The sequence below is a fragment of the Pseudochaenichthys georgianus genome, chromosome 14, assembly GCF_902827115.2.
Source record: "Pseudochaenichthys georgianus chromosome 14, fPseGeo1.2, whole genome shotgun sequence".
Taxonomy (NCBI): Eukaryota; Metazoa; Chordata; class Actinopteri; order Perciformes; family Channichthyidae; genus Pseudochaenichthys; species Pseudochaenichthys georgianus.
In genome coordinates this window covers 39,305,538-39,449,716 of record NC_047516.1, presented here as the reverse complement: position 1 = coordinate 39,449,716, position 144,179 = coordinate 39,305,538, and the positions used below count along the sequence as shown (strand labels likewise).

At 42.9% G+C, this 144,179-nt stretch overlaps 5 protein-coding genes, 2 long non-coding RNA genes and 2 other non-coding genes across 14 annotated transcripts; 8 read left to right on the top strand and 1 right to left on the bottom strand.

Annotated features, from left to right (window-relative positions):
* The first annotated feature begins 1,231 nt into the window (after window positions 1-1,231).
* On the top strand, window positions 1,232-3,752 carry LOC139435077 (uncharacterized). The gene is made up of 2 exons (XR_011644349.1): window positions 1,232-2,419; window positions 2,563-3,752. It is a non-coding gene; the product is annotated as an uncharacterized lncRNA (long non-coding RNA).
* Window positions 3,753-35,236: 31,484 nt separating this feature from the next.
* vps11 (VPS11 core subunit of CORVET and HOPS complexes) lies at window positions 35,237-46,625 on the top strand. Its single transcript, XM_071205522.1, has 16 exons — window positions 35,237-35,579; window positions 36,041-36,185; window positions 36,278-36,413; window positions 36,518-36,681; window positions 37,516-37,763; window positions 38,047-38,248; window positions 38,382-38,533; window positions 38,724-38,910; window positions 39,115-39,258; window positions 43,677-43,874; window positions 43,973-44,134; window positions 44,223-44,356; window positions 44,925-45,127; window positions 45,207-45,378; window positions 45,511-45,733; window positions 46,129-46,625. Exons 1-16 carry the CDS (start codon window positions 35,434-35,436, stop codon window positions 46,291-46,293), a joined length of 2,781 nt encoding a protein of 926 aa, XP_071061623.1. The 5' UTR covers window positions 35,237-35,433; the 3' UTR covers window positions 46,294-46,625.
* A 1,317-nt stretch (window positions 46,626-47,942) lies between these two features.
* hyou1 (hypoxia up-regulated 1) lies at window positions 47,943-65,836 on the top strand. Of its 3 annotated transcripts, none has more exons than XM_034098721.1 (24): window positions 47,943-48,142; window positions 49,025-49,100; window positions 49,331-49,424; window positions 50,359-50,437; window positions 50,582-50,736; window positions 51,076-51,152; window positions 51,232-51,413; window positions 51,702-51,817; window positions 52,506-52,692; window positions 52,858-52,992; window positions 57,970-58,052; window positions 58,242-58,374; window positions 58,564-58,748; window positions 58,864-59,002; window positions 59,280-59,337; window positions 59,815-59,891; window positions 59,992-60,129; window positions 60,243-60,517; window positions 60,605-60,692; window positions 60,883-61,139; window positions 61,218-61,302; window positions 61,534-61,789; window positions 61,888-61,995; window positions 64,519-65,836. In XM_034098721.1, exons 2-24 carry the CDS (start codon window positions 49,031-49,033, stop codon window positions 64,566-64,568), a joined length of 3,027 nt encoding a protein of 1,008 aa, XP_033954612.1. In that variant the 5' UTR covers window positions 47,943-48,142; window positions 49,025-49,030; the 3' UTR covers window positions 64,569-65,836. The 3 variants fall into 3 exon arrangements, with proteins under 3 accessions (XP_033954612.1, XP_071061622.1, XP_033954613.1); XM_071205521.1 differs by having other exon boundaries at window positions 59,815-59,892; window positions 59,987-60,129; XM_034098722.1 differs by having other exon boundaries at window positions 47,944-48,142; window positions 59,995-60,129.
* Window positions 65,837-71,816: 5,980 nt separating this feature from the next.
* LOC117458633 (uncharacterized) lies at window positions 71,817-98,723 on the bottom strand. The gene is made up of 6 exons (XR_004553444.1): window positions 98,298-98,723; window positions 77,574-77,640; window positions 77,143-77,288; window positions 76,629-76,713; window positions 75,978-76,195; window positions 71,817-72,638 (listed from the first exon to the last, which is right to left on the bottom strand). It is a non-coding gene; the product is annotated as an uncharacterized lncRNA (long non-coding RNA).
* LOC117458632 (cytotoxic and regulatory T-cell molecule) lies at window positions 97,590-104,718 on the top strand. 2 transcript variants are annotated; one of them, XM_034099222.1, is made up of 11 exons: window positions 97,590-97,695; window positions 98,739-98,879; window positions 98,998-99,150; window positions 99,292-99,417; window positions 100,446-100,601; window positions 101,049-101,276; window positions 101,995-102,225; window positions 103,490-103,555; window positions 103,650-103,790; window positions 103,899-103,985; window positions 104,320-104,718. In XM_034099222.1, exons 1-11 carry the CDS (start codon window positions 97,650-97,652, stop codon window positions 104,493-104,495), a joined length of 1,551 nt encoding a protein of 516 aa, XP_033955113.1. In that variant the 5' UTR covers window positions 97,590-97,649; the 3' UTR covers window positions 104,496-104,718. The 2 variants fall into 2 exon arrangements, with proteins under 2 accessions (XP_033955113.1, XP_033955112.1); XM_034099221.1 differs by having other exon boundaries at window positions 103,884-103,985.
* A 793-nt stretch (window positions 104,719-105,511) lies between these two features.
* Window positions 105,512-109,814, top strand: hspa8 (heat shock protein 8). 2 transcript variants are annotated; one of them, XM_034099925.2, is made up of 9 exons: window positions 105,512-105,620; window positions 106,568-106,777; window positions 107,129-107,334; window positions 107,410-107,562; window positions 107,679-108,234; window positions 108,368-108,570; window positions 108,762-108,960; window positions 109,050-109,282; window positions 109,359-109,814. In XM_034099925.2, the coding sequence occupies exons 2-9, from the start codon at window positions 106,573-106,575 to the stop codon at window positions 109,557-109,559; spliced, it is 1,956 nt and encodes a 651-aa protein (XP_033955816.1). In that variant the 5' UTR covers window positions 105,512-105,620; window positions 106,568-106,572; the 3' UTR covers window positions 109,560-109,814. The 2 variants fall into 2 exon arrangements, with proteins under 2 accessions (XP_033955816.1, XP_033955815.1); XM_034099924.2 differs by having other exon boundaries at window positions 107,410-107,571.
* LOC117459132 (small nucleolar RNA SNORD14) lies at window positions 106,963-107,055 on the top strand. Its single transcript, XR_004553503.1, has one exon. It is a non-coding gene; the product is annotated as a small nucleolar RNA SNORD14 (small nucleolar RNA).
* On the top strand, window positions 108,603-108,695 carry LOC117459131 (small nucleolar RNA SNORD14). Its single transcript, XR_004553502.1, has one exon. It is a non-coding gene; the product is annotated as a small nucleolar RNA SNORD14 (small nucleolar RNA).
* A 3,794-nt stretch (window positions 109,815-113,608) lies between the features above and the next one.
* Window positions 113,609-138,748, top strand: jhy (junctional cadherin complex regulator). 2 transcript variants are annotated; one of them, XM_034099533.1, is made up of 8 exons: window positions 113,763-113,809; window positions 114,949-115,397; window positions 122,474-123,149; window positions 130,812-131,200; window positions 131,529-131,778; window positions 134,343-134,428; window positions 136,559-136,688; window positions 137,737-138,748. In XM_034099533.1, exons 2-8 carry the CDS (start codon window positions 115,033-115,035, stop codon window positions 137,941-137,943), a joined length of 2,103 nt encoding a protein of 700 aa, XP_033955424.1. In that variant the 5' UTR covers window positions 113,763-113,809; window positions 114,949-115,032; the 3' UTR covers window positions 137,944-138,748. The 2 variants fall into 2 exon arrangements, with proteins under 2 accessions (XP_071061528.1, XP_033955424.1); XM_071205427.1 differs by lacking the exons at window positions 113,763-113,809; window positions 136,559-136,688; window positions 137,737-138,748 and adding an exon at window positions 113,609-113,685 and having other exon boundaries at window positions 134,343-134,660.
* Window positions 138,749-144,179: the final 5,431 nt, after the last annotated feature.

The window sequence follows — 144,179 nt, the reverse complement described above, 5'->3', positions numbered from 1 at the left end:
TGAAAAGCTAAATGATTAGCTAAATGCCTTACGTTTTTGCAGCTAAAGATTCTAGCCTGGTCACTGACTGGCTGACAAAGAAAATATAAAAATGATAGGCTTCACCTCTTATTCTGATCAACTGTATTTCACATCATTTTCACAAACTTCAAAAGAACATGACACCGCATTTTAGGACGTTTGTATGCATTGTAAGGCACACTTCAGTTGCTAGCGTTAGTTAGCACTAACATTGGCACTTAAGACAACTAATTTACCACAATGGAAGACGGTGCATCATGACCAGGACTTGGGATGTTTTCGTTTCGGGAGTCGGCAGAATTGGGGTTTGCAACAGGGGGCTGTTTATTCAACCACCTCAGCATTTCTTTCTTCTGTTTTTAACTGTCGTGAGCGTTGCATTGGCGCGAGTCTAGCAACAGTCAGCAGCAGAGTGGATGACGTAGAATGCATTCTATGATTTGACAGCCCAATGACTTTGCAAATAACACCCATTTTGAAGTTTACTTTTAATTTTTTTTTCACTGTCCCGAAATAGTCCCAGACAAAATAGATTTGTGTCCCAGTAGGAATTTTTATGGGCATCGGGACATCGTTAATTGCGAGCCCTGCTCCCCATTTTATTTTGAGTTGTGCATTGTTATTTGTGCTTGAGAAACATTCCACTTGAACTTTATATTTTAATGAACTTAGTAGTAAATATTGTCCTATATTTCTTTCCGATTTCACAGCTGCCTGGGCCTAGCAGCAAGAACCTCCACCTGTGCCTGCACCCAGGTCAAGATCTACCGTGGCTCAACGGCCTTCACCAGAGCCACCACCACCAAGGACCAGCATCACTACAGCAGCCTCCATCTGTGCCTGCCACAAGATTAAGATACACCTCGGTACAAGGGCCTCCACCACAGCCATCACGATCAACCCAGCCAGCAAAGAAGTCTCGCCTAGCACACCTCCCTCCCTCCCGCCGACACAGCCACCAGCAGCCCATGCACCAGGGCTCTCGACTAACTTTTTTCCCCATCCTCCCGGAACCGTCCCGAAATACAATATAAGCCGTCCCGAAATTAATGTGGACCGTCCCGAATTTAAAATGTTAGTTTTTCTACATTATCATGAGTTAAAATAATTCAAAGTGACCTTTAAGATAAATAAAACATCATACAAATCATTAGATGATAATTCATCAACCTTTTTATTTGAGTAAATCATTCAATCACATAAACAAAGGCCAAATATATTTGAACAAACGCACAAATGAGAAAATTACTCATCCAATTAACAAAAAAATCCAACACTGTCCTGAAGACAGAACCCAGAGTAACCACTAACCAGGATGAGAGTCTGTAACACAGTCAGGAGACCTTTACTAACGGCCCCGCCCCCTCGCACACAGACGGGAGAGAGATCTCGTCTGGATTGGAAAGCTCAAAAATACATCATAGACACATGTTGTAGTCTTATTACATATTAGAAACGGAGTTGGTGAAACTAAAACTGCGATATAATGTGGATGTAGCAATAATACATATGACTTATATTTTTTAAATGTCTCCAGTACCGATAAAAAGTCAGATAACGTCGGAGCTTAACGTTACCACTGTCTTTAATAATTCTGTCCCGGGGCCCGTTTAACACCGGGGCTCGGTACCCATCCCTACATGGGGAGAGGCAGCATATTGCTCAGGACTGAATACAATGGAGGGTTCTCTTCTCGGCCTTATCACCCATAGGGGATGAAGAGGAGTAAGTAAATAAAGAGGCCGGCGCTCCAGGGGCTGGTTCTGCTGTGCGTTTTTTGTGATGTAACGGTAAAACATTTCAGAATTCCTCCACGGGATGCCATTGTACATCACTCAACCCGCGAACAGAACATAGCTAGACCCGCACATTTGCGGGCACAGCCAGCTGTAGCTACATGTGTGTATTTCGAGGGTTTCTGAATGTTTTGTGCGTGTGTGTTTATCATGGTGTTTATGTTGACAAGGAGGTTTAATAACTGTGTGCTACACAAAACGTGCAGTCGGTTTCATTTTCATCGCCGTTTGTAGTAGAGTTAGCAGGGTATTTTTATTTTAACTCGTCCCACAATTATTTTTGTATCCTCCCCGACACTATTTTTCTACGACGGGACGTCCTAATGCTCGAGCCCTGCCATGCACCATCACCCCCACCTACACAGCAGCCAGACCCACTGTCTTGGAAGACAGACAAAGACCCTGTCTTTACATTTATAATGAATAGTTGGTTGAGAAAGTTCTGATATTGTCAGGGTTCGTACAGTCATTAAAAACCTGGAAAAGTCATGGAATGCAATATGCAGCTCTGCACAGCAGACTTGTAGCACTAGCAGCAGTGGAGGTGGAGCATCAGAACCTGGAGAATACAGCAACAACAACAAGGATCCATTTGATGATAGGTAAATATTACAGTAATAGTGTACTTTCATTGTGTGGGTGAAACATAGTTGGAGAGAGAGAGGGGAGAAACATTCCACTTGAACTTTATATTTTAATGAACTTAGTAGTAAATATTGTCCTATATTTCTTTCCGATTTCACAGATGCCTGGGCCTAGCAGCAAGAACCTCCATCTGTGCCTGCACCCAGGTCAAGATCTACCGTGGCTCAACGGCCTTCACCAGAGGACCAGCATCACTACAGCAGCCTCCACCTCCATCTGTGCCTGCCACAAGATTAAGATACACCTCGGTACAAAGGCCTCCACCACAGCCATCACGATCAACCCAGCCAGCAAAGAAGTCTCGCCTAGCACACTTCCCTCCCTCCGACACAGCCACCAGCAGCACATGCACCATCACCTACACAGTAGCCAGACCCACTGTCTTGGAAGACAGACAAAGACCATGGCACTGCTCCCCCTGTCTTTACATTTATAATGAATAGTTGGTTGAGAAAGTTCCGATATTGTCAGGGTTCGTACGGTCATTAAAAACCTGGAAAAGTCATGGAATGTAATGTTTTTCCCAATGTTTTGGAAAAGTCATGGAGATATAACTAAAGTTGCATCAAATATAATTGATATGTTATCTAATCGCCGAAATAGTAATACTATAATGATAATAAATACTGTATCGTATAATGAAATGTAAAATGGCAACTGTGGCAGTATTTCGCTGGTGAGAGATGTTTACAATCACGCCCTCTAGTCTATAGGAGCTACTATTTGATATAAAGATGCCAGGGAAGTGCAGTTTCAACAATGTATGGCTTCTAAAGAATAAGTACCAATTGTGGTTATCAAAAGACATTGACCCAAGACGTGCTAAATGCAAACTGTGTTGTAACATATTCAATATTTAGAATATGGGCGAGGCAGCGCATGCTAGCCACATGAATGAGTAATTTTTTTCGTCGTGGAAAAGTCATTTAAAATCATTGGTGAAAAAGTATGAACCCTGTATTGTAAATATTGAGATGTTAGTTTCTTATGTTAACATAAATAGTTGGTTAAAAAAAAAAGTTGTAATGCTCAATTTGTATTTGTACACATCACATGAACCTCAGTATGGAATATGAAGTCATGAATCAGTCCTGATGTAACTTTTCTGTGGTGAAAGTAGAGTGATGGAACTATTTTACTCCAAATTCTAATTTACACATTTTCATTTTAGACATGAACAACACATTTATATAGGCCTATAGTGTAATTCATATATTTCACTACTTTTGTGAACCAAAAACGTTGGTAAACCAAATCTGAAACACCAAAATAAAATGGATGACATGAGTACATCTGTGTTTTCACAAGTTTTTAAGTTTTCCAAAAATCTGATTTCTAAGCTAAGTATCTCATAAGACAGTGCTCTAAGGTGAGTGACATTGCATTTCTAGCAAGACCAGAGACTGAACATTTTGATATGTTACACCATGCCATGTTATAAGAAGTACATTTAAAAGGTGATTTAAGGAGACAAATACCCTTCACTTTAGTAAAATAAGGTAAGGCGATTTTATTTTAAAAGACAATAGAGAACCGCAGTGACGCGTCCTAAAACCCGGATGTAAACTTCTTCCGGTTCCTTCGTCAAAAACTCAATGCAATTTCTCCATAGGATTTTGGAAAATAGCTCGAAATAAGGTCTGTGGTTGACACACATTTAAGAGAAGGATCACGTTTTGTTCAGCCGGATAATCTCCACATGTCTCTCCTACTTTTATAATTTTTTAATCATAAATCTAGTCGCCAAAAGCGAAATGCTAACGTTATGCTATAAACGAACTACAAGCCAGTACAGCAGCAGGGTCGCACGACTTCAACGTCACGCCAACTTAAGATCGTTTCAACTGACTTGCACTGAAACTGCACTTTCAACACTTTAAATATATTAACATTTTAAACTGTATACCCCGTTTATCTAGGCCCTTTTTGTTTTATGTATAGGCTACATGTCACACTGTGGGAAACGATATCTCTGGATGTATAACACATGTAGAATTTGTTTACAATAAAGCTGACTTTGACTTCCGCGTGCTTGCATATTTTAACAAAGCTTTTCATTTTAGCCACACTGAATTTAACTAGAAGTCATGGCTGTGTCAATTACCAGTCTGATATCGTTTTACAAAGATGACAAGAAGAATGGAGATAGAGGAGAGAACCACTACAAGTCAGGACACGGGCAGCCTAGATGAAGGTGTGCTTACCGGTGTTGTCAGGGCTAGCATGAGGGACAAGGTTTATAGTGTCGGTGAGTAGTTATAGCAAGAGTACCGTTAACCTAGAGTTAATTTATTCACATTAATTCCCATCAACAAATCCATTTTATGTGTCACATGAAATCTTTATTAGGCAAGGCAAGTTTATTTATATAGCACTTTTCAACACATGGCAATTCAAAGTGCTTTACAAAAAATGAAAGACATTAAGAAATGGCATTTAAAACCAGTCATTAAAAAGAAAAGCTAATAAAATAAACATTAAAAGAAAAAATACATGGATAAAAGTTACAGTGCAGTTTAAGATGTGAATAGTTCAATTAAAAGCAGCGGCAAAAAGAAAAGTCTTCAGCCTGGATTTAAAAGTAGTCAGAGTTGCAGCGGACCTGCAGGTTTCTGGGAGTTTGTTCCAGATGTTTGGAGCATAATAACTGAACGCTGCTTCTCCAGGTTTAGTTCTGACTCTGGGGACAGAAAGCTGACCAGTCCCTGAAGACCTGAGAGATCTGGATGGTTCATGATTTAGCAGGAGGTCAGTAATGTAATTTGGGCCTAAACCATTCAGTGCTTTATAAACCAGCAGCAATATTTTGAAATCTATTCTTTGACACACAGGAAGCCAGTGTAAAGACTTCAGAACAGGAGTGATGTGATCCACTTTCTTAGTGTTAGTGTGGACTGCAGCTTCCTAATAGATGTTTTAGTGAGACCTGTGAAGACACCATTACAGTAGTCCAGTCTACTGAAGATAACGGGACAAGTTTTTCCAAATCCTGCTGTGACATTAGTCTTTTAATCCTTATGTTCTTTAGGTGATAGTAGGCTGATTTAGTAACTGTTTTAATGTGACTGTTGAAACTCAGGTCAGAATCCATGACTACACCTAGATTTCTGGCTTTATCTGTTGTTTTGAACATTGCAGACTGAAGCTCAGCACTAACTTTTATATGTTCTGACTTGGCTCCAAAAACCATTACCTCAGTTTTATCTTTGTTTAATTGGAGAAAGTTCTGACACATCCAGTCATTGATTTGTTCAATGCACTTACTCAGTGTTTGAATTGGAGCATAGTCTCCTGGTGAAATGGTTACGTAAATGTGTGTCATCTGCATAGCTATGGTAACTTATTTTGTTGTTCTTCATTATCTGAGCCAGTGGTAGCATGTAGACGTTAAAGAGAAGAGGCCCCGAGATTACAAATATTACACACCAGAAAACACAGAAATATCCATGAAATAAACATACAGTAGGCTATAAACAATTAAAGGGATAATTGGGAAGGCATTACAAATGTAAATATATTTTAAATAATAAAACAATCCCACCACCACAGGTATCTACAGGAGAAGAGGGAATTCTCTCCACAAAATGTGAATGCCCACGTGGAGAATGGAAATGCAGTCATGCGGCTGCATTAGCCATCCACACTTTCAGCTGCACTGACACCCCGTCAGTGGAAGAAGCCAAAGGCAGCTAAACGTACGCATTCAGTGGAGGAGCTATTTCCTCCAACCAATAACTCATTCAACCCGCTGACAAGAGAGCCCACCTCCGAAGATCGTGACTGGCTGAGGGACAGACTCGGGGGCAGGTTCTCAGGAATGTCTTGGCTTCTCTCCCCCGAGCCAGAAGAGGAACACTACAGCTTGGAAATACTTACTGTTCCTGAAATTCTCAAATCTGTTGGGCATCAGGGAGCTGAGGCAATTGTGGCAAGCATGGCATTGTCTGAGGAGCAACAGAGGGCAATTCAGGTGGCTACACTGGTCAGCGAACCAACCCAAACTGGCATTTGTTCAGGAAAGGAAGGTTGACTGCCAGCAGCTTTGGAGCTGTCCTGAGGTCAAAGCGTGTGACTGCTTCCCTTAGTGCCAGGGTGCTAGGGCAACAACAGGCCCTTGATGGTGTTTTGTCTGTACAGTGGGGGACTATGAATGAATGTGAGGGCGTCAGGGCATTCACCACTGCAACCCAGATGCAGGTCCATGAGTCAGGTGTGTGGCTCTCCCAATCAGGAGTGTTGGGGGCATCTCCAGATGGTCTGGTAGGGTCTTCCGCTGTGCTGGAGGTAAAGTGTCCCTACGGAGCCAGGGAAATGACAATTAGTGAAGCATTGCAAGTCAAGGGCTTCTGTGTCAGTAAGGAAGGAGTAACATTCAGCCTGCGTGAGGAGCATCCTTACTGGCACCAAGTGCAAGGTCAGCTTCACCTCACTGCAAGAAAGAAGAAGAAATTAAGAAATTGTGAATCGTTTAATTTACATTTACTCGCCTTTGCAATGTTGTGGTTGTTAGAGTGTTACCCCCTAAACGCACCAGGAGCGTCTGCGCCGCGTTACGTTGCGGCTGCGCCACGCTGCGACCTCCTCCTGCGACCTAACACACCAGGCGCGTTTCAAAACGTTGCGGAAGCGGAGCGTCGTGTGTGCAGCCTCGCAGTTCTTAATTAACTTTAAAACATTAATATGTAGTTGTTACCTTCCACTCCACAAACTGCAGCGACTAAAAACCAGGCCTTGTCCTTTCTGATGTTGTCCTTGTAAAAAGCATTGGTTACATCGTATACAATTGTGTGTTTCTCCACTTCCATTATGAACACCTCGTCGTCCATTGTGCGTATCGTAGTGGAGGTGTTGTGATGAAGGAGGGGGGTCTGCTAAATTAGTATATATGCGGGATGGGCCTGGCCCGGATGCTCACCTTTCCACTTCCTGCGAGGGGGGGGCTGCCTGTCCGACCTTACCTTACGGCTGCGCCGCGGCAAAAATAGGATTCATCCTAATTTTAGAGAAGCGCTGCGCCGAGCCGCTTCTGGGACGCGTCTGAGCCGTAACGCGGCGCGTGTGGTGGAATATCACCCATTGACTAGAGTGGCCGCGATCCTTACGACCGCCGCGGCGCGGCCGTAACGCGGCGCAGACGCTCCTGGTGCGTTTAGGGGGTTAGGCTTCCTGTCAGCTCGTCTGTTGGGAAGATATAAAATATTAGTTTCATGGAAGTCACATCGTCACAAATAAGAGCATTAAGACATACAGTACATAGGCTAAAACAAAACATCTAAAGATATAACCTTGCACTTTGTCTCGTGAACATTTTCACTATTTTGACATTTTTATAGATCAAAATTGAACTAAAGAAATAAAGGTAGATTAATCCATATTGAAAATAGGTGTCAGCTGCTACACTAATTATAATAGTTATATTTCTTAATTAATTAAGATATTACTGTATTGATCCCAATTTGGGAAATGTTTGTGTTGCAGCAGCATAACAAGAAAAACAAAATATAAGTTATTATATATACAAAAGTATGTTAGGGATGGAATATTAAATTGAATATAAATGTAAAATGTACATGTGATGTTACGTCCAAGAGAAGCTATGGAGCAGAGAGTTCTCTGCCAGCCAGAGGTGATTTGTTATTAGTTCAATATGTCAAACTGATTTCCCTGACTACAATCTTTAGTCACATGGTGAAACATGCTGCTTGTACTAATTAGACTTATCATATAAGCCACACAGGTTTTAATAGGATGTATTCATTATCTTTACTTATGTTGCGGTCTTTTCAGCAGTGCCATCTCTAAAACGGCGATACACACATATCATTTACATTTCACCGTGACATGGACAACAATGTAACGTCAGCTTACCTCATGGCACGAATCCAGACTCTCCTTTGGAAAACATTGGCTGGGAAACGATAGAACGAGCACGTTTCATGCCAAGACCTGTGGCTGCAACCCGGAGCAAAGCAACAAACCATTGCGTAGCTAACTAGTAGCGCTAGCTTTAGCTAACGTTAGCCAACGAAATGAACTGCCGAGTAAAATTGGAAAACACTGGTAATTAATTATTCTATAATTTATAAAACTACGGTGTTAAAAATGACCATTTCAAAAATAGAGATTCTAATGGTAAGATATAGATATACAGATACTAAAGAGACTACAGATAGGCTACTAAAGATAGGCAGGTACTTGCTTTCAAGCAGAACACAGGGGGAAACAAACTTAGCGGGAGTGTTTACGTGTGTAGGCGTAATGACGTACAACGGACTCGACCATTTCTGTAGTCCTATTCAGCCACTCGGTAACAACCATCGTTTTTCAGACACGTAAACTCTTCACAAATCACCAGTGGGGTCACTGCTGATGTATCTACTGTCGTAGAACAAAACGTGATTTATCTCTTAAATTTGTGTCAACCACAGACCTTATTTCGAGCTATTTTCCAAAACCCTATGGAGAAAATACATTGCTTTTTTGACGAAGGAACCGGAAGTGCTAAAAATGCTAACTTACTTCCGGGTTTTAGGACGCGTCACTGCGGTTCTCTATGAAGGCAGGTTATAGATTGATTGATATATTTATTATATTGAAAGCCAAATTAATACATAGTCCCCTGAAGCTGGAATAACGTACAATTTCCAGCCTCACAATGTCAGGAACTTTTCATCTACAGATTGCTTTGGTCTGGTTTTGCTCTTCACTGATTGGTTACTGAGACTTTGAACTTAAACGGACCTCCCCGTTTATAAAACGGACCTCCCCGTTTATAAAACGGACCTCCCCGTTTATTCGCGCGTAGTTTCGCACGAATAAACGGACCTCCCCGTTAATCCGCGCGAAACTACGCGCGAATAAACGCACGAATTGTGACGCAAAGGGCGTTCCATAATGGCCCTGAGCGACGACCCGCCTTTAGGGGTGGACGCGTTTGCACACGGGCCAAGGAAGCTGCTATACGCCTTTCCACCGCTGCGTCTCATTCTCCCTCTCCTGGGGAGAGTCAAAGCCATAGAGAGATAAGAGTTACGACACTCTTTGATGTCGCCGCCAGCCGGTCACGTGGTTTATGTATGCCGGGATAGTTCAAAACGCACTTCCGTGGCAATGCTTCTCTATGGCAAAAACAGCACAAACATGGTCAAAATAGTCATAGATTAAACCAACGCTGTTATTTTTTAAAGATTGCTTTCATATTTACATGATGTGGTTACACTTTGTATGGATTGGCAATATTTACAAGTTTCGTTATTTAACGATATGTTGAGGGGAAAGTGTGGCAGCACAAGCAGGCTATGTTGCTGTCACTGTCAGGGCAGTCACGTCCGTAGGATAGTTGCGCTGCGCTGTCATGTTCTTATATGGGACAGACAGACAGCAGCGATTGCGTTATTGAATGGTAAATATATATAAAAAAAACACACACACCCAAGTACTTTTTCAGCTGTAATTGCATTATTGCATACTTTTTATTGACAGTTTTGCATTTGGAGAGGCAGGGTGACAACGGAAAGCTTGGTAGCCTATTACTTATTAAGAACAGTGTATGGAAAAAGTGATGTGTGTTAGAACAAAACAAAGTCAAATGAATGAGAATGAGAACAAAGAGGGTTAGGGTTCAACAGAAAAAGATTAATTCAGCCAAAAAACACAATTTTGATTAATCTAAAGTGTAAAACAATCTTCAACACAGACCAAATTAGTGCCCTTGGACAACAAAACTCTGCCCGGTTCCCTCGGCCCCCACCACGGAGAATAAACAGAAGGGCAACCATGACAACCATGCTTCTTCGCTGCTTTTGTGGAGGAAGTTACAGCGCCACGTAGAGGCTCCTGCATATGTACTGCAGCTTCTCCAGCGGTTGGAGCTAAACGGAGCGGTCTCGTGTGGGCAGACACTATCCGGATAATTATTGCATGTGGACGGAAGCCGTTTGCGATTGCGTTTGCGTTAATCCTATGCGTTTAGCCGTTTTCGTCCTCGTGGGGCCGCAGCCTGAGAAGGGAGAGATTACTAAGGCTGCGGCCCCACGAGGACAAAACCGGCTAAACGCATAGGATTAACGCAAACGCAATCGCAAACGGCTTCCGTCCACATGCAATAATTATCCGGATAGTGTCTGCCCACACGAGACCGCTCCGTTTAGCTCCAACCGCTGGAGAAGCTGCAGTACATATGCAGGAGCCTCTACGTGGCGCTGTAACTTCCTCCACAAAAGCAGCGAAGAAGCATGGTTGTCATGGTTGCCCTTCTGTTTATTCTCCGTGGTGGGGGCCGAGGGAACCGGGCAGAGTTTTTCGCCAGTCAGCGTGTATTAAAGTTGAAATCTTCCGGACACAATTATAAAAGTGCCGGTCAAAGGTCTTCTTTGTTATTTATTGAGCTTTAAAACAAATGAATAACGACTCTATATAATATAATGATAAAATACACGGAGCCTCTCTTTTTCCTCCCTCTCTTCAGACAGCGCCAGTGTCTGTCTCATGCAGCAGCTCATCCAGTAATCAGTGACCCGGCCGACTGTAAAAATAAACATATTTATAACTAGTTTAGTTTGAGAGGTAATTAAAATAGCTAAGGGTGATGATCTGACTTGAAGTGTGTGTTTTGCTGCAGCGGGAGGAGCTGCAGGGGAGCAGAGCTGCGTGTCTCCGTCCTGTCAGATTAGACTTCACTCGCGAGAGAAAGATAAATAATCTGAATTCAGGGTGCAGTTTACTTTGACGTGGGGGTGAGCAGCAGAGGTGGGGAGAGGCGGGGCTATTGCCTCATCATTATTGCTGTAGATGTTGCACAAACAACTGTAGCATGGTCAATAGCGTCCGGAGCACGATAGCAACTCTGCGATCCGCCATTGTTGTTGTTGTTGTTGGTGGCGAAACACTTCAGCACTGGCGCGGGGTAAGCGGAGGTGAGCAGAAGAGGTGGGGAGAGGCGGGGCTATTGCGCAATCACTATCAGTGATCTGAAAATGTCCGTATAGGGCGCACACACGGAGCCGTTTGACCCCCCAGAGAGTGGCGTATGCATTTCTATCCACCTTGGGACCCGTTGTCGTTTCCTCAGTCGTTTAGTGCCGTATTCGGTCGTCCTCGTGGGGCCGAACGGTCTATATGACACTAAACAGTAACGCAAACGACCGAATTCGTCCTCGTGGGGCCGCAGCCTAAGAAAGAGAGCGGAGAGGGCTCTGGTAAACCAGAAGAGGATTCATTCGGCATTAAAAAAAAAAAACACAATTTGATTAATCTAAAGTTTCAAAAAATCTTCAACACAGACCAAATTAGAGCACTTGGGCAATCAAAAAAAGGTGGGATACGGTGGGGGAAAGACACCGTGAAAAAAGCAATACAACTAAGGTTCTGTTGTGGCACTACAGGATATAAATGAGAGAGCTGGTCTGCTGGTATTAAAATAATTTAAAAGGGGTGCACTTTACCGTCCATCAGATGAGGTTTTCACCCTTGTTCAGAACGTGGAGCAGCTGTTCCGTGTGAGGACGAGCGATTCCCTCATGGAGTCCTCAAATGCAGTGTCACAGCTGGAACAAGAAGCCATGTTGCTGGACAGCAACCTGCCCTCATGCCATGACCTGAAGAACAAAAATCCTCTCAACATACATCAGGCTGAGGTTAAGGATTGCATCAAAGTGCATCAGGGCTGAGAGGAAGGATAAACATAAAGGGTATCTTGGCAGCAAGAGTCAGAGTAAGAAGGCAAAGAAGACCCAACAGACCTCTGCACCGAAGGTCATAACATCTAGGCCACTGCCAAACACCTTACTCGTTGCCATCGATGTACTTGGCATCTCCATTCCCGGTCCTCCGTCAGCAGCCTCCAGCCTCCTCTTCCTCCAGCAGCAGCACCCTAGCAGTACCCTCCTCCAGCAGCAGCCCCCTCCTTCAGCAGCAGCAGCCTCCGCCAGCAGCAGCAGCAACAGCCATATGAGGCTGACATATGAGGCTGAATAAAAAAAAGTGGTAATTATCTTTTTTAAAGTGTTTATTTTGTTAAAAATAAACATTTTGGATGCATGGCCATGTTTTAGGCTCATCCTTCATTCACTGCTGTAGAGTAGCCTATTCAGTAGGCTATTATATTTTTAAGACTGAATAATACCTTTGAAGAACAATCATTAAACTAAGGAATCTATCCTAGCATGGCATCAAGCATTAAAAAGTAGCGCTAGGCTAGTTGTACAGTACAGATGAGTTAACACGGAACAGTACAAAAAAAAACTAAGTACAGTCAACATGTCACATAATGAAATATTAGTATATCCCAAAATGCAATGAAATATTTATCACAAACGCCACCTCATTTCTACTAGTGCTAGCAGTTAAGTCATATCATACAGAAAAAGCCGACTAAGGATGGCTGACACGGTCAGGTTCAGCAGATAAAAACCAAAATAACAATAAAAACACATAATCAATCTAAATCCTGCTTGTTATTACCCAGCATCATTGATATATAAGCTGCTAGCGATTCATTACTGAAATCTTACCTTCAAATCAAAGCTGACGAAGTCGCGCTAGCTAACTAGCAGGCAATGCTAGCAAAATTGGTTGTAACAACCAAGATAAAATATAGATAATTACGCTGTGCATATACAAATGAAGACCAGTATAAGCATCATAAAGGGCCTCTGATACAATATAGACAGTTGACAATTCAAAAGAGTTCGATATTTCAGCAACTTACCTCTGGAACTAATCGACGCGCCGTAATGTAAGTGAATGAGGTCCAACGCCCAAATGACAATATGTTGAACTATTTCGATGTCCATACCCCGGAAGTAGGCGCCGCCATTTTTTACAACGGAGGTCTATGGGAGTGTCGTAACTCTTAGTATCTCTAGGGCTCTGGAAAGATCCATTATGTCTCAACTGAAACCTACTAAATGGCACAATTGGAACAATAATGACTTCTTTGTTGTATAAAAAAGTTGCATAAAATATTGTTCTCTGATGCTCATTATTAAATGACTGCACATTGATTTTGTTCTTACTCTCAGATTCTGTAACGGTTGTACGTGACACTGCCAGACAAGTTCATTAGTGCTGCACAGACATGCACAATCCTATCCATCATGGCCTCTTCTCTCTTCTGCCTTTCATCCTGCAGCCTCTTCACCAGGCGCAGAGGAAGTGGGCCATCCACCATGTGGTCCCGGCTCTTCAGGGCCCCAATGACTCTCTCTGCAGACCACATGTCACATGTTTTTAAAATGCTGTTTGTCTACATTGTTATGTTTGAGTTTCACAGGAGTAGCACATCTCATATCGTCAGTGCATTGTGTCCTATAATTAGTGTTTCTTTGTCATGTTAGAGTGAAGAAAGATCCCTGTTAACTTCCTGTTATCCTGTTCTCTTGATATTGCACTAAATGTGAACAACAGTTCAATGTATTTAAATATAGAATAACATGTTTTAAGATCAAATGTTATCTTAAGACACCCTACAAAGTAGGGATTACACATGTACTCGTTGATGTGATTAATTGAATAACGTCTCAGCACTTGTTGACCCGGATCTGTTACAGTAATTCATTTAGTTAGGGAAATGTGAACCACGTCAGCGGCAAGGAGCAACAGTGATTTGATGATGCAGCACACTCTGAATACCAAACACATTAAAATGTACATCCTGTACGAATCTGACTGCTGACTCTATACTTACCGATGTGAATTCTGATGTTCGAAGTCACACGAGAATTTGCAACATCTTCGGCTGACAGTTGTTTTCGGCCCCTCGTGAAAGACGGTGTGATGAGCTGTGCACCCGGAACAGCAAAGTCATCCTTCAAAGCCCCTGTCGGCTAAAATCTGAAATAAACATAACAAATACTTAAAAACACTACTTTACTTCAACAGCAACTCAAAAATGGTAACTATGGGTAAATAATAAATTCACAAATAAGAGTTAAATTAGAAAAAAAAACAGTTCAATTGTTACCTGATCTCCTGCATGGTGGAACTTCTGAGATAAGAAGTCTGAGTTCCTTACAATATGCACATCTGAAGCCCTCCCTCCCCAGCCTCTGAAGAGGTATGTGATTGAGCCAGATGGGTGACATGCAATGAAATACTTCACTGTTGTCCAGTTTTTGTATTTTGAGTAGGTGAAATTTTAGCGTACATCAAATCCAACCATCGGGAGAATACATCCAGGAAAGTGCTATGTGCCAGGTCAAATATTCCACACATCATATCAGTTGAGGGGTTCTGCCGCAGTTTCACCAGAGTAATAAAGAGCTGGTCTTGTGTTGACATCTTGGATGTTTTCTGTGACTTAACAAACTGTACCAGGTACTGATGAAGAGTGTCAAATACTGTCCATGACAGGCCTGCCATGACTTTACATTTAGTGTCATTTTCTCTCACAGTGTTTACCGACATTTTCAACGTCTCCAATTCTCTGATGGCTTCAGCTCGCTCCTTCATGGCCTCATCTCTTTCTCTTCTTAAATTATACAATTCTTCATAAAGTTGTTTTCTCTCTAACTCCTGAAGAGGTATGGGAGCTTCTGATGTTGAGGATTCTGGTGCCGGGGCTTCTGGTGCTGGGCCCTCTGATGTTGGGGCTTCTGGTGCTGGGCCCTCTGATGTTGGGGCTTCTGGTTGGGCAGACTGAACACCCTCACGCTTCCTCCTTCTCTCCAGCCTCTGAAGTACTGACCTGGGAGACTTTGTCTTTTTATGTGGGAACAGCGAGGGTGTGTAGTCTGGGTGGGCTTTGTCCTCGTATTTTAAGCCTAGGGCAAGACAGTTCACAAACCAAATGAGAAGGGGGTGAAATACATTTTAACTGCAGAAAGCTCGGAAGCTACCACCAGTGTTGTTAGCATAGCTGTGTTTTTGTATACTAAAGTAAGGTAGCCTGCATAACGTAGTAGTTAGTTAACTTCTCTTAAAACTAGTAATTGAACATTCATGTTAACTACGAAACAATTAACACTGTTATTGTGTGAATAACGTTGTCATTAGTGATGGCAGTTTGAAGCTTCGAACGGAGCTTCAACCCTGGACTTCCTATTCCATAGAAGCAGTGCTTCGAAGCTTGCTTCAAATCACGTGACATGTGACGTCCGAAGCAGCAACTGCTTCAAATCACGTGACATGAGACGTCCGAAGCAGCAACTGCTTCATTTCCTGATTGAATCACGTGACTGGTTCACGGTCCATTCACGCGATTCAATGCACTGCCTCGTCTCGATTCTGACAGGTGACAGGTTGAAACAGTTTCAAACTTGAGCGCTTCAACACCTTATGACCGCTCTAAACAATGTGCAATGTGTGGGTTGTTGTCGTAGTTTGCGTTGTTGCTGTTGGTATTGCATTTGAATTGTAGTATCATTATAGAGCAAGCCAGGAAGAAAGATAGGTCGTTCTGGCTCGGGAAACACTTCGAAATGTGGAGAAGTTGTGAACAAAAAGACACTTATCACTAATATAAAAACAGTTCAATATTTCAAGGAATAGATAGCCCAGTGGGTAGAGCCGGCGGCCCGAATGAGGCGATGTCCTCCGCGCAGCTGGTTCAAAGCCCGGAATGGATGTATTTTAATCATTGCTTTTCAACTTTAATGACTGATAAAAGGTCCTCTCCACCCAAAAACATGTCTAGCACTCTCTAGTCTCTTCTCAATAACCCAATACACACAATTATCAATCTTTAATTGCAAATAGAACATGATATTCAGTCTTAGTGTGTGTGTGCATCGAATATTTTTCAAGGCAAAGATACGTTAAACCCACTGCAGCCTTGCACTTCGCCAGGAGAGGTCGCTGTAACTGAAGCTTCGAGAAATGAACCTATTTCCGACACAAAAGTGGTTCGACGCTTCATTCAAAGCTTCATTTTGCCATCACTAGTTGTCATACCTGTAATGAAGTGCTGACTACAGACGTACAGATGTTTGGATTTTGGATCCCACAGGTGGCCAAACTCATCCTCCCGACGGATCGCTTGAAGCCACCGGGTTCTTCTCCTGGGCTCTGTGCTCCCGTTGGGCAAAATATTACATTTTAGATTTAGATTTGTAAGCTTGTTAGTTGTACAAAAGGGCACACAACAGCTCCTGGGCATTGTGGAAGCCGGTTTGTTTTCCCCCTCAGCGCGAACCGGATGTGACGTTTTGTGGGCGTTCCCTCGCTTGCCGACTGTATGTTGTTTGTTTCCCGGGGAAAACCCTCACGAGAAACACCGGCTGTTGTTATGCCTGCTGTGACGTTAAATTACTCCGTTCTCCGCTTGTAATTATGCCGTTACAAGCTTCAAAGTTATATTTATCATCTGAATTTGCCGAAACAAGTTTAATATTCTGAAAGCCAAGACTTTGTTTGATTTAAATCAGATGAAAACAAACTGTAACGGACCCTGCTGTGTTATCTATGATTACTATACTCTTACGTTCATAATTTCAGCCGGAGGGAGGGGGAGCGGCGCTGCTGGAAGAGCAGATTGCGAGGGAGAGGTGCCTGTCTTCATCCCTTTACAAGCTTCAAAAATGTATTTATCGTGTGATTTTGGAAATAAAAGTTTCATATTCTGAAAACCAAGACTTTGTTTGTTTAAAATCAAATAAAACACCCGAACCCCGAAAAAATTATTTTTTACGCAAATCCACGTTTATTTTGAAATGAGCCGTTGAGACTTCCGACTGATTTCGATAGAGCGGGTCACATATTAACGCAGCCTCTGTCGGTCTTCTCACTCTCACTTTCCCGCCACATCTGGCCGAACAATGAAACCTAGCCAAAGTAGCTAGATAGCATTAAACATATAGCCGCTAATGCTATCAATCTAATGCCAAATGAAGAATTATGGTCACAAAAAAGAGTGTAAGCCAAATTAAGTTAAAATAAATATAATAAAAAAAAAAATTGTCATCCAGGCAGCTAAACTCAAACAATATTTAGCTGTTCAACATTGGCAAAACATATTTATTTTTTATTTAGACCCCTTGTTCACATTATGACAATATCTGCTCACTTTGTTAAAAACGTTTTGTTTCTGTAACAACTTACCTAGTGTTAGACTCTCCTCCGCTGACACATCCATCCCCCACAGCAGCCACAGGTGAAAAGGGCAGTTTGGATATTTGATGGACAGTTGGACAGTTGAAAAAAGATACATTTGAAATAACTCAACCGTGATTGGGCAGGAGAGTGGACACACTAATGTGTTGGCTATGTGCATTTTATTTTACACATGTGTGTGTAAAATGGTTCAGAAATGACACTGAATGTGTTGAATTGTCTTTGACACAGCAGTGTGTTAAAAAAATGACACATTACTTCTAAGAGTGTAGCACCGGATCGCGTCGGGGCTCTGTGGTTCTCAGAGATGACACAGATGAAGGTGGGCCAGCCCTGGGCGATTCCCCAGTTCTGGGGGGCGATGTCTCAAGAGGCAGGTGCAGTCGGGGCGTTACCCACTCTGGGCCGTCCTCTCCAGGCTTGGCTCCTGAGAGGGACAGGCTGAGACAGGGTGGATTGTCTGACAGAGTTATTCAGTCTATCCAGGCAGCTAGAGCTGGATCCACCACAGCCTGTTACAGGCCGAGGTGGCTGGGATTCCATGCGATGGTGTGAGGAGCGGAGAATAGAGCCCCTATTCTTTCACACACAGTGACGTCACGAGCTACCCACAATGCAACGCGCGCCATATATATATATATATATAAATACGCCATTTTCCTGGAGGTGCTAATATAAACAGCTAGCTAACGTAGCCAGGCAGAGCGCACTAGGTTTTTTTTCTGAATTAACGACCGAAGAAATCGCTGCATGTCTTCGGATTACATCTCTGGACTTGAGGGGTGTGCTCGAGGTCGTTACCAGCGTGAACTAGAGCTGTGTGGGTTGTGGGATTGCCCTTACAGACTGCCTGCAGATGTATGGAAAAACGACCCTCGAAAGTGTCCTTCGGTCGATTTTGGCAGCATCTACGTCTATCTTCTGGAAACACCAGGTGAATACCCCACTTGTCACAATAATATTATCATGCCAATGCATATATGTGGTATTTTAGAGTTGACTAGATATTGATTAAGACAATAGACTATGATATTCTGCTTGCACCTCGCGTGAAATGGCGGATACCGGAAGTATGGTGTCGCCCTCGGCCCAAAACCCGTATGTGTGTGTGAAAGAATCTTGTGAGTTGGGCTCTATTTTGTCCTTTTCACAATTAATGGTGGACAGAGGACTTGCTCATTCTACTGTAAAGTGTATGCAGCAGCCATCTCGTCCTGCCATGAGGGATTCAACGGCAGGTCAGCCTTTTCTCATCCACTGATGTTGCGGTTTTTACAGGGGGTCAGGAGGCGGCGCCCAGTAGTGCGCGCCTCCACCCCGCAGTGGGACCTGCCGCTGGTGCCCGTTTCTCTGGTCACAGAACCATTTGAGCCTCTGGAGCTCTCCTCCCTGGAAGCACTGTCGTGGAAGACAGCGTTGCTACTTGCCTTAACGTCAGCCAAAAGAGTGTCCGAGTTAACCGCTCTGTCGGTGCACCCGAGCTGTTTACTGGTTCGGGGTGACCGGGGCGGGGCGACACTCAGACCGAACCCCTCCTTTGTGCCCAAGAGCCTAAGGAGTGCGTTCAGGTCGAGGGCTATTCAGTTGGGGGGATTTAGTCTTCCACCCCATGGTGGGGCCAGGGAAGCTAAATTACACCTCCTCTGCCCGGTGCGCGCGTTAGCATGTTAGCATGTTATGTAGAGCGCACAGCTACCCTGAGACGCACTGAACAGCTGTTTGTGTGCTTTGGGGGCGGGGTGACTGGAAAAGCTCTGTCCAAGAAACGCCTGGCAGGCTGGCTTTGCGGAGGCATTGCACACGCCTACGAGCAGGCAGGGAGAGCCTGTCCCACGGGGGTCCGTGCGCACTCCACACGAGCTGTGGCTGCATCAACAGCTTTATTCAACGGTGTGAGTGTGGAGGACATATGCACGGCGGCGTCTTGGTCCCTATATAAAGTTTTATCTCTATGTCTGGCTCTTTCTCAGCGTCTGTGCTTGCTGGGGCAACACAGGACTGGTGAGGAGGCATCCGGGCGTAAATGCGTAAATGCGCTTACGTTTCTCCGGACTCCTGGAGGGTCGCGGGGTGACGTAATGCGCTTTGGGCCCTTACAGGGCTAAAGGGCTCCCCTCGTCTGCCTGGGGGCAGGAGGCGGAGAGCCCTGCATACTATAGTCCGTACAGTGTACACACTCTGCACAGGGTCAGTGTCTGAGTGTGGGGACATAGGGGGCACTTGCATTCTCCCCGTGCTCTTTAGGGCCTCAGGAGAGAGGGTGCATAGTGAACCCATACAGCTGCAGACTGTCCCTGTCTGCCTATAAGCGGACGCAGGGGAGCCCTCAGCACTGTTTTCGAGCACACTTTTTTGCGAGGCAAGCGCGTCAGGGTGTGCTCTGTCGGCCGCAGCCTGGACTTCTCCACGGTTACAACCGAGGGAGAGGTGAGTGAGGCGCAGCGGCTGCTAAAGCCGGTCAGGGACAGTGATGTGGAACGGTGTGCTGGACGACAGTGCGTGCTTACATCGGCCTGTGAGAGATATAACGCCGGGTTACGTATTGTAACCCTTGTATATTAGCACAGGCGGAGCCCTCTACCCTGGGGCACTGTCTGTCCTATACCGCTCGCTGAAGAGTGGTGTAGGATGGTGTTCAGGAGGTGGGGCCTCCTTTTATACGGAAGTGAGATGCGCACGCATTCAGGTAGGCCCGCCTCGGGGCCGGCTACGTCTATAGAAATCTGAGTAGGTGAATGCTTGCATGATAAGGTAGTACCCATAGAGTCCAGTAGAGGACTCCGCCTGTGTTAATATCACAAGGGTTACAATACGTAACCCGGTGTTTTACGACACATTTTTTTTTTTTACTTATGTTTGAAAATTATCTTTTAAATTGACAAACATCATATGTGTAATTCGTGGCACAATTCAAACGGAATTGAAAGATAATCTCTCCATTGACTTCAATACATAATTTTCCCGAAATAAGGTCCCATGGAGGTCCACCGGAAAGGGAGGGACTTCGCCACTCTATTGCGATCACCGTCTTGCTACTGCGTTGCATGATGGTTAGTTAGTCATTTTGTCCGACTTGGGCTGCGTTTCACTTCTCTTATTTTTCATTTCCTCGCTCCTCGGTCTCACCGGAAGTTGATTTGTCTGCGCCATCTTGAGTAGCGTCCCAATGGCCTTATTTTTGCCGGAGGAGCGAGGAGCGATAATGGAGGAGCTATAATCGAGGAACCAGCAGACCATCCTTCGATGAAATCCTCAGCCACTCGCCACGCCCTTATCGCTCACTGATTGGACGATGCAGTGCATGCACTGATCTGATGCTTCTTGACATGAGAGCAGTTTCCCAGCGGAGTGAAGAAAACACATGAAACTCACGAGAGTCACTCCTCAGTTTATACCGTGTTTTGTTTCAATTAATGTTTCATTTAGTTACAAATATGTGATATATCTGAACAACAAAGTGGTCAAAAATCATTTTATGGAAACATTTTCATGATCGCTTTTTTCATTTATTGTCATTTCCATTCAGTCAGTCTTTAAGTGCTATTCAAATGTTAATGTGCTGCATATCCACACAAACAAACAAAGTGTGCAATCCAATGAATGTTAATCTAACTGGGTTTTTATAGATAACATATCTCTTTTTCTTCTCTCAATTATTTTATTTCTATTGTGCACTCTAATCAATATTAATCCAACTAATGTTTGTTTATACATTTTAAGAATGGCGTTTATCTTTTTTGAGAATGAGTTCTTATTTGATTTTATTTATTTGGGTCTACAACAGATGATACAAATGTTTGTGTCAGTAAATGTGTGGCGGGGGTGTTTGTGAAAACAACGGGGACAGAGCTGCTGTCAGACGAACAGCTGTGCGGCGTCATCACAAACGGACGTCGCTTCACGTGACGCTCGGAAAAAAGGCTGTCCCATTGCTCCATCCATCCATCCATCCATCCATCCATCCATCTTCTCCCGCTTATCCGTGGTCGGGTCGCGGGGGTAGCAGTTCCAGCAGAGAGCCCCAAACTTTCCTTTCCCTGGCCACATCAACCAGCTCTGACTGGGGGATTCCAAGGCGCTCCCAGGCCAGCGAAGAGATATAATCCCTCCAGCTGGTCCTAGGTCTACCCCTTGGTCTCTTCCCAGCTGGACGTGCCTGGAACACCTCCCTAGGGAGGCGCCCAGGTGGCATCCTAACTAGGTGCCCGAACCACCTCAACTGGCTCCTTTCGACGCGAAGGAGGAGCGGTTCAACTCCGAGTCCCTCCCGGATGACCGAACTTCTCACCTTATCCCTAAGGGACACGCCAGCCACCCTGCGGCCGCTTGTATCCGCGATCTCGTTCTTTCGGTCATGACCCATCCTGCATGACCATAGGTGAGGGTAGGAACGAAAATGGCCCGGTAGACACAGAGCTTTGCCTTCTGGCTCAGCGCCCTTTTCGTCACAACGGTGCGGTAAAGCGACTGCAGTACCGCTCCCGCTGCTCCGATTCTCCGGCCCATCTCACGCTCCATTGTTCCCTCACTCGAGAACAAGACCCCGAGATACTTGAACTCCTTCACTTGGGGTAAGGACTCATTCCCTACTTGGAGTGGACAGTCCATCGGTTTCCTGCTGAGAACCATGGCCTCAGATTTGGAGGTGCTGATCCTCATCCCAGCCGCTTCACACTCGGTTGCGAACCGATCCAGTGAGTGCTGAAGGTCGCAGACCGATGAAGCCATTAGAACCATATCATCTGCAAAAAGCAGTGGTGCAATCCTTAGTCCACCGAACTGCAGACCCCCTCCCCCACGCCTACACCTCGAAATCCAATCCATGTATCTCCACGGGCTGCGGAAGCGAAATGCTTGATGGGAAACGACTCGCTGGTATCTCGAGCTGAGCGCTCATTGGTGGTTTTTACCCCGTGCTGCTGATGAAGCTCTCCAATTGGCTCGGCAAAAGTTTGTTGTTGTTTTGTGTCAGTTTTACTACGCCACTTCCATTCACATTTTCATCATTGTTCCACAATGTTCATCATCATGACATTAATATCTATATATGTTATACTATACTTGCACTGCTTACCGTTTTTATACTTTATATAATCTTAGCATATTCATACACACTGTTCATACTGCTCACAGTCTGCTGTGTATATCTAGCATATTCATACACACTGTTCATACTGCTCTCAGGTTGCTGTGTATATCTAGTGTATTCATACACACTGTTCATACTGCTCACAGGCTGCTGTGTATATCTAGTGTATTCATACACACTGTTCATACTGCTCACAGGCTGCTGTGTATATCTAGTGTATTCATACACACTGTTCATACTGCTCACAGGCTGCTGTGTATATCTAGTGTATTCATACACACTGTTCATACTGCTCACAGGCTGCTGTGTATATCTAGTGTATTCATACACACTGTTCATACTGATCACAGGCAGCTGTGTATATCTAGTGTATTCATACACACTGTTCATACTGCTCACAGGCTGCTGTGTATATCTAGTGTATTCATACACACTGTTCATACTGCTCACAGGCTGCTGTGTATATGTGACCTGCTCCATCGAAATCAGTCGCATTGACCCGAAGACACATTTTGAGTTGTATACACGGTTGGAAAGAGGATATTCCTAGCTTTCTAATGATATCAGGATTGTTTTTGTACTCCAAATATTAAGCGAAATATGTCACATTATATAATGACTGTCACAGAGTCCTCATTTTGAGAAAAAGGCCTTTAAAGTTTCCTCTTCTCTGGAATCCATCGATCTGATTGATTATTAGTGGAGCAAATGATCAAAATACTACGGAGGGAAGATATTTTCGTTTGGAGGGGAAGCTCGCGAGTGTGTGTGTATACGTGTGTGCGTGTGTGTGTTTGTGTATTTTTGCGTTTGTGTGTATTGTGTTTGTTTCCCGGGGAAAACCCTCACGAGAAACACCGGCTGTTGTTGTGCCCGCTGTTGCGTTAAATTACTCCGTTCTCCGCTTGTAATTATGCCGTTACAAGCTTCAAAGTTATATTTATCATCTGAATTTGCCGAAACAAGTTTAATATTCTGAAAGCCAAGACTCTGTTTAATTTAAATCAGATGAAAACAAACTGTAAAGGATCCTGCCGTGTTATCTATGATTACTTTACTCTTACGTTCATAATGTCAGCCGGAGGGAGGGGGGCGGCGCTGCTGGAAGAGCAGAGTGCGAGTGAGAGGTGCCTGTCTTCGTCCCTTCACAAGCTTCAAAAATGTACTTATCGTGTGATTTTGGAAATAAAAGTTTCATATTCTGAAAGCCAAGACTTGGTTTGTTTAAAATCAAACAAAACACCCGAACCCTGAAAAAATAGTTTTTTACGTAAATCCACGTTTATTCTGAAATGAGCCGTTGCGACTTCCGACTGATTTCGATAGAGCGGGTCACATATGTAGTGTATTCATACACACTGTTCATACTGCTCACAGGCTGCTGTGTATATCTAGTGTATTCATACACACTGTTCATACTGCTCACAGGCTGCTGTGTATATCTAGTGTATTCATACACACTGTTCATACTGCTCACAGGCTGCTGTGTATATCTAGTGTATTCATACACACTGTTCATACTGCTCACAGGCTGCTGTGTATATCTAGTGTATTCATACACACTGTTCATACTGCTCACAGGCTGCTGTGTATATGTAGTGTATTCATACACACTGTTCATACTGCTCACAGGCTGCTGTGTATATCTAGTGTATTCATACACACTGTTCATACTGCTCACAGGCTGCTGTGTATATCTAGTGTATTCATACACACTGTTCATACTGCTCACAGGCTGCTGTGTATATCTAGTGTATTCATACACACTGTTCATACTGCTCACAGGCTGCTGTGTATATCTAGTGTATTCATACACACTGTTCATACTGCTCACAGGCTGCTGTGTATATGTAGTGTATTCATACACACTGTTCATACTGCTCACAGGCTGCTGTGTATATCTAGTGTATTCATACACACTGTGCATACTGCTCACAGGCTGCTGTGTATATCTAGTGTATTCATACACACTGTTCATACTGCTCACAGGCTGCTGTGTATATCTAGTGTATTCATACACACTGTTCATACTGCTCACAGGCTGCTGTGTATATCTAGTGTATTCATACACACTGTTCATACTGCTCACAGGCTGCTGTGTATATCTAGTGTATTCATACACACTAGGGATGTGCATCTCCATCACTGAGGCCGATGCGATGCGCATCTCGATACGTTGCCACGATACGATACATTAACGATACATTTGAAACACCAGGCGATGCGATACGATACGATTCACCCCTGTTGTGATACAGTTCGATACGATTTGATTCAACATTATGCGATTCGGTGCGATTCAACACGATGCAAAAATAATGATACTTCAATATGGTACAGAGGATTTTTGTTTTATTCCTTATATGCAGCAAATCATAAATTAACAAAAAAGTGCTTTACATATTCGGTACTGCACATCCCATCATGCCGTTTATTTTTTTACCTTTAAAAGCTCTCCAGAGTAGGCTACAGTACAATTGTATAACACCTCACAGTTAAACAATGTAAGGATGCATTGCTCATGATTAACAATGTGCAAATAACAGCTACCATAGTGCAATGCCCAGCTGCCAGCCTGATGTGCTTAACACTCATTCTAACTCACCAGTGAGCAGAAAGCAGTGGGTTCTATATGAACAATAAAGAATAACCTTTCATAAACAGGTATTTCATAACTGCTTACAGTGAGGAAGACATTTAAATTATTATTGGCCGTCACAGGCTGCTGTAAACTAAACACCACTCTCTCTGACAGAACACCTCACTGAGTGATTTAACTCATATGTCTAACTTTCAGGTTTCTCTTTTCAGCCGCAGACCCCATGTCGCCTCTTTATGTGCGTCGCTAAGTTCCTCGTACTACTACGGCATCGTTAACAATTTGCGAGCGATTTTTCAAGTTGACCGTCTGTAGTATATAGTGCCGCGCACATATACCATCAGGACGTTACTGATGAGGTGCGGCTGCGGAGTGATACTGTGTATGCAAGCCCGCATCTGGACGGATCTATGTATCATGGCTGTAGTCGACCTGTTAAGTAATAAAGATACCTCATACAAAGGTCTACGGATACCTTATTACTCTCCATGACCTGCGGTCAACTATATAGCATAAAGTACTATTACACCGTCTTTCTTGAACAATCAGAAGTGTTGCCAAACGTTTGATTTTTATGTATTTTTCGGTGCGTTGTGTTTCTCTTTCTCCTCAACTTCCGTGTGTGTTGATAACCGAGACTCTCGGCCTCCGTAGTGGCGAAGCAAATATCAAAGATCGTCTCTGCTGACAAGACGAGGGGATTTTATATGAATGAATCGGTTTTTTACCGATGCAAAGACGCTACGCAATCGATGCATCGCGAGTTCAACCCGGTTCAACCCAAACTGTAGCCGATGTGCACTCTTTCAACCGGTGCACTCGCATCTTGAACGTTTATGCCGGTGCACCGATGCGAATCGGTGAATCTTAACATCTCTAATACACACTGTTCATACTGCTCACAGGCTGCTGTGTATATCTAGTGTATTCATACCCCTCACTGTTTATTCATCATTCAATTCATTAGGGCCTGAGCACGTAGTGCAAAGACCTATTGAAATCGTCAGTATTATTATTCTTCTGTTACCGGTTCTGCACTTTCGACCTGTTTTTGAGGGGGTTACGACACTATTCATGTAGCGACATTTGGCAACGCCGCCAGGACCGGTGAAAATGTTAACATTCTGGATTCGATGGGAGAACATGTTTCAACTTGCTCTCTAGCGCCACCTGTGTAAATTCAGTGTTTCGAAAAATGTACAAAGTCGCAGCGTAAGTCTGACGGACCTGACATTTTGCACACTTATCCGGGTGGAGCAGCTCTACATATTATCCTCTCATATCCCGAAGCTCCGCCTACTTTGATTTTTTTTTAATTAGCATAATGTGAAAAACATTGAAATATTAACTTAAATTCCAATTTCTTGATTTTCCAAACCAAACTTAGTGCACAGCATCAATGGAGGGGCAGACACATTACCGTACAAAATGAGCACAAGGTGTGGAAAAATGTGGCCGACATCAATCAAAACGTATTAGCAAAAGGGTGTGGCCTACACATAAATGCTCACAATTCATCCAAAATGTATCCAAATATCACAGATTTCGGTGGATAGGTTCAGTGTGTCTTGGGGAATAGGCACAACTAATTTATATCTCAAGAACCGATGGACTAAAAAAATATATATTGTCATAGACATACTGGCAGGGTGAGTATAAACTGAGATTTAAAGGGTCGCAACCAATGAAAAATGTGGGCGTGTCCTATTCAGTTTTTTCTTGAAATCGAAGGGTTAAAAAATGTACCGAGCCATAAGTAGGGGAGAAAATGAGTTACGGCCTTTAAATTCGGAACGCATGTCACAGCCCACAACCTTTTCCAGACTGTAGAAAAAAATCGGACGTTTTAGCAAATATGTCTCAGTAGCGCCCCCTATTGTGCGGTAGTCAAATATAGTTTCTTCGAACTACCCGAAACTTGGCACAGAGATTCCTCATGGAAATGCGGACATATTTCAAAATGGCTTCCATTATCTCCGCCCCCCATGAAGTCGGCCATTTTGAAATATGTCCATTTTAAGCGCATTTTCGCATACTTGTCCTAGAAAAATGATCGGAAAAATTTCAAACCAGGACAAGATCAGCCCATATCCAATGTGATGCTAAATTGTGAATGAATAGTCGACTGCTCAAACGGGGAGCTCGTAAGCTAACGGAACATGTACCAATGTTGACGATTTAAATGCCACAAAATCGCTAAAATGACTTTCGGACGCAAAACTTGGAACACACGTCACAACCCACGTCTTTTTCCAGACTGTACACATTTTTTTTACATTTTTGTACACCAGCTCAGTAGCGCCCCCTATTGTGCGATAGTCACATATAGTTTCTCCAAACTACCCCAATCTTGCCACAGACATTACTGATGGAATTGCGGACATATTTCAAAATAGCTTCCATTAGCCCCGCCCCCCAGAAAGTCGGCCATTTTGAAAAATCTGTGTTATTCATGCATTTTAAGCGCTTTTTCGCAAACACCTCCTCGGGAAAAGATCGGGAAAATTCCAGTCCAGGACAAGTTAAGCCCATATCCAATATCATGTTAAATTGCGAACGTAAGCTAACGGAGAATGTACCATTTTTGACGATTTACATGTCTCAAATGACTCGCATATAGTTTTCCAGATATTCACAAAACGCTGTATACACATTACTATTATGATGGCACACACATTTACCAGCAACAGCTCTGCTTATTAATTTCCCACATTAACCATAAACACCCAATACATATAAAACTCCTAAACAATGTATGGTGAAATGTTTTCCATCTTTGTTTTTCTATCTACGACTACAAATAGTATTTCCACTACAAGCACAACAGTAACACATCTTTCTATGCAATACAATAGAACAGTATGTGTTCACAGCCAATCCATGATTTAATGAGTATTTCCTTTGTGCCAAGAGCTGATTTAGTATATTGCATCAACGACCTTTTCAATTAAATTGACAATTCTTTTGTGTAATTAATAGTGTGTGAAACCAGGCAGAGTGAGTGACATGGTGTTCATTTCCACTATGCCAAAGCAGTTTACAGTTGCTGACGGTGTAAGGTAATATATATTGTCCTAAGTAATTGTATGTAGCTGTGTTCAAAGGAGTACACGTTACAAGGCCGTGCGGGGGGAGCTGCCAGACCCAGATGTCCTCAAAGTCAGCGAGGTATACAAGGACCTCTCAGCAGACATCTCACCACGAAAAAAAAAACGACTGGCTCACTACTCAACTCAATCTTGTGCACAGAGCCTATAGAACACATAATTTAAACCAGCAGGATGTAAACAGAGGAGAACAGCCGGTCTGATTTAGTGCCATGTGATTATCCTGTAATGAGTAACATACACAGTGTTGATCGACTATATAAACAGTTCATTTATTGTCTCGATACATGTGTTGTGTAAGACATTTGAATCAATTTGATACGTTAATATTAAATGTACCTTTATTTTGAAAAACTTTATTGTGAATGACAAACCGGATGTCACATTTCCGGTATTTCCGGTTTAGGGAGAGACTTAATTCAGGTAGCTTGCCTTGGCTGTCTGTGTGCGCGGAGGTTTTGTCGTCAACAGACTCATTAAACTACCCACTTCTCGGTACATAGAAACCCTGCTCCACGGTCAAACGTGAGTAATATCGCAATTGGTGTGTTATACTGAAATGTGTTGACCTATACTTTATACTTTATTTATATATATGTATGCTTTTCATTGGAACACGCACACTGGTGTGTGCAGTGCTAATGCTAATACCTAGCGCCACTTGTTTTGATGTACGTTTTTGTTGGTAACCTCGCTAGTTTGTATCTTTTAGTGTTGAGGTGGGCACCGTTAGATTCTGTGTCTCCTTGCGGTCATAAACAATGTGTTTGATGTGGAGCTAGGATAAGTAATAAGGGAGCTAGGAGTGATTTTCGGTGCAGTAATAGGTTAGCATTTTTCGCTCGGGGCTAATTCAGAGGCTCACTGTTAGCATTGTGTGTTTTTTGTGAAAAAATAAATGAAAAAGATCAGTTAATTTAGTTTTTTTCCCGTTCTATGGATATAAAATATTCATAGTTTATTAAATATTAAGCTTCCTTAGACGTTGTTTCCTGAAAATGACGCGATTACGGGTCCGTGGGGCCTAAGACGATAACAGAGTATGTTTTATTTTTATTTTATTTATTTTTTCACAACAGTTGTATTTGGATGGAATGAATACCTATAGTGATAATACAAAGTAATAAATTGATTTTTACAGTGAAAACGTTCAAATGGAACTGATGGTTCCCAAATTACCCAGAGGTGAGGTGGACTTTATTTTTCTAAACCTCTCTTAAAAAGGTCAAATTTCACTTGTTTTGCATCAATCTTGATACAGGGTACTTATTATATGTTATAGTTTGGATTCCTAAAGCTTTTAGTCTACTAAACTCATCATTCAAGGGTGGTTTTCACTATAAGTAATGTTTTTTTTTAGGAGGACATTAGAATTTACATGTTTTTACTATGTTCCATCTCAATTTACTTTAAAATAAAAACATCTCTATGGTACGGTGGCCCTGAAGTGCAAGAAACCACAGCATTTCAGAAAACACAACAGAATTTCACAAAACACAACAGCATTTCAGAAAACACAACAGCATTTCACAAAACGCCGCAGCATTTCACAAAACACCACAGCATTTCACAAAACGCCACAGCATTTCACAAAACACCGCAGCATTTCACAAAACACTGCAGCATTTCACATTGGACGGAAAGGGTATTCCTTAGGGAGAACACTTATTGTTTGTGATATTGTTTGTGGACAGAGCCAGCCAGAGAAGCACTGCTGTGATTGGTTGTTTTTGCTGCCAATCAAGAAATGACTTCGTGATTGGACCAACACATCAGCCGTTAGCTGTTAGCACACACTCACAGCTCACAGCTCCTCATATCTGTTCAGACACTGGACAAAAGTTAAAGATATGCAAAACACAGACTGTCTATGTCATGGTGAATACAGTCGCTGCTTTATTTATGTCTGTATGATGTTGTTGTGAGTTTGGACGGAGCAGCTACAGGTTAGTTTAGCCTGATCGATCCGATTCCGATAGGATTTACATGGAGATCCGGCCCGCCCCCTCTCCAGCGTCTTTTTTGAATCACAGGAGTAAACACAGAATTAATGCTTTATTAATTCATGGTTTTTAAGGGGCTTATCTCCATGTAAATACTATGGTAGACTATCCAGTTACTAAATCAGCCTACTATCACCTAAAGAACATATCTAGGATTAAAAGACTAATGTCACAGCAGGATTTGGAAAAACTTGTCCATGCCTTTATCTTCAGTAGACTCGACTACTGCAATGGTGTATTCACAGGTCTCACTAAAAAATCTATTAGAAAGCTGCAGCTGATTCAGAACGCCGCTGCTCGAGTCCTCACTAACACTAAGAAAGTGGATCACATCACTCCTGTTCTGAAGTCTTTACACTGGCTTCCTGTGTGTCAAAGAATAGATTTCAAAAATACTGCTGCTGGTTTATAAAGCACTGAATGGTTTAGGCCCAAAATACATTACTGACCTCCTGCTAAACTATGAACCATCCAGATCTCTCAGGTCTTCAGGGACTGGTCAGCTTTCTGTCCCCAGAGTCAGAACTAAACATGGAGGAGCAGCGTTCAGTTATTATGCTCCAAATATCTGGAACAAACTCCCAGAAACCTGCAGGTCCGCTGCAACTCTGACTACTTTTAAATCCAGGCTGAAGACTTTTCTTTTTGTCGCTGCTTTTAATTGAACTATTCATATCTTAAACTGCACTGTAACTTTTATCCATGTACTTTTTCTTGTAATGTTTAATTGAACTATTTATATTTTAGACTGCACTGTAACTTTTATCCATGTATTTTTCCTTAATGTTTATTTGATTAGCTTTTCTTTTTTAATGCTTAATGTCTTTCATTTTTTTTTTGTAAAGCACTTTGAATTGCCTTGAGTTGAAAAGTGCTCTATAAATAAACTTGCCTTGCCTTACCCAATATTCGCATCGCTCTAATCGCTTGAGTTTCACCGCGGCTGTCAGCTGTGTTTGCTCCTGTCATTCAAACAAGACGCGCTGGAGAGGGGGCGGGAAGTATCTCCATGTAAATCCTATAGGAGATACCAACTACAACAAAATGAACATATTTGACAGTGATTTAATTGTAATACACGTTTCAAAGTGATGCCGAAGTAACTAATACTGATAACGGTTGGTAAAAACCATGAATTAATGCTTTGACAAGTCTGCAGACAAGACGGCAGGCGAAAAGCTTTTAAAATGCGTGTTTTCAGAATGGAATCGGATCCATCAGGCTAAACTAACCTGTAGCTGCTCCGTCCACACTCACAACAACGTCATACAGACATAAATAAAGCAGCGACTGTATTCGCCATCTGTGGTTTGTACATATTTAACTTTTGTCCAGTTTCTGAACAGATATGAGGAGCTGTGAGCTCTGAGTGTGTGCTAACGGCTGATGTGTTGGGAGGGACCGGTTGGGACATATTGCGCTGTCGGACGTTGACCAATCACGAAGCGTCATTTCTTCACTGGCAGCAAAAACAACCAATCACAGCAGTGCTGTCTGGCTGGCTCTGTCCAATCATAAACAAGAAGTGTTCTCCCTACGGAATACCCTTTCCGTCCAATGTGAAATGCTGTGGTGTTTTCTGAAATGCTGCGGCGTTTTGTGAAATGCTGTTGTGTTTTCATTTTAAGTCATACGCTAATATTAACCAATACACAGCTTCAATTATTACTTTACTTACCTTGACCACATAACAGCTGTATTGAAGGTTTGCTTTTTGATCAATAAACACAACAACAAAAAGCAAACTCCACTGGTATGGAACATACATGGCCTAATATCAAGAGGAGATGCGTTTATTGAGTAAACAAACAGTCAAGGGCAGAACGTCTGCACAACCCACTGCACCGCACGCCACGGTTAACCTGTTAAGCCGGCGGGGACCCTGTTTTTTTTTTCCACGACACTGTGTCTCAGAGCATCTTAATATTTAAAAACCTATTAATGTGTTATACCAGATTAAAGAGAAGAATCTCAGCTAACTGACGATAAGAACTATTTTTACCGAAACAAAACAAAAGTCTCACAAGAAGCGTTAGCATTAGCCCTTAGCTAAAACGGGCAGATGCTACTTCCGGTGCTAACTAGCAAAAACGACCTTTAAAACTTAATGTTTTCTGCACAAACTACATATCATCTGAAAGCTGATACTCCACAGATTATTTTTGTTATAAGTATCATCACTGTAGGACACAAACTCACTGAGCTATCAGCCAGAACAGAGAAGAAAAAAAACAACAGTTTTCAAAACCATAACAATAAGTATGTCTTACCGTTGCTGTTTTGTGATCAAAGCTCTTGTTCAAGGGAATAAAAACGCTGCTTAAGGTTAATCCAATGTCTCTTAGTTACTTTAGAATTGTTCCTGATAATCTATCATTACATTCATGGCAGCAGAGTAGGTATAAAGTTTTGCAGTCCCGAGCTAATGTTGTCTCACGTGCTGTTTACGCAAACCTCTCTCTACTTGACGTAAGTGTTTAGCGGGATTTACTAACTGTCACTCGATTCTATTGGCTCCAACGGTTCAGAAAAGGTGTCAATCACCCAAATCGACCAATGGATTCCAAAGATATGATCCTGCGTAGTATAAACTACGCCCGCTCCATTACGCATTACGCAGCCAGAAGGGAGAGCTTCACCACCCAGGCGAGCAGGTGCTAGAGATGCTAGCTGACGATAGCGGGGCTTTGATCATACCAAATGACTCTTCGTCGGATGATGAAGATCTCCTCCAGCCAGACCTGGATCCGGGCAGTAGTGACTCGGATGTTGAACTTCCACCACGGGAAAGGTATGTAATCTCTCTGTTTTTATATATTACTTATGTGTTTGGTGGAACTGCGTCACACTGCTAGCTTAGCCAAGAAGCTACAGGAATGATTAGGCAAAATGCTAAATAGTTTTACTTGTCTTTTTGGAGTTACATTTTCTAAATGAATGGCCAGTGAATGAATATATACATGTGTTTACTTATTTATTTGGTGTAATATTATTTATTGATAGTACAATATTATCCTTTTTATATATTACTTTTGTGTTTGGTGGAACTGCATCACAGTGTTAGCTTAGCCAACAGGAATGATTAGCCAAAATGCTAAATAGTGTTACTTGTCTTTTTGGAGTTACATTTTCTAAATGAATGGCCAGTGAATGAATATACATGTGTTTACTTATTTATTTGGTGTAATATTTCATTTATAGTCCAATATTATCCTATAAGTATAAGCCAGTGAATTAATCTAATCTCTTTGTTTTTCCACATTTGTTAGATGCAGCAGGACAAAGCCACACACCCAGAAGACTGTCAGGGAGCAGCTTGCTGCATAATTGTTGGAGTTTGCTGAAGGCCCTGCTGAAGGCCCTGCATCTCCACCACCCCCTCCTCCACCACTCACATGCATGCCTGAGTATTATGGGGAAGATGCAGTCCGGGACACGAACGTTTGAGAAATTACGAACGGCTCATTTCGGAGGACACGCGCGCATCTGCTTGACGCCGGGACGACCAGCGACCCTCCCCTACAGGCGCTCGGACGCGAAGGCCCGCCCACAACTGCGTGCACGTCTGTGACCGCAGTTTTAATTCTATATGTTATTCTGTAGATTGTGTACATTACTTTTCACTTCACTGCTTGTTGCACCTGGTTAGAAGCTAAACTGCATTTCGTTGTCTCAGTACCTGTAATCTGTGCAATAACAATAAAGTTGAATCTAATCTTGAGCAGGAACAAATGTATTTACTTAGTAGCCTACATATCTGACATTAATGATTATACACGTGTGCATTCTTTATAAATGCAAACTGGTCAGTGCACTGAAGTAGTTTTGAAAAGTAATAAGTGGTAGTGATGTTACGTATTGCGCCGAGGCTTCGGAACGTGTGTCGAGTAATCCCCGAAGCTTTTTGTGAAGCTTGTATCGAGGCTTGTATCGTTTTGGGCCAGTGACGTCACCGATGACAAACGAAGCCTCACTGCCCCTCAATACCACGTGACTGCTTCAGAAAGCGATTCAGATCTTGCTTCAGATCGGTTGAACCGTTGAACCACAACGCTCATATTACCCATGGATGTATAATAAGAACCATATTACCCCTGCTGTACCCGGGCCCGGTGACACGATGGAATTAAGAGAGCTCAGACTCTCACTTATATGGAGGTCGGAACATGTCATAAGTATAAATAAATAAAAGCATAAATAAATGTAGGAATAAAAACATGAATACATACAGGAATAAATTGTATAAAGTGTTTTCAGATGAATTCAGTGTGTGTGCTGTGGCTCAGCTGGAAAGCAGATGGCTCACGACGGCAGGGTCGCCTGTTCAATACGTCTTTTTTGTTGTTTCTAAAAGCTACAGCTAAATTAGATAATGTAGTTAATAAATAGTCTTTGATATGGTTTAGCCTTTCTCAGGCTACAACATGGTTAAGTTTACGAATATTATTAAGGAATACAAATCCCTCTTTGCAATGTTTACCAGCCTCCTTAGGCTTTTCAATCACAATCATTAAACTGGAATAAATACAATACTGTTAACATGAAAATGTGAGTTTATGTTCGTTGTTTAGAGTTATTCTAAGGCTTTACTCTTTGGGAACTCGGTAGAGCACACTGTTGAGATGTCCAATCTGCCTGTTTTACACACTTTGACCAACAGGGGGTTTGTGTTCAAATGAAGCCCATGATGAAGCCTCATGAGATGAACCCTTTTGCGAACCAATTGGCTGGAAAGCTTCAACGCTTCATAAGGCTTCATCTCGCCATCACTAATGGGTGGTTCTGTCTTTTACATGTAGGATTCAACCCCTCTTGTATTGATTTGTTTTAAAAATGAACAGACACTCGAGTCATTCATTTGTAGTGATATAATAATTGTGGGGTTTCTATTGCATCCACTTCATCTGCAACGAAGAATCAGAGTCAAGCCGACTCCGAGCTGTCCGACTTCAGGCAAGCTTTTTGAGACCTCCCCCGACTGCAATCGGCTATTCACCTCTACTTTCGAGGCGAGCCGCAGCTCATCATGATCATATGGGTCCGTCGCTCGCAACTGGGAAGCCCACGTGACTTTTGTGTCACATGACAACGCCCCGTTTAGAGCTAATTTGCTAAGGCTAACAAAATGGCATCATTCTTACAGTGGAGGAAATTTGTGTTCTTTGATAAAGACACGGTGAAAGACCCTACGGATAACGGGAAACACTTTTCTCTTCCTGCCGGTGTGTGTGCGTGCGACTCGGGCCGGGGCCATGTTGTTCTGGGAGATATCCTTCAGCAGCTAATGCTAATGCTGTTAGCTGACAGCTGATAATAGCCCAGACTCAGCAAACAGAAGAGGTGATGTTGGAAATAAAGTGTATCTTCACAGTAAATTGAAACAATGAGCAAAAGACTGAACGCTTCCTGCTGATGGTATTATTGTTACCACACACTTTAAAAATTGTTTAATAAAGTGTGGAGATGCTACGGCTAAAAACACCCAATGCTAACGTTTAAGGAAGACTTTAATTCATATATAAGGTTCTGCTTTGAAACATCTGTATCCTGAGTGCTTAATGTATTAATCATACAACATACAGCTCGGGAAGCTTACAGCTTTGGTTCCCATATCCCAAAAGTTCAACAGGAATAAGCACTCTGGAACTGCCATACATGGCATATAGCCCAGATGATATCATTTCTTGCTACAACTGTACAAAATCACCCTTAACCTACACTATCTTACATATGGATGGCAAGATCTGGCTTTTGACCCGCTCCCTGCAGTTAACGTCTTTCCAGGCCTACAAGTTGCGGGTCACGCACCTCTACCAGCTGAAGCAGCACAGCATCCTGGTGTCAGTGGGACAGGATGAACATGGAATAAACCCGCTGGTGAGCGAGCAGATAAGCCCACATCACAGAACAATTATTTGTCAGTGAGTCCCTTCAACCTCCATTTAATTTGATTGGTACTTGTTTTTCAGGTAAAGGTCTGGAACCTTGAAAAGAGAGACAGTGGAAATCCTCTGTGCACAAGGATTTTCCCTGCAATTCCTGGAAACAAACCCACTGAAGTGTCTTGCCTCAGTGTACATGAAAACCTCAACTTCATGGCTATTGGTAAGACACAAAGAAATGTTTGGTGTATTTCTGCCATTAATCACTGTTTGGCTAACTGATGTAATCTCATCCCAGTTTCTAAAGGCTGTTGTGTTGTTTGACAGGCTTCACAGATGGCAGTGTGGTTTTGACCAAAGGCGATATTACCAGAGATCGCCACAGCAAAACTCTGACTCTGCACGAGGGAACCAGCCCCATCACAGGCCTTGCTTTCCGCCAAGCGGCAAAGGTCACACATCTGTTTGTTTCCACTCTGGAGAAAGTCCATGTAAGTCTGCTCACTCCCACACAAGACATCTCTCAATTCTTCTGGAGCTTTAAGCTGAACTATCATTTGTCAGTTTTTCCAGCAAGTTATCAAGAAAACCAAATAAAGGTGTGATTTTCCTCAATCAGAGGAGTACCATATGTAACTGGTGTTTTCTCACATTTGATGTTGATACGTATGTGTTGTGGCGTCAAAGAAATAGAAAGGAGGAAGGACTCGATCCCTGATCTTAATAACTCGAACATCTTCATACCTAAAAATGAAAAATCATTACCGTGTTTTTGTGCGACAGTTAGCTCTCCTGATGGAACCATTGGTAAACTAGTTTCTATACGCTTTAATTGTTTATTATATAAAACTAGATGTAACAATAAGTTCCCTTTTTTAAATCACAATTAACAACTTTTATAAAGATGTATCATGTTAGCCTTTTACACATTCAATCCTTTAACGGCCCGTCCACACAGCGGCGTGCGTTGAAGCTTGCAGGCGGTGTGTCTGAAACTCGACCAACAACCAATCACATGAATCTCCCGCCCTGGACACACAAGCAGCGGTTTGATTGGCTAGAGCTTGTACTGGCATATGTTTTGATTGGCTGACGCTTCTGCCGAGGCCTCAAAAGTTGAACATTGCTCAACTTTTGCAGCGAGCAACGCGTAGTGACCCTCCCACAATGCAGTTCGGCGAAGCGTGACGTCACCCCATTCAAAGTGAACGGGCAGAAGCGTTGAAGCTTCAACGCACGCCGCCGTGTGGACGGGCCGTAACTGAGGCTTTTCCATGACTCTGCTGTTCTAACCTCCCATGTGCTTCATGTCTCACTGTGCTCAGTGCTACACCCTGTCCATCAAGGAGTATCCTAAAGTGGAGTTGGACACCCACGGCTGTGCGCTGCGCTGCTCCTCCCTGGCGGACCCCTCCCAGGACTCCCAGTTCATCGTGGCTGGAGATGAGTGTGTGTACCTGTACCAGCCAGATGAGCGAGGGCCCTGCTTTGCTTTTGATGGAAACAAGCTTTTGGCCCACTGGCACCGTGGATATCTGTTTCTACTCATCAGGGACGCAAAGTCCCCCAACAAGTGAGGACAACACTGAATACAGGGGATGAAGTGATGGTGGAGAGAGTTCATTGACAAGTTAACTAATGTTAATGTCAATGTAGATGGTCACATCAGTTTAATTGAATGTAAGATATCCTACAGATGTGTCTATTTCAAGGCTTTCCTGTTCAGAGGTGTAACCCTAGGAAATAGAACATCTTTGGAAACATACTTACCAATTTAATAAACTTTTTCATGCAGCAGATACGACAAAGTGTCAGTGTTTCCTTTGAGACTGTTAACGGTGTACTTTTCTCCTCAGGCCAGAGTTTAGCAGCAGGGAGAGCTCTCCATCAGACAAGCAGCTTCTGACCATCTATGACCTGGACAACAAGTTCATCGCCTACACTGCCTCTTTTGATGATGTCATTGATGTGGTGGCAGAGTGGGGCTCCTTCTACATCCTGACCAGAGATGGAAAAATGTTTGTTCTTCAGGAGAAAGACACACAGACCAAACTGGAGGTGAGTCCAGAGGGCGCCTCCTGTACTGGATCATTCATGACTTGTATAAGTAACCGTCGTGAAGAATCCACTCAGTGACTTATACTGTGGATCAGGTAGCGAGGTTGTCACATCCTTGTTGTTTTCTTTTAAGATGCTGTTTAAGAAGAACCTGTTTGTGATGGCTATTAACCTGGCTAAGAGCCAACACCTGGACAGTGACGGGCTGTCGGAGATCTTCAGGCAGTACGGGGATCACCTGTACCTGAAGGGAGACCATGACGGGGCCATCCAGCAGTACATCCGGTAACTGCATTATTAACAAGTGCCAGGGCTGTTGTATTATATTGGACTGTGATGTGTGCCGTGTCGAATTCTTCTTTGAGCATTGGTTTAACCATGTAGCAGTGTTAACGATGGTGAGAAAAGAAGCCATGATTTTGTTTTCTCGTTTCATTTTTAATCACCGCTTTCGTCATCACTGTATTACCCACAGTACTATTGGCAAACTGGAGCCATCGTACGTCATCAGGAAATTCCTTGATGCACAGAGGATCCATAACCTGACCGCATATCTGCAAGCCCTGCACAGGCAGTCCCTGGCCAATGCAGATCACACCACCCTGCTGCTCAACTGCTACACCAAGCTGAAGGACAGCTCCAAGCTGGAGGAGTTCATTAAGGTGACTCAGCAGTAAAAGCAGGAGCTTAGAATGTAGGTTTTGGTGATGAATACAAATGTAAGTTAAGTGACTTGAACAGAAACATCTAACTGCTTCTTTGCTAAGAGAACCAATGTCCTTGAGTAACACTCCAAAACAGTTTGCAGCAGGTCACTAATGGCTGTCATACTAACATCATTATCCTTCTGCTCTGGTTTTAAACAGAGCAGTGAAAGTGAGGTCCATTTTGATGTGGAGATCGCCATCAAGGTTCTCCGTCAGGCCGGCTATCACAGCCACGCTGTGTTCCTGGCTGAGAAACACACGCACCATGAGTGGTACCTGAAGATCCAGCTAGAGGACCTCAAGGTAAAACATGTGAACAACTCTAAACTGCAACTGCACTGATTGGCACAGGTATATATATATATCCTTTATTTAACCAGGTAAAAGACTCATTGAGATTAAAATCTCTTTTCCAAGAGCGACCTGGCCAAGAAGGGCAGCATGTACAAAGTTACAACAGATAAAACACAGACATGACAGGCAGACAAATACAGCTGTAAAACACAAATAAAATGGCACATTAGCCAGTCAATATGCGAAGTAAAACAAACTATTAAAATCATTCAAAACTGGCAACATTTAAAACGATTTTAGGATATACGAGCACTCACATCTACCAATGGTGTCGTGTCCTCTGTCCTTTAAGATGGACCTGAATTCCCTCATAGTGATTAAATCTGAGAGTTTCAGCTCCTTCTGTACATTGTTCCAAGCTGTGGGGGCAGCATGTTTAAAAGCTGTTTTACCCAGTGTTGTTCTCACTGTAGGGACCAGCATCTGAATCACATCTTGGGAGCGCAGGCCATATGGACTTTCTCTTTTACACATAAATGTGCAAATGTAGGAGGGAACCAACCCAAGCAGAGATTTATAAATAAAACCTAACCAATGGGAAAGTCTGCGAGCAGACAAAGATGGCCAATTAGCAGCAGCATATAAAGTGCAATGGTGTACTCGATATCCACATCCAGTGATAAATCGTAAAGCACAATGGTACACAGTATCCAAGCTCTTTAGGCATTGGTCAGAAGCATTCATGTATAGCAGGTCACCATCATCTAATACAGGTAGAAACGTTGCAGATATCAAATGTTTCCTTGTCTGAAAAGAGAAACAGGATTTATTCCTGTAAAAGAAACCTAATTTTATTTTTAGCTTTGAAACAACATTTTCCGTGTGTAACTTGAAAGACAAGTTCTGTTCAATAAGAAATCCCAGATATTTGTAAGTAGTGACCCTCTCAATGTCAGTCCCTTGAGCAGTACACATCTTGGGTAGAATAGATGGTAACTTTTTGCCATTCGAAAATATCATCACTTTGGATTTTTCAGCATTTAATACCAACTTTAGTTGATATAAATGGGTTTGTATGACATCAAAGGCAGACTGGAGGAAATCTAGATTTTGCTCTATAGAAGCGGAGGAACAATAAATAACAGTGTCATCTGCATACAAATGGTAAGAAGCATTTGCTAAATTATTACATAGATTATTTACATATATGGTAAAAAGAATGGGTCCTAATATGGAACCTTGTGGCACACCCTTTGCTATCGGGAGGAAGGAAGAAAAGGACCCAGAAAATTGGACGCATTGGGTTCTCGCAGATAAATAATTTAAAAACCAACCTACAGTATGCCTAGATAAGCCGATAGTGTGAAGTCTTTCCGTCAGGATGATATGATCAACTGTGTCAAATGCCTTTGACAAATCAATAAATAGAGCTGCACAATACTTTTTACAGTCCAATGCCTCAATTATGTTGTTCACCACTTTAATAGCAGCAGTTGTTGTGCTGTGTTGTTTTCTAAAACCGGATTGGTGTTCTGACAAAATATCATTTGTGTCCAAGAATAATTTAAATTGTTCACTGAGAAGCTTTTCGAGGACCTTCGCTACGACACATAATTTTGAAATTGGCCTTTAATCATTAACAGATGAGGGATCCCCTCCTTTCAGTAAAGGAATGCAGAATATGCAGATTTCCATATGTTAGGAATCTCATTGTTGGAAAGAGTTAAATTAAAAAGATAAGTAAGCGGCTCAGCTATAAAGTCTGCTGCTAATTTAAGAAAATGAGGAGGAAGTTTGTCCGGACCTGCCGATTTGTGTGGATCCAGATTCTGCAATGCTTTATGGACCTCTATCACCTCGATAAAAGTAAAATTGAATGGCTGAGCCATGGGATGGGATGAAGGTGGTGAGGAATCAACGTTCTGTCCAGGGCCCGAATGTAGGGACTCAAACAAAGAACCAGATTAAATAAAATGTTCATTAAAGCAGTTGAGAATGGCCGATTTGTCAGTGAGGGTTTGCGAGTCTGTAACAATGCAGGCTGGTAATTCATTTTTAGTTTCTGTTCCAAATGAGTTTTTTATTACCTTCCAAAATATCTTTGGATCATTTAAGTTACTAGTAGTATTAGAAATGTAGTACTCAGATTTAGCCTTTTTAACTAGGAAGGTGAAATGATTTCAGAGCTGTCTAAAAACAATCCAATCCACTTGGGTTTTCGATTTTCTGGCCCTTGACCAGGCAATATCCATTTCTTTTAGAATGCTGGCCAGTTGAGCACTAAACCAGGGATTTTGTTTTAGCCATTTCACCCTAAATTTGTGGAAAGGAGCATGTTTGTTTATAATTCTAGTAAAAGCCTCATGAAAATAATCCCATGCCAGTTCAACATCACTAATGAGAGAGATCTTGTTCCAATCAAAATCCCACAGGTCATGAAAAAATGCTTGCTCGCAAAAATGTTTAAAGTCACGTTTAAAAACTATTTGTGGTCTTGTTTTTGGAAGCTTAGCTTGCCTGGTTGTAGCTATAGCGCAATGGTCACTCATATCATTTACAAAAATACCAATATCCAAAAACTTATGAGGCGCATTTGTTAAAAATAAGTCGATAAGAGACGATTTATCTTGGTGTTTAAGATTAGGACGAGTTGGGCTATTGATAAATTGCGTAAGATTAAAAGAGTCACAGATTGATTTAAAACTAGAGGCAGAGGACAACCAGTCCCAGTTAAAGTCTCCAGCAATTAAAATCTCATTAAAATCCAAGCAAGATAACTGATGACTCAATGATGATAAAGCCTCAATGCTGGCTGAAGGGGGTCTATAGCACCCTACAACAGTGATAAACTGACCCTTAAGAAGTTCCAATTTCAGCGCAAGTAGTTCAAATTGTCTGCTAAGAGACACAGATGATTGGATGGTAGCATGACATTTTGTTTTTACATAAATTGCAACACCACCACCTTTTCTGGGACGGTCACAACGAAACACATTGTAACCCTTAATTGCAATGTCTTTGTCCGTGATAGATTTCTTTAGCCAAGTTTCAGATAAAACAAGAACATCAGAATCAGAGGATTTTGCCCAGATTTTCATGTGGTGCATTTTAGGAAGTAGACTTCTGACATTTATGTGGATGATACCAAGACCCAACCTTGCTTTAAAATCATCAGGGGTACTCAGACAATTAAAATCTGGTCCAGGGTTTGGATGAACGTTTCCTGATAGGAGGAGCAGGATAACAATGAAACATTTCCTTTTCACCCAAGTTGTTGTTTGCATAGATTCATTATATTGGCCTATTACTCTCTTTCCACCATAGGAATATGAGTTCATTGAAAACAACCAGTTATAAGGACTAAAAAGACGAATAAGACAAGGTAGAGTCATGAGATCCTTGGAGATTAGAATGCTCCAATTTACAGAGCTCTTAAACAAAGTAGAATCCCAGTTTGTGTCTTTACTAGGGAAGACGAGATGAGGCACATTTTGGTCTTCATACCCTTCACGCACCTCAATGGATGGAGAATAGTCAGTAGGAGAAAAATAGGTATTAGGAGAAACATGCTGGGTGACATGTGTCAGGAGGTCGAGAAGGCCTGCTGAAGAAATCCAGAAATCAGCACAGGAATGCCGTCCGCGTTTTCCGTCCTGCCGAAGTTGAGAAATGCCAGGTCAGCGAGGTGAGAATCCGGTCTGGACTTTCAGTCCTCCCGAGAACGAAGATGAGTTGTTTGACGTCTCATGTAAACAGGAACACAAGCCCAGTCATGCTATGCTTTAGCTCAACGAACCCGTTCTTATTATACATCCATGAACAAACCCAGTCCACCAAAGTCCAAAATCAAGCGCAACACAGGAGGCGTTTCAGCTCCGGGAAGTGAGCACAGGCTCCGCAGTCCAAGCGGATAGAGTGGTCCCAGGAACGGGGCAGTAATGTTTAGCCGTAACGTTACGGCATCAACAACGCTCGCCCTGGTTGTACTATCCAAAACAGCTCACAGATATTGACCGGTGTTTTACAAAGATAACAGATATCACGTAGACAACACGAAAACAGACATGAGAGCATAACGGACAGGGACAGGTACAGACGTGCTGCCATCTTGGATTGTATGACGACAAGACAGGTATCCATATAAACAGCAGCATCAAAAACAGATACTATATTTTCAATCTGCATTTATGCTAATGGCATGGACGAATAACTTAATATCCAGCAAACTGTTCACATACAGCCTGTGAGAAAACGGGTTTAAACAAGAGGTGCAGTTTGTCCTGCCACTTCTAAAAAGGCAGCAGCATCTGAATCTCTCTCTGTCTCCTTCCCTGTCTGAATTACAAATGGCCTGAGTTGAACAGATGGAGAAAACCAGCAATGGTCCATGTCTTAAAAGAGCTTTACTGTTTCCCTTCTAAACCCAGAACTATCAGGAAGGGCTGCGTTATATTGGACGCCTGCCTTTCGAACAAGCTGAGAGCAACATGAAGCGTTACGGCAAGACGCTGATGCACCATGTTCCCGAAGGTACCACGCTGCTCCTGAAGGGGCTCTGCACCAACTACCAACCCAGCGGAGATTCAGCAGAGAGGGAGAGCCTGGGCAGAGGTCGAGCCAACAAGGTCAGGTTTCAGTGCCTCTGTTTGTTATAGTTTGATGTGCTCCTGAAATGACCAGTGATATACTTATAGATGTCTGTCCACATTGTTTTGGTTTTAAGGCCAACTCGGAGGAATTTATCCCAATTTTTGCCAACAACCCCCGTGAGCTGAAAGCCTTCCTTGAGCACATGATCGAGGTGGACCCCCGTTCTCCCCAGGGTGTGTACGACACACTGCTGGAGCTCCGTTTACAAGACTGGGCCCACGAACAGGACCCTGCGGTGAGCCTTATTGCATACTGCTTTCAGAGTGCAGTTTGCTGTCTTTGCAGACATTGTATTTAACTGGTAAACCTCACTGTTATTGCAGAGAAAGAAGGTCCTGCAGGGGGAGGCTGTGTCTCTGCTGAGGAGTGACAACACAGTGTTTGACAAGGCTCTGGTCCTCTGTCAGATGCACAACTTCAAAGAAGGCGTCCTCTACCTTTATGAGAAGGGCAAACTGTAAGTATCTGGCTTTGTATGAACACACAGCAGAGTGACAGCTGCCACATTCAGCACCAAATACATATAAATCGTTTTTGAGAACAAAGTTTGAACCAATCATTCATTGGATAGAGAAATGACGTCATAGGAGTCCTCCGGTGCATTTAGCACAGAAAGCTTCTCATGAGAGGGGGTGCCGTGTCACACCTTTTATGTTTATTAGTCATCCAATGTTGTTGGTGTAGAGTAGACCAAACAATATACTTGTCTCCACCTCCCCATCAAGAACTAGAATGTATCGCTGTGTGTAGTTAATTTGATCAGCCGTTCTGCCTGCGTGTTCTATGATCATCTTCATGCAGTCAGTATACATATTACAAAGGGGTGTATCAGTACGCTACCTTTTCATGTGAATACTAGGCACAGTTTTAGAAAAGATGCCCCACATACTTCAAAGCATCCCCTCAACTGATCCACACATCTTCTCTCCGGTTGACTTTCTGTATTCTGTGTCCACCCCCTGGCCAGAGGGATGTTAAGTGCCATGGCTGTGGATAGATAGGACATGATTTGCAATTGCTTGCAGGTACCAGCAAATTATGCACTACCACATGCAGAATGAGGAGTATGGAAAAGTGGTAGAGGCTTGTAAGCGCTATGGGGAGCAAGAGGGCTGCCTTTGGGAGCAGGCGTTGGGATATTTTGCCAGGAAAGAAGAAGACTGCAAGGCCTACATCAGTGAAGTCCTTCATCACATTGACCAGAACAACTTGATGCCCCCACTACTTGGTAGGCTGACATTTGTATTGCACGCTGGTTTGGATGTTGATCACAGAGCATTACAGCCATGACTTCTATGCTTCTTTAGTGGTGCAAACCCTGGCACACAACTCCACAGCGACTCTCTCCGTCATCAAGGACTACCTCATCAATAAGCTGCAGAGGGAAAGCCAGCAGATCGAGGACGACGAACGTAAAATTCACCAATACCGCGAGGAAACGGGTCACCTTCGCTCCGAGATCCAGGAACTCAAAACCAGGTAGGGATGTATTTTTGATATTCTTCAAGTCGGTGTGGGGGCACAGCTGGTGATGGGGGGCTGGCAAACAACCTAGGGTCACCCTGTAACCCCAATATGACATTAAATCTGTACCCCTGTATTTCTACACAGTGCTAAGATATTCCAGAAGACCAAATGTAATATGTGCAACAGCCCACTGGAGCTGCCGTCTGTCCACTTCCTGTGCAGCCACTCCTTCCACCAACACTGCTTCGAAAGCTACGCTGAGAGTGAGGCCGAGTGCCCGACATGCACTCCTGAGAACCGCAAAGTCATGGACATGCTGCGGGCCCAGGACCAGAAACGCGACTTGCACGAGCACTTCAACAAACAGGTACGCAACCTCAGCTCCAAACAGCAACAAGACAAGTTGTGCGTTCAATCATTAAATACATAGTTATTGTTTTTGAGAATTAGAAAATATAGTAATTCCCTTCGTTTAATTTTGTATGACTCCTTTAATTCCTCATGATTCTCAAAATGTAAAAACCTAATTTACTCAGTAGGTCATGCTTTGATTAGATTAAAGCTAGAAATGCACCAATTGCAGGTTTATTAGCATACTTTTAAAAGTCTGACTTGGCAATTAGCCTTTGCTTTTATCATTAACACACGTGGCATAAAATCATATATGTGACACTGATGAGCGGCCGGTTGATTGGATCATCTCTCATTTCAGCAGTGGACCACAATGCAATGCACTTATTTTGTCTTTTCCTTTGATTTCAGTTACGCAGCTCTAATGATGGTTTCTCTGTCGTGGCTGACTATTTTGGTCGAGGTGTGTTTAACAAACTGACTCTGGTCACCGACCCGCCTGGCAGCAAAACTGTCGGAAGTCTGGAAGTCAACCTGCAGAGAGACCATCTCATCCAGACCAAGAGAAACAGCTAGAAGCCCGTGATGGTGGTCTGATGCTGCCTGAGCGCCTGCCTGCTTTGGGAACCTGTGATGGACATATTTGCATAACTGTGTTCCACGTCCTGATTCACTGCGGCTGTATACATGTTCTTTAGTCTAAAATATGTACAACTGTGCGTGCGTAAACCCTTGCTGAATTACACCTTGGACAATTTTGCTTCGATGTGTTTCATTGTACTAATAACTAATCTTGCACATAACACTTAACAAATCAAATCGTATGTTATTACTGAAATGATTTGATGGCTATCACTCTAATTTGTGTTATACAATTGTGAATAAAGTAAATATGAAGTATATTTGTTCATGCAGCAGTCAAAGTGTGATCTTTGTCATGACAAAGTGTTCCTCTGTCAGAAAGCGAGTTTGAAAAGTAGGAATCTGTGTAACACAAATCATTGCTGTATTTCAAGTTTAACGTGCAGCTACTTCTAAGTGAATAGTTCACTGGCACAGAGACATAACCGTGTTTCTATAATCTTGTAATGATTTAATAAAAGGCTTTGCCAAATGCACGGGTGCCATGAACCCACGGTCCCAACTCTCATTGGGCGCTCCAACCCAGAGGACCCCCCCCCCATGCGGTCTACCATTTCTTGTTGCAAATGTATAGCATTTTCCTCTCTTTTGCTGATAGATCTTTGTTTTTCAAAAGATTTTCAGGTTTACTATTTTAGGTGCACTCACTTTCATGATCTTTGCAAAAATATATTTAGTATATATCTTTCCATCCTGTTTAAATGTACATAATTTTACTGCAAATATGTTGATATTTACTTTTTAAATATTGTTTCCCTCTACAGCTTTTACGAAGTAAATATATTTCTTTTCACAAAGTTCTCATCTGTCGTTGCTGAAATATTGTTAAAAGTAAGCAACATGACGACAACATGTTCCCTTTAAACGAATTAAACAATGACTTTATTCAATAATTTGAAAGGGGCATGTGGTTTCTTCCAGCGCCATATGGATCTATCGATATGGCGCTGGAAGAAACCACATGCTCTTTCTTCCAAATGTACCTGGAAGTGCCGTCATTTGATATACGCCCACTATCTGGACGTGGACCAATTGACCGTAGCCAGAAGTTTTTCGACGTCACTGACCTCACGTGGACCAATCACAGAGAAGTGCGTGGAGCATGATGGGCGTGTCCTGGAGTGGAGGGTCACAGCCCTTTGCTGCACCAGGCATCAAGACAAAACAGTCGGAGCAAATTAACCGGAGGCAAGAGGGTCTTCCTTTCAAAATAAGAGCACATATATTTCGAGATAGCACAAGAAATCAAACACTCGTGAGCGCGCTGCAGTTGCGCTGTAATAGTGACATATCATGTAGTACACAGGCAACTACCGCACTGTACGCATTCCTCCAGTTTAGATAACCTTATATTTAGGAATGCAATTATTAATTCAGATGGAGTGACATCTATAGTATTTGTTTGTGTTTTTAACCACGTAGTTCCAAAAATCCCCATTTAAATCTCAATTAAAGTTTCAGAAACGTAACCATTGAAAAATAGCTTTGGGAGTCATGTGCAACAACGTATCCGTATGTGAGTCTGCTGGCTGTTTTGCGCTGGAAGCCTGACCGGAAACAGTGTGTTCGGTTGATGTTAGCCTGACGGTAGTTGTTCCGGCAGCAGCAGCGGCTCCAGTGGATCCAATGAGGTGACGCCGCGTTCCGGGCCCGACTGCTGAGAATGAGCCGGTGATAAGGGGAACTAAAAACGGTCAAGTGTGACAACAAAGAGGCACTGAATCAAGGCTAGACCAGGAACACTGATCCCAGAACCCCCTGCATCAGTGCCGGAAGAGAGAAGGTGAGATCGGGAACAGATTGAGTCCATCATGCTTTCTACTGATGGGGCCAGACAGTTAGCTAGCGATGTGTAGCTGTCAACTCGTGTGAAAGCTGGTTGTCTTCTCCACAGCACCTCCGGTTCACGGGTAACGGTTAACGGGGAAAGGCTAAACAGCTGTGTCCAATTTGGCCCTTAAACTAGTCTACATCTGCGACTTCTCCTACAACTAGCTCTTGTATCCAGATGATGACCATCTAAAAGACTGGACGTTTTTCTTTATCTGTTGACTTAGTAATAATGAGGGTTTGAGTTGTGTGTGCATGCGTCACTGCGTCTCCGGTTGTTCTTCTGCTCAATCTGAAGCTCTGCATCGGCATGCATTTGTTTGATTACAAACGAAACCCAAACTTGTAATTATTAAAGCTTTAGTAACTATTAATACCACGTGTTTGGAAGTGTCCACAGCTGTGTGATCAGGTCATGAACTGCTTTGCATCGCCTTGGGCAGAGACCAGTGGCAGTGTCTCTGATCCAGCTGGACCTGAGTCACTGCCAAATGAGCACTAAAGAAACACGAGCAGTGTCATTATTCCAGTTTCTACCTGCACAAGTTTGGCTTTTCTAGTAGGTTGTTGTTGTTATTATTATTATTATTATTATTATTATTACCTATGTGAGGCTAGCACCTGCTTCCACATGATGAATGAAAAGTGACTGTACGGACACCGTGCCTGCATGGGCACGGACACAGAGGGTCAGGGGAATACAGGTGTTGGTATGTGATGAGCTTTTAACATATTCTGTAAATATAGTCGAGGTTAGATGAGTAAAGACCTGTAATGAATATTCATTAAGATGAAAATGTAAATAAAAAAAGTAAATTTGTGTACATCTTTCCAGCTCACCATGGGAGGGAGGAAGCTGCCACTGGCTGTTCTCGTCTGCCTTGTTCTGGCAATGTTGCCTTCTGGAGCAGGTAACATGACCCATCAAGATACACGCAAATCTCACTCTGACATGAAGTCCTGCTCGTAGTGAGAGCAGTGCTGTGGGGGCTGAACTGGTCTGGACAAGCCGACTCGTTTTCCAACACTGATTACAACTATAATTGTGAATTATTTAGAAATCTAGATGAGTTGGCTGAACAGCGTGTCCCTCAGAGTCTGTGGGGTGCCAGCGGTATGTTACACATGTCTTGTGTTGCAGGCACAGTAGCGGTCATGTCGGTGGACCTGGGCAGTGAGTGGATGAAAGTGGCGATAGTGAAACCTGGTGTGCCGATGGAGATTGTTCTCAACAAGTGAGTGTTTTTATGAACCTGGTACAGAACGAGTAAACACTTTGCTTTCCCACACAGAGTTTTCTATTTCCAAATTCACAGGGAGCATGCCAAGTCTGTTATTGGACAGTTCCTGGCTCCTTGATCCTCTGTTGATTCTGACTTCATTCTGATGCGCTATCTTTGAGACGGTCTTAGAGCTTTTATTTCTGCCTTGAGACCCGAGTGTTCTTCACGGAAGTATTTTACCGGCTGACCCGCCCCCTCGCCCTTCAGCTCCGATAGGAAACATTTCAACTTCACTGCAGTTTCAAACCGCAGTGAAGACGGATAGCAGATTAAACTCACCTCCAAGATGTTAACTGCATTTCTGTTCTGATTAATCAGGAAGTTAGAAGTAAGAAATGATGTTATTTACTTCTGCTGTTTCTCCTGTTAACTTTAATAATGTTTATAAATAAACTCAGAGTTGGAGTTTGTCAGCAAGAAACCCACTGCTCACAACAACATTTATTTATTTATCTTCATCTCCATTCAGTCACATGTGAATCAGATGATTCCACAGCGTCGGGTTTGAATTGTAAAGTTTTAATTTGATCTGAAACATTATGCCTCTTTTATAAATAGTTTCCAAAACCCAATAGTCATGTCCTGGATCATATAATCAGTCTGCTGCTCTGAGGACAACAGGCAGCTGGTCAGCTGTCCTCACATACGTGTGTTGGTCAGTTCCCATGTGTGTAGCGTATGGAGGAAAACTAAAGTGTGTGTCTGTGTTCCAAAACGGACAATCCTTTAAAAAGGTGCCCCCTTTCCCCCCCCCGTATGTTTTCCTTGCTCTGGAGCAATTGAACTGGATGTTCCCAGAGAGGATCAGAACACAAGAGAGGGAAACACATCCATCAGGAAATGACATTAAAGTGTTAAACATTTTCTCTGTTGTGCTTTCCTTCAGGGAGTCGCGGAGGAAAACCCCCATTGCTGTATGTCTGAAGGAAACTGAAAGACTGTTGGGAGACAGCGCACTCGGAGTGGTACGACTTCTTCTCAAATGTCCTGAATTGAGTTTGATCAAATGTCTGCTGACTCACACGTGCACTAACAGTGCTTAGCTAAGCTCGGAATGATATGTCTTTTTCCTTGCTTGCTATTAATGCTAATATATTGCTACATTTCAGTCTGTGAAGACGCCTAAAAGTGTGTATAGACACCTCCAAAGTCTCCTGGGAAAAAAGCACAATAACCTCCAGGTGGCGCTCTACCAGAAACGTTTCCCTGAGCACCAGCTGCTGGAGGACCCGGTGAGAGGCACCGTGTACTTTAAAACCTCAGAGTGAGTGTGCCACATTCATCCAATGCTCCTGCATATAATAAATACTGTGTCTATTTGTATTATTTAGAAGTGTTCACTCGTGGTCTGTTCGTCATGAAGTCCACAGTAATGGGCGATACCTCTGTCTCATATCATTTCACCTCTGGAGCAGCTTGTATTCATACTGAAGAGTGATGATTATTATTACAGCTCATTCTAAAAACATGACCGATGGTGAGATACTGTAGCTATCCGTAGAAGCACTATGGCAGTTGTCATAGAAACATCAATGGGTTCTAAAGATAAGCACTGCTTTGGACTGGGGCCTCTAATGTGTCTTCCTCCTCTTTGTGGCGTCAGAGAAACCCAGTTCACTCCCGAGGAGCTGCTGGGGATGATGCTCAACTATTCCCGGGGTCTGGCTCAGGACTTTGCAGGTCAGTGTGCGCGCTGCAGAAGATCATGGCTGTTTCAATGTGAGGCATATTCCCTAGCGTCGTCTCCCTCCACTCGCAGAACAACCGGTGAAAGACGCGGTGATCACGGTCCCGGCCTTCTTCAACCAGGCGGAGCGGCGGGCCGTGCTGCAGGCGGCGCAGATGGCCGGCCTCAAGGTTCTGCAGCTCATCAACGACAACACCGCCGTGGCCCTGAACTACGGCGTGTTCAGGAGGAAAGATATCGACAATACAGTCAAGGTGCACAGTCAGCATTACTTCCAGAGTCATGGTTATTAATTGGTCTGGTTATGTTTATTATCGTCAACAAATCCCATGTGCAGACTCACGCTGACAATGAATGTATCTAATCCCTTCTGAGTGTGTATCAAAGCCTGATGTGTCTTGAAAGAGAGACGATAACAAATGGAGCATTTTGACCGCTTTATCCTCGGGTCTCTTACCATCTTTGCACTTCACAATAATTGAGTGTGTCTGTCACTGTGGCGCCTAACAAGCCGACTGATGAGTGACCTGTTTCTGTTTCAGAACATCATGTTTTATGATATGGGTTCAGGGAGCACCACGGCCACCATCGTCACGTACCAGACCGTGAAGACCAAGGAGGCGGGCACCCAGCCCCAGCTGCAGATCAGAGGGGTCGGGTCAGTCACAACCACACGCTTTGTCTTATTAATCCTTTTCAAGACTGGGGAGAGCATGCCCAATATCTGATAATAAAATAAACAAGTTATAAAGCAATCAAAAATAACGTTGATAAATAGTTTAACATATAAACATAAATTAACACCCAAGAATACAATTTATTAAACTCACATTTTTAGGATTTTTTGTTTCCAGAATAGGGTTATCAGTAGAAACCCTCGCACAGTGCAGTTCAGCCCACTGCAGGCTGCTGTCAATACATGCTCTATTGCAGATGCATTGTATTGACCCAATAACTGAAGTAGCAACGACGCAGTGAGCCAGCTACATGTACGTCTCATAGCCAGAGCTGTGTGGACGGAGGGGAGGGTTTGTGATTGGCTGAGGGGTGAGGGTAGGGTTGGTCGGTATATTGCTGTCGTGTTGATATTGTGATATGGGACTAAATATTGTCCCAGATTTAGAATTTCACAACATAGCATACATTTATTTTCTGGTTTTAAAAGCTGCCTGATGGTGACATGTTTGGATTGCCTGAACTCTACTAACTGTTCTATTCTATGCCTTTACCCACTTAGTGATTATATCCACAATACTGGTGTTTAATTGCCAACATTTTCTAAACATTTTGAGGATACCACATTCTTCGATGTATTCTAAGGCCTGCTTCTCTTGTTCTGGCTGTAGGTTTGACCGCGGGTTGGGGGGCTTTGAGATGGACCTGCGACTCCGGGACCACCTGGCTAAACTGTTCAACGAGCAGAAGAAGACAAAGAAGGACGTGAGGGAGAACCACCGGGCCATGGCCAAGCTCCTCAAAGAGGCCCAGAGGCTGAAGACGGTGCTGAGTGCCAACGTGGACTTCATGGCCCAGGTGACTGCAGGGTCCATCCGGCACTCTTAAAGCAAACAGCTGATCAGACAGATCAGCACCTAAAATAAATAAAAAACATCTCACACCTGAGTAAATTGCATGACATGTTGACTTTGTTTGATACCAATACGTGAAGATGAAATGGTGTTTTCTTTCTTCACTCAGGTGGAAGGGTTAATGGATGACATTGACTTCAAATCTAAGGTGACCAGGACGGACTTTGAAGATCTGTGTGCGGATCTGTTCGACAGAGTGCCGGGCCCGGTGCAGGACGCCCTCAGCACCGCAGAGATGAACCTGGTCAGTATAGTGGGTCGCAGCGGATGCATAGAATAAGAATAGGGAAATAACTGAATACCACATAAATCTACAATAGAGTGATGTATTTTTGTAGGCTCTGGGGCAAACGCACATTTAAGATACTTGTATGTTTTGTTCAGCAGGAGATTCTGCACATATTAATACCACTTTATGATTTTTGAAGTGTTAATACAATGGCCAGAAGTAAAAAGCTAACGTTAGGCTATCAAAATGACATCCTGGTCACATGGCTGCCTATAACCAATGCTAAGCTAAAGGTGGCTAATGATGAGCGTGCTGCAGTCAGTAGTCTCATTTAGCCGTCTCTTAGCAACCGCTGTTTTATTGACACATCAAACTGTCATGAAAGAACATTACCTGCTCAACAAAAGATGTGTTTCACATCACACTGATGGTCAACAACATACTGGACCACATTGGTTTCAAGCCATTTCTGGTGTCCCTAAACCAGCTGGTTCGACACGTGTCATACTTTTATTTAAGTTGACCAGAGAAAAACTTTCCCTTTTCCATTTGATACACATTCTGTGAATTAAATCATTGACTTCAATAAAATGCCCCAACCGTCCGTCCGTCCCCTATGCGAATGACTTTATTGAATATATTTTCAAAGTGTTCAAATTATTTTCTAAACATTCTACGTGAATATTTATAAAATAACTGTACAAAACGCCGTGTACTTGTATTCACAGTTTTGTCCTGAATTAGGTGTGTAGTCTAGCTCTGCTTTTGAGAGCTTTGGTAGCTCCACTTGCCCACCAGACTGTGTGATGTCACTTCAGCAACAGTGGGCCAATGGCGCGATGCATTCAATTGAAGAGCAGTTGTAGTGATTGGCTGCAAGAAAAACTTGACAAATGGTTATATTCTTCCCAGATCTGTGTACAAAAGACCAAACCCAGGTATGGGCTGGGTACTGGGTTGTTTGAGCTGATGGTGTCATATAACACGCATTACTTCTCTTTCACTCCATATATATGTATATATATATATATATATATATATATATATATATATATATATAGAATTTTTTTTTTATTCCATTTTGGGGAGATTGTGCTTATTAGGCAAGTATTCCCGATTTGTATGTTTTCCTTTGCAAAGTAGGTAAAAACTAATAGATAAATGTTCACCAAAAAAAGTATGTAGACGTCTAATGCCCCTTTCACACCAACGCGGTTCCCGGTGTTGCCTGCCGGATCGCAGTTTTTGTTGATTTGGGCATATTTCCTGGACAGGCTACTTTGTACAGACAAAGTTAATAATAATTGTAATATTCCAGTTATAAACGACATGAATCAAAGATGCGTTGCTGTATTTTAGTGGTAAAAAAAAAATAATATAATTATTCTCTATATATATATATATATATATATATACATACATACAGTGGGGCAAAAAAGTATTTAGTCAGCTACCAATTGTGCAAGTTCTCCCACTTGAAAAGATGAGAGGCCTGTAATTGTCATCCTAGGTATACCTCAACTATGAGAGACAGAATGAGAAAAAAAAAAATCCAGAAAATCACATTGTCTGATTTTTAAAGAATTTATTTGCAAATGATGGTGGAAAATAAGTATTTGGTCAATAACAAAAGTTCATCTCAATACTTTGTTATATACCCTTTGTTGGCAATGACAGAGGTGAAATGTTTTCTGTAAGTCTTCACAAGGTTTTCACACACTGTTGCTGGTACTTTGGCCCATTCCTCCATGCAGATCTCCTCTAGAGCAGTGATGTTTTGGGGCTGTCGCTGGGCAACACGGACTTTCAACTCCCTCCAAAGATTTCTATGGGGTTGAGATCTGGAGACTGGCTAGGCCACTCCAGGACCTTGAAATGCTTCTTACGAAGCCACTCCTTCGTTGCCCGGGCGGTGTGTTTGGGATCATTGTCATGCTGAAAGACCCAGCCACGTTTCATCTTCAATGCCCTTGCTGATGGAAGGAGGTTGTCACTCAAAATCTGACGATACATGGCCTCATTCATTCTTTCCTTTACACGGATCAGTCGTCCGTCCCTTTGCAGAAAGCCCCAAAGCATGATGTTTCCACGCCCATGTTTCACAGTAGGTGTTCTTTGGATGCAACTCAGCATTCTTTCTCCTCCAAACACGTCTAGTTGAGTTTTTACCAAAAAGTTCTATTTTGGTTTCATCTGACCATATGACATTCTCCCAATCCTCTTCTGGATCATCTAAATGCTCTCTAGCAAACTTCAGACGGGCCTGGACATGTACTGGCTTAAGCAGGGGACACGTCTGGCACTGCAGGGTTTGAGTCCCTGGCGGCGTAGTGTGTTACTGATGGTAGCCTTTGTTACTTTGGTCCCAGCTCTCTGCAGGTCATGGACTCGGTCCCCCCGTGTGGTTCTGGGATCTTTGCTCACCGTCTCTTCTTGTGATCATTTTGACCCCACGGGGTGAGATCTTGCGTGGAGCCCCAGATCGAGGGAGATTATCAGTGGTCTTGTATGTCTTCCATTTTCTAATAATTGCTCCCACAGTTGATTTCTTCACACCAAGCTGCTTACCTATTGCAGATGCAGTCTTCCCAGCCTGGTGCAGGTCTACCATTTTGTTTCTGGTGTCCTTTGACAGCTCTTTGGTCTTGGCCATAGTGGAGTTTGGAGTGTGACTGTTTGAGGTTGTGGACAGGTGTCTTTTATACTGATAACGAGTTCAAACAGGTTCCATTAATACAGTTAACGAGTGGAGGACAGAGGAGGCTCTTAAAGAAGAAGTTACAGGTCTGTGAGAGCCAGACATCTTGTTTGTTTGTAGGTGACCAAATACTTATTTTACAGAGGAATTTACCAATTAATTCATTTAAAATCCTACAATGTGATATCCTGGATTCTTTCCCCCCATTCTGTCTCTCAGAGTTGAAGTGTACCTAGGATGAAAAGTACAGGCCTCTCTCATCTTTTTAAGTGAGAGAACTTGCACAGTTGGTGGCTGACTAAATACTTTATTGCCCCACTGTATATATGCTAAGGTCCCGCTGCTGACACGATATCAGTAATTTAGTGTGCATATGTGTAATCAAACCCATGATATCAAAATCTCACTCCAGCCAGGTACCCAAAGTTGGCAACCCTGTGCCAACACCACCCATTTTATACCAGAGAAACTTTAATAACAGCGTTGTGATGCCAAACAGCGTCAATTCAGACTGACACACATTCACTTGGGGAACTGGGGATATGTATGAGCTGCTTGTGTGACAGTCAGACAGTGAATACTTTACAGCGGCCGCTGCCGTGTGAACTAACCCCTAGATTCCACCGGGTCCTTACGGCCCCTACACGGCGGCGTGCGTCACCGCTTCTGCCCATTCACTTTGAATAGGGTGACGTCACGCCTCGCCAAACTGCATTGTGGGAGCAAAGCGTAGATTTTCTCGCGGTGCTCACTGCAAAAGTAGAGCAATGTTCTACTTTTGACGCTTCGAAGGAGGCGTCAGCCAATCATATCCCGCGTATGCAAATCTGCCAATACAAGCGCTAGCCAATCAAACCGCGTGTATGCTGGGAGAGCCAGTTCATTTCCCATATGTCAAAAAATGGAGGCGAAAATAATCGGAGCGGTAGTGAATCACCCGGTGCTTTAGGATCAGTCCCTGTTCACCTACCGGGATACAAACCGGAGGAACCAGGCATGGAGGGAGGAGGCAGAGACAGGGGGTGAAACGGGTAGGGTTTCGCCTGTTTGGGGATCTTATATCCAGTTTACTTCGTTTTAACATTGCTATTGCTTTGTATGTCGGGAGTGGGAGATTCATGTGATTGGTTGTTGGTCGTGTTGCTCGCAAAAAATCCCCAAGCTTCAGACACGCCCACCTCCAAGATTTTTTTTAACGCGGCTGTGTGGACATATCGTAACTGTTAGCTCAGGTTAATCTCGCCCCCCTCCGACGTAAGTGTGACGTATGCGGTTCTTGCTTCGAGACAAAGCCTCAAACTGCAGTTCATCTAGTGGCCAGTAGGAGCAGGCTGCAGAAGGGAGCAATTTCCTTAGACCCCCATGTTAAAATGCCCAACTTTACAGCAGAAATAAACATGTTTACATCGTGGTTAAAAAACAAAATATTCTCTGTATAGATGGATTCCCCCTTCATGACTACAATGTGGGGGGTGAATTGTTATATAACGCAACCTTTTTAGTTATATTAGGTCTTAAAGTTTTTGCATAAATTAGGGCGTGGTCACCTTGAGTGACAGGTCTCTGCAGTGACTGCTGCTTCTAGCTTTCTGTCTCTCTGCTAGTAGGCATTTTAAGATTTGTATGCAAGTATTATCCCAAAAACTCAATACCTTAGATTATTATTGATAGTTTCATGTTAACTTACCTACTTGCCTTAAGCAACGTAAAACGTGCAGACTGGGAGCAACAAATGTAGGTTAGCATCCCAGATGCATCCCAGATGCTGCTGAGCATGTTAGTTTAGCTAGGTAGCCTCAGCTAGCTCTGGAACTTCCAGCTAGTTCCAGGAAGTCCCGCCTCTTTGCCCTTATTTGGATCAGGTTGGAGCAGGTGGGAGTTAGACTCTGACGTCACTGTCGAGCCGTTGGTGCCAGACTCCGCCTACTTTAGGCTTCTCAGCAACTCTGCAGAATCCTATGGGTGACGTCATGGACACTACGTCCATTTATATATACAGTCTATGTTCTAGACCGACAATTTTTTGGTGCTTGAAACAAACTGGATTCCGCAGCATAGAGGTGGCTCCGCTGCGGTGTGAACAGGAAAAACCTGTGCTTTTCAGGCTCTAGCTCCAAACCGGCCCTGGAACCGCGTTGGTGTGAAAGGGGCATATGTCAAAAGCAGAACTAATTTTGACATTAAGGTCTCTTACCATCTTAAGGTGTGGACTGATGTTCTTTTTAATTTGATGGGAAATATTGAGCAGTGAGTATGAACAGATGTTGAGTGAGTTTTTATATTTCTTTCAACAGGAGGACATTGAGCAGGTGATTTTAGTAGGCGGCGCCACCCGCGTCCCCAAGGTCCAGGAAGTGCTGCTCAAAGCTGTGGGCAAGTGAGTACTGTCCACTCCCATTCAATCACTTCCACTTCCAAAGTGAACATGATTGATGAACTTTATTTTTCCACAACTTGCTTCACATTTCCACCAAGTCTTGGAAATCATCCTGATTCTGATTGTTAGAGAGTTGAGTTTAACTTTGGTTGGATTGAGAAGCTGTGGTTTGTGTATTCTGCCGTGCAGAGAGGATCTGGCGAAGAACATCAACGCAGACGAAGCAGCAGCCATGGGAGCGGTGTACCAGGCTGCTGCCCTCAGCAAGGCCTTCAAGGTCAAACCCTTCCTGGTCCGGGACGCAGCCGTCTTCCCCATCCAGGTCCGCTCGTTCACTGCCTCGTTCGTCCTGAATCCTTGTTTGCTAACATGTGTTTGAACTCCTGTAACCACGGTGTTTCTCAGCACCTTTCTCACTGTTGCCTGTTCTTTTAGTACAGGACTCGAACCCAAATAGGATGTGATATTACAGTCCATGGAAACACTAACCACATGTCTTTGGTACCATCAGGTGGAGTTCACCCGTGAGTCAGAGGAGGAGGGTATCAAGACCCTTAAACACAACAAACGTATCCTCTTCCAGAGGATGGCGCCCTACCCCCAGCGCAAGGTCATCACATTCAACCGCTACAGCGACGACTTTGCTTTCTACATCAACTACGGCGACCTGAGCTACCTGAGTCAGGAAGACCTCAGGTTAGTTGGCTGAGGCTTGAGAGCTCTGTGGAAGCGCACTGTACTTTAGAAGCATTCAAAGAGGCTCCGATGTATGATGCCTTCAGGGTTTGAATGTTTTGCTGGTGTTTCGCAGCGTGTTTGGCTCTCTGAACCTGACCACGGTCAAGCTGTCTGGAGTAGGCAACAGCTTCCAGAAGAATGCAGACGCAGAGTCCAAAGGCATCAAAGCCCATTTCAACATGGATGAGAGCGGGGTGCTGCTGCTGGACCGGGTCAGTCTCGCTCTTCTGAACATCCAAACAGCAGCTGCTCACTGAGAGCAGGACACATGTTCCACCTCCTGTGATGTCTGCCTGCACAGTGTGCTGGACCACGAGGAGCCACTCCTCATACTGCACACAGCAGAACATCATGGCTCAATTATAGAGGGATACATTTCAATCCACTATTGTTTTGTTTGATTGGTGTACTTGATACTCGCAGAATAGAAACCAAAAGTATATTTGATTTGTTTCAGTGAAATGAATGTTGTATTTTTGTCATCCACAGGTGGAGTCTGTGTTTGAAACTATTGTGGAGGAGAAAGAGGAGGAATCAACATTAACTAGTAGGTTCTGAGCGTTATGGCGGTACTTTGGTGACCTTGAAATTCTGCCCATCTGTGTGGTATCTAGCTTTGTAGCCGGGGGCGGGGTACATTAAAAGTGCCTTTGATTCAACCACTACAGGGCTGTATTAAGGAATACATTGAGTGTTTGAGCCTGAGCCAAAGTATTCAGGGTTATGAACATGACAGGGTCTCGGCCTCTCGATGAGACCGGGACGCTTAGTAAGCACTTCGTGGTTATCTCTGAACAAGGAAGACACGGGTCGACGCTGTAGCTGCCATTCATTCCTGAGACAAAGGACCTGCAGGACTCACAGCTTCCATTGCCTCCTTCTTTGTCAGCGCTGATGGAACTTGGACATGTTTTTGGCTTGTTGATTGCTAATACTAAAATACTTTTTTTAAAGTTGTCAATTTTACAGCCTGTACTTTAGTTTATGGGACTTAATATAACTAACTGAGCCAACTCGGTTTCAGAGCTGGGAAACACTATTTCCACCTTGTTTGGAGGAGGATCCTCAGAACCTGCCGCAAATGTGACGGAACCTGTCCAGGTAATTCAGATCATGACAAAGCTGACATGTTTGTTAATCAAGTGCAGTGTGTTGAGGTGGTAGCTCACATTGTTTCCTGATTTCTCTTGTTCGGGACGAGGAGGAAGTGCCTCCGGAGTCTGGCAAGGAGGGCGAGGAGGGCGAGGCCGAGGAGAAGCAGGAAAACTCGGAGAAGAGTTCCACTGAAGAGAAAGGTCAGGAGAAGACCGAGGAGGCGAGCAGCCAGACTGATGCTCCGGTAAGACCTCTACAGCCCTGAGGAACATTTAGTTTGAAATATTGATTAGTAAATGAGAAACTAACTTTATCCAAAAAAGAGTGGCCTATAAAGTAACATTTTTGCTGGTAAAGGAGGAAAAGGATGGAGAGGAAGCTGAGAACACGGAGGCAGAGAAGGACGCTGAGAACACGGAGGCAGAGAAGGACGCTGAGAACACGGAGGCAGAGAAGGACGCTGAGAACACGGAGGCAGAGAAGGACGCTGAGAACACGGAGGCAGAGAAGGACGCTGAGAGGAAGGCAAAACCTCAGAAAAAGAGCAAGATCTCTGAAGACGTCGCAGCGGAACTCATCACCAATGACATCCTTGACCCTACTGCAGAGGATGTGGCCTCCTCTAAGAAGAAGTAAAGCAGCAACTTCCTTTTTTCTTCTCTCTCGTGTTCTCTCGGTTCTCAGTCAGTTGGCTGAAATGAGTGTTTGTATGTCCGCAGGTTGCAGGATCTGACAGACAGAGACCTGGCCAAACAGGAGAGGGAGAAGTCCCTCAACAGTCTGGAAGCTTTTATCTTTGAGACACAGGTAAGTAACTAACGCTTAACCATAGTTTTATCGTCAGCCTTATTTCCTATCCAATTTGGTTTTCAAGACATTTGAGTCACCAGTGTAGCTATTCCACAGAAATCCTAGATTTAAAATCGTTTCATCTTAAGAACAACCACATGGCACAACATCACCTGGGCCTCCCCACAAACACTCATTGTTCCTCCAGGACAAGCTGTACCAGGAGGATTACCAGCTGGTGGTGACGGAGGAGGAGAAGGAGCAGATCTCCAGCAAGCTGAGCGAGGCGTCCGAGTGGATGGATGAGGAGGGCTACACTGCCTCCAACAAGCAGCTGAGGGAGCAACTGTCCCAGCTGAGGAGCCTGTGTAAGGACATGTTCTTCAGGGTTGAGGAGCGCCGCAGGTGGCCCGAGCGCCTGGCCGCCCTGAACAGCAGACTCAACACCTCCAGCTTCTTCCTGAGGTGAGTGCTGGAGATGTTAGGACTTCGTAGAGGCGAGGGACTTTGTTATTGACCACATTTGTTTTGTTTTCTTCAAAGGAGTGCCAAACTGATTCCAGAGGACGACCAGATCTTCACTGAAGTTGAGCTGAATCTGTTAGAAAAAGTGATCAACGAAACAATGGTATGTGGGCAATGTATACATGTTTTCATCACACATGGTCGTCCTCCTCATTTATTTAGCTCAAAGTGGAATATAGAAAAGTCAAAGCTGTGTCGGTACAAGGCTTGTATTTTCTAGTATGGGGCATTTGCTACATTTCCCATAATGCACATATATTATCGTTTTTTTTCATAGTTAGTGAAGTAGTTCTCTTTGTATCGAGTAAATTGACAGGTGTAACGTTTTCTGCAGACGTGGAAAAATGAGACGGAATCCGAGCAGGAGAAGCGCTCTCCAAAGGAACGGCCCGTCCTCTTGTCAAAAGACATCGAGTCCAAAGTGTCCCTGCTGGAGCGGGAGCTCAACTACCTGCTCAACAAGGCCAAGTTTGCCAAGCCCAAAGTCAAAGCCAAGAACAGCACAAGCTCTGATAAAAGCAGCAAGGCCAACAACACCACCAAGGAGAAGGTCATCCCCCCCGCAGAGGAGAGCGCAGACTCAAAGAGTGGTGGGTCAATCGTGTATTATCCAAAAATAATTACAACTGTTAGTTAGAAAAACTATTTATTTTTGTTGTCTTTTTCAAAATGCTCAATTTAAATACAGAAAGCCCAGAGGAGGTACAGCCAGGGAAAGTCCCGCCCACTGAGGAGAGCGCTACCAACACAGACCCGGACAGCCAATCACAGCCCACAGAAGAATCAACAACCACAGGTCGGTCTGCCATTCCTGTAGCTGATGATGCCGGCAGTGGCGGTTCTAGACCAATTTGACTGGGGGGGCCACTGGGGGGCCAGTTATTTTCTGAGGGGGGCACAATAAATGCAGGACGAAAAAGAGAACTAGACAGTATGAAGTAATTGCGCATAAGAAAACAATGCAATACAGTTATTGGTATTTGTTTCAGTACACTTATTTATTTCAGATAGATCTTATAGTTATTACTGTTAGCTTCAGCTTAAGTTATCGTGCAATGTTTGCACTCACACCATATTTCTATAAAAATAAAGGCAATGAACAGTTGCATCTAAAAAAATAAATAATAATAATTTCATTGTTAGGGGGGTCAGAGGTCAGTTTTAGGGGGGCATTGCCCCGCCCCTGGATGCCGGAGAGCTTTAGTCAACTCCTCACCACTCGACTCCTCACCGACACTAACGGAGCATGAGCGTTCTGCTGGACTGTTGTAACGGATCGCATTATGGTTATGAAGCTGCTGTGTTCAGCCGGGCTTTCTTCAGAAGGCTCTCCTTCATTCTCATGATAGGGACTCTTCTACTGCACTTTCTCAACTATTACATCTCCTACTCAAACATTCCAGAACTGTAGATCTGCCACTGTCCCATAATGAAGGATTCATGAATATCAAATCAAAGTTAATGATTTGTATTGGTTGAATAATACCTGTGATGTGGGTTTCCGCTAGGATTTTTTCTCGACGGTCAAATGTCCGGGCAGATTTTATTTTACCGGACAAATTTGAAACTTACCGTGTGTCATATTTCAATAATAATAATAATAGTTGTGTAGCAGAGTTTCCGTTAGCAGGTAATTACCGGACTATGAGCAGATATGCTTCAGTTTAAAACTCAGTTCACGGGCTCATTTTGATATTGCTTCAGTTTATAATTGTAACAGATCGAAAAAAATTCAGATTAATTTTTCAATAAATGATTCCACAAACAACAAACAACATAATTATTACATTCAAACAAACTACTTGTAGTAGATAACGTACATTATTCAGAAGTTTACATCAACTTTGAATAATAACACGGGAGAAACGGATCCTCTCTCTCTCTCTCTCTCTCTCTCTCTCTCTCTCTCTTTCCCTCCCTCTCTCCCTCTCCCTCCCTCTCTCTCCTGACAGCAGTCAGTTTCTCATGCAGCTCCTGCAGCCCGCTAAACAGAGGGCGGGGCTTCAGGTGATTATGCAGAGCTGCGTGTCTCCGTCAGACTCAGCAGCTGATCTGATCTCTCTCTCGCTCCGGTTACACTTCACTCACGTTTATGTCCATATCGATCAGACCCAGCTCTCCTGATCGGCCTTTATAGAGAGCACCGATCAAACTATTAAGAGTGAATATCGGCCGATAATGACCGGCGGCCGATCGATCGGAGCCTCCCTAATTATTACCAGACATGTTGACCGTCAGGTTTTGAATTTACCGGTTTTTTATAAATGTTACCAGCTAAAAACCGGTAATTACCGGCTAACGGAAACCCTGATATATATATATATATATACCAAAAGACTACGCATTTGTTATAGGCGTTTTATTCGCTGCAGTACCAGCAGTGTGGTACTTCAACGTTTTTGAAGCATTTCATGAGCAAGTAAGCATCCTTCTGATGAGTGAATCAGAACAGTACAGTCAACTATTAGTGTAACATACGGCTCCTTTTAGAATGTCTTCCCTCAACTGACACGCTGTAGCCCTTTCAGAGGATACCTCTGGGAGAAGCACCTGAAGGTGGAGGACGCCTCTGGCTTGCCACAGACATGTAAAAAGAGACTCTGACTCCAGCCTCACCTTAACTCTAACCCACTCCTCACATGTCTGTAGTGGCTGAGTGAACGCACTGTAGTTCAACGATCATTTATTTAATTCGTACAGAGGTTGATCTGTACAACAACACTCGTGGTTTTGACATGAAATGGTTGATTTATGAATGGACTTACAGCGGTAGTAAACATGGGAGTGTGGTCCCTTTTAAGACAATGATCCATAATAACAAAAAGCAAAGTGTTTGCAATGCTAGTTGTTCCAGCTGTTGAATAGTAATAAAACCTGCAGAACAATGTGATGTCATGTATTACATTAAAGGGTTGAATCACATTCTCATCCCACCCAAAGAGCTTTTGCTTTACACTAGAACCAGCTATCCCGTCATTGTGTGTCTGGCTCGCAGCAGACTGCTCCTTGGTGGAGACAAAGCTGACGGTGTGGCTGCTCGTAGTAGAACATGTCAATCGTTTGATGTGGTGCATTTCAATAATGATGAGAATGCCTCGATGACATGATTACCAGGTCCGAGTCAGACCACAAACCAGCTCTGGATTTTCCCTCACCTTGCAACAAGGCCTGCAAATGTCTCTGCTAACAGGCTTCACCATGGCAACAGCTTTGTGTGTGTCTTATTGAATCTGTAAACATGTGCTGCAGTTATCCAGCACTTGAAGTGAGCTGATGTAATCCAACACAGTATTCATGTTTCCCTCTCTTCTCATTCCAGGAGCAACGGAGAAGAGCCAGCCTGAGAAGCACATAGAGGATGAATTATAACGGCTGGAACTGGAAAAATCACTTTATTTATTGATAGTGTATAAATGTTCGCGTTCCTTCTCACTCGGTTTGTTTTTTGTTTAATTTGGTCCTTGTTTATTGAACCGCTGGAAGATAAGGATTGGAGACCACTCAGCTTGTCCCCTTCTTCTTCTTCTGTACCCTCATCTGCTCCGTCTCATGGATTCTATAAGCTACCGTCACTCAAACACCAAGAAGCAGCACAACCAAAATAAAGCCCAGGTGAAGCTCCAAAGCCCCCCCCTCACTGCTGAAGGAGAGGCCGTGTTGAGACCATCCGGACATTTGACAGGCCCTGTGTGTGTGTGTTCTCTGGTCTGTCCTCAATGGACACTTCCTGTCCTGCTTTGTCCTCTGCACTGATTCTGTTTCTGTAGCTGGGAGCTTAGTATTGGTCTAAAAGCTGCAGCTGCTCTCTCCATGGCCGAGTGCTGGTATCACTGACTCTTAAGCTGCTGCTTAATGGTCCTTTAGAATTTGTCTTTTCTCCAAACCAGAATGTATTTGGCCAAATAAGTTAGATGTATTTGTACCATTTATACTGTAATCACTTACAGTATATTTAAAACTATGTGGTAGCACAGTCAGTTGAATTTTCATTTGGTTAAAGAATCTGTCATAAATATTCATGGTTTAATTGTGTAATGTAGGAGGTCATCATATATTTACCAACTGGGCTAAAGAGAGGCTGTCCAGTAAGAGACTCAATGCGATGACCATGTAAACTAGGGATAACATGCATATTAACATTTGGTGGGCCAGCGTGTTTAAAGCAGAACTACTGATTCAGACCTTGTTATGTTCCCAATGAGTGGCTGAATACGTTCATGAGAACCTCTCCTTTGATGTGCAAGGTTCAGACCGTTCGGGTCCATCAGGCAGCACTTGTTGCTCGCCCCCCCCCCCCAGCTGCTCCTGTATGTGTACTACACTCTGCTGGTGCGCGGCTGAGTTCTTTCTGATCCAACTGAAACTTTGATTGTGTGCACAGTGGGCACTCCATCTTTAATATTTCATAAGCTGCTAAACAATTTAGAGGGGGGGGGTCATTTGTATCTTTACCTGGACATGCCCTGTCGTACAGATGTTGTCTCCGTTTTCCGCTGGAACGTTTGGGGGGGGTTGGGGGTGCGTCTGTTTGTTGCACTGTGGATTATTTGAAGGGGAGAACTGTAGAGAACAGTCAGGAATGGAAGATGCAAACAATGTTGTCTTTCTAAACTGTTAATAAAAACTCTTGTTTTTAATTCTTAGTGTATGATGTAATTGGCTTATCGATTGAAACGGTTATTGATAGCAAGGCTAGTACATCAATCAGAAAGCACACTCTATTATTGTTGCTCTCTTAGTAGTTGATTGGATTCCTACTGACGGAGCCAAACATGTTTTAAAATCAGATCAGTCCCTGACCTTTGTAGTGTTGCACATTTTGTAAATCTGCCTCGTAGCTTTCATAGCTAAACATATTGGGAAACCGTTTGAAAGGTTAAAGGAATCCCTCTGCAGTGAATGTTAGCACGGTCCAAACTGTTAGCATGAAGCTGCATCAACACATCAAAACAAACATCGATTGAATAAGTAATATAAATACCTTGGAACAGAAAATAAACTGGTCTCGATGTTGACCTAAAGTACTGGAGAGTGGAGCTTCCAGGAGTTCACCAAATAATTCACTTTATTAAAATATACCAGTACTGTTGCTTTATTCATCAGTATTGTGACGTCCTCTGAAAGGTTTGTAGGAAACGCACAATGCCCATAAATAACTATACAGCAAAAACAGAACCTGAATGGATATGTGTTCAAAACACTGAATATGAGCTACAATACCCAACACTGCTATAGTACCATTACCACCTATCTTAATATACATGGTATACAAAGCCTGAAGCAGTGTGAAAGGCTATATCTTGTTATGAGTGCATACCTATGGAAGCCCATTTCCGCCACTTGAAAAAAATAAAATCCCCATGAAAAGTAATAATTGAGATAAAAAGTCATTATGAGATAAAAAGTCATAATTATGAGATAAAAAAAGTCGAAATAATGAGATAAAAAGTCATGAGATAAAAAGTCATAATGAGATAAAAAGTCATAATTATGAGATAAAAAGTCATAATGAGATAAAAAAAGTCGAAATAATGAGATAAAAAGTCATGAGATAAAAAGTCATTATGAGATAAAAAGTCATAATGAGATAAAAAGTCATAATGAGATAAAAAGTCATAATGAGATAAAAAAAGTCGAAATAATGAGATAAAAAGTCATGAGATAAAAAGTCATAATGAGATAAAAAGTCATAATGAGATAAAAAGTCATAATTATGAGATAAAAAGTCATAATGAGATAAAAAAAGTCGAAATAATGAGATAAAAAGTCATTATGAGATAAAAAGTCATTATGAGATAAAAAGTCATCATTATGAGATAAAAAAAGTCGAAATAATGAGATAAAAAGTCATAATGAGATAAAAAGTCATAATTATGAGATAAAAAGTCATAATGAGATAAAAAGTCATAATGAGATAAAAAAAGTCGAAATAATGAGATAAAAAGTCATGAGATAAAAAGTCATAATGAGATAAAAAGTCATAATTATGAGATAAAAAGTCATAATGAGATAAAAAAAGTCGAAATAATGAGATAAAAAGTCATGAGATAAAAAGTCATAATTATGAGATAAAAAGTCATAATGAGATAAAAAGTCATAATGAGATAAAAAAAGTCGAAATAATGAGATAAAAAGTCATGAGATAAAAAGTCATAATGAGATAAAAAGTCATAATGAGATAAAAAAAGTCGAAATAATGAGATAAAAAGTCATTATGAGATAAAAAGTCATTATGAGATAAAAAAAGTCGAAATAATGAGATAAAAAGTCATGAGATAAAAAGTCATGAGATAAAAAGTCATAATTATGAGATAAAAAGTCATAATTATGAGATAAAAAGTCATGAGATAAAAAAAGTCGAAATAATGAGATAAAAAGTCATGAGATAAAAAGTCATAATTATGAGATAAAAAGTCATAATGAGATAAAAAAAGTCGAAATAATGAGATAAAAAGTCATGAGATAAAAAGTCATAATGAGATAAAAAGTCATAATTATGAGATAAAAGTCATAATGAGATAAAAAAAGTCGAAATAATGAGATAAAAAGTCATGAGATAAAAAGTCATTATGAGATAAAAAGTCATAATTATGAGATAAAAAGTCATTATGAGATAAAAAGTCATAATTATGAGATAAAAAGTCATAATGAGATAAAAAAAGTCGAAATAATGAGATAAAAAGTCATGAGATAAAAAGTCATAATAATGAGATAAAAAGTCATAATTATGAGATAAAAAGTCATTAATAATGAGATAAAAAGTCCATAAATGATGAGATAAAAAGGTCATAATGAGATAAAAAGTCAAGTTGATGAGATAAAAGTCGCAATAATGATGATAAAAAGTCATAATAATGAGATAAAAAAGTCGATCATAATGAGATAAAAAAGTCATAATGATTAGATTAAAAAAGTCATGATAATGATGATAAAAAGTCCATAATGAGATCAAAAAAGTCAATGATGAGATAAAAGTCATATAATGAGATAAAAAAGTCATAATTAATGAGATAGAAAGTTCATAATATGAGATAAAAAGTCCATAATGAGAGTAAAAAAGTCATAATAATGAGATAAAAAAGTCGATTAATGAGATAAAAAGTCATAAATGAGATAAAACAGTCATAATGAGATAAAAAGTCCATATGATGAGATAAAAAGTCATAATTATGAGATAAAAAAGTCATAATTATGAGATAAAAAGTCATGAGATAAAAAAAGTCGAAATAATGAGATAAAAAGTCATGAGATAAAAAGTCATAATTATGAGATAAAAAGTCATAATGAGATAAAAAAGTCGAAATAATGAGATAAAAAGTCATGAGATAAAAAGTCATTATGAGATAAAAAGTCATAATGAGATAAAAAGTCATAATTATGAGATAAAAAGTCATAATGAGATAAAAAAAGTCGAAATAATGGGATAAAAAGTCATTATGAGATAAAAAGTCATAATTATGAGATAAAAAGTCATAATTATGAGATAAAAAAAGTCGAAATAATGAGATAAAAAGTCATGAGATAAAAAGTCATAATGAGATAAAAAGTCATAATTATGAGATAAAAAGTCATAATGAGATAAAAAGTCATAATGAGATAAAAAAAGTCGAAATAATGAGATAAAAAGTCATGAGATAAAAAGTCATAATTATGAGATAAAAAGTCATAATGAGATAAAAAAAGTCGAAATAATGAGATAAAAAGTCATGAGATAAAAAGTCATTATGAGATAAAAAGTCATAATTATGAGATAAAAAGTCATAATGAGATAAAAAAAGTCGAAATAATGAGATAAAAAGTCATTATGAGATAAAAAGTCATAATGAGATAAAAAGTCATAATGAGATAAAAAAAGTCGAAATAATGAGATAAAAAGTCATAATGAGATAAAAAGTCATAATAATGAGATAAAAAGTCATAATTATGAGATAAAAAGTCATAATGAGATAAAAAAAGTCGAAATAATGAGATAAAAAGTCATGAGATAAAAAGTCATAATGAGATAAAAAGTCATAATTATGAGATAAAAAGTCATAATTATGAGATAAAAAGTCATAATGAGATAAAAAAAGTCGAAATAATGAGATAAAAAGTCATGAGATAAAAAGTCATAATTATGAGATAAAAAGTCATAATAATGAGATAAAAAGTCATAATTATGAGATAAAAAGTCATAATTATGAGATAAAAAGTCATAATGAGATAAAAAAAGTCGAAATAATGAGATAAAAAGTCATGAGATAAAAAGTCATAATTATGAGATAAAAAGTCATAATAATGAGATAAAAAGTCATAATTATGAGATAAAAAGTCATAATGAGATAAAAAAAGTCGAAATAATGAGATAAAAAGTCATTATGAGATAAAAAGTCATAATGAGATAAAAAGTCATAATGAGATAAAAAAAGTCGAAATAATGAGATAAAAAGTCATAATGAGATAAAAAGTCATAATAATGAGATAAAAAGTCATAATTATGAGATAAAAAGTCATAATGAGATAAAAAAAGTCGAAATAATGAGATAAAAAGTCATGAGATAAAAAGTCATAATTATGAGATAAAAAGTCATAATTATGAGATAAAAAGTCATAATGAGATAAAAAAAAGTCGAAATAATGAGATAAAAAGTCATAATGAGATAAAAAGTCATAATTATGAGATAAGAAAGTCGAAATAATGAGATAAGAAGTGCGCATGCGCTGCAGTGGCGCTGTCTTCAAAGGTCCCTTCATCACCTTGCTGCTCTCCACCATGCAAACGGCATCTAGTCCTAAATAAGGTAACTATTACAGGTGACTTTTGTAAATGTTAGATGTTACATATAGCCTATATTGCAGCTAAACTACAACAATGCAGTTTATAGCTTTGACATTACCTGTTATGAATATAATATATATAATATATATGCCTATAGTTTTGTGGTAACGTTCACGGGTTAGAGTTAGAGCAACTCACAGCAGCAGTATGCCTACACTATTGTCATTAGTGGCGTGAACGTTACCACAAAACTATAGGCATATATATTATATTCATAACAGGTAATGTCAAAGCTATGAACTGCTTTGTTGTAGTTTAGCTGCAATATAGGCTATATGTAACATCTAACATTTACAAAAGTCACCTGTAATAGTTACCTTATTTAGGACTAGATAGATGCTGTTTGCATGGTGGAGAGCAGCAAGGTGATGAAGGGATCTTTAAAGACAGCGCCACTGCAGCGCATGCGCACTTCTTATCTCATAATTATGACTTTTTATCTCATTATGACTTTTATCTCATTATTATGACTTTTTATCTCATTATTACAGACCCTGGACTCCAGCCAGGCACAATGGAAACATTAATGTACCACATTTATGCATATAGGGAATTCCAGAATTGGAGGACGTTTTCTTTCCCACCTATTCAATTTCATAAAATCCATGCCCAGAATGCTAAAACATGCACTGTTGGTGTGTTAAATATGCTTGTCCTTAGACAAAATAAAAGCGTTCTCGACTAAAATGGCAATTTTCTCTTGTCCCTCCTTCTTGGAGACCAACTTGCATAACAAATATAACATTTAAAACAGGCTTACCAACTCCAATTCCAATGAAGTACAAAGACAATTATGTAAAGTTCAAACTGATCAACTTTAGTTTTTTTGGCAAATATTCACAAATGTTTTATGTTCCAAAAAAGCTGGGACAGGGGCATGTTACCAGTGTGTTGCATCACCTTCCCTCTAACAACACTCAATGAGGACACTAAGGCCCCGTCCACACGGAGACGAAACCGATTTCGAACCGAAGTCGATTTAAAAAAAGTCTCCCATCCACACGGAATATACACAACTTTATAATACAATGCACACATTTACCTTTTTCTAGACTAAACACAGGTATGATCCTAAGTTAAAAACATATGAGGTTATCATGAGGTTGAGGTATCATCGCAGTTTATCAGTGGATGTTTGCTGGAACTACATGTAAACAGCGTGTTTCCTGACGGACACACAGCGTTGAGACCGGTCTCCAGTCAGCACCGCTGCAGACTCGCTGTTTGAGGGCTTGATAGCCCACTCCCCCTCCACACCGCTCCACACTCGTTGGTTTGGAACAGCACTTAATATGGCGGGCCCTCCGCGTGAACGCGCAAAGGGAGGGGGAGGGTGTAGGCAGTGTTCGAGTTACCCATTTGCTTTCGGGGGAGCCCTATTTTTCAGTGCACATCCTGCTACTACATATATCACACGCACGCTCTGCTGACTGGCGCAGCAGCGCGGATTCGATGAATTGCTATAGAATCACTTTGCTACTACTACAGACGGTGTCACTACGCCGGCTGTGGCCATTGTTGAAGCCTCTTCAGGCTCCGCATCGGCAGGCCTCTCCCTCTGTTGCGGCTTTCACACCAGCGCTTTTCAGTTTCTAGCTCCGAGCGGGAGCTGAAAAGGCGCTGGTGTGAAAGGGGCATGTGTGAAGCTGTCTAACTCGACCCTAACGCCGCTTACAGCCGGCCAACTAAAAGTTGTTCCGTTCACGTTGTCATTTTTAGACTCCTTCGCTCCTTTGCTTGTGAATCCAAAAGCTGCTTGGTTGTTTTCATTTTGCCATATTTTTTATTACAAAGCCAGAGTTAAAAAAATATCAATATGAACATTTCAAATACGGCGCCGGCATTGCCACCGTAACCATAGCAACGTAAGTAGCGTAAAGAATGCAGCGCCGCCACGTACAGATGGCAACACCCAGAAATATTCACAAATATAAAACAAATATTCAGAAACTGTAATGAACCATAACTATTATTTATTTCAAGAACTGTTATTTACAGAAACTCAACATTTCTATACTGTGTAACACAAATATGCACGATTATTTTGGGCTCCCCCTATTTATCTCAAAGTCGGCCTTCAGGGGAGCCCCCTCCCTCTTCAGGGGAGCCAAGCTCCCCCTGGCTCCCCCCCATTTCGAACAGTGGGTGTAGGGGGCGGTTTGGGAATGGGCCACAGTCAAGCCAGCCTGCCGCAGTCCCCCGGGACTGACAATAATCAGTCATCACTCCCAAATGAGTTTAGGGGAACAGAGACGAGGCATTTGAGTCCTGCAGGGTTTCCCTGTTAATATCAGTGTCTCGACTGAAAGACATCCAGTCTTTTCCTGAAGCCTCCTTCACCTACAGTGTCTCAACTGAAAGAGGACCACAAACACACACAAAATATCAATCTGAAAGCCTGTACATTATTGATATCACACACTATCAGTAGAAAAATGCAGTAAATGACTTTTTTAATGCAGTATTTTCTGATTTATGGCGCAACACAAAGACATTTCGCTCGGTGCAAACCTTTGACTGTAATATGTCAACAACATGAAACAAGAATATGAACCTGGCTTCATCCAATGTTCACACAGGAGTTCTACGTCCTGACACATCCTTCATCGACACTGTCTCAACTGAAAGAGGACCAGAAACACATTACAAACATAACAAGATGTGGAGACTTTGGGATATTTATCTCCCATTCTTTTACTTTTCGGGCATTTTACAGACCAGACATGTCGCTGATGTCACTGTTTACCAAACTACCACTTTTTCTAAGAAATGCATAAAATGATGATAAATATAAATATATATATAAATATAAATACATGGTTTAGATGTAATTACTGGGTTCCATTTCTTCTGATTACGTTCCATTTCTTCTGATTACGTACATTTGCCGCACGCAAATGTGCAGATATCAAAAAGTCATTGAATCAACATTGAGACATGGTCACGCTGAAGATTGTGATCAACATTGAAGTCAGACATTGAAACAACAGTGAATGTGCTCGCTATGATCAGCATTGAAACAACATTGCATTTTCAACCAATCCCAACAATGAATCAACCTTGATTCAATTACGATATGATCAACATTGAAAGAATGTAGAATTGGATCAACATTGATTTAACTATATTATGCATTGCATTATACATTGACACAATGTTATTATCAGATTGCAAAAAGTCATTGAATCAACATTGAGATATTGTCACGCTGGAGATTGCAATCAACATTGAAAATAAACTAAAATCAATTATTTATTCAGTTATTTATTCCGATTCAATGATATGAACTTCTTGTAACGTCTTTTGTCCACAAGCACACAAAACATTCTCTCTTAAGGTCCCATGTCATGCTTTCCCGGGTTATTACCCGTGCCCTTGTGTGTTATGTAGGTTTGTCTGCATGTAAACGGTCTGCAGTCACAAACCCTCAAAGTGCACCCTGTAGTGAGTAAAACTAACACAGAGAAGACCTGTCTGCTGCCCCAGAACGCCTCGTTGGGGATTTATCTTTTTCCATTGTTTTCTTCCTGAGTAAAGTGACGTAACGGATTTCCACACACAGCCTGGCTGTGAGTGTGTGTGTGTGTGTGTGCGCGCGCGCTCAGGCTGAGTTCCTCTGTGTCTCGCAGACCCCATGCCATCATTATTTTCTGTTTAAAGCAGCTTTGCTAGATGTTGATAACATGCATTCTTCACATGCTGAAGATATGGATTTGAAAAAATGCACGTTTTTGCAACATAACACAAGTTAAGGACATTTCTTGACATCACATACACATCTAGCAAAGCTGCTTTGAACAGAACATGATGATGGCCTTTGAACACAGATTCTGAGGATCGCTTCTGCTTTTATCCATCAGGTCAAAATAGGATTCACACACCTGACATCATTGTGATATATCAGGCCTCAACCTCTTCAGCACATCACAATCAAAGAATTTAAGAATAAACAAATATAACAATTACAGTACAGTGCCTCTTGTCAACTGGCAACTCACAATTTTCACATGCTTAAAATGACTGCATGTGCAAGCATGTATATAGAGTGGGGCAAAAAAGTATTTAGTAAGCTACCAATTGTGCAAGTTCTCCCACTTAAAAAGATGAGAGGCCTGTAATTTTCATCCTAGGTACACTTCAACTATGAGAGACAGAATGGGGGAAAGAATCCAGAAAATCACATCGTCTGACTTTTAAAGAATTTATTTGCAAATGATGGTGGAAAATAAGTATTTGGTCAATAACAAAAGTTCATCTCAATACTTTGTAATATACCCTTTGTTGGCAATGACAGAGGTGAAACGTTTTCTGTAAGTCTTCACAAGGTTTTCACTGTTGCTGGTGCTTTGGCCCATTCCTCCATGCAGATCTCCTCTAGAGCAGTGATGTTTTGGGGCTGTCGCTGGGCAACACAGACTTTCAACTCCCTCCAAAGATTTCTATGGGGTTGAGATCTGGAGACTGGCTAGGCCACTCCAGGACCTTGAAATGCTTCTTACGAAGCCACTCCTTCGTTGCCCGGGCGGTGTGTTTGGGATCATTGCCATGCTGAAAGACCCAGCCACGTTTCATCTTCAATGCCGTTGCTGATGGAAGGAGGTTGTCACTCAAAATCTCACGATACATGGCCCCATTCATTCTTTCCTTTACACGGATCAGTCGTCCGTCCCTTTGCAGAAAGCCCCAAAGCCTGATGTTTCCACCCCCATGTTTCACAGTAGGTGTTCTTTGGAAGCAACTCAGCATTCTTTCTCCTCCAAACACGTCTAGTTGAGTTTTTACCAAAAAGTTCTATTTTGGTTTCATCTGACCATATGACATTCTCCCAATCCTCTTCTGGACCATCTAAATGCTCTCTAGCAAACTTCAGACGGGCCTGGACATGTACTGGCTTAAGCAGGGGACACGTCTGGCACTGCAGGGTTTGAGTCCCTGGCGGCGTAGTGTGTTACTGATGGTAGCCTTTGTTACTTTGGGCCCAGCTCTCTGCAGGTCATGGACTCGGTCCCCCGTGTGGTTCTGGGATCTTTGCTCACCGTCTCTTCTTGTGATCATTTTGACCCCACGGGGTGAGATCTTGCGTGGAGCCCCAGATCGAGGGAGATTATCAGTGGTCTTGTATGTCTTCCATTTTCTAATAATTGCTCCCTCAGTTGATTTCTTCACACCAAGCTGCTTACCTATTGCAGATGCAGTCTTCCCAGCCTGGTGCAGGTCTACCATTTTGTTTCTGGTGTCCTTTGACAGCTCTTTGGTCTTGGCCATAGTGGAGTTTGGAGTGTGACTGTTTGAGGTTGTGGACAGGTGTCTTTTATACTGATAACGAGTTCAAACAGGTTCCATTAATACAGTTAACGAGTGGAGGACAGAGGAGGCTCTTAAAGAAGAAGTTACAGGTCTGTGAGAGCCAGACATCTTGTTTGTTTGTAGGTGACCAAATACTTATTTTACAGAGGAATTTACCAATTAATTCATTTAAAATCCTACAATGTGATATCCTGGATTCTTTCCCCCCATTCTGTCTCTCATAGTTGAAGTGTACCTAGGATGAACATTACAGGCCTCTCATCTTTTTAAGGGGGAGAACTTGCACAGTTGGTGGCTGACTAAATACTTTTTTGCCCCACTGTACATTGAAGTTTTACCTGACCACTAACAATGAACTTGAACAGTAGAAATACTGGATATGCCCCTCTTTTGATCAGGCAACTTACACATCCACACATTCTTTGATTCTCTATTTCAGAAGAGAACTTATATGCTTAAAATGAAATGAATGCTGTGAGGTTTTACCTGAGCACTAACCACAATGCACTAGAACAGGCGAAACATAGGTTAAAGTCATGTCTGGCTTCCCCATTAACATTCACAGCAAAAGCTTTGTTTTCAGAGACCTTATGCGCTGCGAGCATCGAGAGCCAAGCTCGTAAAAGATAGTCTGAATGGCTTCAAAGGTATACCTCGTCTCCTTTGGATAATCCATGTTCAGTGCATAAAGTAGGCCAAAGAGGTATGCAAAGGCAGTAGAGAGGTCTGGCAGGTCATGCAGTACAATGGTCCCTTCCCACACAACAGCCACGTCTCGCACATTTGGCGATATGGCGGCATCATCATCTTCAATGACGGTGAGGATGGCCACAGACACACCTCTGAGCAATCCTTCTTCATGGTCAGCGTCCTGAGGAAAAGTCAAATATGCATCAATGAGTGCTATGGAAAACTAGACGACAAAATACACATCCACTGATTCTAACTTTAGCACCTAGCTACTAAGTCTTACCGTTCAGCTTGTGGAAGTTATAATTGCAACTCAACAGCACGGCGGCTATCACCACCACCCTTGTTGTGCCGAGTTCTATAAAGAAGTATTTTCTGACAAAGAACACCAGACAACAATGGCCAGCTGTATCGGGTTGGCTGTTGCTCAAACAGCGCTGATATTTATTTTAGATTTTGGGTGAACTCATCACCCTCGGATTCATGAGGTGAAAACATCTCTGGTCTCAAAATTAAATCTTACACAAAGTGTATTATGCATAAAATGTTTAAGCTACATTAAACAATATTACTTGTATTGTGTAAGTTTATTTCCTACAGTTAGTATTACTTACCAAACACTCCAGAAGAAACTTGGTTGTGTCATCTCGGCAGGCCTCTCAGTGCTGCTGTCTTTCGGTGAGACACAATGTCGGATGTCTAAGGAGTACCCAGTGGAAACACACAAACATATTAGTTTAGTGCCGTAGTGAATCTATACAAACTCCGACGTTCTGTATAGTAATGAGGAGGACGAAGAACAGGTCAGATCCCAGTAGCATGCTTCGGTAAAAGACTGACAAAAGACAAGAAAAGAAAAACTGCAATCCTGCGGACAATTTCTACTTTTGAAAATTAAAAATACTGTTATTATAGTTCTCAAATTGCACCAACTAAGAACACCAAGCAATGACTTTTAACATCCATTTTTACTGAAGCCTTTCCATCAGAGCGTTTTTGCTCCTCCAAATGTTAGGCGAAGGAGCATTTCATATTTTCAAACGGGGGGAAAGGGCTTTGGTGTGGACCCGGCTCCGGCCATTTTCCCCTCAACTTTTGCATGCTCTTAGATTGAGGCACTTCACTCACTTTTTCCAAGAGGTCTTCCATCTTCTGTCCAAAAGCTCCCTTCCTAGCCAGGTGCAGTTTCAGCAGGCAGGCACATGTTTGTCAAAGAATGCACCGAAGGTCCCCAGGAGGTCTTTGCTGGTGATCCCATGAAATTCTTCAGATATCTGAAAAACACAATAACAAAACTATGTAATTTGATTGTAACTACAATGTCATGTTTTTTCTGTGCAGCAAATTCCTGGGTAGCTGCCTTGTTCAAAGTCGGCACCATCTAAGGGGATAGTTTGGATGTTTTTAATTGGAAAAAAAACTGGTATTACAGTTTTGGGGACTGATTGGAAAGTGGAGCGTAGTGTGTTGGAGGGGCCTGTAGTGGAGTGGCAGGGCATAGTATAGTTTGCCAATTGACTGACATACACAGTCAGTGTGAATTCAGGGCCAGTTCGCACCTTTTCCGTGACGAAGGCGACAATGTTTTAGAAAAGTCTCTTGATTGGAACTTCATGTGATCCACCCCTGAAACACAAGATAAACATATAGGACATTCAGTTCAGTCAGCACTCGCAGAGATATAATTTTCCTTATATAGCCTACTTAGTAGGACTAGGAAAAAAACGATTTAAAACTCAGTTAATGGGGTTAATTTTTATATTGCTTCAGTTTATCATCGTAACAGATCAAAACGTTCAGATTCATTTTACAATAAATCAATAAATGGTATTCTTCTACAAACAAAAAACAAAACAATGAATACATTTTAAACAAACCACTAATAGTATATTTACTACGTTATTATTCAAAATTAACATTCACTTTAGATAATAACACCGGTGTAATAAACGGAGCGCTCTCTCCCCCTCTCTCTCCCTCTCTCTCCCTCTCCTGACAGCCCGTCAGTATCTCATGCAGCTAATGAGTGACCCGACAGTGAAGAATAAACATATGTATAACTAGTTTAGTTTAGTTTTAGTTTAGTAAGCATCTTTGAGTTGTGAAAAGCGCTATATAAATAAAATGCATTATTATTATTATTAGTTTAGCTAGTTCCAGAGGTAGATAAAATAGCTAAGTGTGTTTGGTCTAACTTGAAATGTGTGTTTTGCTCCGCTCACCGGTCCGTTACAGCGGCTGAGCTTCAGGTGATCACGGAGCTGCGTGACCTAAAGTGTTGCTTGGCAACGGGGTGTGGCGGCAAAGTATATATTTTTTCTCTCTCTCTTAATTCCCCAAGCCCCAAAATTCACTCGATGATCAATATACCCATTTTAGGAAAAGTCACGACGTTTGAGATGTTTTTTACCCTCAACCAAACAACAAGACCTGTAACACAACAATGTCAGAGTCACCCATGGGAGCCTGCCTGCAGACCTCCACTCTCAGGACAGTTCCGGTGCAGACCTCCACTCTCAGGACACCTCCACTGTCAGTACAGGAATTGACGATTCTGACGCGTTTTTTTTCCCGCCCACCGAAGGACTCGTTTGATGGAAGTTTTCAAATCACTATTGGCGCATTCACACCGCAGTACTTTTCCCACAAAGGTTCATGCGAACTCTTTAGTTCTCATGAACTAAGTACAGATCGCGTTCACACCGGAAAAAGTCCCTGGGGGAGGATTAGGCAAATGAAGCCGCTGACGTCACTTCTTCTTCTTCTGCTTTGGGTTTACTGGCAGGCCGCAAACCACTTCACGGCGTATACTGCCGCCCAAAGTCCCCGGCCGGAAGTCCCCGGAGTTGGGGAAGGCTTCAGTAGAAGCTGCTGGGACTCCCAGCAGCTTCTACTGAAGCCTTCCGAGTAAATCGCCAGAACGCCGACACCTCCTCATCTCCACCGCTCCCATGTTTTATTTTGTGTTGCCATAAGTTAGTCTCTCTGCGTTTCTGCGCTGGGCTAATGCTAATGCTAATAATGCTAATGCGAGGATAATAAAATGGCGGCTTCACACATTTTTTGGGGAGTTTTACGGGGCGTGGTTTGCAATCCTCCCAGCCAATCAGACATAGGAACCTTTTTCTCCCACGAAAGTCCCTGCTCTCTAGCAGGGACGGAAAAGGGGGTAAAAAGGAACTAATTTTAGTTTCGGCTCTTTTTGGTGTGAACGCGACAAAAGAGTTCTCATGAACTAAGTTCTCATGAACCTTTGTGGGAAAAGTACTGCGGTGTGAATGCGCACAGGGGACTCTTTTTCACTTTTCCCCGGTTTTATTATTTTTAATTTTTTTGGCTATTTCACCCGGTTTCTACCGGTCTCGGGTGTCCCCCCACGGCCCGTGTCCAGCCCCCCGCCCCCTGCCCCCCCCCCACTCATCCATATATTAACGGATTTTATCTATATATATATAGATATATACATATAATAAGTGTCACGATCCGTCACGATCCGATTTTATTTTGTTTTTGCGTGCATTTCCTGTTTGGATAGTGGTGATTTTATTTTGGAATTCTTAGCGTGCACTTCCTGTCCTGAGAGTGGAGGTGCCCTGAGAGTGGAGTTCTGCACCGGAACTGTCCTGAGAGTGGAGGTGTGCAGGCAGACCCCTCTCCAATAATCAGACGTTACTAACCGCTTAACACCAAATGTCCCGACTCCAAGAATCCCCAACTTCACATCCAAATTCGGCCACATGTTGATGTTTCTGTCTGCAAAATGTCCGACAAATTCGCTCAGCGCCACTCGCCCGCTCAGAGACAGTAGGGTTGCAGTCGGATAATCCAAAAATCAGCTCCTAAATTCTAACCCTATCGTCTATTCCTTGACCTCTGAGTGAAATGTCACGGGGTTAAGGGATAGGAGAATTCAAAAGGATTTAGGAGAAGAGACTGTGGTACTTTAGAGAACACCTATGTCACTTCCGGGCAAAAATTACGGCCCGTCCACTTTTGGTGGAAAACAATGCTGTCATTTGAATGGCGGTCAATACAAATTCTGAAGTTTTTGCCAATCCGATCAAATTTTTTGGAAAACCGTGGATTTTTGGATCTTAAAAGAGCTCGATTACGATGGCCAGTCAGGCAAATAATTACATTCGATCATTGGTAATCGACAATCGGTCTTGATATATAAATTAAAATCAGTAGACGAGGCTGTCATTTCTCCAGCTGTTACTCTCATGAGCAAGGCGGAACATAATAATTGTATCATGCCAAAAAGCTGCTGTGTCGTTTATTGCACCTCAAACATTACAAATAATCAGGAGTTCAGTGTTTCTGAACTTCCTCTAAGAAGAAACGATAGTAAAGGAAGAGCTCTGTGGCTTCAGGCTTGATCGCCATTCAAATGACAGCGTTGTTTCCCCCAAAAGTGGGCGGGGCCGTAAAGTGACGTAGATGTTACTCTCATCTATGAAAATCGATAGCCTATATATTTAACCATATATCGAGCCCGATTGTCGATTTCTAATGGCTTAATGCAATTGTTTGCCTGTCTGGCCATTGGAATCGGGCTCTTTGAAGAGCCAAAATTCTCCGGTTTTCTTAAATTTTTGATCGGATTGGCAAAAACTTCAGAATTTGAGTTGACTGCCGTTGAACTGACAGCGTTGTTTTCCCCCAAAAGTGGGCGGAGCCGTTATTTTTGCCCGGAAGTGACGCATTTGTTACTCCCATCTATCCGACGTGTTTATGATGCACCAGCGGTCGTCATAAATGTGCGTCTGCTGCTGTGGGGAAACTATGGAAACTACAGTTTTCTATCCAGCGGACTACAACATGGATGTTTAAAAAGAACGAGGGAATACTGTAAACTCATCTAGAGACTCTGCACCGTGCTCTGATGCTGCTGCTTTGCTTTATGAACGTGGACAACAGAGAAACATATTCTTCAGGACCAAAGTTGGAATTGAAATAAAAAAGGAAAGTGAAACTTATGCTCGTCACCCTCTCCCTCCGGTCCACATTAATACAAATGATCCCAATACGTATGATTGTATGAACTATGAAAAGATACAAATGTATTTATTATAAACGTTAGTCCTTAACATCTATCACTGTGTATATCACCATTCAAACATCTTTTAAAAGTTGAACAAACTCCACACAGCTCAGTGAAGACTGAAATGTTGACTTTATTTGATCATTTCAGTGAAAACTAACGTTCATATTTCACTTTTCGATTATAATACTGATGAACGTTCAAAACAAAGCACTTTGGCAACTTACTACATACTGTTCAAAATGCTTAATAAGCACTGTAACTTTCATGATATGATTTCTCGGTCATAATCGGTTGTTTCCGTGAACGGCCGACTGTTGTGTGACGGCAAATGCTGCGGCCGTTAGGCATTGTGGGGCAGCATTTTCTCCTCTCCTTTCGTCAAGGGAGGTCCAGTGGTTCCTAAGCTAAAGGAAGTTTGAAACCTCCTTTCCTATCATCTAGAGCAGTGGTTCCCAACCTGGGGGGCGCGACCCCCTTAGCGACATGATTGTCGCTAAAAGCCTTGTCTCCACATTACAATAAAATATAGAAATGAATTGATTAATTAAAATTAAAATTAAAAAAATTCATCTGATACTCCTCCGATTCGCGCCAACATTGACGTTACTGTGTCAGCTTTCATAATAATAACAGTTTGCTGCGCTTGCTAGCTAGCGACCGACTTCATAAGGTGAATATTTTTGTCTAAAAATGTCTGAAAAACGTAAAGGAGATGACAGCTCATCTGCAATCAAAAAGAAAATGAGGACCTACCTAGAGAGCTATCTTAACTTCGGTTTCATGGAGGGAACGGACAAAACCCGCCCAGAGTGTGTGATATGCAGAGAGAAGCTAGCCAACGAAAGCATGAAACCCAGCAAAATGAAGAGACACCAACAGACCATGCACCCAGAAACAGTCGGGCGTGATCGGGACTTTTTCATAAAGAAACAACACCTTGCAAAGGCAAACAAGCCAATGGATATTAGAACAGCGTTTGTTAGGGCTGGCAGCGATGCACAGAAGGCCACGAGGCCTCTTTTGAATGTGCACTTTTAATAGCAAAGGCAAAGAAACCGCACAACATTGGCGAGCAGCTTATTAAGCCAGCTTGCATTAAGATGGTTGAGAAACTGTGCGGCCCGCAGGTGGCGGAGAAGCTAAAAACTGTACCACTGTCAAACAATACGGTGAAAGACAGAATTGACAAGATGGCAAGTAACTGCGAGCTGCAGCTGCTCGGAAAGCTTGGAAAGGGGCCATTTGCCATACAACTTGATGAAACCACAACTGTAGCAGACGAGGCTGTGCTGATCGTTTATGTGCAATATATCGATGGGGAAGATTTGAAGCAGGACATTCTTATGTCAGTCAACCTTACCACTACCACCCAGGGTGAGGACATTTTTACTGCAGTGGATTCTTACCTCTCATCCCACAATCTTTCCTATGAGAATTTAGTTGCATGTTGCAAGACAAGAGCTGCCTCAATGATGGGGAAAAACAAGGGATTTAACAGTCGCTTGAAAGAAAAGGCCCCACACTGCACAATATTTCACTGTGTGATACATCGCCAGGCCCTGGCCAGCAAGAAACTGTCAGAAGACCTCAGCGAAACACTCTCAACTGTTGTTAAAATAGTCAATTTCATCAAAGGTCGCCCCACCAACAAGCGTCTATTCGCAGACTTGTGCGAGGATGAAGCGCACCAAACCCTCCTCCTGCACACTGAGGTGCGCTGGCTCTCACGCGGCCGAGTGCTGGCACGCTTTGTAGAACTGAAGGAAAAAATTGAAGAGTTTCTACAAACTCGTAACCGCGCACTGTCAGAGCAAGTGACTGAGTCATTCTGGATTAAAACCTAAAAATACCTGGCCGACATCTTCAGTCAATGAAACGAACAAGCGTCTGCAAGGCGTGGAGTCCAACATTCTCCAATGTAAAGAGACGCTCGATGCATTTGTGCGCAAACTGGAGTACAGGGTCCGGAAAATGGAGAGGGGGGAGCTGCAACAGTTTCCACTACTGCTGAAACAATCCCAAAACAATCCTGAAACGGTGCCTGTGTCTGTACGTCGCGAATTCATCCGCCATATGAACGCACTGCAAACGGAAATGCAATCACGGTTCGCTGACATAGACGAGTATGTCTCCAAGGAATTGTGGGTTTTAGATCCCTTTATTGCCAAAATTGAGGATGTGGAATACCTGGATTGCGAAGATGAGCTCACCGACATCCAAGCTGACTCGCTGTCAAAGAAATACTTCCAGGAAAAAGGATTTAAAAAGTTTTGGATTGTCAAAGGACCAAGCCTCGCTCCAAAGCTCACACTGCATGCCACGACCAGGATTATACTCCCATTCAGTACGACATATCTCTCAGAAACAGCCTTCAGCGCACTTGTTGCCATCAAAACAAAAGCACGCAACACACTGGACGTTCACAACGACTTTAGACTGGCTGTCACTCACATTACACCGGACATTCCATCCCTGGCTGCGGGCGTGCAAGCCCAAGGTTCACATTAATGAACCTACTTGAACCTCGTCTTCTCTCTGCTACCTGTTCCATGGCAGACAAGCATTTGATTTACCTGCTTAATATGCCAGTTTTTCATTTTTGTTTTATACAGGCCTATGCCACCATATTACCATTTTTTTATTAGACATAGTCTATTCTTTTGAAGTGTCCTGTTCTTCGACATTTGAAATAAATATGATGCATACATTTGCAAGTAAGTAGCTAATAAAAGCATACAAAGACAGAAGTGTATCATTTTTTCTTTAATAGAAATGTTTCTTCTGCGCGTAAAGTGTCGGTTTCAGTTGGATTATTTGTCACAGTTGCTCCGATCAAATCGGTCTCCTCCATTTTGTAGATTATTTACGATTTTTGAATCCACATAAACACATCGCCAAAATCCGGGTTACTTTGAGCATGTGTTTTAAACAGTTGAATCCCTTTGTGAATTGTTTCCACTTGTGCCGTCCTTTAATTTCTTCATACAGCGGGAATCCAGATGAATGAATCCTGAGTCCAATAACCATCAAAGTCACTCCAATAGTGCTCATTGATTACGCTTTCATCTCCTTTAACGAAATACTTCATTCATCCAGTTTGTGATAGTAGTTGTAGCATTTTTGAGACTTTTAAACTTTAATTACCGCTGTTGCCGTGTGTGTGTGTGTGTGTGTGTGTGTGTGTGTGTGTGTGTGTGTGTGTGTGTGTGTGTGTGTGTGTGTGTGTGTGTGTGTGTGTGTGTGTGTGTGTGTGTGTGTGTGTGTGTGTGTGTGTGTGTGTGTGTGTGTGTGTGTGTGTGTGTGTGTGTGTGTGTGTGTGTGTGTGTGTGTGTGTGTGTGGAGGGAGAACCGCTGTTACCAGGCACGTCTGTCACTACCCGATCTGCCCCCCTGTCCGATCTGTACTGCGCATGTGCGAGATGGTCCGCCATACTGGACAACTACATACGGCAACTCTAATAGGACACTTCACACAGTGGCGTTTGGCAAAGCAGAAAAAGAACACAAAAAACCGGGAGAGATGAGTTATTGTTATTACAACGTGACTTCACTATTATTTAACAACTCTTTTTATTGGGTTCTTTTATTTGGGGTTAAATATATTGTCAAAATAAGTGAGGAATGAATTTAACTTCTGTTAGACAGCTATATGCCATACATTTTTGCATACATTCACTGTAAATATTTATTCAGTATGATAGCTGTCTAACAAAAGTTAAATCCATTCCTCACTTATTCTGACAATGTACTTAACCCCAAATAAAAGAACCCAATAAAAAGAGTTGTTAAATAATAGGGAAGTCACGTTGTAATAACGAATAACTCAGCTCTCTCGGTTTTTTTCGTTTTCTTTTTGTGCTTTGCCAAACGCCACTGTGTTGGGTTGCTGTACGGAGTTGTCCAGTATGGCAGACCATCTCGCACATGCGTAGTACAGATCGGGCAGGGGGGCAGATCGGCAACAGCGATAATTAAAGTTTCAAAGTTTTGGGGGGTCGCAAATTCCAACAGGAGTCATTTGGGGGGGCCCTGGGTGAAAAAGGTTGGGAACCCCTGATCTAGAGAATTGGAACGGCACTTATCATGGCTGCCACTGAGGGACTTCCGGGTCATTTCACTCCATTAGGAAGGTTCCTAAACTAAATGGACTATTTGACTTCAGCCCCAGAAACCGGCCGAGAGCAAGTAAACACTTCCGGGCTCAACTCAGAGCCTAACCCTTTTCATACCTGTGTTCTTTGGATTAAAAACCCTTCAAACAGGGACCGTGTTTTAAGTCGATGTTTCTACAGTGAAAACATTCATTGGTCATCAGGATTGGACTCGGAGGATTGTGGGAAATGGAGGGTGGATGCTGCAGGAGAAAATCTCTGAATGAGGAGCAGTTCTGAAGGGAGGGTGGTTTTCGTGATGCAATGATGCTTCAAAACTTTAACATCGTTGTATTTCTGTCATGTTATCTGAATAAATGTCCTGTATAGCCTCCCGGCACAGGGCGGACACACTCAGTGTTTGTGTTGTCGGCTACAGTTAGCCTCGGTCACCGGGCAGAACACGGCATGCTTCCGGTGCTGAGCAGGGCCTCACTGATACCGGGAGGTCTGACCTCTGCTGACCCGATTCCGAGGGTCAGTGACGGAGTGAAGGGCAGCGTGGACAAACTATTCAGATCCATTTATTGGGTAAAAGTACCATACCACGCTGTAAAAATACTAAAGTAAAAGTACTGCATCAAGAATGGTACTTAAGTCAAAGTTTTTAATTACAATTAGGAACATTAACTAAACTACTAAAAATATTAGGAGTAAAAGTAATCATTACAGAAAGAACAAAAACAAATATTTTAAAGCAAAAAGATTGTTCCCTAGTTTAGGTTTCATGTTATGTGTTTAGATAGGTTCCTGTTTTATTTGTGATAGTCTTGTCTACCCTCATGTGTCTAAAGTACGTTTCCTGCCTAGTCTGTTTTCCCGCTGTTGTGATTGTCTAATTGTCTTCACCTGGTGTTGTCTGTCTAGTATATATAGTTCTCGTCTTCCCCTGTCTCGTTGCCAGATTGTCTTGTGTGTTCCAAGCCTTCCATCGTAAGATCATTTTGTCATTGTCCATAGAGTTAGATTAAGTAAGTAGTTTTTTGATAGTATAGGTTAGACAGTTTATTGAGTGTTTGTTTTGTTGCTTTATGTATTCAGTGTGTTATGACCTGTCTACATTAAAACACTTTATTTTGATACTTTGTTTGTCTCTGCATCGTGCATTTGATTCCACGCCCTTGTCCAGTCTTAACAGTACAATCTGGCCAAAACATGGAATTAGCAGATGCAGAACCAGTTAAAACAGCGATACGACTTCAGGGCGAACGTCTACACCAGGCATCCTCAAAGTCCGGACTCTGGTCCGGATCCGGACCGAACCACAACTGTCTCTCGACTCTGAGCAAATTATACTTTTCATATGTATTATCTGTGTTATCTGCGAGACATCGCCACAACGCAACGAGTCAAAATGATCCGCTATGTCCATAGACTGCAAACAGCGCTCTGCATGTCCTGTTCCACTGTCTGTGTGTGTCTTTCAACGCATTGGTCCAATCACATTCAGCATCCCGTCAGCGTTTTTCCATGCGTTTTTCCCCCCAAACAATCTGCGAATCAGAGGCACAGTAGGGCGGGTCTTCGCAGAATGCGGGTGGGAAAAATGTGTGTCTCGTCTCTTTCAACCCTTTCAACCTGTCTGAGTCAGAGCGAGAGTTTAAAAAAAAAAAATTCAGAGCGAGAGTTAACAGATAATCTTGTTCCATCTGTGCTGTAGCTAGTAGCCTAGTTTCACCTACCGGGGTGGCAACTGCCACCCTAAAAATAGGCATTGCCACCCCAGCTGCCACCCCAGTTGGCAGCTTTGTTTTGAAAGAAAAGTTGTGGCTCATCGGACATTTATGAGAGAAAGTCTCTAATGTCCGAGTGCAAGTGAATGCAGCACAAGATGCACGTCATGTAACCCCTCCCCCTGTCCTGGCGCGAGCGTTGAAATATGATTGGCGGCGATTTCATTTGAACTGGACGGCGCAAAACGAGAAGCATTCATTTCGGACCCAAGCACTGAAGGAATGAGGTATTTGCGGTCTCCACTGACAGAGAAGAGACTGTCAGTGTGGCTGTACTCAGCATTGAATCAAAACGCACTAAAGCTGTTCATCTGAATACGTTTGTGAGGCGTTTCGCTGAACAAGATGGTAATCACCGCATTTAGCAAGTTTAAATCTCCTAACAACGTTGTCCATTTTAGACACAGGCTTATTATATTTACAGCCCTTAATAACATCCATTTTCTGGGCTCAATATGTGTCTTGGCTGTTTTCGTTGTGATCGCTAAATTCACCTCGTTTCTCTTTGTTTATAATATTATCACCGCTTTTGTTTTGAAATCACTTCCGTGAGTTTCGCCCCGCCCCTCGCTCCAAGGACCATTTTACTATTTAGTAAGGTAAAAAGCAAAAAGGCCTCTCAAACGCTTTTCTGTTTACGTGTTTAATAAAGAAAAACAATTGGACGGTAGATACACGGATTAAAACGGTCCGATTTTGTTTTTTAATAACAACTTCATTACATTTTCTGATTTGTATTGAAGAATGAAGAAAAGCCGGAAGTTAAAGAACATATTTCAAAATAAAAGACACAAGGATATAATGGCAATGCTGTAAAAGTTCAATCCTGGAACCCTGGAACTCCTCTCCACGGTCCACAGACTGGTCCATCAGGGAGTGGAGGACATCGCTGCTCTCCGGCATTCCCTCATCAAGCTGCCTGCTGGTCCAGAGCTGGAGGAGGTCGGGCAGTTGGCCAACAGCCCGGCATTCCGTACGTGTGTGGGTGCAATAGACGGGTGCCACATACGCATCAGGGCCCCATCCCCATCAATAACTCATCTCTCTCGAGTTTTCTTTTTGAGCTTTGCCAAAAGCCACTTTTTCAAGTGTCCTTCTTGGGTTGCTGTCCGGAGTTCTCCAATATGGCGGACCATCTCGGTAGTGACAGTGCATTTATGGCGCATTTCCACTGCAGGCCTCGCTCGGTTTGGTTAGGCCTTATTAGGCCCGGCTCACTTTAATGCTGTGCTTCCATTACAGTTTAGGAACTGGGGCAGTTACTATAGTAACGCATTGTAGGTGGAGCCGTGACGTCATCTTCAATGAGCGCCCCAGAAAAACAACACAGCCGTTAGCTCTTAGCACTCAGAGCTCACAGCTCTTCATATCTGTTCAGAAACTGTACAAAAGTTAAACGAGTACAAACCACAGACTGCCTGTGTCATGGAGAATACAGTCGCTGGTTTATTTATGTCTGTATAGGCCGTTGTTGTGAGTGTGGACGGTCGGAGCACATATAACGTTAGCTTAGCCAAGCTCCATTTAGAAAACACGCATTTTAAAAGGGTTTTTCGCCTGCCGTCTGTCTGCAGACTTGTCAAAGCATTAATTCATAGTTTTTACTATCAGTATGTTGTTACTTCGGCATCATTCTGAAACGTGTATTACAATTAAATCACGGTAAAATATGTTCATTTTGTTGTAGTTGTAGCCCCCTTGCCTCTAGTTTAGCATACTCAGCCCGACTCAGCCTGGTTGTTCCTGGCCCTAGAACCACGATTTAGTCGGGCCAGAAAAAAGGTGAAAAAGTAACCACGGGCTAAAACTAGGCCAAGTGGAAACACAACCAAAAACGGGCCACGCACGGCTCGGCACGCTTAAAGCGAGCTACCCGCTGCAGTGGAAACGCGCCATTAGAGAAATGAGATGTCCTTCAAAATGGCGGGCTGAAATTCATTTCCGGGTCACTACCGGAAGACCGAGGAGTCGAGGAGGGGAAATTTTGAGAAGCCTCTTATGTGTGTACGACCTATAAAATCATTTCCTGATAACGATGACGCCATAGCCCCGCCTCTCCCCACCTTTGCTGCTCACCCCCGCGTCACCCGCGTCATTGCTGATGTGTTTCGCCAACAACAATGGCAGTTCTATTTCGTATATGGCTTCGCCCTCTAAGGCTATCGCTATTGGGTAATCCCCCCGCGCAGCACTGAAAACTTGTAGTCCACGCCCACCCGCAAGGTGGGCCCCACCCTCGGGCCTCCTTCCGGTATAAATAGGAAGGAGGCCCGGCAATCTGCTCCCTCTTTTCTTCAGCAAACCAGCACAGTTACTGAAGCACAGCAATTGAGAATCATCATGAGCAACAACTGCGTCCGTGATTGTCCCTCATGTGGCTCTGGGTTCATAATGAGTTATGACCAGCAGAGATAGAAGCAGTATGCGAATCCTGCCTGGGGTCAGAGCATGCGTACGCGGCTCTAAACCAGCAGGTAGCATGCACACACTGCGCCCGTCTCCCCTCGGGCGACAGGAAGCGGAGAGCGGACGCTCTTGCTGCTGCGGCCGAGGAGGACGATTGGCCCGTACAGGCTTACGAGCCGTGGACGGGGTCTCGTGTCCCTGGGGCCGAGTGACGGGCAGGAGTCCGAAGAAAAGCAACTCCTGCCCCGCCTCCCTCCACGGTTCACCGTTCGGTTCTCCCCTCCCTCCTCTCCCCCGAACGGGGGAGACAGAGTGGGAGCAGGGTGCCAGCTTGGCGGCCGAACATGCTTTCACCCTCTCCGTCACCACAGCGCGGCGGCGAATAACATCGCGCTGCTCTCCAACTCGGTGATGACACTGGTAGAGCGGTCCACCACCGAGGCAGAGGAAATCAGCAAGGCGGCCAGCACGGCGCTCATTCTGTGCGCGTCCGTTGCTGTCTCCCAGGCGAGGTTTTCCGCGTGGGTGACACAGATCCAGCGCCACCTCTGGCGGAAGCAGGCGTCTGTTACGGAGACGGCCAGAAAAGTGCTACTGGACGCTCCAATCAGCCCGAACGGGCTGCTCGGACCCCAGTTCCACGCCATGGTGGAGTCCATGAAGACGGCCGCGGAACAGGCGGACGGCATTCGCCAGCATGTACAGCTGGCTCCAGCCTGCTGAGCGCCCACAGCGGCACCAACACTCGCAGCAGCTGTGGCGTCCACGCCGGCCACAGGAGGCAGCAAGCGAAGAGACGCACAGCAACCACCTCGGCATCAGACTCGCCCTTCGGCGGCTGCAGGGGCTCCGTCCCACGTCTCCGCTCCCCCACCACCCGAGAGACAGGGTCTCCCGGCGACTAGTCAAAGGGGAGTGAGGCTCCCCCGCTCCTGCTCTGCTCCGCGAGAGCCTCCGAGGAATCAGAGCCAGTAATTAAGCCAGCTGCCACTAATCTGTTGATTAAGTAGACAGCAGGGCTCCCTGCAGAAGCCTGCTGGTTTTAACCTATTGGTTAATAACCTGCAGAGCTCGTGGCATTCCTCTGTCCGAGATACGCCTCCTACACACGGTCAATAACTCGGCTCCTCCCGTTTTGCCAGTACTGTGGTATTAGTGGTTTAGGAAGAGGGGAGTTCTTCACAAATCCAGCGCTCCCTAACTCATGCCTGGCTGTGACGTAAATGTTGTGCGGCCGTGAAGCCAGGACAGTAAACAAACATGTCGTCGGTGGTATGGGACTATTTCAAAGTTTCAGAGTTGGAAAGTTCGCTTGCTATTTGTAACAAATGTAATGCAAAAGTTCCACGAGGAGGGAAAAAGGCAACGAGCTATAATACTTCGAACCTGATCAGTCACCTGAAACATCGCCATCGCTACGATGGTGTGTTAAAAGCGTACGAAGACAATAATACAATACAAAGTGTGTGTGTGTGTGTGGGTGTGTGTGTGTGTGTGTGTGCGCGCGCGCGTGCGTTGGAGCTATGTGCAACACAAGGCATATGCTCGAACCGGAGCTGCCTGGACGCTGCAATCATGTTGCACTATCCGTGCTGAGTGTGCTGACTTTTCGTACAATGTCCCACTGTCTGACTTCCTGCATAAAGTCAAGTGCTCGGCGCAGTTGTGGCGAAATGTCGCTCCTCTGTTTTCATTTAAACAGCTCCTTATATCCGTTAGCGCAGCTAGCTAGCACCAGATGCTAACAACAACAATGCACGTAAGGTCTCTCTCTCGCTCGCTCGGGCCACACATACACACACCCTCCCGGTCCTCCAGATGGCCAGTCGGTGCCTGCCGGTGAGCGTGGAAGTGTGGTCTGCCACAAGCGGGCGGCAGGAGCGGGGCTGTCAGCATCAGCTTGTAGATGGTATTTTAAACTCGATGCGCTCTGAAGCTACGGGGCGGCCGAGGACAAAAAATACACATGCGTTAATCGCGTTAAAATAATTAGCGGCGTAAAACATCTTTTGGTATCGGTATCGGTCTTGAGAAGCAGGAAGTTATCGGTATTGGTATCGGTTTCAAAAAACCAATATCGTGCATCCCTATCAATAACCCATGAGCGCCGTTATAACGCCTCATGTGGACAGCACTGCGCATACCTCCACTCATCCCCTGAGCTGGTACACGCCTCATGATGACAGCCGGAGTGAAACGCAGTGTGTGGAGGCTTCCTCGCAGCCCTGTCGCCTCACGGGCAGCGGCGGCGAGGGCAATGGCGTGGCTCGTCACCATGACGACAATTACAGGCTGAGTGCCCCCAGCGGCAGCGCCCGCAGCGTCACGGCGTCAGCGCTCGCTGCAGAAGCCTGTTGGTTTTAACCTATCGGTTAATTAACTGCAGAGCTCGCTAATTAAGCCGGCTGCCACTAATCTGTTGATTAAGTAGACAGCAGGGCTCGCTGAAGAAGCCTGCCGGTTTTAATCTCGGTTAATAACCTGCAGAGCTCGCTGCATTCCTCTGTCCGAGATCGCTCCAGGGAGGAAGTCGCTTTACAGACGTTACATCTCGTATCACTCGTTACATCTCGTATCAATCTGTCAAAGCCTGCATTTCATAATGAATTGGAAGAAAAGCTGTCCTCTTCCCTCTCAGACAATCGTTTATCTGATAGTGGAATTAGACTCAGCCAGCAGCAGAGCTCGGCTCTCGCGGCAGTGAGTGGAGAAACTGACAACTCTCCTCTGGCGTGTCACAAACCCGCACAGCCCTTTCCGTGACGCAGCTGCTCGGCGTTGGCGTCAGCTGGTCACGTGGGGATCCCCCTGGGTCTCCCCCACAGGTGGAGTCTCCAGAGGTGGTTCATTCGCTGCAGAAGCCTGCTGTTTTAAACTATTGGTTTATAATCTGCAGAGCTCGCGTCATTCCTCTGTCCCAGATATGCCTCCTACACACGGTCATAATAAATCCACGAGCACCGTTATAACGCCTCATGTGTCAGCACTGCACACACCATACTCATCCCCTGAGCGTGTACGCGCCTCATGATGAGAGCCAGAGTGAAATGCAGCGTGTGGAGATTCCCTCCCTTTCGGGAATATCAGACCAGCCAATCGTCTGCCGTTCGGATATTTCCTGGCTCCTCCCATTTTTATGTAGAGAAGGCTGGAGCCGCTACACAGAGGAGGGATGAGAGTGTGGTTTCCTCTGGACGACCTGCTATTTGCTGGCTCGCTCCAGGGAGGAAGTCTCTTTACAGACGTTACATCTCGTATCGCATCTGTCAAAGCCTGGGTTTCATAATGAATTGGAAGAAGAGCTGTCCTCTTCCCTCTCAGACAATCGTTTATCTGGAGTGGAATTAAACTCAGCCAGCAGAGCGCGGCTCTCGCGGCAGCGAGTGGAGGAACTGACAACTCTCCTCCGGCATGTCACAACCATAGGTCACAACCAACACATCCTCACTCCCAGGTCGGCCTATGTTGACGTTATGTCAAGTCCCCTGTGTCGGCTTTTTACAACGCATGGGGGGGGGGGCCTTAGCGTCCATTTTCAACGCAAGGGGGGGGCCTTAGCGTCCATTTTCAGCTTTCCGGGATGTCCATATGCTTCTATGGACGCTCATGGAAGCACGGCATTCGTTTTTAGCACTCTCATCCTCTGGGCGTGTACGCGCCTCATGATGAGAGACGGAGTGAAATGCAGCGTGTGGAAAATCCCTCGCAGCCCTTTTGCCTCACGGGCGGCGATGGCGTGGCTCGTCACCATGATGACCATTACGGCACATCACAGAGAAGCCTCTCGCCCCAGCAGTTCCATGGGATACAAGAAACACTCCTGTCATCCCAGGAACAGTGTCTTGCGCGGTTCTTACCCCCGCTATTTTTCTAAATCTCGGAAAAGAACGGGGGAGTCGCCCCGTTGCTGTACAATCAAACATGTGTTGATTTGCACAGACAACAGGCCACGGCTATGGAAGCAGCCTACCTCAATCGCCAGGGAGGAGTACGATCCGCACAGCTTCTGAGCGCAGCCAGGCGGCTGCTGTTCTGGGCGCGCACACACGTTGCTGTCTGTCAGAGCAATGTATATTCCCGGCGAATTTAACCGAGGGGCTCGCAGAGCGCAGCAGCCGTTGTATGCGAGGAGTACGGAGACTCAGACCTGTGTCACGCGCACTGGCGTCTCAGTGGGATTTGGCTTTGGTGTTACGCGCACTAAAGCAAAGCCCCATTTGAAGCTGATCAGGTTCCCCTTAAACTGTGTTCAGCCAAAGTAGTACTGCTTGTGGCTCTATCAGAGAAAAGGGTGAGTGATTGTCTGCCCCCCCCCTTGGCTCCGTCATGTCTCTGGATCCAAGAAGATGCAGTTCAGCTGTTTTACGCCCTAACCCGGCTTCATGCCTAAGGTCATCACAACTCTTTTAGGTCAAGCGTGATCACCCTGGCTGGCTCATTCCCCCCTCCTTACAGGTCGGAGGAAGAAGCCACGTCTCATCTCCTCTGTCCTGTGCGCGCGCTGTCCTGCTATGTGGCGCGCACGGCGGCCACGCACCGTTCTCAGTGCCTGGTTGTGCACTATGGAGAGCGCTCGATCGGGCAGCCTCTGTCTGCACAACGGCTGTCACACTGGCTGTGTGAGGCGGTCTCACAGGCGTATGTCTCCTCTGGGGTGGAGCCCCCGGAGAATATCAGAGGAATGTCCTCCTCCACGGCTTTGCACGGAGGAATGTCAGTGGAAGATATTTGCACTGCTGCATCTTGGTCTTCCCCCTGTTCATTTATTCATTTTTATTTGAGGGATGTCTCCCTTTCCTCTCTGACACACCCTGTACTGGGTGTCCTGTCAGAGTGAGTGACGTCAGGGATCCAGCTGGGCGCTCTCCTACCTGTCTGACACGCAGAGAGCTGCTGTTCCCCCTCTATGATTGCTGGGCAAGGTGGGACCTTCGTCTCTACTTTCTCACAGCGGCCGGTATGTATTGTTCCCAGCCTTCACCCCGTCGGGAAGACAGGCATGTTTTGCTATGTTCCAGGGACGGTGATGCGCCATGACGCATGGCACAACAGGCAGGGGGTGTTATTGAGCAGGTGTTTCTGTGCTTCTAGTGCTGGACGGACCCAGTGGGGCGCAGACTACATCATGCTTCGCCCTTAACCCAATAGCGATAGCCTTAGAGGGCGAAGCCAAATACGAAATAGAACTGAGGTTACCTACTGTAACCCAGCTTCTATGAGTAATGGCGCAGCCCTCTGAGCGCTGGGCCCCACTGGCTCCACGAATAGCTGAAGAAAAGTTATTTTGTATCAGAGCAGATTGCCGGGCCTCCTTTCTATTTATACCGGAAGGGAGCCCGAGGGTGGGGCTCACCTTGCGGGTGGGCGTGGACTACAAGTTGTCAGTGCTGCGCGGGGGCGCAGGGGGATTACCCAATATCGATAGCCTTACAGGGCTGCGCCATTTACTCAGAAGCAGAGGCGAAGGAAGGTATTTTGAGTGGGGGTGCTGAGGTGCTGGACTCCAGTGAACACTATTACGGGCACTATAGAGCACGCACAAAAGCACTCCCCACACGCAAACACACAGTACACCCGCGACTGTTACAATGAAGGCTCGATAATCAGCTCATGGCATATAGGCAGGGGTAAAGTGCTATTTTTTACGAGTGGGGAGCGGACCTCACCTCCTCTAGGGGGGTCCGGGGGCATGCTCCCCCGGGAAGATTTGTTTTAAATATTGAAGTTGAAAGCATGGATACATCTCTCAACACCCAGATGAAACACAACTGTAAGCAGATGTTCTTTTTCTTTATGGATATTTTACAAATCACTCCCCTTTCAAACTGTATTCTTGTTTTACTGCCATATAGTATTTCATAACTGTTTTTCCTTTATTCTCTTATTGTTTTATAACTATAATGATCATATGAAGGTGTGCCGCGGAAATAATCTTTTGAATAATTTGTGACCAAACCGTTTGAGACCCACTGAGATAACTTAGACTAAAGTGAACTATCTAAACACTCAGAGAGTCCTTAGCTCACCTGAGCCTCTCAGTCTGAGAGGAGAGGACTCTCCTCCAGCTTGTTGTGGAACAAACAGCTCCGTATGTCCGTTAGTGCAGCTAGCTAACTGCTAACCAGATGCTAACAACACGGTCCCTGCTGCTGGCACCGGTCCCTCTCTCCCTCTCTCTCTCCCTCTCTCCCTCTCTCCCTCTCTCACACACACTAAATGCGCTCTGTCCGCGCACACACACACACACACACACACACACACACACACACACACACACACACAAACAGAGCCGAGTTTGAATGACACAAGCACACTTTTATTTCCATGCAACTCTCTGATTGGTCTGGTGTCTTCTTGCCTCTGTTGCATTCACTGAACACGGGAAATTACAGTCCTGCCGTCCTCTCTAGTGTCATGATGAGGTTCATGTAAAACACGGTTAATGTATTATATTATTGAGGTAGAATTGTCCGGTGCTACAGAAAAAACATTCGGGGCAGAATGTTATTTTACCAACAATGTGGAATTTATTGGCTCCATATTACACAGATTATGCACAGCGGGAGCAGCAATAACCGTCAAATAATAATTCAGACAGGGGAGCTCCGCACCCCCTGCCTGCCACTAGGGGGTGCTGCAGCGCCCTCAGCACCCCCCTTCCCAAGCCCATGATAGAAGCTGGGGTTACAGTAGGTAACCTCAGATCACAGCGTTGCTTTCGTACTCCAGACGTTACTGACCATGCTACATATGTTAGTGCAACATCTACAGCTCCTCTACCACAACCATCAGCAACAAGTGGACATGGGGAACTACATGAACTACATGCTGCTAAATTAGGGTGACCAGACGTTTTCCGGGGACAGTCCCCGTTTGTATTGGCCTGTCCCCGGTTGAAACTCTCCCCGGAAATGTCCCCGTTATTTAAAATACGTTAAAAACACATAGCAAGGTGAAATAAAACGTTTCATGTCAGGACACAGTGGGTAAACAGACTGCGGTCAACCAGCCCCCACTTCGGAAAACACAGTCAAGCCAGCCCGCACGTTGAATTGCGGTGCGCGAATATCCTATGCATTACGGTAGAGGCCGGTCAATAACAAATATACCTAAAAAACACACCAAACATATTCATATATACTGGAGCTTAAATTAAGAAATATGTACTATATAATGTGATCAATAATAATTTAAAACAAACTAAGTATAACTACCACATTATAACTGAGTGAATGTAAAATGTAAGTATACAGTTAGAAGACATATCTGACATTTCCACTGGGTGACTAATTTCAATTGATGTTGACACCATCTCACAACACTCCTAAAATAACATTACTTTCTGAAGCACAATTTAAAATGAATGCTGTTTAAAATCTCAAATTAGATCTATATTGTCCATCTATATTTAGATTATTATTTAATGGAAACTGTCCATAATCAAAGAGTCATTCGAAGTCAATCAAATACTTATTTCACTTCAGGGTGATAGCAGGAGACCCCATCTAGTCACTCAGAGAGAATCAGGACAACCTGTAGCTTCAGATCTGAGTTGTCTTATTAGTAAGCCTAATTTATACTTTTGTAGCAACACTATTTTTATATAATGTCAAAGAAAGGGTTCAGAGTCTTTTCTTTTGTCCTGTGTCGTATGTGGCAGCACTGTTCAATGTGTCTTGAAAACATTACCCACTGTAGTGACGTGTGAATAAACTGCAACTCTGTATCAACAACACTGTTGTGTAACTTCAGTTAAATACTTGTATGTGTGTAGATTAGAAAGAGGTGAGATAAAGGATCTGCAGTATTTCATGAAGTATTAATCGTACAAAGGCCAGTTTTATACAAGTAGAAGTGTGTATTTACCTGGCAGTAGGCTGTCAGTAACTACGCCTCTCTATTTGGACTGGTAGATCTCGGCAGACTGGCAACTTTAAAAGTAGCTCTCGGTTCAAAAAAGGTTGGGCACCCCTGGTGTGGACGGAAGACTTTTTTGATATCGACTATGATGTCTCCGTGTAAACGTGGCCTGAGTGAATTGAAATATTTTTAATTAAATCAGTGAAAAAGATTGTTGGATAGGACAACTACAGCATTCAGTTTCAGAAACAGCTGATAATCCTGAACTATTGGCCTTGTACTTTTACTGTAGGTTTCACACAAGAATCCCTTAAACAGATCAGCGCTGTGAAACCACGGCTTTGATGTCATAGAAGGTCCCTCGGTGGAGTATATAGATGAGAGGGGGGTGCAACACAGCAGAGTCAGAGCCAGCGTCAGAGAGACAGAGAGACAGAGATGGAAGTGGAGCTGCGGTTCAGCGTCTTCCTGTTACTCATACAGGGTGAGTCTTTTACTTTCAATACTAGCTAACTGGCATATGTTGTTGCTAACAAATATATGATCCTGAAATGACCCTAACCCTAATAAACTGAATGTGACGATTAAAAACGGCAGATGACTGAAGTGATGACAGAATGGCCTGTGCATCGCAATGTGTGCGGCAGGGTAAGGGAGTATGACAAACTCTGATGTTTCAGACAACTAAGATGGATACACTTTCTATAATGCATTATAAACATAGTAATAACGGATTTAATATATTTATAGCACTGTATTATAACTGTAGCACTCTGATTACTAATAACTCACACTTATTCTAATTATAGTTATAGTACACATATTCATAATACTTTATAAAAATAATCCTAGCACATGATATTATAAAGCGTGTATGCCATGTGTCATACAGCTCCATAGTGCTCACTCACTAACACAGTGGCTGTTGCTGGGATTAAAGCGTATTCTAATTCCCCATTACAGGGTGATTATTATGCATTATAATGTGCTTTGAAGTTGTCGTTGTTTGCTTCAGGAAAGGAAAACATTAATTATACCACGTTTAGCATTTGTTCCAATGTTAAGATGAAGAAATGTAATATCTACCACGCTAGGGAAGAGGTGTGCTCACTGGCGGTGTTGATGGCGTCAACATGCCCCCACAGACGTGTTTTCCAAACAGCTCCACTTCTTACCCCATAGGAAAGGAAAAGCCCCCAGAACCCCGTGAGCAACCTACAGCCTTTCTCTTCCACCACCACTGCTTTCTCTTTTACCTTAAAAGAACTGACCACATGACTTCCTGTCACATCTGAAACACAAGAGACAGTGTGTGACACGGGGCTGCGCGGCAGAGATGAGTCGAGCTGTGGGAAACTGTGTTGACACCTCGGACGCGTCTGTGTGCGAGGCAGGGATCACGCTGCTCTTGACTTTAATTCCATTAGAAGTTGTCATTTTATGAAATGTTACACTTTCCAAACTGTACGGGTAGAAAGGACATTGTGCTCTCAGTGTGAAATTGTTGTCCTATTTATGTAATTGCAGTTTCACTTGCGGCGTGGCAGCATGTGACTGTTTGGAAAGGTCACACACTCAGGTTGAGCTGCCCAGTTACTGATGCTCACAAGACCAAAGTGGAATGGAAGAACCCTGAAGGATATGTTATGTTCTTCAATCAAATACAAGGTGAAGATGACAAAGGTCAAAGGTCAACACAAGCTGTCAAATGTTTAGGCAAACATTGAAAGAACCTCTGACTGTTTAATCAGGCCTATTAAACATATCTGTCATCACTCGCTGCCAGCTTTAGGAGACAAACGCTACGGCATCACCAAACTGTCGGAGTCAGAATTCACCATCAGTATTTCCAATGTTACCTTCAAAGATGGAGGCGTCTACACGTGCTCTCAGTATGGGCATCACACGGCAGAGAAGGAAGTGGAGGTCACAGTGTTAGGTGAGAATATTGTTTCCATGGGCTGCTCCCAGACTGTTGGAGCCAGTGGGTTTCCCCTCACCTCCCCGGACCCTTGCACTGATCGTTTGATGAACGTTTCTGTAATAATGTAATAACATAGCTGTTTTGATCCATCCGAAGGCCGTCCTACATGTGCAGTGAAAAAGGAGCTGCCTGAAGGGAGGTTTTGTATAGAATGCACTGCTGAGGGGAACCACTCTCCTCCACAGATGTTCTGGAAATTGGATGATGGACCTGAAATTATTGGTAAGTTTGTTATAATTGAAGATGCAAAGAAATACTCTGCACTGTTATGAAGAAGTGAACTAATGTGAGGAATAAAAGGTAACATTCATTTGGATCACCTGCCATCGGGAGCTGCATGTCTGTGGTTTTGTATCTGGCACACTGCTATTCTTAAACTCTCAGATGATCATGTACCAGTATGACCTTCTGATTAGGGGTTCACTGTGTCCAGTAGTTCTGTTCCCAGCCAATGCAACCATGTACACAAAGAGCAGATGTGCCTGGACTCTACCAAGCCCTGCACCGGCCACTGCGATTGGCCTTGAGGTGTATTCAGATGATCATCCACCATGGACTGGGTTCATCTCGCTCACTAACCTCGACCCCTGGTGCTGGGTTTGAGGGTTGTCAGATTGTATTTAAAGTTGAGAGATGGCCCTAACCTTTGAAGAGTATTATTGTCTTTTCATGACAGAATAGAAAACTTGAAAAGTCGGTTACTCATCTTTTTTGGTTATTTTGAATGCCACAGATTGTAGTTTTAACTCTCTTTAGAATTTTAGGGGCTAATTTACAACAAGTGTTACAATAATAAACCAAATCTCATGACATGGACTTTTCTTAAACATTCAATATTATATTAGCGACTTACAAAGCGTCAGCTAAATGCAATGTAATGTAAGGTAATGTAATGTAATGTCCTTTTAATAGACGGAATGCTACAAGTATTTATTTTGCAAGAGACTCAATCCTCACAAGCGGAAGGTATTCAACTCAAAGGGTTGGTATGTTGATTTCAGTCATTAACAGATTGATGTGATTGGTTATGTCCTTTTGTATCTTTTTTAAAATGTCTGTACAGTTGTATTATGTTTACTGTAGCTTCCTTGCTAGTTTGTTTGCTGGCCCTTGGAATCCCCTGAAATACAAACTATTTCTTTACAAAAAAGAATATTAATAAATGATGAGCTCGAAGCATATTTTGAGTACTACTGATTACAGCTGGTACCAGTTTAAAATGGATACTAATGACGTCTGTCCCATTCCAGCTGTTACCCGAGTCCTGCATGAAGATAAAACATATGTCTCAACGGATATGTTGTGTGTTCAGTCGGTGAAGAACACAGTAACTGTGAAATGCATTGCTCGCCATCCAGCTCTGCACTCAAGAACTCAAATGACACATGTCAGAATTGGAAGAAACTGTGAGTAGAATGACTTTTTATTTGAAATCTGTCTCCTCTCCCCAGAAACAATGTGAGTGGCAAGAAAGAATCCCCAGCAGAGAATGGGCCATCGGTGAAGACAATGGCCCGAGCATTAACCAAAACGTGTTTACTTTAAATGAATACGTTGTATTAGAGGAACCGTACAACTTTAGCCGCATCGTCACAAAACAGGGAAAGCACAAAAGAGACTCCATGACAAAGTCCACTTCACCAGAGGGTGAAACTTGACAGACCAAAATAAAGAAACAGGCCCTGTTTAATTTCCTCTTTTTATATGTTGCAAATAGTCTGGTTTCTTCTTTTCAATTGAACCGAAACAGAAGTATGATTTGTAAGTTGTTTAAATGTCAACAGGGATTTTTACTTTTCATGATGCGATGCCTTTTCTGCTTCATAATACCATAAACCTCCTCTCTGTCACAGCAAGAAAGTCCCAGCACACAACCACGAGCCGTTCTCCAGCAGCCCGGCCCCCCGGCCCACCAGAGGCCCAGAGAACAACACGGCACATTACAACCAGAGACCTGAAAGGGCCTTCATCAGAGGGCCCAACGTTATCAACTGATCCCACCACTCAGCTGTTTCCCTCCAGTGAGCCGCAGACGGTCACATCAGCACAGAGCTCTTCATCCACACACTCACATCTCAGCGGTGAGTCAAACGGTTTGCATGCGTATATGATGTGATGGCAGAACATCAGATGAAGTATGCAGACACGACATGAGGGACACAAAAGAAACAAGAAACATCCTAACGTAACAACAGTTACAGTTTCTGTGTGTGTTTTAGAGTAGCAGAGAGGCAGAGCATACATCAGAGTCCAGTTGGGATCTGTTATGCCTAAACGACTCACAATTAAAAGACCTAACAATAGTGTCAACATGAACATTCAAATGTGCAGTATCTTAAAAACTAAAGTACAAATAATGATGTGGATAAAGGAACCTTAAATGGGTTTACCCTTTGCTTTATTGAGTATTGCTCTGTACAAAACAAGTATAATAAGTGAAACAAAACTGTCAGCCCATGGTATAGAAACTACATATATCTCAACTCCCTCGATCCATTCAGTTCAAAGCACCACTGTAGGTGTGAAACCACGAGATGTGTTCCTGTGAGAGCAGTGTGTGAAACTGGGGCTGTTTGAACTTATGGAGGTGTTTTATTCATTCTGAAGATGGAACACTGACGCCTCACAACTTTGGATTTAGCGTTACCCATAACATTTCAGTTTCCAGCTTCTTAAATAACATTTATTAATTCATCTGCTTGTTTTATGCATGAGGAAAATGTATTTCCTTAAACAAATTAAGAAGACAAACCCTGTGGTTAGTAAGAATTAATAACATAAACCTCCTCTCTGTTACAGCAACAAAGTCTCAGCACACAACTTCGACCCGTTCTCCAGCAGCCCGGCCCCGAGGCTCAACAGAGGCCCGGAGAACACGGCACATTACAAGCAGAGACCTGAAAGGGCCTTCGTCAGAGGGCCCTGCAGAGTTAGGGCCCTCTGCTCAGCTGTTTTCCTCCAGTGAGCCACAGACGGTCACACCAGCACTGAACCTTGCTTCATCCAAACACTCAACTCTCAGCAACACCAGTGAGTCAAACTGTTTGTGTGTGTATACGATGTGATGTCACATTCAAGTGACAACACTTTGAACAACCATTATTGAGTTGTTCTATTTAGAAAACAGGGTTTATTCAGCATGCTCTTTTTAATTTACATGTTGCCCCTGGGACAAATACTGAGGAGCCATAGCATCAGCTTCCACACATATGCTGATGACACACAGATGTATTTCCAAACTGCCCCGGATAAACATCTGGCACTTTCAAATGTCTCAAGATGCCTGGAACACAATGGATGAGCAACAACTCCCTCCAACTGAATAGCAGCCAATCAGAGGTCATCCTGATTGGAACACCACATCAAACACAAACCACTGATATCCCTCATATGTGCATCAATGGCCACTCCATTCCCCTCTCCCTACTTGTAATGACCCTAGGTGTGAAACTGGACTCATCCCTTTCATTCCAAGCACACATAAAGACGGTCTGCCAAGCCTCATACTACCACCTAAGAAACATCTCCAAACTGCGACACTCCCTCACCAAACCGGATGCAGAAACACTGGTCCATGCCTTCATCACCTCCCGCATTGACTACTGCAATTCTCTGCTTGCAGGCATTCCAGCAAAAACCACTCAGAGACTACAATATGTACAAAACGGTGCCGCCCGGATACTCACAAAAACACGCAAATCAGAGCACATCCCCCGACCCTTCACTCACTCCACTGGCTCCCTGCAACACACCGGATCAACTACAGAGTCCTCATAATGCTCTTCAACGCCATCAACCACACTGACTGGCCCCACCTACCTACAGGAACTGCTAACCAGAAAACATTCCCATAGCTCACGCACACTCAGGTCAGACAGCTCCAATCTCCTGGCTGTCCCGTGGACAAAACTGGTCACCATGGGAAACCGTGCTTTCTCCTCCCTGGGTCCACGTCTGTGGAATCAGCTTCCAGAGAACATACGGACCTCGGCATCACTCTCAGTTTTTAGGAAATGCCTCAAGACCCACCTGTTCCTCACTGCATTTTACTGACTGTCCTTTACTTTATTTATTTTTAAACCTTTTATGCTCTTATTTTTTATATTGCCATATGTTATCCAATATGCTCTTTTAGATATCTGTTTACTTATTTGTCCTTATAGCTTTGTGAAGCACCTTGAGATGACGTTTGTCTTTATGTGCTATATAAATCAAATGTATTATTATTATGCAGCACGCAGATCTAGCCAGACCTGTTGTTAATTGTACCTCCATTCTTCATAATTCCTTAAAGGCTGGACATCTGTCTCCGAGACAACAGAGATCACCTCCAATAACCACACAGAGGGAAAGAAAACAGGTGAAGTCACACTTTTCACAGTGCAGTGTCACAACGGGGATAAAGCCTTTATGGCAATTGCTGGGCTAACTACCAACCTTCTGTAAATTCCCAGATATCTTAAATGACCCGAGGATGCGGACTGGAGGAAGTTCACTACTGGTCTTCCTCGTTACGTGTCTGATCTTCGGTCTTCTCGTTGTCGTCATTTTTTTCACCATCAAGCTCAGGAGAGCGCACATCACTTGGAAGAGAGGTAAGCAGACCTATTTTTTTCCCTTCTACATATTGTCTTGTAGTTAAACCACAAAGCAGCAAGTGCTTTAAACAAATAAAAAACATATGATAGTTTTTATTGTTACAGAAAATGAGGACTCTGATCCATCAGAGGAGAGCAGTAAATCAAAATCAAGCCAGGAAGAGAGGAACTCTCAAAGACAAAGGCGGAGAGGTAAGCAAATGGTTCAGCACTTCTTTTAAAGACTCTTTTCAGAAGAAGTATGGACATGAACTGAAACACATGTGTGCCTGCTTAGTAATCTAACTGCACACTTTTGAATTCCACATATTCCTAGGCCTTGTGAAGACAGATCATTTACAGAAATGTTGTGCAATGGGTTGAACTTTAGTGTGATTATTAGACCCATCCAGCTTTTAGCCATAGGGAAGGAAGGCTTGGTGGAGAGGAACAGGAAATCAAGTTGTGGCCATCACTGGTGACTCATCTTTCTTTCCAACAGGGCAGTATGAGTCACTGATTGTAAAATACTCTCTCTTTCAAACAGGGTTCTTCAACACAGCATTCACACAGTACGTCGTTGAGAAACCAACAGCGATAACCTCGGTGACAAACACTGCTGCGATGGCAGAAGCTGAGGGTGCATCTAAAGAGAAGAATTTTCAACATCCAACCCCGGGACAAACATCAACCAAGTGTGACATAAAGGAGACGGAGCTTTAACAATCTGTCAAATACAGCATTCATAACTTCAGCAATATCATGAGCAACATTATAATGCCCACATTTTTTGTTATTGCACTTGTAAAAAAGGATGTAGGACTATTTTTACACAGAAAATAACATGGTGACTTGCTTTTAACTGAAGTATGCTACTGTACTTATTGTAAATTGTCAATGTTACATTTACATGTCACAATAAATTGTAATTTTTGCTATAATATAATGGCATGCTTTTGAACATGAATGAGTTCTGTGGAAAGTAGCTGGTGATGTTGCCTAATGTAACTGCTCATCTATATCCTGCTTGTTCCTCAAGGTAGCCTATGGTTTCTGGTGAACAAAATGTGACTATGTATCACCACTCAAAACATTTATTTCTCTTTAATCTGACCACCTTTCATTAGTTGCTTTCCCCAAGCAGACATTTACCATTAAACCTTTAGTTAGTTATATCAAATTTCCCATATAAAAGCTGTGAATGAACAAACATGCTCGGCAAATGGCGGCGTTCAGATCAGATGGCCTCATTCAGTTGGAGTTTTAATGTTTGCGTTATTATAACAATTAAGTGAACTATTCACGACAGTTTGTTTTAGTGAGGTTTGACTTAGCAGTGTATATACTAGGCAGAGGTACATCTGGTTTGTTGTGGTGGATGCGGGTGAAGGGCCTATTGTTTACGCCTATCTCATAATTAAATCGTCGCTGCTTGCCTCTACTTGCGTATTCCTCAATAACTCCTCACTAAAATAACACGGCTTCAATATCATTATAAACATGAATACTTCGGAAATAAAATATATCTGAAAAGGGTCGTTTGTTACCTAACTACATCTTGTATCACCACACAAAGCTACAGTATAATCTTGGGCCATGCGGTCTTTCACAGAGATTATGAAATAAAACAGGAAGTCAGCTGGATCGTTATTAGCGTCACCAACTACTCTAAGCCTCATTGGTGGACCGTTGAGGAAAGACTCCAAGACTCGACATCTGATTGGCTGTTTTGCCGGATATATATACAGGCCGGACAGCAGTCAGTCTTTCCTTTCCCCTCTCATTCCGGCAAGGACAAGTCACCGTTGTCCATTCCAACACACAAGTAATCTACGGTTCAACAATTCGGTAAGTTACTCTGAGATTTGCGAACAATATGTTTGAGTTATATTCAACGAAATGTTCCTGGGTTGCTTCAATTTAGTTAACTGACGATAGCGATAGCATTTGGCTAATGCTTATTCACCCTCGGCAATGTTAACGTTATTTAATGCCATACGACATGTATTGCGGTTGTTTGATTACTATTGCCAAGTATAACGCATTTGGACGTATACACATGTAGATAAGTCTACTTCTAAGGGATGTAGAGGCTGAATTCACGGGCATTGGCATAGCTAACATTAGCTTCTTAGCCGAGCAGAAATGGTGGGGGCAGGGATTCTGAGACGTTCCAGAATGTTCTCGGAACAAACGGTGTCAAGCTAGCAAACTTGATCGTACTTCCGGTTTCTTTCCCCTTCCCACAAATCAAGTCCTTGTATCACGATGCATCTTTTTTTAATTGTTTGTAGGCCCTCTTTTAATCAGCCCACCCTTTTCTAAAATATTTGTTCGCCTTAGGGTAACTTCGTTTTATTCGCTTGAATATTTTAAAGTGTCCATTTCCGGTCTCAACTCTGTCCTAACGGTTGACTCATTGTCACATGGCTGGGACTTGCGAAATGCTTGTAAATGAATGGCGAAACGTTAATGAATATTATATATAATTTTGTTCAAGATAATGCAGAAGGATAACATTGTCCATTTGTGACTACATTTTTTAATTCAGCCAACATTGAGTTTGACTAGTGTTAATTGTGAACCTTCTATAGTCGCCCACACGTCTCCGTCTGTTTTAAAACTATTCCCCAAGGGACAATTTTTCATTAAGTTTGTCGTAGTGAAGTTATGACTGATTGCCTTTCTCTGCCAATTATCATTTAAGTTATATCTGATATTTGTGTCCCATGTCATTGGTGGAAATTCTTCTCTTTAATCTAAGGTTAACTCATATTTTTCCTTTTTTCCTGTAGGAAATATGTCTAAGGGACCAGCAGTTGGTATCGACCTTGGGACCACCTACTCCTGTGTTGGTGTGTTCCAGCATGGCAAAGTTGAAATCATTGCCAACGACCAGGGTAACAGGACCACACCCAGCTATGTGGCCTTCACAGATTCTGAGAGGCTGATTGGAGATGCAGCCAAGAATCAAGTGGCCATGAACCCCACCAACACAGTTTTTGGTAAAAAAACTAATTTGTTTTGAATGGTGTGGTTGTCATGTTTTTAAAGAAATAAATCCTCTTCATCGAATAGTCAGAGATTTTGCACATATATCCTACCCTGATCATAAAATGACTTCTATTGAAATGAAACAAGAATAACTAAAGACATACTATTGTGTATAGTCTTTAAATAAAGCACTTCCTCACTGTGATGACGATTCTTCCTGCCATTCGTAGTTTCCACCAGAGGTTGAAAGACCAAAGATGGCACAAACCTTCCTTGGATGTCTGAGTGATCTTAATGGAAGCTTGCATTAGAGCCGATGTAATTTCTTTATTTTGTGAAACTAATGACAAGCTCTTTTGCAGATGCTAAACGACTGATCGGTCGCAGGTTTGACGATGCAGTTGTGCAGTCCGACATGAAGCACTGGCCCTTTAATGTCATCAATGACAACACTCGCCCCAAGCTTCAAGTTGAGTACAAAGGCGAGTCAAAGTCCTTCTACCCAGAGGAGGTCTCGTCTATGGTGCTTACTAAGATGAAGGAGATTGCTGAAGCCTACCTCGGAAAGGTATGTAATTTGTCATAGCCTAGGAAATGACCTGCAAGCTGTGATGTACAATAGGCTAACATTTCTCTTGTTTAGACTGTCAACAATGCCGTGATCACAGTACCTGCCTACTTCAACGACTCCCAGCGCCAGGCCACTAAGGATGCAGGCACAATCTCCGGCCTTAACGTTCTGCGTATCATCAACGAACCAACTGCCGCTGCCATCGCCTATGGGTTGGACAAGAAGGTAAAAAACGTAACTATAACTATTTTTGATTATCAGCGTTATACTTGATTGATGCCTAATGTGTACAAGTTAATTCAGGAAGCCTCTTACACAATAAATGTTAATACTAATTTCAGGTTGGGGCTGAAAGGAACGTCCTCATCTTTGATCTTGGTGGTGGCACCTTTGATGTATCCATCTTGACCATTGAGGATGGAATCTTTGAGGTCAAATCTACTGCTGGAGATACACATCTTGGTGGGGAAGATTTCGACAATCGCATGGTCAACCACTTCATTGCGGAGTTCAAGAGAAAGTACAAGAAAGACATCAGCGACAACAAAAGAGCTGTCCGCCGTCTGCGCACAGCTTGTGAGCGGGCAAAGCGCACCCTGTCTTCCAGCACCCAGGCCAGCATAGAAATCGACTCCCTGTACGAGGGAGTTGATTTCTACACCTCAATCACCAGGGCTCGTTTCGAGGAGCTGAATGCTGACCTCTTCCGTGGCACCTTGGACCCCGTGGAGAAGTCACTCCGTGATGCCAAGATGGACAAAGGGCAGATCCATGACATTGTGTTGGTTGGTGGCTCAACCCGTATCCCCAAGATTCAGAAGCTGCTCCAAGATTTCTTCAATGGAAAGGAGCTCAACAAGAGCATCAATCCAGATGAAGCTGTGGCTTACGGGGCTGGTAAGTGTCACACCATTGTATTCCCATCTAAGCTGCATTGTGAGAGCAGCACAACTGTAGCAGTTGGATGTCATGGGCATTAATGACATAAACATGATTTTTCTAACAGTCTCTTATTTTTGTTTCCTCAAAGCTGTCCAGGCTGCCATCCTGTCTGGTGACAAGTCTGAGAATGTCCAGGACTTGTTGCTTCTGGATGTAACCCCTCTCTCCCTGGGTATTGAGACCGCTGGAGGTGTCATGACTGTCCTGATCAAAAGAAACACAACCATTCCAACCAAGCAGACTCAGACCTTCACAACCTACTCTGACAACCAGCCCGGTGTGCTCATCCAAGTAAGCAACACCAGTCATTCACATAAAACATTTCGCAGTGATGACGATTATTCCTGCCATTCGTAGTTTCCACCTGAGGTTGCAAGACCAAAGATGGCACAAACCTTCCTTGGATGTCTGAGCGAAATAAAGTTGACTAGACCTGAGTACTACTTAAAAAGCCTGTACTTAACCCTTCATGCTTCAAACAGGTTTATGAAGGTGAGCGTGCTATGACCAGGGACAACAATCTGCTGGGCAAGTTTGAGCTGACGGGCATCCCTCCTGCTCCCCGTGGTGTTCCCCAGATTGAGGTGACATTTGATATTGATGCCAATGGCATCATGAATGTTTCTGCAGTCGACAAGAGCACTGGCAAGGAGAACAAGATCACCATCACCAATGACAAGGGTGAGTTTCAGATTTTTATATTTTTACTCTTAACATTATCTCAAATGTTCCCCGTCAAACATTTTTGACAATTTGCAATTTACTCCCAGGGCGACTCAGCAAAGAGGACATTGAACGCATGGTCCAGGAAGCTGAGAAGTACAAGGCAGAGGATGACTCCCAGCGTGACAAGGTCTCTTCCAAGAATGGCCTTGAGTCGTATGCTTTCAACATGAAGTCAACCGTGGAGGATGAAAAACTTGCTGGCAAGATCAGTGAGGACGACAAGCAGAAGATTCTGGACAAGTGCAATGAGGTCATCAGCTGGCTAGACAAGAATCAGGTATTTATTCTATCTTTTGGAGTCTTTTAGCCACAATATTAATTGGTATTAAAACTAACATTTATTTTTGTTGCAGACTGCCGAGAAGGAGGAGTATGAACATCAACAGAAGGAGCTGGAGAAGGTGTGCAACCCCATCATCACCAAGCTGTACCAGAGTGCAGGTGGAATGCCCGGTGGAATGCCAGAGGGCATGCCTGGTGGCTTCCCTGGAGCTGGTGGCGCTGCACCCGGCAGCGGTGGGTCCTCCGGCCCCACCATCGAGGAGGTCGACTAAACACTCCTCGCTTCCGCTCCAACTTCTCTCCTGAGATGTTTTCTAAGAAAGTAACCCTCTTATAGCAAAAGTTACAACAAGCTAAAGAGTGCAATTGAACAAAAAACTGGGTTCAGGGATCACACTTATTAGATGGTTTGCGACACAACTGGGAACAACTTGTAGTTTGAACAAGCAGGCAGATCACATGTCTGGTCACGTGTTTTGTATACAAGGATGTCACTGCCTTGATAATAAAAACAAATCTTAACCCTTTGCCTGATCTCTTCTTGGCTTTATGTTAATGTCGTTTAATTTAGCCAATGGCTGCACTATTATTGTGTAGTGAAAAGTTTAACTTGAGTCTTCTCACTACTTTTGATTTAAGCAAAAGACAACAGTTTTATTTCCAGCGATAGGGGAGTTAAGGGGGATCATTGTATATGTTGGTAACTTGGACTGAGCTGTTTGTAAAGGGTAACTGAAGTCACACCATGTGACTGGAGAGCAATGTCCACTTGGTTATAGTGCCATCTACTGGTGTATGCTGTCTATTCCATCACAGCTGCATTTCAGGGACATGCTGTTACAGTCCTAGTGATCAACAGAGTGTTGACATGAAGCTTCAAAGCATGGGCAGAAAGTGTAAGACTAAGCTCTCCCACTGCGTCACAGCCATCTTGTGTTTTCATGGAGCCGTGTGCATTCAGCCAGTGTGAATGCACAAATATAAATCTTGTGCGTCACTGACTTAATGGTGTTCAAAAATGCGTGTTGCAGTAATGGTAGCTGTATACATGCGCTCACTACTTTTTTTTTTTTTTTCCCTCACCAGGGTTTTTTATGCTATTGTCCACAGCTCTAAAGAGTAACCTACACTGAGTTCTATATTAACACTAAAGGCACATTCTCATTACACAGGACTAAACAATACCTCATATTCATCTGCTGTGCCTATGAAAGTTCCATCAAGTTAGAAATTGACATATTTATCAGAATTAATGGCGGAATTTGTTTCAGAGACAGTTAAATGTATAGGTTTTTTGTATTGGGGCAGTTTTAAGCAACAGATTAATACAAATTAATTCTCCACAAGGATTAAAAGTTAAAGGATACATCAACGTTTTACAACTGTCAAGTGGTCCTGAACTTCTATTCGGTGGCTATTTCCTGGTTCAGATTTGTTGTTTAGTTCTAGGAATTTTAACAACAAATATCCTCCCGAATAATCCTGGGAGTTTTAGCCAGAGGGCAAATCCACTATGCTGATGACCTGATCAGAAGACAAATTGGTCAGACTGAGTTTTCATAAATGATCGTACTGCAGTAGATAAGTGTGATTGACTTTACATTATTTTAGTGAACACCCATCTCCAAAATGTAAATTAAAATCCTTACTTTTAATATTCTCCTTCCTTACATACAGGGTTCGTACCGTCATTGAAAACCTGGAAAAGTCATGGAAATTCAAAATGCAAATTCCAGGCCCTGGAAAAGTTATGGAAAACAATATTTTTCCCAACATTTTGGAAATGTAACTAAAGTTGCGTCAAATATAATTTAAATGTAATCTAATCGCCGAAATAATCTGCGGTCGCGAGCTGTTATGTGCCATCATGACGCGCATGGTGTTATGTTTTTAATATATGAAGCGCGAGCTGTGTGCTCGAGTCTTCCTGCCTGTCGGCTGAACTCTGCTGTTCCGCGATGAGGGTCAGCTACATTATCTACGGTGCGTTCGTTAACTGCGGTCCGGAGTCACTGTGGCACAGACTGGACCGCTGGCGAACAGCTGTTAGAACGGGCCGCTCAGGTGTTCAGAGCAGAGCTCCCTGTCGGAGCGGCAGAGCGTGATGTGAACTGAAACGTTTTTCTGTCGCAATATTATCGTATAATAATAGGAATCGTTGAGCTAAGTAGCATACATTGTCACAATCTGCTAACGTTAGTTTAGCCTTCGTTTTCTAATAGTTTTTTTCATAGGCTATAAACAGAGGTTGTATAAGTATTGATCTTGTACTGGAGTAAAAGTAGAAGTACACAGATCTTGTACTTTAGTAAAAGTAGAAGTACTCAGATCTTGTACTGGAGTAAAAGTAGAAGTACACAGATATTGTACTTGAGTAGAAGTATTCAGCTATTGTACTTGAGTAAAAGTAGAAGTAGGCTACTCAGATCTTGTACTTGAGTAAAAGTAGAAGTACTCAGATCTTGTACTTGAGTAATAGTAGAAGTACTCAGGTCTTGTACTAGAAGTACCAGAGTGTAGGAATACTCAGTAAACGTTACAGTAAAAGTCCTGCATTCAAAATGTTCCTCAAGTGAAAGTAGAAAAGTATTCTCATCAAAATATAGTGAAAGTAGCGACAGTAAAAGTAGTCGTTGTGCAGATTGGTCCATTTCAGAATAATATATCTGATATGTTTTATAATGATTGATCATGAAAGTGTTCTCAGAGCTGGTGAAGGTGCAGCTAGTCTGAAGTACTTTGTAGACTGCAGGGTAGCTGGTGGATTTACTCCAGGTGGAACTAAAGTCTGATTCAACACTTGGTTATATTTCACATCATTCATCCACATCTGTGAAGTAACTAAAGGTGTTAAATACATGTAGTGGAGTAAAAGTACACCATGTAGCTACCTCTGAACTGTAGTGGAGTAAAATAACAAAGTAACAAAACATTGAAATACTTAAATAAAGTACAAGTATCATCTTAAAATTGTATCCAAGTAGTACTTGAGTTTATGAACTTAGTTACTTAACACCAGTGGCTATACAGATAGAAAGACTCAGCCTTGCACAGAGGCATGAAAATACATTTTCAAAATGCTCAACAGTGCTGCCAAAATGATAAACTGACTGCTACACAATTAAAATAAATGCTTTTATATATTTCTATTAGATGTGACTCTTTAGTGTTTCTGTTATTATTACCTGCTGCTTTCGTTGTTCTGACTGCTAACATCCTGTTATTCCTCATTTTAAAGCCGATATTCCGGGGGGTCGGGGGGCTCGGGTCCTTGTCACCTTTTTCATACCTGATGAGTTTGCATCTACAGTTGCTTCAGCGTGTAGAAGCTAGTAAGCCTACTATTTTATTTGTTTTAGATAGGCACTACATGTTTCATATGCAGACCTTATTTTCCTGTTCCATGTTAAAGTAAACCCTTTTCAGTGGTACCTACCGCTGGTCATGGACAATTAGGTAAAGATCATGGAAAAGTCATTGAAAAGTCATTGGTGAAAAAGTGTATGAACCCTACATACTAAGTAGTTTGAAAGTGAATGTCCTTAGAAGGTGTCAAGGTTATTAATCTTGGATGTGTCCTAACTCCAGGATTATTGGGAGTGACCTGGGGGTAATTGTATTTTAAATATGGTCCATAATGATCAAACCAATGATCCATAACCAGCAAACAGAGGTTCTTGACTGACTCTAGGTACTCAAATGAAAAAATCTGCAAAACGGTTATGTTTAGAATATCTCTCTTGCTGTTTGGAAGGAACTCCCCATACACCTATGAGATGAATACATTTGTTTCAATAACATTTTCACAGGTTTACAGAAATGTGCCCTTTGGCCTCGTTACATTCTGTGTATATTATATTATAGAACAGTTTTTACAATGATATTTGACGAACTTTTTTGTACAGGTTACACTGAATCAGTCAAATGGTGAAAGAAGAGCAGTACCACAAAAGCTTCATTGTTGCAAATGCTCTCATGCATTTTCCAACATTAGTGACAGACTTCAAAAATCACTGTAACACATCCCTCCATCTTGGTTCAACCAATGGGTTCAACCAGCCCCTGGCCCATGGGCTGCTGGTAGTTGTGTATTCCTTCTGGAAAGACTCCAATGGAACAGAGACATTCATTTGGATTTACACTTATTTTGGTTGTTGCGATCTGTCAGCCATGAAGTGAAGTAGTAATGTGTGGCCTCTTATAGCTAGTTCAAAAAGGTCTGAGATGTATGAGGAGCACTTGAATGCACCATGTGTGCGACAGCGTTTCTATGGAGTTCTGACATAAACGTCCCGTTTAAAGCTGTGAAATGTATTCATGGATGATTGGCATACTCCTGCTTTAAAGCTACATCCTGCTGCCATCTTTCCCATCACAGGTGACCTGTCACCTACTACGGTATGTTGATGTAAATTAGAGTCCTTCCATGACGTCTGAGCTTTTATAAGGAGCACTTGAATGCACCATGTGTGCGTTGGCGTTTCTATGGTTACTGTTGTGTGGAGTTGTGACAGGAAAACAGGTAAGTTCACTCCTTTCCTCTCTTTAGCACTGTTAACTCCAGAAATGCAACTCGTATTTTTATTTCTGTTGGTTTGAACTGAACTTCCTCTGGTTGAATCTAAGCGCTGCGGGATATCTGCTCAGCTAGCAGACGGCTGCTGGGTTTTATTCGACCTTAGCTATCGTTATGAAATACAGACATAACGCTAACATGTTCCACAAACACCATCCCAAGTGATCCTTTCTTTTTGAGTTTACTTGGAGGAAATAATACACCTGTCCCTGTCTCTGCTCCACTCTGAAAAACATTGTTTGCTTGAATTTAGCCCGTTAACATAATGTTAAAAACAATGACATACCCAATCAGTTTGAATACTTCATAGGAAGAGCGCAGCGTATCAGAGGAAACAGGTCTAATCACAAAGCTGATCCTGAGTCAGCTCTACAGGTCATCATCATTTATTTGATGTCTTTAATGCTTTGATAGAACGGAGCCATGGTTAGTGTTAGAATTGCATGTAGGCCTACATATAAAACGTTGTACACGCAAATGCAAAATACCCTCCCTGTTTGTTTATTTTACAATTGCCAAACAGGTCTCTTAATTCTGGTCACTTTTAAAAAGAAAACAAATATCCTGCTCCTTTTTTACCATGGTGTACTTATCTGCTATTTAGGTTTCTACTTATGATGTAATGTAATTCATGCTATTTGAACATTAGATAATATTCACTTTGCATACATAGCATCACATTAATCTTTTACTATGTAGGCCTGTTCTCCTCCCTTTATCTGCTGCTGTAATAAGATACATTCCCAAATAAAGGAAGTCTGGTTCTGATAAAGGTTAAAAGCTCGTATCTCTTGCTTGGCTGCAGAAAAGAAGCTGTATTGCTCGTCTTTGTCTTGTCAAACAACTCATCTGAACATTATGAAGTGAGATGAATACAACACCCTGCCAGTCTCCATACACTTGATACAGTGCTAACACACGGTACGTGCAGACATTCAGGCCCTTTGTGAGCTTGGTTTCAGAAAGAGGGCATCCTGTAATATCTGAGACACACTTCCTGTTGAATACATGAATGCTCAACATACCTCCTTTTACAAACTAATGTTCGTCTTGTACAATAAAGATATGTTGTATTTGTTTTTTAGTTGCAGTGTTACCAGCCTGCTGCAACGGTCGTCAACATAGATGATCCACGCTTCACAAAGCACACTGTCCACCTCCAACAGAACATGGATAAAGACCTGGAGAATGAGCCGACATCTCAAGGGTGGAAGACGGAGCAAGAGAAGCTTCCTGCTCCGAGACAGCAGTGGGACTCAGTGGAGTCGGACACAGAGAGCCTGGCCCAGGAGAGAGCTGACCCGCAGCACCTACACATGGATCTGATCCGCCACCACCAACACAAACACACACTGCCTCAAAAGAAAAAGGATGACAGCTTACAGGAGGGTGAAGGTGCAAGTGATGATGAAGCTCGAGGTCTTCAAGTTGTTGATAGTCTTGACGTAGCAGCAAAGCGCCGTGCCAAAAGCAGCCCGACCCTGACACAGACTGAGCGTTTGGACACGCACACAAATGAAAGAGGAGGAACAAGGTGAGGTTACTCGAGTTCTGTCTGTCTGTTGCATTGAATAACGGTATTCAAAGTAAGATCAGAGAATGTACGAACACTCTACATCAACTAGTTGTGATTAAGAGTGTTGGTTCTGTTCAGAATCAGAATCATAATGGGGGGGGGGACGTGCAGCTCAGGGTCCTGGAGGCCTGCAGGTCGTGGAGGGAGGGCAGAGTGCAGCGGATGCACATGAAATGGAAAGTAATGTTATCAGGCTATAATGAACACATTTTATATCACTGCAGCAGCAAATGTAGAGCTTCAGTAAAACAAGTATTTACGATTGGCGGGACAGGTACCATTCTGTATTTCTCTTAACGTAAACTAACTGCATTAAAAAGACCAAACCAACATTTAGTCACAGGTGTTTTGCGCCAGTAAAACTGTTCATGGCTTACACATGGATGGATACATGGCTCTTTGGCCTGGCATGTTACATGTAAACACCTTAACATTCATTTAAGATGGGTGTTGTATACTGTCTGAAAACAGGATGCTATATTGCACATCCTAGTTTGTTAATGAACCACTCTTTTTACTCTTTCTTAATGAAGAAATATTTTCTCGGGAAGGAGCCTCGAAGATGTTTACATGAAAATCGCATGTTTTGTCCTCATTTGTCGCCGCAAAATGCTGTCCCATTTGTCCTTACACCATCGAAACCCCTTTCATTTTCTCACTCAAGCATCTCATAATACCTGAACAGTTCCAAAGCAACACATCCTCACTCCCAGGTCGGCCTATGTTGACGTTATGTCAAGTCCCCTGTGTCGGCTTTTTCCAACGCAAGGGGGGGGCCTTAGAGTCCATTTTCAACGCAAGGGGGGGGGCCTTAGAGTCCATTTTCAACGCAAGGGGGGGGGGGGCCTTAGCGTCCATTTTCAGCTTTCCGGGATGCCATATGCTTCTATGGACGCTCATGGAAGCACGGCATTAGTTTGTGTCGACTGCCCTTAAAGGCAATGTGAGCGTCCATTCTCATTGGATAACGGAGAATTGTACACCCGGAAGTAAGTATTCCCCTTACTGTCGATTGATTTTACAGTGATATCTGCACTACTCATCGACTAAAAAACACCAGATTATCCTTGTTAATTACACAACATTGATTGGTTTAAATTGTGTGCAATGCTTTTGTATTTTTCCCCTTCGATTCGGAGAAACAAATCTTTTTTCGGAGTAAAGGATGGCAGAAGACACTACACTACCCAGAATCCCCAGCTTTCGTTTGGACTACACCATGTGCTCTGTTTGACATCACGTGATCTTCAAATTTCTCCCTGCATAAAAAAAAAACATGGCCGAACTTCGTTTTATTCTCGGTGTAAAATGCCTATTTTAAAATTAGTTTGGCCATTAAAATGCGTTTTGATGTAATTTGATGCGAGAAATATGAGTTGTTATTTCAGATTATGTGTGCAGTGGATGATCATGATCTTTAGTTTGCTAGTTATTACGAAGATTACTTCAGGAAATTGCGTCCATAACGTTTTAATTGTTACCAAGGTGGTTGCTAGGGACGCTGCTATCGATATTATTTCTGTTATGTTGTGTAACTGTTTAATGGTGTTATCTTTATTGCTACCCCCTTCCCCGTCAATGTATAGTGTTGGTCCACAGCGCAAACATATTAGTTTAACAAAATCCGCATCTAAAGATACGTTATTTCCCCCTGTGCAATTCCAGTCTCACATCTCACAGCACATCGTCATTAACAAATACCGGAAACAGACCGAAAACATTTAAAAAAAAAAAAAAAAAATACCTTATTCCGAGTGTGCTTGCTTTTCTCTTTGAAAGTCATCACATAACGGCATTGTAATACACGGTTCGGCTGCATTACATATTACATATCTGCCGTAGTTCTGTATTTATAGAGCCCTGATGAGAAGACTTCTAGACAAACATGAGGAACTGAAAACGTGACGTGGATCATAAATATATCAGCCATTAAACAACATCTTACATTTCGTTTCACACAATACGTCTCCTTGCAGTCCATCCATCCATCTTCTCCCGCTTATCCGTGGTCGGGTCGCGGGGGTAGCAGTTCCAGCAGAGAGCCCCACACTTTCTTTTCCCTGGCGACATCAACCAGCTCTGACTGGGGGATCCCAAGGCGCTCCCAGGCCAGCGAAGAGATATAATCCCTCCACCTGGTCCTAGGTCTACCCCTTGGTCTCTTCCCAGCTGGACGTGCCTGGAACACCTCCCTAGGGAGGCGCCCAGATGGCATCCTAACTAGGTGCCCGAACCACCTCAACTGGCTTCTTTCGACGCGAAGGAGGAGCGGCTCAACTCCGAGTCCCTCCCTGATGACCGAACTTCTCACCTTATCCCTAAGGGAGACACCAGCCACCCGGCGGAGGAAACCCATCTCGGCCGCTTGTATCCGCGATCTCGTTCTTTCGGTCATGACCCATCCTTCATGACCATAGGTGAGGGTAGGAACGAAAATGGCCCGGTAGACAGAGAGCTTTGCCTTCTGGCTCAGCTCCCTTTTCGTCACAACGGTGCGGTAAAGCGACTGCAGTACCGCTCCCGCTGCTCCGATTCTCCGGCCCATCTCACGCTCCATTGTTCCCTCACTCGAGAACAAGACCCCGAGATACTTGAACTCCTTCACTTGGGGTAAGGACTCATTCCCTACTTGGAGTGGACAGTCCATCGGTTTCCTGCTGAGAACCATGGCCTCAGATTTGGAGGTGCTGATCCTCATCCCAGCCGCTTCACACTCGGTTGCGAACCGATCCAGTGAGTGCTGAAGGTCGCAGACCGATGAAGCCATCAGAACCACATCATCTGCAAAAAGCAGTGGTACAATCCTTAGTCCACCGAACTGCAGACCCCCCCCCCCACGACTACGCCTCGAAATCCGATCCATGTATATTACAAACAGGATTGGTGACAAAGCGCAGCCCTGGCGGAGGCCAACCCTCACCGGAAATGGGTCCGACTTACTGCCGAGGACCCGGACACAGCTCTCGCTTTGGGAGTACAGAGATTGGATGGCCCTGAGTAGAGACCCCCTCACCCCATACTCCCGCAGCACCTCCCACAGTAACTCCCTGGGAACTCGGTCATACGCCTTCTCCTTGCAGTATCAACACTAATTCGGCTCACTTTTACATTTGATCCAATTGGTAGAGAGGCTGTATTTACACCATAAAGGTGCACAGCTGATATAAAGGGACACCTGGTGGTTAAAGCATGTTATTGAATTTCATTATTTTTATTATTAGAGATTAATACGATCCCTATAAAGTATATTCATTACTCGTTATTCTCTACTAATAGTTAATTAATGACTGTATATAATCACTATTTTGCACATCCCGTTCAAGATTTCAAGATGTTCTAAGGTTTATTGACAGATCATATAGGCCTACACAACTGTGGTGTAGTTCTGCACTGAATGAAAAACTTGGGTCGCAGGTTCCTCAACAGTGCATTACAAGACATCTATCAATATGTGTGCATACCTCCAGCAATGTTAACTATGTTGAAGCACTTATTTTAACTGATATTATACATAATGTATTATACTCTTATAAGATGTATGTAGATATTTCATCTCCGGCCTTGTCAGGTATTGAACAATCAATAAATAAAGAACACAGAATTTGTGTGATTATACTAAATGATTTTCAAATAAACACCACTGCATATTTAACTGTTACACATGCTGATGTAACGCAAATGTTCCAACTTGGGATCAATAAAGTATATCTTATCTTAAGCTGATCGATGGCTACTGCCATATTTGCACAATGTGCCTCTGAACCTTGACAAGTGCATGTTTCAGGCTTATCAATTAATGTAATGTAATGTTATCACAGGGGTCACACACATAAGACCAGCTGTTAAATAAAGCTCTTCTGACCTTAGCTGGCGTGTGGGTATATATATTAATACTGCCCATTATGGGCACAAGCAATTTTCACCCATTTATTATTTATATGTTTTAAATGTGAGTGTTTCCTGTCCCCTAAACCTCCAGGGATGTACACAGTTTAATACTGGCAACTTCTTATTATGGGAAATACGAAAACGTCTTTTAAAACTACAACTCCCAGTAGAGACGTGCCATAGAGAACATGTTGCGAAACAGAATAGCCAGCATGTGTAGTTCTGGGGACGGGGTGGGGGAGGGGGGGACACGGTGGACCCGTTCAAATCCAGTTTTGGACAGTCTGCCGTGGTTCCATCCCATTTCAAGTGCTGTTCGAGGCTCGGGGTAACCCTCGGAGCACACTCTCCAATCACAGAGCTTGAGGACTATCACTGGGTTTGTCAAACAGAGCACATGGTGTAGTCCAAACGATAGCTGGGGATTCTGGGTAGTGTAGTGTCTGCCATCCTTTACTCCGAAAAAAGATTTGTTTCTCCGAATCGAAGGGGAAAAATACAAAAGCATTGCACACAATTTAAACCAATCAATGTTGTGTAATGAACAAGGATAATCTGGTGTTTTTAGTCGATGAGTAGTGCAGATATCACTGTAAAATCAATCGACAGTAAGAGGAGTACTTACTTCCGGGTGTACAATTCTCCGTTATCCAATGAGAATGGACGCTCACATTGCCTTTAAGGGCAGCCGACACAAACGAATGCCGTGCTTCCATGAGCGTCCATAGAAGCATATGGACATCCCGGAAAGCTGAAAATGGACGCTAAGGGCCCCCCCCTTGCGTTGAAAATGGACTCTAAGGCCCCCCCCCTTGCGTTGGAAAAAGCCGACACAGGGGACTTGACATAACGTCAACATAGGCCGACCTGGGAGTGAGGATGTGTTGCCCAAAGACAGGGTGGTGTGTGACCCGGGGTCCCTTACACTCTTGTCTGGACTGGAAAACAAAATCAAGGTGTATTTTTGGGGAAAAGATGTTACAACAGTTTTCTACCCATTTCATTTTTATTTTATTGGTGCCAAATCTAGTACACTAGAGTGTAATTATATATTTAATGTTTAGCGTTTCAACCCTGTTCAAATCGCCATTATTAAGGGAAATAAATAAAGCTTCCAAACTTTTGAAATGACAAATGTGATTGCTATGGAATACCTGGTTGTGGCCTTTCAATGGATTCATTGACGTAAGAGAAATAAAGAATTAACTTCAAGTAACTCTTGAATACATGTGACTATTAGTTTAGCAGTATGGCCAGTAGATGGCATTAATGTATGTATTTGCACAATTAAGCTAAAAAACCTAAAACAATCAAAAAACAACAACCTCAGACTTGATTTATTGGTGAACAAATATATATAAAATAACCTTTTGTTGTGTTTCCATCACATATGTGGCCTTCTATCAACGCGCCATTATAAGCTGTTTACCATGAGGAGGTTTGTTCCTGACCTTGTTCAAATTGCCCATTGAACTGGACCGTCACTTTCACTGTCTGTGGCAAATTCATTGAAATTAAGCAGATAATAGTGCTGCTGGAATACAGCAAGGAGAATGGAGGCGGCAATCAAACCTTTTACTTTCAAACAGAACACGGATGATAAAAGATAAATAACCCTCATTCTTCACTTAACAATGAAGTGGTGTCAGTTATTTAATGAGATGCAGCCATCAATGGCACATTGTAGTGAGAATGGCCTAATTCAGGTGCTTTCAGAATAACACCTTTCATGTGAGCTAAATGAGATTTTTGTTTTGTTTGGGTGGATCACAATAAGTGGTCACTCGTGGTCCATTAACAGGGATCATCGTGGCTTCTCTCTTTTCAATGAGCAGAGGGAGAACACACAACATCTGTTTCTGCACTCTTGTTAAACCGTACCGCTGTTTCCACTACTCCCTCCTGCAGACCCAGAATGATAGTCATCTCCCTCTGAAATAGAAAAGGGGCATTCTGCATTTTCCCATCATTAACCCACGCAGACTGATGTCCGCCGAGTGTGGGTTCGCTTCAAAAGTACATTGTTTCAGGGTAAAACGAGCATGACAAATTCTCACAAAAGGCTCCATTTCATAGAGCACGAGCAGGGGAACAGTCCTATGGGCATCGCCGTGTTCTCATAGTCCTCGCTCAGCCTTCTCACACATTGCCATTGCATAGTTTAAACCCAATGGAAATTCCCTTTTGTAGTAAAATATATCCTATTAAAGCAACTCCATTCATCCATCTTAACTATATTCTACACCTATCATTCGAAAAATTGCGAAGGGATGTTTGAGTATAGTTCGTATGGCTAGTTTTTTCATTTTCCTATTCAGTGTTTGTCACAATATTTCAATAGCTTTTGTATTTAGGTGTCAGTATCTTGGGCAAGGAATATCAGGCTGCGGTGTTCCTTCAGTGCGTGAGGCATCACGTCCAGCTGCATGTTGTCAGTAATGCATTCTCCAACTTGTTTGAGTCATTAGAGAGACATCCCTTACCCTTTTGGCCTCATCCACGTGAAGGGCCCTACACCTAGGCAACCCCCCCCCCCGACGCACAACATAACGGCAGGAGAATTAGGCTCCCCTCGTCCTCCCAGTAAGCACAACAAAGAGGCTCTCTGCTATTTATTTTAATGAGATCTTTTCATCACCATCAGAAAGAGCATTTTAGCCTGCAATTTTCAAGCCATTTCATAAGCTGAAAATTGCCGTTTGTGACCCATTCCCCCGCTAGTAGCTCTCAAACACGCGGTCATTAGTGAGTCCGGAGGTGGAAACATGAAAATGATCTGTAAATACAGGCACCTAATCCCCCTCATCTGTTTCAATTTCACAAGTCTCTGATTAGGCGTAGCGCTCTTTGTTTGAGGACATCATCATTCTAATGATGGTCTAATGTCTCTTGTTCCTTTGACCTCGAAGTAAAGGCCTATGTGAATGTGGAACACTTCCTTTGGATGTGGAAATGTCATTAATAAAGCTGCGTAACAAGAATTAAATCAATTAATTATAATAGGATGAGACTACCAGACATATATTTAGTTTTATATCTGCTATCTGCCTATTTCATACAGCTCAGCAATAGAGCTGTTACATATGACACACTTGTTGTATTGCACATGAGATCATTTTGAATATTGTCATTCTTTAACCCTGCAGCCAGCAGCCCACCCAGGACTCCTACTCTGACCTACGCTATGACCCCAACTGGAGGACCAACCTGAGGGGAGCCGGCCGCTTCGATGACAGTCCACACATTTCTGTTGAGGAATATTATCAAGCTCCTAAAGAGAGATCCAGTCAGTCGTGTTGTGACAGACAAGGACTTGTAATGAAGGGGGGATACAGATACATCGTCAACTCATGTCCAGCTGTTGCAGTGACTCCTCATCTGGCTTGTGATGAGTCTGAGCCGTACTGCCTACACCCACAACACGCTCCCCACCATGAGTTACAACCTCCATCACCTGAGGCGGACCACTCAAAGCCACCCTGTGGCAAACATACACTGAAAGGATTCAGAAGGAAAAGTGTAAATAGTTGTGACAATGCAGGGGAAAATAGAAGGTCTACTGAGCTCACCAAGGATGCTACGTATATCCAGAGTAAGGCCTACCTCCTGCAGGATCTGAGAAGCACACAAGGAGGAACAACTCAAATACAGAAAATTATCACTTCCAAATATCCAAAGGTTTCATTGAACAAAAAGCTAGAAAGTCTTGCTGAGGACATCGTGGAACGCAACAAAATGACCCTGGGGCGCAACAGCTCCAAACGTGGCTCCTATGTGAGTGTTCATGCACTTAAGCAGGAGAGGCCTCATAAAGTCAATAAGGTTTGTATAATCCCATCAATAATGTCTGCTAATGGTACAAACTACGGAATGACAGTTAGATCTTTGATATGTGATACAAAAAAAACAACAATAAATGTCCCGCTCTGTAACAGGCTGCAGTTCCAGCAGCAGCCACCAGGAGCTGCCCTAGCACTGACCATGGCTCCCGGGCTGCCCAGCTATTGTTACACTAACAGGATTTAAGATTGGCTCTCACTGGGGATAGACTACCGGCAAATATTGGAATACACTTTATTTGGAGTGTGGGGCTTGTTTGCTGATCAACTATCTATTGGACTTATTGCTTTTCTCCAGCGTAGGTTGTTTGTTTTGGACCTGAAGGAAGCAGATTCTGGTTGTAAAACATGCATTGCTTTGTTTTAGCAAATGAACCTGATGTGATGATTGTGCTTTGGTATTTATGACAATGACTTCATCCATTGAACTCGGCTATACTAACAGTTTTAAACACAGAGGTCAGGGTTACGGCTTGTTAGTGCTCATGCTCATGTGCTATTGTGTCTTTACATTTTTCAGACGTCTGTATTTAGCGTGCACTTAGGTGATCAGTAGTCAAGTGTCAGTATATTACTCTTTGAATCAATGGGCGATTGCTTGAACGCATCTCTTTTTCCTGAGCTGAATATCGAGCGATATTGTTTTTCCCTTCTGCATGAACCACTTGTATTATCATTGCTTTCTATGCCTTTTATAGTCGTCTCAGACAACTAAGAGGACACTGTATGATGTCTGCCCTGACCCAGTCTGGAATATTAATTTGGCCGAGGAGCATAGCTGTTTTTATCTGCCTTCTTCTTCACCATATGAAAAGAAGCATGTCTGGCTATGCAGTGCTTATTATGAGTTGATGTGTACAACATCAGAGACGCATGGTTACCAATAGGCTCTTAGACATCCCTGCACCTGGCACAGTGGCATAATTGGTCGCGATGGCCTGCATTCCCCATTTGTTGGGCCACAAGACTGTTTGCTTCCTATAATACCCCCAACCATCTGAGCCCCAGCCCTTCACAATGTCTCATATCATCACCATTTACATAGTGAAGAGCCGTTAGCTTTGTGCCACGGTAAACAGAGCCAGAGCCTCTCCCTCTCTGGACCCCTTGTGTTTTGTCATTTCCCTCTGAATTTGCTTATTAGTTTTCCATCGCCCGGTCTCCCCTAAGATGTGTCTTACTTAATGGGGGACACAGGGCACAAAAGAAGGGGCATTCATTTACACGTATCTATTTCCTGTTCCAAGATAGGATCCATCATTGTGTTGGGTTTTTCAAAGCAACATTATTTTGCATAAACAAAACTGAAAAGGCTTTAAAAAATGTTAAACCATATTTTAGAAGCAGAATAAAAAAATATAATAATAATGTCAGTAAAAGCTGCAGTTCATTGAAGCATTGAGATGACATACAGGTCCTCACATGCGTAAACATCCAGAGGCACAGTTTCCACTATGCTCATAGATTAGAGTTCTGAATATATCGGTTTATTTTCACACACACTAAATGAAATATTAAAAATCGAAGTAGACAAATATGATTTTTTCTTCAGTATTGGGAGATAAAATATTAAAGGTCAGGAAAACTTGTAATAACTATGATAACCACACATCTTCTATAACAAAGCGTGTTGTGCTTCCTCCCCTTCTCTGTCCAAAGCTCCTCACAAAAGAAAGCAACAGTCAGTACACAAATGGCATCAGTCTTACAAATCAAGCTTTTCACAAATCAGTCCAGAAAGTCAGTCGTTACGTGGGCCTTTTAGAACTCCCCATTTGGTCTTTTAAAGAGTGCGGCCATCTGACGGCAACTGATAATTAGACGTGTTATTAAATGTACACAATTTCCTAATGCAGCAAATGTTTAGCTGAGCCAAGTGGGAGAGTGGCAGCAGCAATGATTGGCTTCATCGGGGCCCGGGCCTCCTTTGATAAAGACAGAAGTAGCAGATCAATCTTCTGCTATTGCACTCACCCCTTAGAGTCCCTACTCCTCTCGCAGGCCCTCACTTCAAAGCCAGGGCAACATAATGTACAATCTTTTAATAGCTTTAGACCAAAGCTCTGGGGAGCTCTTTGCCACTGTATACCCTGCCTCAGTCTAAACACCTAATCAAGATTACCTGGGCCGGCCACAATAGCAGCTAAATGCAATTCAAGATCTACAGCCCCTTTGAAGTCTTCATTGGGAAAAGCAGATGTTTCCCGGGTACAGGAGGTAATACAGCTTGCTGCAATTGCCAGACTTTGTTGTGACATCGTCTCACAGAGAGGCAATTACGAGCCTCCCAATTTAGTAAAAAAGATATTACACAGCTTACCATGCTCAAAATGCAATACAGGCTTGATCATTTGCTCCAACTGATTGGGATGTTTGTAATGGGTGACAAAAGGCAGGGGGAATAGGTGATGGTTAGAGGTGCAGAGTGTGTGTGTGTGCGTGTGTGTGTGTGTGTGCGTGTGTGTGTGTGTGTGTGTGTACACTGCTGGACATACAGAAGTCACTCACCTGTTTCTGATCTTCCAACTAGGGGTGGGCGATATTGAAAAATATAATATCACGATATTTTTTAAGCAGTATCACGATAGACGATATTTATCACGATATTTTTTCATGTCGGTTATTATGGTTATTTTCAAGTTACTTAAAGGTGACATGTCATGCTTTTCCGGTTAGTACCCGTCCCCTTGTGTGTTATGTAGGTTTTTATGCACGTAAACGGTCTGCAGAGTCAAAACCCTCAAAGTACACCCTGTAGCGAGTAAAACTCTAACACAGAGAAGAACTCCCCAAAACGCCTCGTTGGTGAAACGTCATCATCCATTTGATTCTTCCGGGTACATCAGGACGTCATTTTGTAACCGGAACGAAATGGACCAATCCGTGGAGCCGTTACGTTAAGTCCGCGGAGCCGTTACGTTAAGCCCCCGCTGATTGGTCCAAATTGACCAATCCACGGACTTCCTCACACACGCAGCTCAGCTGATGTCTCCTCCGGGCTGCTGCTGATAACAGACAGTTGGGATTCTCTCTGCAGACCCATTCTCACAGCGTTTATCAACCTTTTTCTTCTCAATATCAAGCCACACTTATTGTTTTTACTTCGGCTGAGACTTTGTGTGTGCTCAGGGTGAGTTTGGCTGTGTTTCGCTGTGTATCGCTAAACAAGGAAATCACACCTCCACGGAGCTCAGCGCGATTCACAACGTGAAACAATCGGACGTTGTGAATCACCCCGAGCACACACAAAGTCTCAGCCGAAGTAAAAACAATAAGTGTGGCTTGATATTGAAGGAAAAGGTTGATAAACGCTGTGAGAATGGGTCTGCAGAGAGGATTTCGCCGCGATTGCAACTGTCTGTTATCAGCAGCAGCCCGGAGGAGACATCAGCTGAGCTGCGTGTGTGAGGAAGTCTGTGGATTGGTCAATCGGAGCACACTGGGCTCACAGGGAGGGGGCAAGAGCTCCAACGAGCCGTTTAGTGGAGAGAGTGAATACACGTAGTTTACAGAGATGCTGTATGCCAAACAATGTGAGTTTGGAAAATTGCACAGTATTTTTCTATTGTTATATCCCTCAACAATGGTGTTATGATCAGTAGAAAGGACCATGACATGTGACCTTTAAAGGTGGGGTAGGTAAGTTTCAGAAACCGGCTCGGGATACACTTTTTGTTATATTCCATGGAATGCTCTTAACATCCCGATAGCAATGAATATCTGAAGTGCTTTGACAACAAATCCATAAAAAAATGTCATCTGTAGAAGCCGTAATACTGTAAAAAGTAGCCGGCCCGGCTAAACGGATTGGATGGCCTACCTGCCTGTCAGCCTTCCATCGGGGCACAAACTTATCTCGTGCCCTCATTGGTCATGTGCGCGTTCGTGTGTGTTGGAGGAGGGGCTCTATAAGGAAGTGGCAGATTTTCTCCGGTTGTGTATTTTCAAATTCTAGCGATCTCGAGCCGGTTTCTCAAACTTACCTACCCACCTTTAACAGTACAACCACCTACACGGTAACAGCAACTAAAATAAAAAGGAGTAACAGACCAAAATACCATTTCAAGCTGGTTTTAATTCTGCAGTGAATCCCTGAAGGAACAATTCAACAGGAATGTTGATATGGCTTCCTCAGTGTTAAGCAGGTAGGCCTACACCTACACAACAAACGTTAACACTGGTTTCTTCACCAAGTAAAGTGCACTCTCTTGCTAAATAAAATAAAAATATTCAAGGCACAGTTTCTCAGTATAAAAATTCACTTTCTGTTTTAGGTAGCTCTAGAGTAAAACATAATAAGTAAAACCTCAATGAGGAAAAGTCAGTGCCAAACAATTAAAATGTAAACTTTAGACTTGAAGTGCAATCAAAGACTTTAACATAACTAACATCTGTTTCAAAAGGGAAAAACAATATAAATACCTTATTGATCAAATAAAATATAAGCCAACAGAATCAACCAAGACAATAAATGAAGTGCAATACTGTCTGAATCCTGACTAGACAGCTTGGGTTTTACTAACCGTTATCGGTATTTAGTTACTTCGGCATCATTTTGAAACGTGTATTACAATTAAATCACGGTAAAATAGGTTAATTTTGTCATAGTTGGTTTCCACCACAGTATTTACATGGATACAAGCCCCGCCCCCTCTCCAGCGCGTCCTGTTTGAATGACAGGAGTAAACACAGCTGACAGCCGCGGTGAAACTCCAGCGGTTACGGCCCCTACACACGGCGGCGTGCGTTGCCGCTTGGCGGTGGGCGTGTCTTGAGCTTGGGGAGTCAACGCGAGCAGCCCGACCAACAACCAACCACATGAATGTCCCGCCCCTGACATACAAAGCAAAGCATTCATGCTACATCCATACTGGCTAAATATACTGTCTATGCTTGCTAGCTGTCCATTCAAACGAAGTACACTGGATATAAACTCCCCAAACAAGCGAAAACCTACCAGTTTCACTCACTGTCTCTGCCTCCTCCCCCCATGCCTGGCTCCTCCGGTTTGTATCCCTGTATGTAAAGAGGGACTGGTCATAGAGTACCGGGTGATTCCCTACCGCCACGATAATTTTCTCCTCCTTTTGTTGACATATGGGAAATAACTGCGGTCTGGCTCTCCCAACATACACCCGGTTTGATTGGCTACTGCTTGTACTGTCAGATTTATATACGAGGGATTTGATTGGCTGACGCCTCCGTCGAGGCGGCAAAAGTAGAACATTGCTCTACTTTTGCAGCGAGCACCTCGAGAGAAGCTACGCTTTGCTCCCGCAATGCAGTTCGGCGAATCGTGACGTCACCCCATTCAAAGTGAATGGGCAGAAGCGTTGAAGCGGCAACGCACGCCGCCGTGTGTAGGGGCCGTTAGGGTGAGAATATTCGCATCGCGTCCGTTGTGAACGCAGCATAACGCAGTTCAGAAACCACTGTTCTGACGCTTTTAAAGCAACTTCGAGATTTTAACAGTATCAGGCCATGGTGGCCGTAGGACGTACAATTATTTTCGGGTTCACGGCCAGACCGGCCGTCATGGCCGCCGTGAAAATCCTACCCTGATGCACTATCACTATATGATAGGCATATCGTGGAGACCTAATATCGTCATATCGCCCACCCCTACTTCCAACACTGCCTATTCTTATTGGTCATCTGTAACAGCATGTATAACAGTATTTCTGTCATTTCTAAAAAACATTCTTCCATTTCATTGGTCAGTTCATGTATGGTTCAGTTAATAACCCAAAGCAAACCAATGTACCTGAAAGCTAGAGAAAAGGACTTCAGCTTCAATGATGAAACAGCTTATGGTCCTGGAGGTTTTTCTGACAGTGCCCTGAATCCTTGCCAGTATAACAGTAACGTGTCAGCGTATTATACACATTCACAAACACACTTATTGATGGATATGTACAACTGGATCCACTCACTCTTTGTGACCTTCACGTATTCAAGCTCACAGAATTGGTGGCATTCAGTGAAAAAGTCTTCAGCCTGTCAATACCATTGATCCACTCAGATGGTCCTCTGCCGCTGAGGGGAGCCCTGAAGTTAACTAAATGATTTTCATTACAGCATTAGCAGAACACATTCTCATGGCTCAAATGGGTACATTAGGAACAACTGAAACAGGAAAATCGACGCAATATGATGTGGTGGAAAAGACAGGCACTGATAGTAATGGATGCAGTATTGATACCCCTGAGTAGCTGTTGTTGTGTACGTTTTAATCGGCCTTCCCAAAGGCTTTAGTTTCTAGTGTATATCTTTTATTTCAACATTTTCAGTATCAGTATTTAGCGTTCTCCTTCTGATCCGTCTAACAGTGCTTAAGGAGTCAGCTAGCAGAGTAAATCAGGTTTAGGAACATCTTGGTCCTCTCCCTTGGTGAACATGTAGTAAAACAATGGCCACGTAGCTGCTGCACAGCTGAGACACCATCACTTATGCTTTTAATTTCCTTTAGCTAATGTGCACACAATCATTGGTGGTGTTTCTGCACTAGGGTTTGCCAGAGATGATTTAAATAAAAAGAAAATAGGAGATTGAGTAAAAAAGGAGAAGATTGGAGGAGCGTTATTATTTGGAGCACTTGAGCAGCCACCTTGACGCTGCCAAGCAGATGAGAATACATATTTTCCCTCTGGAATGGGCAAAGCTGATGTTTGCTAAATCAGTGGCATTAGATGCATGAGACGCTCGCTCACACGCCTGCTGCATCATTTGGTGGGATCATGCGAAGGACAGCTCCAGCCCTCGTTACACTGGGGGAGAATTCAGCCTCTTATCCAGAGCCTGTGTGAGTCTGCTGTTGTTCTGGGTGTGAGTGGTTGGTTCATGCTTTGTGCTCAACCCCATTTCAAAGCAACAAGAAAACACCTAAGATCTTGAAGAAGCTACACTTTGCATGTTGGCATATCTTACAGAAAGATCTAGATCGAGATCCACAGCAGCAGTCTTTGAATATGAAAAGGCAGATTTAGTGAAGTGCTGTGGTGTCGTGTTTTGATGCCCTTCACAGCTCAGCACTCACCAAAGTCTGCCTGGGATTTTGCAGCTTTTCTATAGAACCGCTGATCCAAATAGCATTACACTCAGCACTGCTCTCTTCCTGGTGCACGGCAAAGCACATGCCGTGTGTGTGATACTCAAAACTCAGATAAACACACATATACACACACGCAGACAACTGTCATTGTGTTATTATATTTACAAGGCAAGGCAATGTTATAGCACCTGTCAACACAAGGCAATTCAAGGTGCTTTACGGAATGAAAGACACTAAGAGCATTAAGAGATAGAGCAGCGGAAACACATTTTAAGATAATAAAAAACACAAAACAAGCTCCTATAGAATCAGACGGGTATAAAACACATACAAGTTACATGCAGTGTAAGATATGAATAGTTCATTAAAAAGCAGCGGCAAAAATAACAGTTTTTTTGCTTTTGTTCAAACAGTGTTTTATGAAAGTGTGAAAGTGACTATCTGTTGTTTTCTCTTAAGCATGCTACATGCGGGGCCACCCATGCTAACTAAGTCTTTCCATCAGTCTTGTCTATATCAGTACCTTTTTGCTCTGACATTCCACATTAATGAACATGTTTTAATTCTCAAACTGTTAATCCTATTATAACCCAGTTCACCCAGATCAGTGAAGAAAAGGAAACCCAGCGGGAACAATACCCCACCCCTCAGCAGTGGCAGCAGCAGCCCCCCCCTGCCCCGGGGGTCACAGCTGAGTGGGGGGACTGTCTGCGCTCAACACTGGCCACACCAGCCGCTGTAACTCAGCCAAATCCTCAGAAGACATCTTCCTCACAGCCTCTGCTGCCCAGCATCCACCTCAACATCCACCTCAGCACTTCCCATCTCCATCCTGTTATCCAGCGGGGGGGCCAGGATGGCATCGTCCATTTGACCCCTCCTCACTGGAGCCCCCCATCTGAAGTTGGACTCGCCTTTTTCCCTGGATGTCAACAAACTAATCACCACCGAATCCTGAAGAGTAGTCCTGAACAATGGCAAAGGTGAGCCTTTCAGATGCGTAGAAATATTTGTTCTGACCAAGATTAGAGGGATATTGCATTTGAAGTATCCTATTGGAGAATACAGCCTTCATATAAAGAAATACAGATAATAATGGACACATGAAAGCAAACACAACAGTGAACTGACATCCCAAAGGAAAGCATAGTGGTTTATGAAGAAGACTGCTCGCACTGAGGCAAGTACAACAATGAAAAGGAATAAGAATGTGCAATACGTACAATTATATAAAAGGGAAAATACATTTTTGTTTAGTAGTCTATTACAATGGCAACTTCGTTCTGATCCACCAATTACTTTGCGTTCCAGGACAACTGCATTACAGTGGCCCCTATCCTGTGAAGGGGAGCACCACAAGTGTCCAACTGAGGCCCACACTAAGCCGTTTCCACAAAACCTCCCCGGGACCCCCAACACCACTCTGTCCCCAGGCTCAGGCCTCGCAGTGCTGCCCCCTATAAGAGAGTCGATGACAGGGAGAGAGCCTGAGCCGAGCCCCGAGAACACAGAGTCTCACACTGACGGATACAGGAAGCTCAGGACCAGAGCAACGTACAAGGTGTGTGTGTGTGTGTGTGTGTGTGTGTGTGTGTGTGTGTGTGTGTGTGTGATCTTCATATGTGCCCTGAAAGGAGGGATAATGACTGTTCAAAGGTTTGATTCCTTGTCTTTTTGTATGCCATCTAATCTGGGATGCCACCTATGAAAAGGATTTGTATAATAGTCTGAAATACATGCATTTTAAAACTGTGTTAAAAAAGGCTCAAGGTCCACATACTCTAAACAGACTGAATAATTGCGTTCCAGTTAGAGAAATAAGATCTCATTATGCAGTTAACAAAAGTGACACATGAATTCTTCAGTGGAGTGGCATCCCCCTTTAATCCCACGTACACAAGAGGTTACACAAATAAATGCCTCTTTGAAGTCCCAAATAATCCCATCAGCTGTCTCATGCAGGGACAGCTTAATCCAGCAGGAGTGTTCTGGTGAGTAAGGCACAAACATCAGGTTAATTGTCTAGCTCCACTAAGCTCCACTTAATTGCTATAAGATGATGACTATATGAAGCACGAGGCTGCGGGCTCTGAAAAGCCGTTTAAAGACGTGTTAGAGGATAAGGTGGCTAGAAGAAGAGAGTCTGAGGCACAGGGCCGAGAGAGAGAGAGGGCCGTTTGCATTGGATGAGTTGGCTGTTTGTATTCCCCCCCTCCGGTCTGCCAGGCTGAGATATTCACATATTAAATACAGGTGACTGTCATTGTCATAAAAACAATTGTCCACGATTAGAAGTCACCTCAGCGTTGATGCACACTGACTGAAAACAGAATGTTGATATTTCATAGCTTTTTTTGCTTTCATGTTCTCAGCGTCTGCACACACAGCCTGTGTGATGTGTGTGTGCAGAGACGGTGCACATGGCTGGACATGCTCTCAGTGAATGATACACTTCTTACACAACAGGGACAGACAGAAAGGAACACAGACGATTGATTATGTATGATGTATATAGTGTGTCATATTTACTGTTACAATAACTAACAATTGAGTTAAGTAGACCCCAGCAAGGCGAGCGGTATTCATCCTGCAGCCTTCACATGTTCGCCTGTGGTGCCAACACCACTCATCCCCTGACCTCCCCTCTCTCCCACCATGTTAGCCATCATGTCTGACGAGATTACTGACTCAATTTGTTAAGCAGTCTTGCTGTAGTGCCCCGGCATGAAAGCAGATGAGCGTGACTTAGGGGTTCTAGAAGGGAAGGGGGCTTGGGAAGAAAGAGACCCTGTTGTGTCCATGGCCGACGGAGAGCACACTGAAACCCCCCCTCTGAAAAGCAGCTTGTGGATCACACACACACACACACACACACACACACACACACACACACACACACACACACACACACACACACACACACACACACACACACACACACACACACACACACACACACACACACACACACACACACACACACACACACACACACACACACACACACACACACACACACACTGTAGGGACACACATTTGTCCTAATGCACAGAAGAAGACATCAACACATTTCTTTGATGAGCTGATCTGACTGAACTACAATGTGAAAGCAGCGATCCATGTGTCATCACTTTAGCGTTAAAATACAATTAAACAATACTCTAAAGAAGCGTTGTGATAAGCATGTCTCTGTGGGCTCTCCTCGGCTCTGTGGAGCTCTGAGCTCCATGCTGACACCATCATTGCAGAAGTCACAGTGATGGCAGTATATTAAGTCACGACGGTGTATGGCGTTGCTGCGCTGTGTGCATTTTTATATGTGTGTTTTACACTTTTAAGGCCAAGCACAGGCGTGAGCCGAAGTGTGGCTGCAGGGTGGACCGGGTTTATCAGCTTTCTGCAGAACTGCTGAATCAAATCACTTAAAGCACCACTCTTCTTTGAGTCCTCAGCTCCAACACCCCACTTTGCGTAAGTTGGTCCTCTTGGCCAGATGATAGTATGATGGGGAAAAGACAAAGTGACAACGTGGTTATTATACATTGGAGATATTTCACACATGTGCACACTTTGGTCTGATGTGCGGCTAGATGGATTACTCAGAGGTTGTTAGAAGTAGTGTCACAAGTCATTAGGATCCTTCTCTGGAAACCATCGGTGCTAAATTGTATGACCCCAATCCAATAGTTGTTAAGACATTTCAACTAAATTGTCACCTGCATGGTGGCAGGAGGTCGTTATAGTGGGCGTCCTGGTCTGGGGATGTTGAATGTCTGTACCAAATAACATGGCATCCATTCAATAGTTAATATTTCAGTCTGGACTGCATCGCCATCTTGAGCCACGCGACGTCACAAGTGTGGCTGAAGGCATAACAACAGTCTGTGTATGGCTTAGCGTGAACCAATCAGTCTCCATCACTATGTGATCTTCTCGATGCATCAAGAGACGTCAAAGCTAGTCAGAATTGAAGTCAGGATTTTATTTCTGGCCCATTGTGCCGTTTTGACCGCCATCAAAGCAAATGGAGTTCAGTTCAACAACATTCATCTCCAAATGAAGTATTCAAAAGCTTCACTGTTTGACACAGACTCAAGCGATGCTCTCTCTCCCTCCCTCTCCCAGGCGTACAGTCTTAAAGACTACAAGCAGCTGAAGTCAGATATACACCTGCGAGGCCTGGGCCCTGACTACACAGCAGCTGAACAGACAGTAAGTATTAGCAGGGATTAATTTACATCTTTTTCAAACATTTCTTATTCCCATACATAAAGAAAAGTTTACCGCAGATATATTTCAGATATATAACTACAATCATTTGTAGGATTGACAGAGCAAGAGAAACAGTAGTTGTTCCAGAAGTAGCATCTGCCTCCGTGGCCTCCATGTCAGAGGTCTGCTGTACCATGGTCCACATCAGTGGCGGCCGGCCCATAGGGGCGCTAGGGGCGCCGCCCCACCTCTTGCCAGATAAAAAAAAAAAAAAAAAAAAAAAATTAAATAAAAAAATATATATTTAAAAGAAATATATTAAAATTTTTTATATATTTTATATTTTAATTTTTAATGAACAAGGTAAATATCATACAATTGGTATCACAAAAATGTATAATCTACAATACAATCTCGTTTAAAATTGTGTTACGATGTCTAAAGTTACTGATAAGTCACCTGTTTCCTGCCTGGCCTTGCCCATGGCATTAGTTTATCATTACGGGGCAGAGCCCCCGAGCGAAACAGCAGCAACCAGCACGTTGCAAAAGTCTCAATAGTAAACTGTGCCGCCGAAACATAATTTCAGCCAATCAGCGGCGTCAAATATTTTGGTCTCGTGGGCGCTCACGTTGGCGCCCATGTGGCTTACGTGCGTTGACGTGAGTTGTTTTTTAGACTCGTGAGTGACCAAGGTGACGCAGTATTTGGATGAGAATGGTGTGCAGGTGGAGTCGCCGGAGCCTCGGTCCGCCCAAGAGCTACTCTCCAATCCTTTTGAAAGGAGAAGTTTGGGAGATAAATTGATACTTAAAGACCTTGGACCGGACCAACCCGATTTGTATATATCACAGCAGGCTCGTGAAAAAGACAAAACGTATCAACAAGGCTTCTCACATGGCTAGCTGGATGCAAACAGGTAAATGCTATCTTTTGTTTCACATGCTTGCTCTTCAAACAGCCGGGGACAGATACGATCTGTTCAGAAACTAGACAAAAGTTAAACAAGTACAAACCACAGACTGTCTGTGTCATGGAGAATACAGTCGCTGGTTTATTTATGTCTGTAGGCCGTTGTTGTGAGTGTGTACGGTCGGAGCATATATAGCGTTAGCTTAGCCAAGCTCCATTCAGGGAACAAGCATTCTAAAAGGTGTTTCGCCTGCCGTCTGTCTGCAGACTTGTCAAAGCATTAATTTATGGTTTTTACTAACCGGTATCAGTATGTTGTTACGTCGGCATCATTTATAAACGTGTATTACAATTTAATCACGCTAAAATATGTTCATGTTGTTGTAGCTCCCGAGCCAGCGCGTCTTGTTTGAATGATGCGAGTAAACACAGCTGGCAGCTGCGGTGAAACTCGAGCGACTAGAGCGATGCGATAGGAGCGTTTAGAGCGAAGCGAATATTCGTATCGCGTCCGGTCTGAACGCAGCATTAAAGCGAGCTCCGCGCTGCACTGGAAACGCGCCATTACATCACCAGAAGTCCTAGTTTAAGGGGTCATTTCTCCCAAAAAAATTTTTTTACTCACTCTATCAATAGCCCCACCAAAAATATGTTCCACCATCCGCCACTGGTCCACATGTAACCATTTGATCAGAGGACAAGAAATAAATGATGACAGAAGAACTAAACACAAAAGCTCTCTTACGTGCCATGAAGTTATCGTTTGCTGCAAAGCCACATTACCTCGAGGAGTGACTCGAGATAGGGTTTCATTTGGACGAGCATGTTCAGCTGTCCCCAAACGGATGTCCAAGAGATGTCCAAGAGTGTCATCGTGTCTCCACTAACCCTCTTCCTACGGTCTGGGTTCATCATTTAGACATTCACAAAGCAAATGAGAGCAAATGAGAGCGCTCCTAAGAAGGCAAGTGCTCTGGGCTGAGACGTATCTGTTGTTAATCCTCTGTTGTAAAAAGTGAGCATGTTTGACCAATTTCCACAAGATTGAGTCCTGGGCATCTGCAGGTCGAGCCTATTAGTGAGCGATATGTGTAAATGTTGATCGGCCCGCTGAAAGGTATTGCTGGGCTACGTGGAGAGGCTCTGCACAAAGAGAAGAGCCTTAAGAGAGGGCTGACTGAGTTAATTAAACCTCTCCTTCTCTCTTCCCGTCATCATGCTGAGAAAATGAAACGACAGAAGCTGTATTCAAATGTGATCCGTGAGCAGAACAAAAGCATAAGTAGGATCCCCTTTCTACTGACCAAGGACCCGGAAGGCAGCGACAAGAAAGTTCCCAGGATGAAGGTGTGTGTTCATCTGTGTGTGCACGTGTGTGTGTGTGTGTGTGTGTGTGAAACCTAGCACATCCCTTTTTCAAAACAGTCCGTTTTTTAACTGAGACAAATTGTTACTTAGCAAAATGACAAAGAGAGAGTGCAGGAGACTAGGGAGAATGTCTCTGCAGGGCTCCTCTCAGGACTCACTGAGCAGGAATAACTGGTGTCGCGCCGCTGCTTAGCAATTACTCATAACATGCCGTGTACTGAACACTAAATAAGCTTTCAATTACAGTTGGGTTTTAAGTGACATATTGTCGTTGTGAATGAATATAATCAAAACAAAGCATCACGATGATTGAAAGTCATCAAGTTGTTTTACTACAGAGGGGGGGGGGTCTGCAGATAACGTGCAGACGAATGCTCACATACATATTACTCCTGACTTATAGCCAGGTGTGACTGAATAACTAGGGTCGACCAGCCTGTTACTATTAGTAACCCAACCGAAGCGTTGACTTTCATTTCATGTTTTATGTCAACACATTTCACATTACTGTAAGAGGTTAGTTGAAAGCAATAACAGGTCAACTAATTATATTTGTATTAATATTAGGTTCAACTTAATATTATTGCTTTCAACTAACCTCATACAGTTATGTGAAATGTGTTGACATAAAACATTTAAATAAAGTCAACGTTTCAGTGTTTTCAGTGCAGACAGAAGGCGGGCATGTGATAGGAAAACACACCAAGGCTCTGAGCTCTCTGCGTGCTTTACTGCAGGGCGGGGTCCCGTGGGGCGGGGTCCCGTGGGGCCGTCCCACCTCTCCACACACGTGATAGCTAATACACTATTCTACCTTGAGTTTTGAAATGTTTTATAACAAGAAAACAATAACAGTTAAGCTATACTGAGAGTCATAGCAGCTACTGTCATAGATGTTTTATTTATCAGGAGACTTTCACACCGTGTACTTTACACGAGGTACAGTTTGTACAGACATGTCTGAGCAGCGTTTCTATCATCAGTAAGTACGTCTGCTGATCTCTCTCTCCCTCTCTTTCCACCGTAGGCCTTGGAATATGCCAAGACCATAGCCAAACCTGTGGCGTCTCAAAGCCCCAAGCAGAGAGAGCAGCGGTCCGAGGGCTCCACTGAGCGCGCTCCGTACCTGGAGGGCCGGGACCACCCCCCACCAGACACGCTGGAAGTCCTTACACAGCGGCATGAAGAAGAAAGGCAGGCTGTGGCGCTCTTCAGGAGAGTCCATGCTGTCTGAAGCAAGGAGCCGTCTATCTGATATGAGGGCTGCTAGGGCTCGTTCCAGATCTATATTAATACCAGAAACATATCGGCATGTTTTTAAAATATTTATCAAAAGATAGATAAATATCATTTCTGAAAAGATTGGCCGCCTTGGCTTCTGTGTGCTCTTAGCACTGGGAGGTGCAGCAGGTCTGATCTGATTGTGTGGCTGATCGGTGTTTGTTTTAACCATAGGTGCTGGAATGTAGTTTTACAATTCTAAAGCTTGTGAGTCTAGATTTTGGTCAATGTCGCCACACATGGTTTCAAACTAAACCAAGACAAAGCTCAGAGAATGAACTGCTGAGACCTTCTTCTTGAAGTGTACTGTAAGAAACGGAAGGAGCAGTTTATTTGGAACCGTGTCTCCTGACCGTTAAAGGACTCTGACGTTAGATCGACTGCGTTCTGCCTTCTGCGTTACAGCTCTCTTCCAGCTATTGTTGCAATGCTTTATCATTAGCTACAGCTTCAGCCTGGTGTTTGTTGTAGCGGCATGTTGACACGTTGTCATGGTGAAGCAGTGTGATCGCTCTTTGATGACAGTGACACAGTCCCAGGGAGGACTTTGGAATATCTAATGTCTGTTCCAACATGCTAAACAAAACATATCTTATATTCTTTTCTTTGTACCCAAACATGTATAGCACCTGTGAAACACGTTCCAGTGACTGCAGCCTCTGGGATCCCGGTAGATGAAACATTTATAAAGCTGCACCTCAATGGAAATGCATTGTTGGCACTCATTATACTTATCAGATCCTCATTAACTTGGCTCCCCGAAGAGCAGCTTCACACACACACACACACACACACACACACACACACACACACGCACGCACGCACGCACGCACGCACGCACGCACGCACGCACGCACGCACGCACGCACGCACGCACGCACACACACACACACACACACACACACACACACACACACACACACACACACACACACACACACACACATCAACACGTTCTCACTCCCATCCCGTGACATATTGACGGACGGTCAGGGCCCCTCCCCGTCACTATATTACGTACAGGGTACCCCTTGCTCGTCAGGCTTCTACGGGCAGGGCGTCCCATAGACCTTCATTGACCACGTGATCAACAACAATGGCCGACCTTCGTGTTATTCTCGGTGGAAAATGCCTATTTTAAGGTTCATTTGGCCATTAAAATGCGTTTTGATGTCATTTTATGCGAGTAATGAATTTTTATTTCTGATTATTTGTGCAGTACATGTACATGATGTTTAGTTTGCTAGTTATGACGAAGATTACTTCATGAATGCTAACGTTTTTTAGTGGAAATGTGTTTTTTCACAGCAAAGTCACCCTCTGTACTTGGACTTATTGGGAGAATCTAAAGGCAAGAACATCCCAAATATTAATTTAGGTCTTTATTGTAGACCTTTAGTGTTGCCGTCTGTGAGGAAAATACATGGGGCTCAGAGCCTCGTATTTTTAAAATCTTTTTTTCCTTCTAATTTGTTATTCTATTCAAAATAACACACGGTTATTTACTCACCAATAACACTCAATTATCCTTGCTTTTATTTATTGGTTTAATTCCATAATCTCGGGCTTTTTTGGCGTCCGTCAGGAACTGAATTTCAAAATAAAAATAACCGGAAACAGACGTAGGCCTATAAGGGCCATTTCGAGCATCATTGCGATTGTCAACATTTCTGAGTTTAGGATGGCCGAAGACACTACACTACCCATAATCCCCAGCTATCGTTTAGGACTACAGTCCCCGTAAGGTTATGCAGAGCGTCAAACAGCTGTGTGAAATGGAACGAAACCATGCCAGACTATCCAAAACTGGAATAGAACGCCCCCCCAGACAACACACTCTCACTCCCTAAGCGTCCAATAGCGACGTTTGGTCAGTGTCCGTGGCGTCCAATTGTGACGCTCCTAGGCTCCTTCAACTTCATAAAGGGACGCAAATAGCTTTCAACTGATTGCAATGTATTCCCATCTGCGTCGGGATTTGACGCTCATGGAAGCACGGCATTCGTTTATGCCGGCTGCCCTTAAAGGCAATGTGAGCATCCATTCCCATTGGATAACGGAGAATTGTACACCCGGAAGTAAGTATTCCTCTTACTGTCGATTGATTTTACAGTGATATCTGAAATGCGTTTTGATGTCATTTGATGCGAGAAATATGAGTTGTTATTTCAGATTATGTGTGCAGTGGATGTACATGATCTTTAGTTTGCTAGTTATTACGAAGATTACTTCAGGAAATCGCGACGTTTTCATTGTTACCAAGGTGGTTGCTAGGGACGCTGCTATCGATATTATTTCTGTTATGTTGTGTAACTGTTTAATGGTGTTATCTTTATTGCTACCCCCTTCCCCGTCAATGTATAGTGTTGGTCCACAGCCTAAACATATTAGTTTAACAAAATCCGCATCTAAAGATAGCCTACGTTATTTCCCCCCTGTGAAATTCCAGTCTCACATCTCAGAGCACATCGTCATTAACAAATACCGGAAACAGACCAAAATAATAATAATACCTTATTCCGAGTGTGCTTGCTTTTCTATTTGAAAGTCATCACATAACGGCATTGTAATACACGGTTCGGCTGCATTACATATTACATATCTGCCGTAGTTCTGTATTTATAGAGCCCTGATGAGAAGACATCATGAGGAACTGAAAACGTGACGTGGATCATAAATATATCAGCCATTAAACAACATCTTACATTTCTTTTCACACAATACGTCTCCTTGCAGTATCAACACTAATTCGGCTCACTTTTATATTTGATCCAATCGGTAGATAGGCTGTATTTACACCATAAAGGTGCACAGCTGATATAAAGGGACACCTGGTGGTTAAAGCATGTTATTGAATTTCAATATTTTTATTATTAGATATTAATACGATCCCTATAAAGTATATTCATTACTCGTTATTCTCTACTAATTGTTAATTAAAGACTGTATATAATGACTATTTTGCACATCCCTTTCAAGATTTCAAGATGTTCTAAGGTTTATTGACATATCATATAGGACTACACAACTGTGGTGTAGTTCTGCACTGAATGAAAAACTTGGGTTGCAGGTTCCTCAATAGTGCATTACAAGACATCTATCAATATTTGTGCATACCTCCAGCAATGTTAACTATGTTGAAGCACTTATTTTAACTGATATTATACATAATGTATTATACTCTTATAAGATGTATGTAGATATTTCATCTCCGGCCTTGTCAGGTATTGAACAATCAATAAATAAAGAACACAGAATTGTTGAATATAAAACACAGAATTTGTGTGATTATACTAAATGATTTTCAAATAAACACAACTGCATATTTAACTGTTACACATGCTGATGTAACGCAAATGTTCCAACTTGGGATCAATAAAGTATATCTTATCTTAAGCTGATCGATGGCTACTGCCATATTTGCACAATGTGCCTCTGAACCTTGACAAGTGCATGTTTCAGGCTTATCAATTAATGTAATGTAATGTTATCACAGGGGTCACACACATAAGACCAGCTGTTAAATAAAGCTCTTCTGACCTTAGCTGGCATGTGGGTATATATATTAATACTGCCCATAATGGGCACCATTTATTAATTATATGTTTTAAATGTGAGTGTTTCCTGTCCCCTAAACCTCCAGGGATGTACACAGTTTAATACTGGCAACTTCTTATTATGGGAAATACGAAAACGTCTTTTAAAACTACAACTCCCAGTAGAGACGTGCCATAGAGAACATGTTGCGAAACAGAATAGCCAACATGTGTAGTTCTGGGGACGGGATGGGGGAGGGGGGGACGCGGTGGACCCGTTCAAATCCAGTTTTGGACAGTCTGCCGTGGTTCCATCCCATTTCAAGTGCTGTTCGAGAATCGGCTTAACCCTCGGAGCACACTCTCCAATCACAGAGCTTGAGGACTATCACGTTTGTCAAGAGCACATGGTGTAGTCCAAACGATAGCTGGGGATTCTGGGTAGTGTAGTGTCTTCTGCCATCCTTTACTCCTGGGAATGGACGCTCACATTACCTTTAAGGGCAGCCGACATAAACGAATGCCGTGCTTCCATGAGCGTCAAATCCCGACGCAGATGGGAATACATTGCAATCAGTTGAAAGCTATTTGCGTCCCTTTATGACGCTGAAGGAGCCGAGGAGCGTCACAATTGGACGCCACGGACACTGACCAAACGTCGCTATTGGACGCTTAGGGAGTGAGAGTGTGTTGCCCCAGAACTACACATGCTGGCTATTGTGTTTCGCAAAATGTTCTATGGGACGTCTCTACTGAACGTTTTCGTTTTTCCCACAATTAGAAGTTGCCAGTATTAAACACATTGGTGTTATCAAATGTAAAACATATAATTAATAAATGGGTGAAAATCGCTTGTGTCCATAATGTGCAGCATTAATATATACCCACATGACAGCTCATTGCTACTTTGTAATTCTACTCCACGACAATTCAGAGGTTAACCTGGTATTTTTTCTCCACTGCATTTATTTGAGTTACTTTGCAGATTCTGATTAATGATGTGAAATATAAAAACCCTTAAATCAGACTTTAGTTACACCTGAGTAAAATTCAGGGAAGGTGATTGTCAAGTGCCAACAATCAGGAGAGATATTTGATAGTTGCTGCTTGAGAAGACTAAACATGTATCTGCAATTGACATGAATGGAAACAAGTAATAAAGTATATTAATTATCGTTATTCTCTACTAATAGTTAATTAAAGACTGTATATTATGGCTATTTTGCACATCCCTTTCAAGATTTCAAGATTTCAAAGGTTTATTGACATATCTTACACAACTACGGTGTAGTTATGCAATGAATGAAAAACTTGGGTCACAGGTTCCTCAACAGTGCATTACAAGACATCTATCAATATGTGTGTACCTCCACCATTAAACTGTCATATTCTGCACATTTCTTAATCTATCTACATACATAAGAGTATAATTAATGTGTATAATATCAGTTAAAATAAGTGCTTCAACATAGTTAACATTGCAGGAATGCAATATATTAGACGTTAAGTACTTTGTCAGGCTTAATATTTATCTGTAGATAGATACCCCCAAAGACCTTAATCTGTTATTTAATGTTTAAATAAAGGTTAATCCGTTTTTCTGTTTTGCACATCCTCCTATTAATATCTGTGTACATCCTGCACTAAACTGTTTTATTGTAGAGATCACTTATAGTATCTTCTTGATTTTTTATATTCTATATTTCTATCACAGACCTTCTACTTTCCCCCTATGAAAGTATATGTACTCTTAATATTTTTTTAATCAAATATAACACATAAAAACAATAATTCAATAATGTGCTTTAACCACTAGGAGGTGCACACAAGGTACACACAGCCATAATAACTTTGTATTATTAGTGTGTATGTACAACATCTGAAGATGTATAGTTTCATGCATGCTTTCACATAATTTTACAGCATATTGCTATACTATTTCAGACTCAGTATTTACATTCTTACATTCAAAATTCAATCAAATTCAAATCAGTAATATCTTTAAAAACTACAAGTCCTTTTCTATCAGCTGTGCACCGTTATGGTGTAAATATAACCTATCTATGAATTAGATCAAATATAAAAGTCAGCCGAATTAGTGTTGATACTGCAAGGAGACATATTGTGTGAAGAGAAATTGAAGATGTTTTTTAATTGTTGATATATTTATGATCCACGTTAAGTATTCAGTTTCGGCGGCATTTCTTCAGTTTTTCCAAAGGTCTTCTCATCAGGGCGCTATAAATAAAGAACTACGGCAGATCTGTAATATGTAATGCAGCCGAACCGTGTATCACAATGCCGTTATGTGATGACTTTTAAAGAGAAAAGCAAGAACACTCAGTCGGAATTAAGTATTATTTTAAAAATGTTTTCCGGATTTCATATAATATAAACACCAAATCCCAGCATGCTTTGCGGCTAAAACATCCAATCAGCGTAGCTGAGGATCTTGGGTAATCGCTCGAAATGCCTACGTCTGTTTCCGGTTATTTTTATTTTGAAATTCAGTTCCTGACGAACACCAAACAAGACCGAGATTATGGAATTAAACCAATAAACAAAGAATAACAAATTAGAAGGAAAAAAAGATTTTAAAATTACGTGGCTCTGAGCCCCATGTATTTTCCTCACAGACGGCAACACTAAAGGT

Bases quoted from the DNA above. Each gene is read 5' to 3' on its own strand.
- jhy (XM_034099533.1), top strand. From the start codon at position 115,033: ATGGATAAAGACCTGGAGAATGAGCCGACATCTCAAGGGTGGAAGACG. The intron at 115,398-122,473 runs GTGAGGTTACTC...TTAACCCTGCAG, and splicing joins AATGAAAGAGGAGGAACAAG to CCAGCAGCCCACCCAGGACT. The intron at 136,689-137,736 runs GTGTGTGTTCAT...TTTCCACCGTAG, and splicing joins AGAAAGTTCCCAGGATGAAG to GCCTTGGAATATGCCAAGAC.
- hspa8 (XM_034099924.2), top strand. From the start codon at position 106,573: ATGTCTAAGGGACCAGCAGTTGGTATCGACCTTGGGACCACCTACTCC. The intron at 106,778-107,128 runs GTAAAAAAACTA...GCTCTTTTGCAG, and splicing joins CCCCACCAACACAGTTTTTG to ATGCTAAACGACTGATCGGT. The intron at 108,571-108,761 runs GTAAGCAACACC...TGCTTCAAACAG, and splicing joins AGCCCGGTGTGCTCATCCAA to GTTTATGAAGGTGAGCGTGC.
- hyou1 (XM_071205521.1), top strand. From the start codon at position 49,031: ATGGGAGGGAGGAAGCTGCCACTGGCTGTTCTCGTCTGCCTTGTTCTG. The intron at 49,425-50,358 runs GTGAGTGTTTTT...GCTTTCCTTCAG, and splicing joins ATGGAGATTGTTCTCAACAA to GGAGTCGCGGAGGAAAACCC. The intron at 61,996-64,518 runs GTCGGTCTGCCA...TTCTCATTCCAG, and splicing joins AGAAGAATCAACAACCACAG to GAGCAACGGAGAAGAGCCAG.
- vps11 (XM_071205522.1), top strand. From the start codon at position 35,434: ATGGCATCATTCTTACAGTGGAGGAAATTTGTGTTCTTTGATAAAGAC. The intron at 38,911-39,114 runs GTGACTCAGCAG...GGTTTTAAACAG, and splicing joins AGCTGGAGGAGTTCATTAAG to AGCAGTGAAAGTGAGGTCCA. The intron at 43,875-43,972 runs GTCAGGTTTCAG...TTTGGTTTTAAG, and splicing joins GCAGAGGTCGAGCCAACAAG to GCCAACTCGGAGGAATTTAT.
- LOC117458632 (XM_034099221.1), top strand. From the start codon at position 97,650: ATGGAAGTGGAGCTGCGGTTCAGCGTCTTCCTGTTACTCATACAGG. The intron at 100,602-101,048 runs GTGAGTAGAATG...TCTCTGTCACAG, and splicing joins TGTCAGAATTGGAAGAAACT to CAAGAAAGTCCCAGCACACA. The intron at 103,556-103,649 runs GTGAAGTCACAC...GTAAATTCCCAG, and splicing joins CACAGAGGGAAAGAAAACAG to ATATCTTAAATGACCCGAGG.